This window comes from Lithobates pipiens, unplaced genomic scaffold, assembly GCF_037356315.1.
Source record: "Lithobates pipiens isolate NorthernLeopardFrog02 unplaced genomic scaffold, aLitPip1_a1.2 Scaffold_13, whole genome shotgun sequence".
Lineage (NCBI taxonomy): Eukaryota > Metazoa > Chordata > Amphibia > Anura > Ranidae > Lithobates > Lithobates pipiens.
Window position 1 is genome coordinate 461,889,817 of NW_027507718.1, and position 109,014 is coordinate 461,998,830.

Below are 109,014 nucleotides of genomic sequence, written 5' to 3' on the forward strand. Positions count from 1 at the left end.
TTACATAGTGAGTTAGATAGGCACCTTCAGTGATTGGACACAGGTTAACCCCAATTAAGGAGAATTCCTCCCCTATATAACCCCTCCCATATGGGGAGCACCTCAGTTTTTTCGCCAGTGTCTAAGGTGGTTGGTCACGTAAAACATGCTGTGAAGAAAGCTGTATTCAGGTCCCTACAGGGGCTTAAGGGCTATACTGACCGGATCCATATTGCAGCCCGATATTTTGACTCCCAATATGGTATGGTACCCGGGCCTCGTCATCCGAAGAAATTAGGTTTTTACCTGTAAGTCTCTCCTTGGAGGACTGGGCTCTGAGGAAACCAGGCTTAGTGTACTATTAAGACAGTGGCACGAAAGTTCTGGCAGAGTCTTTTACAGGTCCAGGTAAGAGGTTCCTCTGAATAGGAACCCAAAAAACCCTGAAGGTTGGCACAACACTACACGCCGCAATGGGTGAAGGCTGGAAACTATCTGCTCTCAGCAGTTCTTGCAGCAGGGATAGGTAAGAGAAGTTAATCCTATATGTATTACATATTATTGATTTCTTCAGAGAGTAGTTGTATGTCTTACCTGGTTTCCGCCACTAGAGGGAGTAAAGAGCAACCTGGTGTTTACTTACATGCCTTTCCAGGATACAAACTCAGTGGAGCCAGTCTCTGGACCGCTCACCTCCTCCGTTGCAGGCTCTGCCACAGGTGGTAATTATAAGGGTGTCCAACGTAGTCTGAGGGTCCAGCGAGTTCTCTACAATGGTCCTCTTCCCTCCCTCGTCCTCGGCCGCCACCATGACAGTCCTGTGTGCGCAGGGGGGGCGCTTTTACAGCCTCAGGCAGGGAACAGAAGGGGGCATGGTTGCGGTGCTGTGCACGTCCGGGGGCACACTAGGCACCTTCGCTGCCATTGTGCTCTTGCTGGGTGTCCAGTGTGCTCCTGTTCCTTTAAGGGGGCTTGGGCAGTCTCCAGGCTCACCTGACCCACATCTATCCATTCCATGCATGGGCTTCCACTGTGGAGACACTTATAAATTTGTAGAGTTAGGACTGCAAGCAACGCAGGGTGCCGTGACGAGGCCTTGCAGCTTTCACATGCCTTTGCAAATGTGTGCTAACTAAACCCCTGCTTTTAACATACGGTTAGACAGGTTAATTTGGTTGGTCAGCAGACTGGTTGGTGAGTTGAGCTATGGAATTGTCTGTTTTATATTTCCAATTTACCAACCTGCCTTACGAAGTCTAAATTTGACTGTTTGGCTGTTGAGACCCACATTCTAAAAAACCATGGGCTCTCGGATTCAGTCCTTTCCACTCTGGTCAGTGTCAGAAAGCCGGCCTCCAGGCTTATTTACTACAGAATCTGGAAGGCATAGGTTTCCTGGTGTGAACCTAGAGGATGGCATCCTAGAAAGTATGTCATTAGCAGGATCCTGGCCTTTCTCCAGTCAGGCCTAGAGATGAAATTGGCTTTGAGCACTATCAAAGTCCAAATTTTGGCTTTGTCAGTATTTTTTCAGAAGCCAATTGCTTCACATTCCCTTGTCCAGGCTTTTATTCAGGGGGCACTGTGATTAAATCCGCCAGTCAAACCTCTGGTGTGCCCATGGGATTTGAATTTGGTTTTGTCTGCATTGCAGGGACAACAGTTTGAACCATTGCACCATGCTTCTTTAGCTCTTTTGACTAAGAAATTAGTCTTCTTGATAGCCATATCCTCCGCTAGGAGAGTATCAGAGTTGGCAGGTCTTTCTTGCAAAGAGCCGCATTTGATTATTCACAAGGACAGAGTAGTTATGCGGTCCTTCCTACCCAAGGTGGTTTCAGGATTCCATTTGAATCAAAATGTGATCCTACCATCCCTTTTTCCAGATCCGCAGTCTGCGGAAGAGGAATTTTTGCATACTCTTGACGTGGTAAGAGCAATCAGCATCTATCTGCAGGCAACCGCTCAGATACGGAAAACTGATGTTTATTACTGTTTATTCACCCTGCCAGAAGGCTCTAAAAAAGTCCAGGCAGCGTCGAAATCCACTCTTTCTAGATGGATTAGACAGGTTATTTTTCAGGCTTATGGTATAAAGAGGAAGACTCCTCCTTTTCAAGTGAAAAGGCACTCAACTAGGGCTGTTAGTGCTTCTTCGGCAGTGCATCACCAGGCCTCCATGGCTCAGATCTGCAATGCTGCGACTTGGTCTTTAGTCCATACATTCATCAGATTCTATGAGGTGGATGTAAGAGGGCAAGAGGATGCCGCCTGGGGTCTCCAGATGACGACTCCGTTGGGTAGACTCCTCTGCAGACATTGCTGATTCTCCATTCATGTACGGTACATGCTGTTTTTGAAAGTCCAAGCCTTCCGGTAAGCCTCCCCCAGTTTCACAGTGGTGGTGGTGATGCATGTATGAAGAGTACACAATTAATTTATTTTTTTGAAAGTTGTTTCTTGGAAAGTTGATTCTTCTACAAATTTACTACTGGACTTTATAGTTTGGGACTTATTTAGCACCTGCACTTTTTTTGATAATTATTTGTGAATGATCATTATTTATATTTTGTATTCGTTTTTTTCACTTATATTTGTATTTCAAAGGTTTATTCAACTGCTTAAATGTGATTTATGTTTTTTCACTATTAGGGGATACGTTTTTCCTTGTCTTAAGATGGTGACACGTATAATTTTAAAGTTTCCTTTTTTGTCATAGCGCTACACATATACCTTTTCTATTTCCATTTATGCCTTCTTGTCTAGAAGCAGTGTTGGCGGCTTGATAAAGTTTATCATCACAGCGCAGCATATTCCAAAACACTATTTACACTCCTCAGAGAGCCTTCCCTTTACATCAGGGTCCCGGAGAGCATCCACTTCACACCTGGGTCCCCAGACAGCCTCCCCTTACATAAATGTCCCCAGGGAGCCCCCCCTTACATCAGGGTCCCCAGAGAGCCTCCACTTTACATCAGGGTCCCCAGAGAGCCTTCCCTTTACATCAGGGTCCCCAGAGAGCCTCGACTTTCTGGAGACCCTGATGTGAGCCCCCCTAACATCAGGGTCCCCAGAGAGCCCCCCACTTTACATCAGGGTCCCCAGTGAGACTCCCCTTACATCAGTGCCCCCAGAGAGCCTCCAATTTACATCAGGGTCCCCAGAGAGCCTCCCCTTACATTAGTGTCCCCAGAGAGCCCCCCCTTACATCAGTGTACCCAGAGGGCCCCCCTTACATCAGTGTCCCCAGAAAGCTCCCCCTAAATCAGGGTCCCCAGACAGCCTCCCCCCCCCTCCAGAGGTTCCCCTGTACCTGGCTGGTCTTCACTGTCTGTGCACCTCCAACCCCCAGCGCATCTCTGTACCACCACCTGGGGGAGGTGGAAGGCGGCAATCAGCCACTCTATGATGTCCACAGGCAGTGGGATCTCCCTGGGACTATTAGTTCTTCTCCCGAGTGTATACAGTGGAGAGGGGAGGGGCCTCTGACCCAGGCATGTATCAGCAAGAGTGTACAAGCAGAGTGAATCACTTGTACACTGAAGAGTGAAACTATTACATGCTTGGGTGTGTTAGAGGTCCCTCCCCTCTCCACTGTATACACTCAGGAAGGGCAGGGCCCAGTCTGCTGTGACCGTGATAGTTCCGCCACTGCCGTCCACCTAAACTGACAGGCCGGGCAAGGAGAGCATTAATCAGAGAAGCAGCCAATTGGCCCATGGTAACTCTGGAGGAGCTGCAAAGATCCACAGCTCAGGTGGGAGAATCTGTCTACAGGACAACTATTAGTCGTGCACTCCACAAATCTGACCTTTATGGAAGAGTGGCAAGAAGAAAGCCATTGTTGAAAGAAAACTATAAGAAGTCCTGTTTGCAAGCTACGAGAAGTGTGGGGGACACAGCAAACATGTGGAAGAAGGTGCTCTGTTCAGATGAGACCAAAATGTAACTTTTTAGCCTAAAAGAAAAACACTATGTGTGGCGGAAAACGAATACTGAACATGACCCTAAACAGACCATCCCCACCGTGAAACATGGTGGTGGCAGCATCATGTTGTGGGGATGCTTTTCTTCAGCAGGGACAGGGAAGCCGATCAGAGTAGATGGGAAGATAGATGGAGCCAAATACAGGGCAATCTTATAAGAAAACCTGTAATGCCACGTACACACGATCGGAATTCTCGTTGGAAGAAGCTCTGATGGTTTTTCCGACGGAATTCCACTCAAGGTGTCTTGCCTACACACGGTCACACCAAATTCCAATAGTTTAGAACGCGGTGGCGTACAACACGTATGACGGAACTAGAAAAAGGAAATTCAATAGCCAGTAGCTTCTGTCTCAGAGTTGAATCTGAGCATGCGTGAGTGTCGGAATTGCATACACACGATCAGAATTACCGATAGAAAGTTTTTCCGTCTGGAAAATTGAGAACATGCTATCAATTTTTGGCTGGCAGAAATTCGGACAGCTAAATTCCGATGGAGCATACACACGGTCGCATTTTCCGATGAAAAGCTTTCATCTGTCTTTTTCTGGCCGGAATTCCGACCGTGTGTACGCGGCATAAGAGTCTGCAAAAGACTGGAGACTGGGGCAGAGGTTCACCTTGTAGCAGGACAACGACTTTGGGACTGCCGCGCGCCGATATGCGTCCTAACTTTGAAGAGGGATACCTTTGTTATGGCAGCAGTTAGCTGCCAAAACCCTGGTATCCTCTTCTTCAGTGGGTGGTCCGGTTAGCTCTTAAAGGGACTTTTTTTTTAAATAGCATTTTAGTGTAAATATGAGATCTGAGGACTTTTTGACCCCAGATCTCATATTTAAGAGGTCCTGTCATGCTTTTTTTTTTTTTTTTTTACAAGGGATGTTTACATTCCTTGTAATAGGAATAAAAGTGGCACAATTTTTTTTTAACAGAACAGTGTAAAAATAAAAAATAAAAAGGTAAAATAAATAAGACTTTTTTTTTAAACGCGCCCCGTCCCGCTGAGCTTGCATGCAGAAGCGAGTGACTACGTGAGTAGCACCCGCATATGAAAACGGTGTTCAAACCACACATGTGAGGTATCGCCGCGATCGGTAGATCGAAAGCAATAATTCTAGCCATAGACCTCTTCTGTAACTCAAAACATGCAACTTGTAGAATTTTTTAAAGTCGCCTACCTGGAGCCGCGTTCAAAATGAATGGACTTTCCTCCGTGTGTGGGCAAGTCCGTTCATTTCAAAAGTACGGCGGACTCCTGCCATAGTCCGGGGGACCTAGTCCACTGGAAAAGTCCGGTCGTGTGTGAGCAGGTCCCCACCACCGGAAAGTCCGGCGGACTTTCCGGCGGTTTGTCCGCCAGACTAAGTCCGCCAGATAGTCTGATCCTGTGTACGCAGCATTAGAGGATCACTTCCAGCCTAAATCACTAGAGATTGCAGAAAGGTTCCGGTTCTGTCCGCGGCAGCAGCAGCCAGGTGAAGAAATTAAAGCTTATGTGCTCACCCTTTGCAGACTAGCCTCTACCTGCTCTTTTGGGGGGTACTTACCTACTGCACTGAGATATACGTTTGTCATGAGACTGAACAGTGAGTCTAGCCAAAAGAGACTGTTAAAAGAGAAAGATCTTACCCTTACAAAGGCAATTGAGATAGCTTCAGTGATGGAAATGGCTGTGAAAGATACAGAGGAATTGATCCCCCAGGGCAGAAGGGAAGAGGTGAAACAAAACATTTTCAGAACAGCAGTCAAGCCAACTGCTGCAAACTGGAAATACAGACCCCCACCAAGCCGGGAGTCAGCTTGCTACCGTTGTGGGAATACAGACCATGACCACAAAGTCTGCCCGTTTTAAGGATCAGACCTGTCATAATTGCGGTAAGACAGACCATCTTAAATGAACGTCCCCTAGCAAGAAGGTGCAAGATAAACAACCTTTGAACCCCAAAACAAAGACATATATGGTGGGAAGATATGCATCATCATCTGAGTCAGAGGATGAGGAAGTGCTCCACAGATTAGACATACATCATATGCATTCAACACCCTCTTCAATCACTGCAGAGGTAACCGTTGAGGGAAAGAAACTCAAGATGGATGTAGACACAGGAGCAGAAGTTTCATATGTCACCCAGAAACAATGGCGACAACTTCATACCCGAAAACTGTCCGCCCAACACCAAACTGCAGACATACTCAAAACAGATGCTCCACCCACTGGGTTACACGAAAGTACAGGTATTGTACAAGGGTCAGACATAGAGACTACCATTCTATATCCTAGAAAATGGGGGACCCCCTCTCTATGGCAGAGACTGGATTGCTCACTTTGGTATGCCAGACATCGCCATAAACCCCTGTAACACCGTTACAATTCCATTAGGAGATGACTGTGTGAGACTCAAGTTGAAACCCAACGCTCAGCCCAAGTTCTTCAAAGCTTGGACAGTACCTTTTGCACTCCGAGCAGGAGTGGAAGCTGAATTAAGTCGGCTGGAGGAACAAGGTGTCATCTCAAAGGTAGAGCACAGCAAGTGGGCATAACCAGTTGTACCAGTAAAGAAAGCGAATGGGGGCTTATGCATTTGTGGCGATTTCCACATGGCATTGAACTCCCAACTGGAGATAGACCAGTATCCCCTACCCAGAGTAGATAACATTTTTGCCTCTCTTGCAGGAGGTCAAAAGTTTAACAAGCTTAATCTCAGACAAGCATATTTACAGTTTGAGGTCCATCCTCCTTCCCGCAAGTTTCTAACCATCAACACCCACAAGGAACTGCATAAATACATTCGGATAGTGTTTGGTGTAGCCTCCACCCCAGCCATTTGGTCTGAGGGCTGTACTCACATCTTACCAGATGGGTCAGAAAAACCAGTGGCATTTGCCTCCAGGTCTCTGACAAAAGCAGAAAGCAATTACTCACACATTGACAAAGAGGCTCTTGTGCTGATATGGGCAATTAAGACGTTTCATCTTTACCTGTATGGTAGGGAATTCACCATACTGATGGACCATAAACCACTACTTCAGATATTTAGTCCTGACAAAGGCATCTCTCAGACTACTGCAGCCCGCCTCCAACAATATGCCTTATTCTTGGGAGCATACAGCTGCAAAATCCAATATCGCAGTCATGATGCCAATGGTAATGCAAACGCAATGTCCCGTTAACAGGGACGTAGATGGACTCTTCTCTACCGGTCAAGAGTTGTCATTACACCAGACTGTCCTTCTGGTCTTCTGGGGAGATAGCAGACCATACAGCCAAGGATATCTTTCTGAAAACAATACTCTCCTGGGTACTGTCCAGTTGGCCTGCAACCGTCACACAGGATTATGATCCTTATATCTGTAGGCGTATGGAATTAACTGTGGATGGCAACTGTGTTTTATGGGGAGACCGAGTGATCATTCCACAGACCCTCCGGAGACACATTCTTGGCTTGCTACATACTGGTCATCCCAGGGTCACACGTATGAAACAAAAGTCCCAAGGCTATGTGTGGTGGCCAAACCTAGACTCAGATATCACAACATATGTGAATGCTTGTGCTGAATGTGCACAAACTGCGAGAGACCCTCCTCGAGGGTGCGTCCAGCCCTGGACTTGGCCCACGGTTCCTTGGTTTCGCCTACACTTGGACTTTGCAGGCCCAATCAGAGGACACCTCTTCTTGATCCTAGTGGACGCTCATTCAAAGTGGCCTGAGGTCATTCCTGTTACTCAGCCAACGACTAAGGCAACGGTTTCCATACTGTTATATCTCACTGCTACGTTTGGATACCCCAGAGAAATCATCACTGTCCACAACATCAAGCACAAGCTGACCTTACCTTACCACCCGGCTATAAATGGTCAAGCAGAACGGTTTGTGCAGACTTTCAAAAGCTATTTCAAAGCTACAGTGGCTGCAAGTAAACAGTCCCTGTCACCCCAGCAGTTGGACTCCTTTGTTTCTTCTTACAGAAACACACCACATGCAACCACTGTGAATACTCCAGTGGAACGCCTTCTGGGTCAGCAGCCATGGACTGTTTTGGACATGCTCCACCCTCAAACAGTCCAGGAACATGTACTGCAGTCCCAAGACAAGATGGTCAAACACAACAAGCTCCCCTGGTTCACAGAACAACAAAAGGTATGGGCCCAATCTTATGGGGCTTCCAACACTTGTTGGCTTCCTGCTATCATTGCAGAGACTTTGGGACCCAAGATGTATAGGGTCTGCCTGGAAGATGGTTCCATTTGCAGACGGCATGCGGACCAACTGTGCCCTCATTGTCAGCTGCCCAAATCCCTGACACCGGCTGAACCACCAGTGTCTCAAGGGTCTGCGCCCAGCAGCTCAAGTTGCACTGAAACTGATGATTGGGGGACTCTGAACTTTTGAACTCAGCTATAACAGAGCCCTCCAGCCCTGGTCCAGAGTTCTGTTCACCCTCTGAGCTAGTTGATCCCTTCTTGGCTCTGCCGGTAGCCCTGTTTCCTCCAATCTCGAGTCGCTGGGTGCCCGCCCACAAAGACATTATTGCCCTCCTGACCGTTTCCAACTGCAAGACCGGTTACAAGACTTTCGATGGGGCCGCCGAAAGTGATCCAATGCCATTTTATCCCCGTAGCTGTCCCTAGAGGCTTGGTCTCACATCTGGATGCGGGAGAAGTCCTGTGAATCTCCTGTGTTTGGAGGACTGATATTGGACAGTTATTAATTACTGTTTTGTTCCTGTTCTCATTTTTTTTTTTTTAGGGATGGATGGAAGGTGTTATACCTGAAGGATTCCACATGTACTGTCACTTTAAGGCTGGCTTCACCCAGGAGTGATGACAAGGGTCAAGGGGGCATAGTAGCCATCTTACAGCACATGTAAGGAAGAATGAGATATACCTGTCCTGAGATGCATGTTGGAGTGTACAGTGAGTACTGAAATAAACATCAGTTGTTCCAGACCAGTCTTGTGTCTCTCACAACTCAGGGAATATAACACATTATCTTTCACAATATAAAAAAAATTGGGCTAACTTTACTGTTGTCTTATTTTTTAATTAAAAAATGTGTATTTTTTCCATAAAAAGTGTGCTTGTAATGCCGCATACACACAAGGTTCTTGTTCAATTTTCTTTGGATTTACTGTCATTTATGTAGTACAAAGGCCTGCCTGATAGCATACAAATTTAAAATGTTTAGGTTTGACCTCATATTATAGGATTTTGGTAAATCTAAAGGAAAATTACATTAGAAAATTGTATAATGTATTGCCAGCCTAAAGCCTGGTACACACTATTAGTTTTTTCCATTCAACCCAGCTCCGTGTTGGAGCTGCTATACTAACTACGCTGAGTAAGTGTGTTCTTACAGGGGGACACCCCCCTCCCCCCCAGAACACTCTGATCAGCGCTCTCTGCTGTTGGCTGAGAGTGCTGATCGGGATTCGGTCGGCTGCTGGTTTTTCAGCATGCACATTCAACATACACATGGGCCAACTGTCGGGGGTTATGTTTTTCAACCAGCCAATGTCTCTCGACATTCTGCCCGTGTGTCTCTGGCTTAAGTCTAGATACAATCTTCAGAGATTGTGAGTGATGATCATCTCTAAGGTGTGTATTGGACACATTTTCAACAAATCATATTACAAGATAAACAGATTTAAAAATAAAATGTATACGTTCTTCCTCCTTAACATTTGGGACATCATTTTTTTGTTGGGGGGGGGGGGGGTTGGGTGTACCTGGTTTTGACAGGTATCCGCTCCCCCACTTCCGGTCAGATCGCCGCAGTGATCTGAGCGGAAGTTTTTCCCTCCTCTTTTCTCCACAGCCCTCTGGGGCATGTCACAGAAAACTGTGGGACCAATCAAATAGCGCAGTGAGCAGATGACTGTGAAGCCACAAGCAGTCACAGTCGGCTGCCCACAGTTAGTATGCCAGCTCCAGGAACTGAAGCCCAGTGAAAACACTGGCCAGGTGAGGAAATCACTAGATCCTGGGGCAGGTGAGTGTCCTATTATTAAAATACAGCAGCTACAGTTTTTGTAGCTGCTGACTTTTAATTTTTGGACTTTAGACTAGACAACAGCTTTAAGCACTAGCATTTCAGCACACAATGTAACGCACATTCATAAAAATATACATTTATTGCTTCAAGTCTTTAAAGAGCAATCACTGAAAAATGTCCACTTATCAAGAAAGTTTTAATACATATTAAAATAGACAAAAGACAATCAAGCACAAATGTAAAAAGCAATACTGAATGGCTGAATGCATAATTATAATATATCTTTGAAATTAATAACTTTTCCTGATAGAGTTATTTTCATTTTCATTGGAATCTTGATATTTTGCTGCAATGCATTGGAGCCAATGGGGAAAGCTAAATTCAGCTTTTTTTTGTCTGTGCAAAAGGATTTAAATTACTTTCAACAAATACAAAATCTTCTTTCAACTATTCTATACATGTTCTTGTATCAAAAATCAATCAATGGCCTTATTATTTTTTTTTAACTCAGAGAGAAAAAAACAGAATGTGAACGGAAGTAAAAAGACAATTGTAAAGTGACAGCATACAAAAAAACTATAAAATGCACACAAAAAAGGCAACAAGTGCAAAGAACATAACTGAAATAAACTAAAATAGCCAAAATTATTTACATATATATATATATATATATATATATATATATATATAAATAGCTTTTTGTTTTAAGAAAATATTGGCTAAACAGCTCAGTGAGCAAAATCATGTATCACTAATCGATACATGCTTCATTTATTGTCATACATGCACCAAAGGATGCCCACTATTGTGACAGGGGAAGTACATGCATGCCATATATGTTCTAAGTCCCCACCATGTGACAGTACTAGCCCATTCCCCAAGTACCAGCACTGTCCAATGGAAGGGAAGTACAGTAAATGACATGGCCCTATACTAAGACCCCTATCACACTGTGCCACCCATAGCGTTGGCGGTAAAACACTGCTATTTTTAGCAGCGTTTTACCGTCGGATTTGCGGCGCATTTCGGCCGCTAGCGGGCCCGCTTTTAACCCCCGCTAGCAGCAGAGAAAGGGTTAAAAACACCCGCAATGCGCTACAACAGCGGCGTTTTGCCAGCGGTATAGCTGCGCCACCCCATTGATTTCAATGGGGAGCAGCGGTGGAGGAGTGGTAAACACACCACTCCCGAGGGCTTTCACACTGGAGACAATGGAGCAGCTGTTTGAGGGCAGATTGCAGGTGCTATTTTTAACGCTATAGCGCCTGCAAAATGCCCTCAGTGTGAAAGGGGTCTTAGTCTTCCTCATTGTTCTAGAAGTGTCATGCAGAGCATCGGGAAGCAAAGAAAGGGGGACTATGTGCTGTTGGGTGGGGGGGGGGGGGCTAAGAAAACTTGTTGCTTTGACCTATATGGGCATACCATAGGTTCACTTTTCTGTGCCAATATAATCTCTAAAAACCACTACTTAATTTTTTTACAATTCTGATTAATATTATTTTTTCAGGTCCATACAAAAAATACTGTTTAGTTTAAGAGAGTTCATTCCAAAAATCTTAGCGACCAATGTGATTGTAGCCATATTAGTGAATTCCGTGCAAATTAGTGCAAATACAAAAAAAGTATCAAGGACATTACTCAATTGGTTTCGAGATCAACTCACAAACTACCGTAATAGAATAACTCTTTTTTTTTTGTGGTGCAATGATGAGGAATCCATGATTGGTAGGATTTGTTCCTTTTGTTATTTTTTGCAGATTACTAGCTAGAAATTAACTAATTAAAGAAGTTGTTTGGTAAATAGGTAAGGGGTCCAAAATAACTCACCAAATCACTACTTATCAGTCACCCAATGACCTGCACCAAAAATAAAGCAAGCCAGAAAAAAAGATCAAAGTTGGATAAATATGGATGGAAAATTATTGTGAACAGCACGAAACAGCAATACTTACTACATTCAAATATTGGGGTAGACATGTGACCTAAAGTTGCACTCCAGGCAGATATAAAAATAATTATTGCAATTAATGCAGTTATTAGTTCATTAAGCATAATTAAAAGGTCTTTTAAATTTCAACTACTCTAAGCACAGGATTTTAATTTGCAATCCCCTGTACAATACCACTCATTCTAAAGGGAAGGGTAGCCCTAGAAGCCAGCCAATTGAATAAGGAGATGGCCTTGTCAGATTTCTGCAGGCTCTTCTTTACAGCCATTGTGCTAACGATAAGACTTAAATAATTTAGAAGAGGTTCGTAAAAAGGCCCAGCCTGCTTTTCAAGTTCAGTATCATGGATGTTCCCTGTAATAAATGTTTCTTTTTGAGCAATTGTAAAATTTACACAAGTAAACACAAAAAAGATATAAAACCCTGCTTATAAACTGGTAAGCTTTTATAAAATAATTAAAAAATGTAACCAAAGTCTTTCTTGTTCTACATGTTAATAACATGGGATCTACAACAACTCCAGGAAGGATAAAGTTTAAGTGGAACTTCAGGCGAATCCAGTGTAAGGCCAAAACGTTTGTTTGTAGTTCTTGAGTTTGTCGTTTTTGAAGGGTTAGGATCATATCAGCTTTTTTTTTAATTTTGTGCCCTGATGCCTTCACTATCTGTCCCAGAGACAAAACAAGTACGATGAGATCTCTTCGAAGTCATGCGATATCCTCTTAAGCCGGGAACATGAGTACCAAAAGACAGCTAGTTCCTTCCAGTACATGTGTGCCGCTGTCTGTTCCACAGAAGCCGGTCTAACCACTGGCTGCTGTCAAACAGTCATGCTGGAAAACCAACAATCGATCAGTGCTTGCACACAATGCCTGCAGTGTTCATCTGTGTATTCTGAAATTCTCCCAGCAGAGACACTGACAGCAATAAAAACCTGATGGGGTTCTAACATTTCTATATTTAGTGTAGTATGGCAAATGATGTTTAAACAACAAGATTGGCTGAACAACATAAATTCCTTGCCAAAAAAATCTGTAATGTGTATATAGCTGTATGCAGTTCTGTTATAGCCGTTTGCAGTTCCACTTTAAACTGCAGTAGAGGGAATAACCATCAGGCTCCGACGAGTTTTATTTTTCCCTTTGATCAATCATACCTTTTAATGTATCAAATATACCTTATAATATATGTACACCTTCTTATGCATTTCTATTGTATTTACATTTGTTCCACAAGCGATTGAAAAATGTTCTAAAAAGTTCTAAAAACACATTGTTGTACCAACCAGAAACCCAAATAACAAGATATGTGTAAAGCCAGCAATATACAGTACATGAGAACCTGCCACCTATTCCAAGGCAGATTATTTATTAATGCAAACATTTGTCTTAATTTGACTCGCCCCCCAATCCACGAGTCCAGCCCCCTAATCTACATGCAGTGCAGCGCCGCATGGATTCCAATCGGCGTGGGGGGGGGGGGGGGGTTGAAGCATGTGATTAGAGCCATAGGCTCTAATATGCTTAAAAAAGGATGTGCTCACCCAGTTGTGTGAGAATAGCGAATTAATATTTGCTATTCTCACACTGATCCACCTCCCAGCCAATCAGGAAGTCACCCGATTGGCTGAAAGGACAGGCGATCCTATTGGACGCCTAGGAGGAGGAGGGAGGAGACGCGCAGTGGAAGCCGCCATGATGCAGAGGAGGAGATGCCTGTAGGAGCGCTGCCCAGCCCAGATGGGGTAAGTGCGGGGCTGGATGAGTGGCCCGCGAGACCCCGGGGGGGGTGTTTGTTTGCCGACCCCCAGAACTAAAAATCCGCCAGCCGCCACTGGGTATTGGTATATGTTTTGATGAAGATGCAGATGAGCAAAGTAGTCCTAGATTTTCTGGCCAATGTTTCCAGTAGAATGTAGGAGCAATGTCTCCATCCACAGCATGGTGCAAGATGAATTTGTACATTGCATCCGGAAAGTATTCACAGCACTTGATTTTTTCCACATTTTGTTATGTTACAGTCTTTTTCCAAAATGGATTAAATTCATTATTTGCAAATTTATTAAAAATAAAAAAACCAAAAAAAAAATCCCATGTACATACTGTAAGTATTCACAGCCTTTGCTCAATACTTTGTTAAAGCACCATTGGCACCAATTACAGCCTTGAGTCTTAATAGTATATTGCTACAAGTTTGGCACACCTATTTTTGGGCAGTTTCTCCTATTCTTCTTTGCAGGACATCTCAAGCTCCATCAGGTTGAATCCAGAGATTGGATTCAAGTCTGGGCTCTGGCTGGGCCACTCAAGGACATTCACAGAGTTGTCCCGTAGCCACTCCTTTGTTATCTTGGCTGTGGGCTTAGGGTCGTAGTCCTGTTGGAAGATGAACCTTCCTCCAGTCTGAGGTCCAGAGCAGGTTTTCATCAAGCATAATTCTGTACATTGCTGAATTAATGTTTCCCTCAATTCTGACTAGTCTTCCAGTTCCTCCCACTGAAAAACATCCCCGCAGCATGATGCTGCCATCGCCATGCTTCATTGTAGGGATGGTATTGGCCAGGTGATGAATGGTGCCTGGTTTCCTCCAGATATGACGCTTGCCATTCAAGCCAAAGAGTTCAATCTTTGTTTTTATCAGACCAGAGAATTTTGTTTCTCATGGTCTGAGAGTCCTTCAGGTCCCTTTTTGGCAAACTCGTGGTGGGCTGTCATGTGCCTTTTAATGAGGAGTGGCTTCCGTATGGCCACTCTACCATTCAGGCCTGATTGGTGGAGTGCTGCAGAGATGGTTGTTCTTCTGGAAGGTTCTCCTCTCTCCACAGAGAAACACTGCACCTGAGTGACCATTGGGTTCTTGGTGACTTCCTTGACTAAGGCCCTTCTTCCCCGATCGCTCAGTTTGGCCATGCAGCCCGCTCTAGGAAGAGTCCTGGTGGTTCCAAAAACCTCTTCCAATTATGGATCATGGTGGCCACTGTGCTCATTGGGACCTGCAGAAAATTTCCTATACCCTTTCCCAGATCTGTGCCGCGATACAGTCCTGTCTCAGAGGTCTACAGACAATTCCTTGGACTTCATGGCTTGGTTTGTGCTCTGACATGCACTGTTAACTGTGGGACCTTATATAGAAAGGTGTGTGCCTTTCTAAATCATGTCCAATCAATTGAATTAACCACAGATGGACTCCAATCACGTTGTAGGAACATCTCAAGGATGATCAGTAGAAACAGGATGCACCTGAGCTCAATTCTGAGTGTCATGGCAAAGGCTGTGAATACTTATGTGCATGGGGTTTTTTTCATTTTATTTTTTTTTTAAATAAATTTGCAAAGATTTCAAACAAGCTTTCAATCAATTTAATGCATTTTGGAATAAGACTGTAACATATCAAAATGTGTAAAAAGTGAAGCGCTGTGAATACTTTCCAGATGCAATGTACATCATACAGTTTCACAGATCACTATAGTACAGGGAGCCCCCGAGTTACGAACCTCCGACTTGCGAACAACTCCTACTTACGAACGGCAGGCGGCGCCGACGGGCACATCAGAAAACAGCAGGAAAACTGCGGAAAAAAATGTTGGAAAACAGTGCAAAACATCAGAAAGCGCCGTTCTGTGCATGCGCATCCGAATTACGAACAAAACCGACTTAAGAACAAACAGGCAGTCCCTAACCGGTTCGTAACTCGGGGACTGCCTTTAATTAGAAGGTGAGCTGCTCTAGTTAATATAAATGATTTATTGCTTTTCAAGACAAGAGTGACATCTGAATGGAGAATAAGAGAATAGCTAGTATTTTTTGACATTTTATTTGACACGCTGGCTAAGCTTCTGAATGACTGATGCTGTTGGAAGCATGTATAAATGATCTACATACCTTGCTAACCATCCATATAACACCCTACACTGCCCCAATGCCTCCTCCGCTGAATAGACCTATAGGACCCCATTCTTGACATTCTCCATAGTATAAATGCAAACAGTGTTTAACTCTGCCATTCACATTAAGAACAGCGAAGGGCTGTAACACCAACTGCACAGTAATATGTTTGAGTGTTTGTTCATTTTTTACAATGTAAAATGTTAAAGCCCAAATGAAGTCACAGAAATTGATATACCGTCAGATAGACATTTTACTCACATCTATTTTTATTGGCTTACCTTTAATTTACAGTTACTAAGTGCTCTTAGTAATAAGCACTCAGTAACACAAGTTGTCTGCCACACCATCTCCCTTCCACTGTACTGTATGTCTGGTTAAAGCGGAATTAAAGTCAATTTAATTTTTTTTTATTAAAAAGAGACAGGTAGGGTTTTTATGGAAGAAAGTACCCTATCTGTCTCTTCTGTTATAATTGCTTTCTCCTGCCTATCAGAGGAAATGTACACTGTGCTGTAATGTTGTGACTCCCATGCACATGTAAGGAAGTAATGTTGTTGTGGCCTGTCCATTCAAGCGACTGAACAGACAGAGCCCAGAAGGAAGACTGGGAGAAGATGGGAGGACCTGGGACCAGCGGGAGCATTGACAACAGAGCACTGGAGGGCATTGTTGGACAGGTATGTACAGTATGTCATAAAATGCTAATATGTGGTGCATACTAGCACATTATGGCATAACCCACCTGGGGCACTTAACAAAAAAAAAACAGAGTTTAATTCCACTTTAAGGAAACTTGTAGTGAAAGGTGCAGCTGTAGACAGGATTTTCACTGAAATAAAAATGTATTTTAAGGCATTTATAAGCATAAATCAGTCACAAATCATGATAAGTGTGAGTTCAGGACTATAAAAAGATAAAACGATGTGAGACTTCAAATGGGCTTTAACCATAAAGTTCCATGATAGCTGTCCCACACATTCTAATACTTGCCAGTAATGTGGGCCTTAGTGTGTCACATAATAAAAGATTTCATGTGTATATTTCTTTGCTGCTTGGTAGCTGTGACAAGGAGGATGTTTGATATGAAGCTTGTGTCCTCTCGTTTTAATTCTGCCATTTAATCGGGTCATAGGGATCTTCAGGAATAATTGTATAAAATATAGCCTACAGGTTTCCTAGAAGATGAGATGAAAAGAGGAGTGGAGAACCTGGAGCTTAAGTCAAGCAGTAAAAATTCTGCTGGTAAATGTATGTAGATTCAGTATATGCACACATCATAACGTCCTTATAGTTGTGGTCTCCCTGTATAAAAGAAGAAAACAAATTATATCAAAGCTTAAGATACAAAAATAATTCTGCTTAAATCTTTTTCAAAGATACAAAAAATTATTAGATGGGCACCTTAACAAACACAACATTCAAGGGTATACAACGTGCTATTGACATAAACGCGCGCACACACACACAGGTTGAACTGGATGGACTTGTGTCTTTTTTCAACCTCACCAACTATGTACCTATATGTAACAAAAATAATTCAATACAAATAAGATTTGTCAGATTGGTGGCCCATTCAGAGCTCAACTGCAATATCAGTGGCAGGTTTCAAGCATTATATAGCCACCAGCTCCCTATTCAGACATGTGATTACAGTGTTGGTTACAGCAGTCTTCTAGCATTGACTTCTTTTTGCAAATCTGAGATGGCAGAGGGCTGCAAACAAATTAAATGCTGGGAAACTCCCCTTTGCCAGATGCTAAAAACGCATGTCTGAATGGGGGGCAGTCAGTTATCATTGGCTGTGGACCCCTGATCAAGGTATGAATGGAGAAGCAAGAATAATGGGGTTTATTTACTAAACCTGGAGCGTGCAAAATCAGTCTCATTTCTGCAGGGAAACCAATCAGCTTTCAACCTCAGCTTGTTCAATTAAAGTGTTTGTTAACCCCAAAAAAAAAAAAATACAGATCCTGGTCCCTTAAAGCAGATTAAACAGTGCTTGAGCTGTAATCTGCACCCCTCTAAATGGTAAAAAAAAACCTCCCTGATCCCTCAACTTCCTGTATCCCCCTGTCTGCTCTGACCACAAAAATCATGGCTGCTGAATCCTGACCACTGTTCCTTCGTCATCCGCAGCTGTCCTCTTCAGGCTGGTCCCGTGACTCTCGGCCGGTTTCTAGGGCTACTGCAGGAGGGGCTGAGCAGCCATGTGATTTCCTTGGCTGACGTCAGAGGGAGATCTTGGCCCCTCCTGCAGAAGCCATCCATTGGAGCAGTATAGTAGCCACAAGTCATGTGACCGGCCTGAAGAAAGCTCTAAACAAGAAAAGACAGGTACAGTATGCTGCACCTTAAGCTTTGGTAATACAACTTGAAAGCTGATTGGTTTCAATGCAAAAGTGAGACTGATTTTGCACTGTTCAGCTTTAGTAAATAAACCCCAGTGTGTCTTTCATGTTATATTGGAGGTCAGAGATTTGCCTGTGCTGCCCTGTAGGAGTACAAAACCTGTCATACTAAATTACAAAGCCTTTGGCAAGTAAAACAGTTCCCAAATGTACATTAGTTCAACTGCGTATTTACCTGCTTGGCCAGAATCAATTATAATTTTTATTAAAAACGCCAAATATAAGCAGAGCAGCTAGTGGTGACCCACTCATTTTCTCAAGATTTCTAGCTTTTGTACTTGGACAGTAGCTGAATGGGGGGCCCCAAAAACTGTTCTCATGCAAGTGCCCCTTTGGTAGCTAATGTATGTTCACCTCTGCTTCCAAGAACATGGCCATATCTTCTCTCCCAGATAAACAAGGCTGAACTTGGTGGCGCTCCCATTCATAATTTTGTTTGTACAGATAACACCCATTCATAAATTAGGTCTTCAGACACAGATTCAGGGAAGGAAAAAACTGGCAACATGCAGGACTTTAGCAGCATTTTTTTTTCTAAAGCATTTTGAGCTCTTGCTTTAGAAAAAAAATGCTGCTAAAGTGTCCCTATTAACTTTTGCTTATTGTTTAGGAAAAATATCATATGACTGTCTTATGTGTAATTTGCTCATCACTGCAAAAGTACACTAATTGGCCATTTTATTAGGTACACCTTGCTAGTACTGGGTTGGACCCCTTTTGCCTTCAGAACTGCTTTAATTCTTTGTGGCATAGATTCAACAAGGTGTTGGACACATTCCTCTGAGATTTTGGTCCATATTGACATGATAGCATCACATCCATGATGAGGATCTCCCCTACCAAGACATCAAAAAGGTGCTCTATTGGAATGAGATCTGGTGACTGTGGAGGCCAATAACTCATTGTCATGTTCAAGAAACCAGTGGTGAGATGATTTTAGCTTTGTGACATTATCCTGCTGGAAGTAGCCATCAGAAGATGGGTACACTGTAGTCATAAAGGGATGGACATGGTCAGCAATACTCAGGTAGGCTGTGGTGTTTAAATGTTGCTCAATTGGTATCAAGGGCCCAAAGTGTGCCACGAAAATATCCACCACACCATTACATCACCACTACCCTGAACCATTTATACAAGGCAGGATGGATCCATGCTTTAATGTTGTTTATGCCAAATTCTGACCCTACCATCTGAATGTTGCAGCTGAAATCGAGACTCATCAGATTAGACCCCATTTTTCCAATATTCTATTGTCCAATTTTGGTGAGCATGTGCAATTGTAGCCTCAGTTTCCTGTTCTTAGCTGACAGAAGTCCAGAAATATTTGGACAGAATAAAGGTGGATAAAGCACCTGGACCTGATGGCATCCACCCACGGATCCTAAAAGAATTGAGCTCTGTAATTTCAAAGCCATTGTATCTAATTTTTAGGGACTCATTAATGACAGGAATAGTACCACTGGATTGGCGCAGGGCCAATGTGGTGCCTATATTTAAAAAGGGAACAAAGTCTTTACCAAGTAACTATAGACCTGTTAGTTTAACCTCCTTAGCGGTAATCCCGAGTCTGGCTCGGGTTGGGAATTTCATTACAATAGCGGTAACCCCGAGCCAGACTCGGGCTTGCACCGCTCGATGCAGGGGAGGACACAGGTAACGTTACTTACCTTGTCCCCTGGATCCAGCGATGTCCCCCGCGCTGTGTGATCGAGCCGTCCTGCGCTCGATTCACAGTGCCGAATGCCGCCGAGCTCCGTTCCCTGCGACGTTACGACGCACGGGAGCGGAGAACGGCAGCAAATTCAAAAATGTAAAAAGACACAAAACACACACAGCACTGTAATCTTACAGATTACAGTGCTGTAGTAAAAAATACACACCCCCTTTGTCCCTAGTGGTTTGTGCAATGCCCTGCATGCACTTTTATATTATAAATACTGTTTTTTACTGCTTGGAATTTGGAGATTGTCCATAGCAACCAAAACATGTCCCTTTTTCATTTTTTTTTGGATTTGATTACATTATTGAATAATTTTTATTATTCTTTATTATATTATAAACTTTATCATACCCGGGATGTCCGCTAGACTCTGGTTTGAAGAGATTTCAGAGCGTTATTCCTAAGAATTACAGGACTACAAAATAAAAGCCAGATTTCCATGCAAAATAATTGTACCGCTTTCAGCACCTTATTCCAGACTGAATCATACCGCCAGGGAGGTTAAGTTCTATAGTTGGGAAGATACTGGAGGGATTAAACAAAGACCACATAGACGAGTTCTTGCAGGAAAAAAATATTTTAAGCAACAGACAGCATGGATTCATGAAAGACAGAAGTTGTCAGACAAACCTGATTTCTTTTTATGAGGTGGTAAGTAAAACCTTGGACAGAGGGGTGGCGGTGGACATGGTATACTTGGATTTTGCTAAATTGTTTAATACAGTTGCACACACGGCTCATGTGTAAGGTAAAGTCTATAGGTTTGGAAATATCAGTTTGTAGATGGATAGAAAACTGGCTAAAAGACAGAATTCAGAGAGTAGTGGTTAATGATTCTTACTCTGAATGGTCTAAGGTTATCAGTGGTGTACCCCAAGGTTCAGGTCTGGGACCCTTACTTTTTAATATCTTTATAAATGATATTGGGTCTGGGATCAAAAGTAAATTTTCCGTCTTTGCAGATAACACCAAGCTATGCAGTGGAATAACGTCCTTACAGGATGTCTCCAATTTACAAGCCGACCTCTGTCTAATTGGGCGACTATGTGGCAGATGAGGTTTAATGTTGAGAAATGTAAAGTTATGCACTTGGGGGCTAAGAATATACATGCATCATACATGCTAGGGGGAGTACAACTGGGGGAATCCATAGTGGAGAAGGATCTTGGGGTTTTGGTAGATCATAAGCTCAATAATAGCATGCAATGCCAAGCTGCGGTTTCCAAAGTGAGCAAAGTCCTTTCTTGTATTAAGAGAGGTATGTACTCCAGAGAGAGAGATATCATTTTGCCCCTGTTCAAATCATTAGTAAGACCTCACCTGGAATATGCAGTTCAGTTTTGGGCACCAGTTCTCAAAAATAATATTGGGGAACTGAAGAAAATGCAGAGAAGGGCAACCAAACTGATAAGAGGCATGGAGCAACTCAGCTATGAGGAAAGATTAGAGGAACGGATTTCATTCATTCTTGATAAGAGGAGATTAAGGGGGGATATGATAAACATGTACAAATATATAAGGGGTCCATATAGTGAATTTGGTGTCAAGTTATTCACTTTACAGTCAACAAAGAGGACAAGGGGGCACTCTTTAAGTCTAGAGGAAAAGAGATTTCATCTCCAAATATGGAAAGGTTTCTTCACAGTAAGAGCTGTGAAAATGTGGAATAAACTCCCTGCAGAGGTGGTCCTGGCCAGCTCAGTGGATTGCTTGAAGAAGGACCTGGATTATTTCCTAAGTGTACATAATATAACTGGTTACTAACATTTATAGGTAAAGTTGATCCGGGGAAAATCCGATTGCCTCTCGGGGGATCAGGAAGGAATTTTTTCCCCTGCTTCAGCAAATTGGATCATGCTCTGCTGGGGTTTTTTGCCTTCCTCTGGATCACCTGTGGGTATAGAATTGGGTATATGGGATTGTATGATATTATTATTATATTTTATTATTATTATTATTTTTTTTTTTAGGTTGAACTGGATGGACTTGTGTCTTTTTTCAACCTGACTAACTATGTAACTATGAGTGGTACCCAATGTGGTGTTCTGCTGCTGAAGCCCATCTGCTTCAAGGTAAGATGTGTTGTGCATTTAGAGATGGTATTCTGCATACTTTGGTTGTAAAGAGTGGTTATTTGAGTTACAATACTGTTTCTATCATCTCAAACCAGTCTGCCCCTTCTGTCTGACCTCTGACATCAATAAGGCATTTTCGTCCACACAACTGCCACTCACTGGATATTTTCTCTTCTTCAGACCATTTTCTGTAAACCCTAGAGATGGTTGTGTGTGAAAATCACAGTAGATCAACTTAAATCCCCTTTCTTACCCGTTCTGATGCTTGGTTTCGAACTTCAGCAAGTTGTCTTTACCATGTCGAGATGCCTAAATGCATTGAGTTGCTGCCGTGTGATTGGTTGATTAGCAATTTGTATTACCAAGCAATTGAACAGGTGTACCTAATAAAGTGGCTGGTGAGTGTACAGAATATATGTATAGTATACATGTATATTTATACTATGCTATATTGTATATATAAATGTGACATTAATGTATAATCTTTTATTCTTTTAAAGTTTATATATTAATACAGTATATTATTGTACTATAAACATTTAACTGGTACATAGTGTGTGCATTGCCTCCTCCAGTATGTTGCTTCATGACGTGAGAGAACTGTAGTCACATGAAATGCCCTATCTCTCCACAACTGGAACAGCGTCTTACATATCCATAAGGGACAGTGGCCGATCACTGTGAACAACTGCAAGAACTGAATCTGTTGTGCTGCATTTCTAATAACCACTTTTAAAAGTAAACTTTTGAGATTCTTTGGCTAGATCATGCTATGTGGATTCAACATCACAGAGAAAAAAAATTATCCAGAGCTACCAAAAACTTTGCGCGTCAGTGTGCAGACATAGCAAACTCCATAATCTTCCTTCCCCTCTACTCAAACCAGGAAGAGTCTGGAAAAGCTGGCACTATTCATTAGTTGTTGTGTTTTATCCTTAGAGGTGAATATAAGTCACCAGCACACCATGAATTCATACCATATAGTGCAGATAGTCATAAATCGATCATAATTAGTGCAGATACAATGTTTTAGGGCCACGCAGGACCCATTAGTTATGGCTTTTAAATGATAAGGATCCATAATGAACTGGTGACATATATTCTCTTCTGTGTTGATTCCAGTTAACCAGCTGTTTGATGCAGCAGCACCCCCATACTCCAGGCTTTTCTCAGAAATTAGTGTGTAGGAGGTATAACTAGTGAAATCTTTATACACATGATGAGAGACACTTACGTTTAATGTTTCTGGGCAATTTCAGGATACGGAACTGCAAAAAAAATAAAAAGGTAATTACGCATACACATATAAATACATTTAAAGGTAGTGGCTTAAAGCGGAGGTCCACCCTAAAGTGGACCTTCCGCTCATCGGAACCCTCCCCCCCCTCCGGCGCCACAATTGGCACCTTTCAGGGGGGGTGCAGATACCTGTACAGTACAGGTATCTGCACCCACTTCCAGGATAGCTCTCTGCGGAAGGGGGCGTAGATAACGCCCCTTTCCGCAAGTGCCCGCCCCTTTCCGCAAGTGCCCCGCTGCCTGCTGGGAAACACACAGATCCCAGAGGCAGCGGGGACCGTCCTTATTGCACAGCGCGACTCGCGCATGCGCAGTAGGGAACCGGGAAATGAAGCTAAAAGGCTCCATTTCCTGATTCCCATACCCAAGATGGCGGCAGCAGCACCCGAGAGACGATCTAGAGATCGGCTTCGGGTGCAGACATCGCGGGCGCGCTGGACAGGTAAGTGTCACTATTTTAAAAGTCAGCAGCTGCAGTATTTGTAGCTGCTGGCTTTTAAAAAAAAAAAACGCGGAGTCCCGGCGGACTCCCGCTTTAATGAAAGGAATCACTTTAGTTAAAGTATATCTAAATCCAAAACTTTTTAGTGACAATGGTCACAAGGAAAATTTTTCCAGGGCTGTCTTTAATATTGATTGGACCTCGGGCAAACATTTTCTTGCCCCTCCCCATGCAATTTCACTCTCCACCCCAACATTCCAAAAAACAAAGCTGGCTAAGCGTTGGGCACAAGTAGCTGTTGGTACACTTTAAAGCAATCAATAAGACGTGCAGGGAGTATTAGAGCTATAGGGAAGCTGGTAGGTGTTAACAAGTAGCAGCCACAAAGCTCTCTCACCAGACCCAGCGATACAGCGGTGATCCATCTGATCAGATGCCGCTCACTCTGGGTTGCACATGGCATCTATGGTAAGCAGGACACCAGGTTCTTATCCTGGCAGCAACTTTGTCCCTCTGCACTCAGGTCACGCTCTGCGGTCTCTGGTCGTCCCTCACATGGCAGTAATTTTTCTCTGCCACAAGCTCTCTCTCAGATGGCATCCCTAGCAAGGTCCTCTCACACACTCTGCCTGGGTAGCCAACTTGTGGAGCAACCTTTGCCTGGGAAAATCTGGTTCCCTTACTGCTGAAAAGCTTGGTGGGGGCTGTAATTCATCCTGCGTTATTTTCAATGGGCATCCTTTTCTTGCCCACTGGTCACACGGCATCCTCTACTCCTGCTTAGTATCATGTGCCCGAGTCAATTTCAATGCTTCAAGTTACTCATTATACTCACATACTCCTAGTTACTCCAAATTACTCACAGTACCCCTAGTTAATTCAGATTACTCACAAAGAGCCCAAGTTATTTGCAATATTCCAAGATACTCCAAAATGTTCCTCTCAATCCACAATTACTCACAATTCTCCAAGTTACGCTAAATTGCTTGCAGCACTCCAGGTCACTCACAGTACTCCAGGTTACTCCAGACAACTCACAGTGCTCTAGTTACCTACAATGCCCCAAGTTACTCAGGATACTCCAAAAATACTTACAGTACTCCATGTTACTCACAATGCCTCAAGTTACTTCCTATTCTCGCAATACGCCAAGTTATTCACAGTACTCCGAGCTATTCCAGATTACTCACAGTACTCCAAGTTACTCACAGTACTGAAAATTACACCTAGTACCCCAAGTTGCTCCAAATTGTTCTTAGTACTTCACATTACTCCCAATACTCCAGATTACTCCCAGTACGCCAAATTAATCCAAATTACTTCCAGTACTTTATATTACTCCAAATTAGTACCAGTACTCCAATTTACTCAGAGTGCTTCAATAATACTCACTATACTCCCCGCTAATTGCAGTGCCTCAGTTTCACCCCTGATTCAGTACTTACAGAGCCCTCACAGTTCCCCAGCTCTCCTGCGGTCGGTCCTATCAATGTGTCCAGCTTCCTCACTTTCAGCATGCCTGCAGCTCCTCCTGCCAGTGTGTCCCACAGATCCTCCTGACAGTATGTCTGACTCCCACACCCTCTCTCACAGTTTCCTGGCCTCTCCACCTTATGCTCCTTTATCAAGTTATCAGTCGATACACAATGAATAAATGTTTTTAAGTGACAAGTAGTTGAAAAGCTGTCCTGACAATTGTGCTCTTCAGGGTCCTTTGGTGACTCTGTCCTTCATTTACCATATACCAGCTCTAGTCATTATTTTCTGACATCCTATAAGCTGGAGCTGAAGTGGCCTCCTTTTTCAAGAATCTGCATTTGCGAAGAGATGCTTAAAAAAGGAGGCCATGCCCCTGAAATGCACTGCATTGTTAACCCACACAGCTTCTCTAGGTGCACAACGTTCCACTGAGCGACTGCTGGTCTCCCTCCCAACATCAGGTGCCTGTCAGTTTTATGGCTTTAGTGCGACCAGCACTCCACTATCCCTGGAGGTGGATTCCTGCATCCAAGGGCTCAAGATTGAGTTTGATGTTCACAATGACACCTTTGGAGCATGTGAGTGCATAAGTGTATGATTTTAACTCAATCAATAAAGAGGTTTATTGTGCCCTATAGGGTATGTGCTTCCCTTTGCTTGCAACGCAATGTGGCCATGGCATGTGTACAGCCCTGAACAGCTCCATGTCCTAGTCTAGGTGGGTGGCCAGCGTTACAGTAAAACTGCACCCTAACAGCCTGCTTTTACTGCCCCTGGCTGTCCAAATCAAAAAATGTATATATTGCAAATTGACATTGCTTAAAATGTGGTAGCTGCTATAGCTTTCTTTTTTCAGGCTATTTTCCCTTTAGTTTCTAAAAATAACCCACATCCTGTCCCTGGGTGGCTGCGCTCAATCTGAAAAAATTATGGCTCTAGGATTAAATCTTTTATCCTGCAATGAATTTGTATCTGGATGATTAACTTCTGGTGTGGAAATAAAGTCACAGACTTCAAAAATGTCTTCCTTTGTTTGTCTCTATCATGTGGGGTATATGGTGATTGCTAGTTTACAGAAAAAAATATGATTTTTTTTTTTTCTTTCAAGTGTTGTCTGAGGACAAATAGAAGGCATATTTATTAAATACCTTCTTCAGCTCTGTGTATATAAAAGAGCATGGGGGGGGGGGCTCATGTCCATAATGGAGATGGTATTGACACAGCCCCAAATGAATCCCAATGGCTCAAAATTGATATGGTCCAGAAATATTTTGACAGAATAAAGGTGAATAAAGCACCTGGAACGGATGGCATACACCCATGGATCCTAAAAGAATTGAGCTCAGTCATTTCAAATCCATTGTTTCTTACTCTGAATGGTCATCAAAAAGGTTATCAGTGGGACCCTTACCTTTTAGGATATTTATAAATGATATAGGGTCTGGGATTAAAAGTACAATTTCCATTGTTTCTTACTCTGAATGGTCATCAAAAAGGTTATTAGTGGGACCCTTACCTTTTAGGATATTTATAAATGATATAGGGTCTGGGATTAAAAGTAAAATTTCAGTGTTTTCAGATGACACCAAGCTATGCATGCTTACAGGATGTCTCCAACTTACAAGCCAACCTCAGTGCACTGTTTAATTGGGAAACTGTGTGGCAAATTAGGTTTAATCTTGATTGATGTAATGGTATGCACTTGGGGGCTAGAAGCACGCGTGCATCATACATACTAGGAGAAGAACAGCTGGGGAAGTCAATGGTGGAGAAGGATCTGGCTGTTCTGATAGATCATAATAAGGAATGCCAAGCTGCAGTTTTGAGAGAGAGAGAGAGAGAGAGAGAGAGAGAGAGAGAGAGAGAGAGAGAGAGAGAGAGAGAGAGAGAGAGAGAGAGAGAGAATAGAGAGAGAGAGAGAGAGAGAGAGAGAGAGAGAAATAGAGAGAGAGAGAGAGAGAGAGAGAGAGAGAATATGCAGTTCAGTTTTGGACACCAGTTCATAAAAAGGATATCAGGGAACTGGAGAAAGTGCAGAGAAGGGCAACCAAACTGATAAGAGGCATAGAGAAGCTCAGCTATGACTATGAGGATAGATTGGAGGAACTGAATTTATTCTCTCTTAACAAGAGGAGATTAAGGTGGTTATATGTATAATATTTTTTTTCTTCTATTGGTTGAACTGAATAGACTTGTATTTTTTTCCAGCCAGACTATGTAACTATGTAAGGTAGTTTACAGGAAGTGATTAGAACACTTAATTTTTGGCAAGATCAATAGGTATTTTCTGTACTTGCCAAAAATGTATGCAGGCACTTTAACTAAGTTGTGATATATTATATTTTTTGTTCTTTCAACTTGTAACATGTAAGCAATGTCCTTTGCATTGTTCAAACGTGCTTTAATGCAGTTTATCCAATAAATTTTTTTTGGAAAGGTGGACGTAAATAATGTAGTTTTCACTGGGATGGGTGTTTTCTAGAGTTTCTATTAACATATCACCATACCTGCAATAGTTTTTCCATTGGGATCCCACTACTGAAAATGCTTTTCTTCCAGTTCTTGGTGGCCTCTTTTCCTCCATATTTTTCAAACTTGGTCACAGTAAACCTTTGGCCATCGCATTCAATGCACATGTCATTCCTAGGATCTACATAATGGAAACAAGACGACACACAGGTAAGAAGGATGCTCTTCCCCCTGCTCTTCCCATGCTCTCCCAGTAGTGATTTGGGGCATCACCACAACATATGTATAAGCGTACCTGTACCATTTATGCATCTTGGGCAGTTAGATGTAATTGTTTTACCCCCAGAATACAGTATAAAGTAGTATAGTGAGCTCTATGGATAATAAATAGTCGAGCCAAACACTGTGAGAAGGATAAGGATACCTTAACCGGTTCCGGACCAGCTGCCGCAGTTAAACTGTGCAAGGTTGGCTTCCCTGGGGGTGGCATTGTACCTGTACTAGGGGGTACATGTGTTCCCTGCGCACCCGTGGTGATCGCATTCGCTTCAGAATCGACCAGTCTTCAGGCCCAGGCCAATGATTTATGGCAAATGGGAGACTTCCCCTGCCTGTAAGTGTAAACAAATGCAGGGAAGTGATGTCATCTCCCTCTCTGGAATTCTTTTCTGTTCCAGAGAGAGGAGAGAGGAGATCTGTTGTACCAACACTACACTACACTGACACAGTACACATAGAAATACTTTTCATCCCCCGATCGCCGCCCAGTTAACCCCTTCACTTCCTGTCACAGTGTCATCAAGTGCAGTTTTCATTTTTTTCTTTGATCACTGTACTGGTGTCATTTGTGACACTAACCAGCATTAGGGTACTTAGTAGTAGGGCCAGATAAGGAGGGGGTCCCTAGACCTAATAAAGATTTAACCCTTTGATCACCCCCTGTCAGTGTGTAGTTAGCCAGGTAGCTAGTTACTGACACCGTCAAGTTTTTCTAGCATCAGGGTAGGTTAGGGTCTGTGTCGCCCCAGGCAGCGTCAGATTAGTGCCAGTAGCGCCCATGCACGCACCATACACCTCCCTTCATAGTATCATATCTGAACGGATCGATATCTTTGATCTGATCAGAACTATGTTAGCGTCCCCAGTAGTTTAGGGTTCCCACAAACACAGCATTAGCAAGATCAGCCCAGATACCTGCTAGCACCGGCGTTTAGCCCCTTTGCCCAGCCCATCCAAGTGCAGTATCAATCAATTACTGTCACTTACAAAACACAATACACATAACTGCAGCTTTCGCAGAGTCAGGCCTGATCCATGCGAACGCTAACTTTTTTTTTTGGTAGCGTTGAAGCAGTTGCTGACAAACAGGTGCTCTTTTTTCTTGTGAGTTTCACTAGTTGTACCAGTAAATTTAGAGGCCACAATGCCCAATCGAAGGTACACTATTGAAGAGGCCTACACGTTTCTGAGTGTAATGGATGTGATTAAGGGAATCATGAAACGTCTATTCCAATGTATATATGTTTTATATGCCTGACATATCAGCTTCAGTTTATCAGCCTTAAGACATATTCAGATATTTTGCAAACTCACCCTTCCCTAGCTTAGGAACTGGACTGACAGTCAACAGTTAACAAAAAGTTTGCACCTGCTTTCGAGAATACATTCAGAATATAACAACATAACACCAATGGATTAAAAGAAGCAAGAAATGCTGAAGAAATGCTGCAAAAACAAAGCTACTTCCTCAAATGAGCACCCAGCTAAAACCAATGTTTTAGAACCATATGTATTTTTATATTTGTGGTTTGTATGCGCCAGTCTTGTTGACGTATCTCTTAATCTTTAATGGAATTGTATAAAAATCTTGAGAAGCGGAAATATTAAACAGAAAGTATTTTACTCTGAACTGGTGTCAGCGTATTACTTCAGAGGGTGCATGCTTTTATATTCAATCTGATCAGGGGTAGATATAATACTATTAGACTTTTGTTCTGATCCAAAACATGAGCATGACAGATGATGGTTTCCTTCCAAACGGATGTTCGTGGGTAGAGCGTTCCATAGCCGTGGTCCCTGGACTGCAAATCTTCATTCTCCCCTTGATTTGTACCGGGATTTGGGGATGCGGAGGAGGTTTTGGTTAGTTGATCGGAGCCACTAAAAAGACAAAGACAGGCCCGTCGAGCCCATAGTGCCCTTCCCGCTGCATTTGCCAATCTGAATTGGGAGCCCACCACTTCTGCAGGGCCCGTAATTCCCCCATTCACTGGCCAACCTGAAATTCAGCTAGAAATAGTTGATTTTACGTGACTTGATTTTTATTCGCTGTTTTTCATAGAAGATCGCTATAGATCTATGGTGGACCAAAGAAATTTGTATGCTAGTCAATTTATCGCAGCTAATCCCCAGTTGGCCCTTGCCAGAGATTGGAAACATATTACATTTTAATGTACTGTTGTACTGTAATGTTACTTTGTTTTATTGTTTACCATCATTTGCTTAGCCGGTACACCATTCAGCTGCAGCATGGGTTTATTTATTCTGACAGCAGCAGCGTATGCTCCCACAATATGTAAAGCGTGACTCCATCGCTGCAGGAGGTAATTTTACCACCACAGTTAAAAAAAGAGCATATATGCCAAAGCACGGGGGCAGGGGTGGAGGGGTAATTTGCTCCTAACATTAGGGGTGGATTTCCCCCATGCTTTGGCATATATTTTTTAAGCACAGATTGCGATAAAAAAATATGTTGCTTTATTGAGTTAATGTTTTATTGTTACCATTGTTTGCTTTTCAGTTACGCCATTCAGCTACAGCACTGATTTATTAATCTTGACAGTAACCACATTTGCTCTCACGATATGTAAATCAGTGGCTCCAGCGCTGTAGGAGGTGATTTCATCACCACACTTAAAAAAAAAAAAAAAAGAAAGAAAGAAAAGGTGCCTTGCTAAAGTATTCGGCCCCCTTGAACTTTTCAACCTTTTGCCACATTTCAGGCTTCAAACATAAAGATATAACATTTTAATTTTTTGTGAAGAATCACCAACAAGTGGGACACAATTGTGAAGTGGAACGAAATCTATTGGATAATTTAAACTTTTTTAGCAAATAAAAAACTGAAAAGTGGTGTGTGCAAAATTATTCGGCCCCTTTACTTTCAATGCAGCAAACTCAATCCAGAAGTTCAGCGAGGATCTCTGAATGATCCAATGTTGTCCTAAATGACTGATGGTGATAAATAGAATCCACCTGTGTGTAATCAAGTCTCTGTATAAATGCACCTGCTCTGTGATAGTCTCAGGGTTCTGTTGAAAGCGCAGAGAGCATCATGAAGACCAAGGAACACACCAGGCAGGTCCGTAATACTGTTGTGGAGAAGTTTAAAGCTGGATTTGGATACAAAAAGATTTCCCAAGCTTTAAACATCCCAAGGAGTGCAAGCGATCATTTTGAAATGGAAGGAGTATTAGACCACTGCAAATCTACCAAGACCTGGCCGTCCCTCTAAACTTTCAGCTCAGACAAGGAGAAGACTGATCAGAGATGCAGCCAAGAGGCCCATGATCACTCTAGATGAACTGCAGAGAACTACAGCTGAGGTGGGAGAGTCTGTCCATAGGACAACAATCAGTCGTACACTGCACAAATCTGGCCTTTATGGAAGAGTGGCAAGAAGAAAGCCATTTCTCAAAGATATCCATAAAAAGTCTAGTCTAAAGTTTGCCACAAGCCACCTGGGAGACACACCAAACATGTGGAAGAAGGTGCTCTGGTCAGATGAAACCAAAATCAAACTTTTTGCCCACAATGCAAAACGATATGTTTGGCGTAAAAGCAACACAGCTCATCACCCTCAACACACCATCCCCACTATCAAACATGGTGGTGGCAGCATCATGGTTTGGGCCTGCTTTTCTTCAGCAGGGACAGGGAAGATGGTTAAAATTGAGGGGAAGATGGATGCAGCCAAATACAGGACCATTCTGGGTGAAAACCTGTTGGAGTCTGCAAAAGACCTGAAACTGGGACGGAGATTTATCTTCCAACAAGACAATGATCCCAAACATACAGCAAAATCTACAAAGGAATGGTTCACAAATAAACGTATCCAGGTGTTAGAATGGCCAAGTCAAAGTCCAGACCTGAATCCAATCGAGAATCTGTGGAAAGAGCTGAAAACTGCTGTTCACAAACGCTCTCCATCCAACCTCACTGAGCTGGAGCTGTTTTGCAAGGAAGAATGGGCAAGAATTTCAGTCTCTTGATGTGCAAAACTGATAGAGACATACCCCAAGTGACTTGCAGCTGTAATCGCAGCAAAAGGTGGCTCTACAAAGTATTAACGCAAGGGGGCCAAATAATTTTGCATGCCCCACTTTTCATTTTTTTATTAGTTAAAAAAAGTTTCAAAAATCCAATAGATTTCGTTCCACTTCACAATTGTGTCCCACTTGTTGGTGATTCTTCACAAAAAATAAAAATGTTATATCTTTATGTTTGAAGCCTGAAATGTGGCAAAAGGTTGAAAAGTCGCAAGGCAATACATTAGAAGTGGGTGGGCAATATATGCCCAACAATATGACCAGCAACGTACTGGTATGTTGCTGGACTTTAAGTGGTTGGTTATACCAGGTATCATTCTTTTCAGCCAGCAGTCGGCTTTCATTTAAAAGCAATCCTAGTGGCTAATTAGCCTCTAGACTACTTTTACAAACAGTGGGAGGAAACGTCCCCCCCCCCTCCCCCGACATCTTTCATGGTTTTCTAGGGCCCTTCTGTCCCACCAGGGAACTCGAGAATGCAGCCGGTGGTCCTGCCAGCTGACAATAGAGAAGATCGGAGATCGAAATGGCTCCAATCATCTCTATGGCCTAAGAAACCGGAAGCAATGAGCACTTCATGAATTAGGTTTCGCCGGATTTAAACAGTGCCATTGGGAAATTGGGAAAGCATTTTATCACACCAATCTTGATGTGGTCAAATGCTTTGAGGGCAGAGGAGAGATCTAGGGTCTAACAGACCTAATTTTTTTCAAAAAAGAGTAACTGTCACTACCTATTGCTATCATAGGGGATATTTACATTCCCTGAGATAATAAAAAATAAAAACAAATTAAAGGAACAGTTTAAAAATAAAATACAAAAGCAAAATAAATAATTTAAAAAAAAAATTTAAAAAATCACCCCTGTCCCCCTGTGCTCATCTTTTTTATTTAATCAAATATTTGGTCAATAAAGTGTGTTTAGTGCATTAAAATGGAAAAAAGTCCCCCCCCCCCCAAAAAAAATTGCGTTTGAAAAATCGATGCGTAAATATTGTGTGAAAAAAAAAATTGCCCACCCACCATTTTAATCTGTAGGGCCTTTGATTTAAAGCGGTTACAGAAAACACAAAGCAGCGCATGATGGAAATCGCATGAAAACGTAATAGTCTTTAGATAAGTAGCATAACTCATTTATTGCACTAAGAGTCAAATATAAAAAGCTGCAGCAACAGTCAACAGTAGTATAAATACTTGCAGATGGTTGCTGAACACTCATAAAAACATATAGCTAAATAAGATACTGGTATTAAATAATGAACGATACCACTGAGTCCGGATGAGAGGGGGTTAACATCAACCAATCGGCTTCAAGATGGACCGTGGAGGGATGCTGTGTAGCTGAGCTGTGCTAAGGCTAGACAGAGACTTTAGTAAGGGGGAAGGGAACCTGAAGAGCCAAGCAGGCAGACTAGGAGCCGGACGCGGTGACGTCAGCATTACCACGGAAACAAAGGGAAGCCGGAAACTATGGGAACTCGGGGGAAGCTGTGACTACATGTTTCACGCTTCAGCACTTTATCAAAGTCACAGGATGGACTGCAACACCATTCAATTAAGCACATTGACAGGGAAGAGGAGGGGCGGGAGGATATAATCAAGACCTGATGTTAACCCCTCACTCAACCTATTGCATATATATAAGAAAATCTATGGAAATCAATTGAAAAAGAGTGTGCAGACTGCCTCAATACATAAATAAATATAAAAATAGAGAAAACACACAATCTAAACAAATGTTAACACATAATGGCACATACACCTAAAACCAAAAACAATCAATAATAGTAATGGCTACCGAAAAGGTTACAAAAATCTATAAAAAAATCTATAAAAACACACATTAGATGAATGGTGCAAAATCATGAATTAAAAATCGATTATACTAAAATGATCTTGTTTTAAATATAAATGACAACCAATAGATGGATGGACCTGGGGTAAAGATCAAAAATAACAGACCCAAAAAGCGTCATCATGTGACAACATCCTGTGACGACTACTCATAGTATGTACTATACTTATGGTATAGATGATATAAAAAATGTAATAAATTAGTAGCAGCGTGCACTTGGCACATGGCGTAAATACATTATATGCACATGTGAGGGTGCCCCAAAAAGGTCAGTGAGCAACTGTATACCCATTATGCTAACAATAAATTAAGAATAAACATTAAGTGAAAAATAAACGTGTGCTTGACAAATGTCATCTGTACAATCAGATGATGTTAGGCATGTCTAATTCTTCCTTCAAGCCCTCAGGTGAGAGTGAACCCAAAAGGGAGATCCAAAACGTTTCTCTCCTACCAAGGAGAGAAAACCCCTCCTTGTCAGTAAGTGTCCCCTTGGGGATAGCCTCAATTGCCAGGACCTCCAAGCATCTAAAATCTTTAGTGTGTGCTTGGAGGAAGTGGCGCGGGACACTATGTTTAACACAGCCCTTTTTAATAAGTCTGCGGTGCTCACCCACCCTACTGCGAAGGGTACGTATCGTGTGACCCACATACAAAAGTTTACATGGGCACCGCAGAACATAAACTACAAATTCGGTCGAATAGGTAATAAATTGTTTTATCTGAAAAGAGATACCTTTCCTCGTAATGATTTCTGGACGTCCGTGGGTAACTGATTGATAGGTCAAGCACCCTCTTTTACGGCACTGAAAAATGCCAATCCTATTATCAAAAAAAGCTCTGATATCAAGGGGAGGTCTTTTATTGGCATTTTTCAGTTTACTTTGAGCTATAATATTTCTTATAGTACGGGGTTTTCTAAAAGTTATTTGTGGTTTAGAGGGGAACAAAGGGACCAAATATAGGTCTAGTCTATGATTATAAATAATTTTATAAATGGCCCTGTATTTAGTGTTAAAAGTAGATACAAATCTGGCTGTATTTTCCTTATCTTTAATTATATTGTATTTTGTCTTAGATTGTTTGTTCACATTAGAGAGAAAGGCATCCGAGATCAAATCTCGGGGATATCCCTTCTCTTCGAACTTCTTCTGCATGTGGATGCCCTGGGCCATATAGTCTTCCAGCTTCGTACAGTTTCTTCGTAATCTATGAAACTGACCTTTTGGGATATTATTCTTCCAAGTCGGATGGTGGCAGCTTTCGTAATGTAGGTACAAATTACCACCTGTGGGTTTAGCATGATTGCTGGTAGTGATGTTTTCTTGGCCATGAGAAAGAACTAAGTCCAGAAAAACTAATTCTACAGGGTCCAACACATGCGTAAATGATAATCCTAACAAATTGTTATTGCAGTATTCAATAAAAGAAGAGAACACGTCTGGGCCATCACTCCAAATAAGCAAGACATCGTCGATATAGTGCCCATAGTAGACGATGTGCTCAAGGAAAGGATTGTTGGCCCAGACGAGCATCTCCTCCCAGTATCCCATAGTAAGGTTAGCGTATGCGGGGGCAAAATTAGCCCCCATCACGGTACCCTTCTCTTGAAGGTAAAATGAATCCAAGAAGGTAAAATAATTATGTTGTAAGCAAAAATCTGTGCTTTTAAGTAAAAATTCAGATTGCATAGAATCCATTGTACCATTTTTAGTAAGGAAATATTGCACAGCCGAGATGCCCACCTCATGGGGTATGGATGTGTATAGTGAGGCAACATTTAGAGAGGCCCACAAGCTTCAAGTACGTATCAGTATTGGTTAATAACCGATATGCCACCCGGATGTAGTCCGATTTATTCTGAACAGCCAGGCTGCCTCCTTTGGCAGCCTGTCTTACCGTGATGTCTTTATTAGCTGTAAGGTCTTTGAGAGCTTGACGTTCAGCTACATCAAGATTACAAGAGCTCTGTTTGGCCGGGTTATCACACAAGTGTACAAAATCTTTGTACACTGCCTGATAGAATGTCTCAATATGAGGGCCTTTACACTGTGTAGGGTTAAAAAATAGAGGGTGGTTTAAAATTAGTATGTATAATATTAGGATCTAAAAATGGACATTGAGTTTGGCTTTCTATATTCCCCTCCAACCAAAGATCTTCCAGAACCTGCAGAATATCATTTTGGGATTGAGGGGTGGCCTCATCATTAGAAGTGGCTCCTGGTATCGGATTTACGTTGGGGATCTTTGTAACCTGACTTTTAGCATAGTGTCTTTTAAGGGTAAGAAAACAAATTAACTTATTTAGGACTTTGAAGAGGCAAAACTTATTGGGTCCTGTACAATGAGAGAAACTAAGTCCCCTTTTCAGTAGAAGAAATTCTACTGTTGTAAGAGTGTGTGAGGATAAATTAAAAATCTTAATAGTACTATCTACTGCCTGCTCTAGCCGCACTGGAATTTAGTTCACTGTATATTTTTCGGGTCGCACATGCCAATGGACATGACTAATAGTTTGTAGCGCTAATAGGAACTGTATATATGTTTGCTTTAAAGTGGTTGTATACCCATTTTTTTTTACTTTGACCTACAGGTAAGACCATAATAAGGCTTACCTGTAGGTAAAAATAATATCTCCCAAACCTGTACGGTTTAGCAGATATTCCCCTTGCATGCAGGCGCTGACTTCAGCGGCGTATGCGCTCTGAATTTCCTGGCTGAAATGTCCGGCAGACGCCAGACCTTGCCGGAAAGAAGTCTCCCATGCGCATGCGCTGGAGTAAGGGCATTGGGGCTCTGGACACTCACAGCGCTGGAGCCACGATACCCGTGACACACTGATACCCGTGACACACTGAGGGAAAATGTCAGCTCCCTCGGCGTGGACCGAGATCACCTGCCGATGCCTCGTTCCAATGTCCGGCAGACCGCATAGTAGCTCATTATGCCTTTTGCTTTACAGGTTTAAAAAACGAAAAAATCTGCGGGTTTACTACTGCTTTAAAAAAATATATAATGTTTGGGGGTTCAAAGTTATTTTCTAGCAAAAAATAAATAAAATTTTTTCATGTAAACAAAAAGATAGAAAGCGCTTTGTCTTCACGTGGTTAGAAGAGTGGGTGATGTGTGACATAAGCTTCTAATGTTGTGCATAAAATGCCACGACAGTTAAAAATCCCACCAAATGACCCCATTTGGAAAGTAGACACCCCAAGCTATTTGCTGAGAGGCATGTTGAGTACGTGGAATATTTTCAATTTTGACACAAGTTTCAGGAAAATTACAGTTTTTTTTTGCACAAAGTTGTCACTAAATTATATATTGCTCAAACATGCCATGGGCAAATGTGTAATTAAACCCCAAAATACATTATGCTGCTTCTCCTGAGTACAGAGATACCATGTGTGAGACTTTTTGGGAGCCTAGCCTTGTACGGGACCCCGAAAACCAATCACCGCCTTCAGGTTTTCTAAGGGCGTAAAATGGTGATTTCACTTCCTCATTACCAATCACAGTTTCGGAGGCCCCGAAATGTCAAGATAGCAAAAATAAACACAAAATTACCCCATTTTGGAAAGTATTTGCTAAGAGACATGGCGAGTATTTTGCAGCTCTCATTTGTTTTTAAATATTGAAGAAAGAAAAGGAATTTTTTTTTTCTTTTTTCAATTTTTAAAACGTTGACAAAAAGTGAGATCTGCAAAATACTCAACATGCCTCTCAGCAAATAGCTTGTGGTGTCTACTTTTCAAAATGGGGTCATGGGGAGGGGGGTTTGTGCTATCTTGCCATTTTCCATTTATATCGCATCAAACAAAAATCGCAGAGGCAATCAAATACCATCAAAAGAAAGCTCTATTTGTGGTACAGCATTGCATGACTGCACAATTACCAGTAAAAGAAACGCGGTGCCAAATTGTAAAAAGTGCTTTGGTCTTTAAGGGGCCAATTCTTCCGGGGCTAAACTGGTTAAATACATTTTTCAAGGCTTGCCCCCCATTCCTTATCACCAAGTGTCTCTAGGTCTCTTGGTCACCGTCGAAAACTACCTTCTTGTGAGTTAGTCCCTTAGTCCCTATTTAGCACTTCTAGTAGAAACTGCCAAAGCCAAAATTGATGAAGGATTATATTTAAAAAAAAAGGTCTTTGCTTGGGTCTGTAAGGCATGCTGTAACTGTAGGTATTGAAAATAATTATTTATTAGACAAATTATATTTCTCTGCCAATTTATCAAATAATTGCAAAACATCATTGTCATAAAGTCAGGGGGAGACAGAAAGACCTTACTATATCATTATAGGCGCATATGGGATCTCGCTTCTGAAAAACTAGGCGATACCACTATATAATGACTACACTCCATTATGGCATAACAAACTCCTCTCCGAATTCCTTCAGAAACAGAATGCAGAGGACTAAGGTGGACAGGAGATATATTTACACTGACAATGAAAAATGTAAGCAAACCAACAGTATTAGTGCATGTAAAGTGCATATAGTCCATATAACGTGGCAAAGAATAACGTGACTGTGAATCTGGGTGAAATGGTTGTCTGTAGATAATACACCATCGTAAGGAAAGAAGCTTAGCTGACAGGTTGAACCCAGCTAGGCATATGTCTGATGGGTCAACCAAGCTTGCCATATGTCATATTGAGAGGAACCGCTTATGAATTTTGGTCATTATACCTATGGTGGATACCTATTGATGTCACTACTTTAATGGATCCCTACCAGATTGGTCTATATTGGAAGTTGAGGTTGCTGTACCTTTCCTTGGGTGTGTTACACCAAAAGCTTGGTTGACTCATCAGGTATACGCCTAGCTGGGTTAAACCTGTCTTTAAGCCTCTTTCCTTACGTTGGCGGATTATCTACAGACAACCATTTCACCCAGATTCACAGTCACATTATTCTTTGCCACATTATATGGACTATATGCACTTTATATGCACTAACACTGTTGGTTTGCTTACATTTTTCATTATTGTTGGGCAATCTTAATTTGTTGTGTATTTATCTAGACAATGGATGAGACCTCTACCTCCAAACTTTGTTTATTGGAAGTTGGACGTAAACACTACCCTAACCTACAAGAAATCTTTATACATTAATAGGAGATGCCCAGCTAAGTGCAATAAAATCTGGGGCCGCTGGCTACAAGAATCAGAAACCTGCACACGACAATAGTATGATTCCTTAGAAATATACCTTACGAAGTATGATTACATTATATCTCCTCCACTATGAAGAGTTCAATGTTTGTACTGTAATAGGATTTTTTTTTTCTTACTACAAAATAGCTTGAAATCAACACTGTATCTGCAAAGCATATGTGGTTCCTCATGTAATGGCTGTATTGTACACATAACATGCAAGCTCAAATTGTGTGCACAATTTGTTTAAGCACTAGAGATCCACGCTATAGCCGAATGACGGCTACAGAGCGGACCTGCTTTGCCGGGACTATGTCTATTGACGTCGTCCCGTGCACGAGCGGCGCGCGGCGCGCTCTGTGATCAGGGAGTCTATGAGACTCGCCTGATCACGGATCGGAGCAAGGGGTCGATCCCGACCCCTTAGCACGTGATCAGCTGTCAGCCAATGACAGCTGATCATGTGACACAACAGAGCCGGTAATCGGCTATTTTTGCTCCTCGCGCTATCAACGCGAGGAGAAAAAGAAAAGCCGATCACCGGCGGCCGTGAGAGGGACTTCAGTCCCGATTACGGCCAGCTCATCAATGCCCACCTGCCCCCTGCCAGTGCCACCTAAGTATTAAAAAAGTGCCCCCCATCAGTGCCCATAGTGCCATCCATCAGTTCCCACAGTGCCACCCATCAGTGCCACCTATCAGTGCCCACAGTGCCACCTATCAGAGCCCACAATCTGCCTCAACAACAGTGCTGCACCCCAGTGCCACATATCCGTGCCCGTCAGTGTCATCTACCAGTGCCCATCAGTGCCACCTATCAGAGCCACCTATCTGTGCCACCTATCAGTGCCCATCAGTCCCATCTATCAGTGGTACCTATCAGTGTCCCTTAGTGCCACCCATCCGTGCCACACATCAGTGCCATCTTATCTGTGCTCATCTTTGCCCATCAGTGCTGCCTTATCTGTGCCCATCAGTACTGCCTTATCTGTGCCTATCGGTGCCACCTTATCTGTGCCTATTAGTGCCCACCAGTGCAGCCTATCAGTGCCCACCAGTGCCGCCTCATCAGCGCATTTCAATGAAGGAGAAAAATTACCTGTTTGCAAAATGTTATAACAAACTATGAAACATGATTTTTTATTTTTTTTTTGCATCTTTTTTTGTTTGTTTAGCAAAAAATAAAACTCCCAGCTGTAATTAAATACCACCAAAAGAAAGCTCTATTTGTGGGAAAAAAATTATAAAAATTTCATTTGGGTACAGTGTTGTATGGCCGCGCCATTATTTTGCAAAAAAACAAGAAAAGAGCCCCCCCCCACAGATACCCATAAATACAAGGAATTAAAACCAGCAACCAAACATTTCCCCCCAGGAAAAATGTATAGTTGGTAATCAGTAGGTCTAGAAACATTTTGGTTCTAGTTGGTATATCTACCATCTGACCAATGAAATTGTCCTGCAAGACATCTAGGAACGGGCAAGCCTTAGTCAAAAGCGTGGTTCCTTCTACCCAGGCTATGTCCGGATAATTAAAATCCCCCATTACAATGGCGCTTCCCATCCTTGCTGCTAATCCAAATTGTGATAGGAGGTCCGTCTCCCCCTCGTCTCTCAGGTTAGGGGGCCTACAACATACTCCGAGAATTATTTCCCCCTTAGTTTCATCCCTTTGGAGCTCGACCCATAAGGATTCCACCTCCTCCCTAGCTCCCTTAGTGATGTCATCTCTCACATTCACTTATACATTATTCTTGATATACAAGCATACCCTCTCCCCCTTTTTTACCCTCTCCATCCCTGCTATAAAGGAAATACCCTTGAATGGTTACCAACCAATCATGAGAGCTGTTGAACCAAGTCTCTGAAATTCCCACAAAATCAAAATCCTCCTCGTACAACAGTATCTCTAGTTCATCCATCTTGTCCGCCAGGCTCCTGGCTTTGGTGAACATGCCACGCAGTTTATACCAGCCGCATACTGTCCTCTTATTGGGTGTTCTGAGATTGCAAATAGGACTTGTTACTATACTTATCTCGGGTTTACGTGCTTTAGTCAACCTAGCTGTAATTAGCCACATGGTATCGGCAGCGGGCCAGGACACTGATCTGGTGACAGATTACGCCAGAGCACAGCCTGATCCTGGGAGGACACTGTATGATGTTAAAGAGGAATAGCATTGTTTGTCCGAGACAAAGTGAAGGCACCTATACCTGACTTTGGAGAACTTTATATGGGCGCTCCAATACTAGATTTGGGCACAGGCATACTGGCCAGTAGGAAAGGGTTCGACAAAGACTGCTGGACCATTGTCATAGCATTGTCCCCTAGACAGCACCCTCACCAAGCCATTCAATGGTCCGCTTGTTTATTACCAATTGTACACATTAACAGATTCCTGATCAATGCACAATGATATACGTCGGCAGAATGGCAAGGGGTAGGCAAAAGGGCGTACAAATACGTCCTCAGGCACGCATGCCTCGATCTCCGTGACCGCGGGTCCCACCTATGTCCACCACGGGTGCCCACGATCGTGTCATGGAGAAGTAGAATGGGGCATTTCTCCGTTCTGCCTTGTGACATGAGAGAGATCACTGCTCCCTTTCATCGGGAGCAGTGATCGCTGTCATGTCAGTGGTAACCCCCCCAAAAGTTAGAATCCCTCCCTAGGACACACTTAATCCCTTCATCACCCCTAGTGTTTAACCCCTTCACTGCCATTGCCATTTACACAGTAATCAGTGTGTTTTTATAGCACTGATCACTGTATAAATGACAATGGTCCCAAAATAGTGTCAAAAGTGTCTGATGTGTCCGCCATAATGTCGCAGTCACAATAAAAATCACAGATCGCCGTCATTACTAATAAAAAGAAATTTATCATAAAAATGCCATAGAACTATCCCCTATTTTGCAGACGCTATAAATTTTACGTAAACCAATCAATATATGCTTATTGCGATTTTTTTTTTTTACCAATAATATGTAGAATACATATCTTCCTAAACTGAATAAAAAATTTTTTTTAGATATTTTTGGGTGGATAATTATAGCTAAAATTAAAAAATATTGCTTTTTTTTCAAAATTGTCACTCTTTTTTTGTTTATAGCACAAAAAATAAAAATGCAGAGGTGATCAAATACTACCTAAAGAAAGCTCCATTTGTGGACAAAAAAAGACGTCAATTTTGTTTGGGTACAACGTCGCACGACCGTGCAATTGTCAGTTAAAGCGACACAGTGCCGAATCACAAAAAGTGCTCTGGTCAGGAAGGGGGCAAATCCTTCTGGGGTGAAGTGGTTAATTTACAATTGTTTGACATCCTTGAATTGTTTATTGCCGTTTTCCTTTTCATTAGTTGTGTCAGGTGGTGTGGCATTGCTGTGAAGGTCGTTTAGAATCCGGAACCAAGGGACACATACATCAGTGGCTCTTTTAGGGGTAAGTGCTACATAAAGGAGTAATTGTCACCAGTGTGCACATTTCTCTAAAACATTTACCTCCTTTCCAGTGTTCTCTCATGAACGTCCCCTTCTTGTTACCACATGTAACGTGAAATTCATCATTGAAAACCTGTTTGGGGAACTCCAGTTTGACTTTAACATTCTTAGCATCTGTATTAAAGTAAGATATGAAATAACAATGGTTACCTATATTGGTATTATCATAACATCCATCACTCTAAATTACACTTATAGAAACTGCATATTTCTTATCAGAATGTCCTGTGTATACAGTTTATAAATGTGTCCCTAGTTAGGCCCTGCCCATCATTTCTTTTATGGTGCAAACGATTTGATCAAGTTTTCCGTGTAAAGGGTCTTGACATAGGCCTTGAATCAGCACGTTACAGGACAGAGGACAGGCTCTTAGTGCTGCATCTCCGTCTCCTAGTCAGAGCCCAGTAAAACACCATTTCATGAAATTTCATGATTAGGAATCTTTATGGAAAGCTATATCAATCATAAAACATACCAGCATTGTGTGACACCTTCATAAAGCCTTTATTGAACAATGGTTAAGACTGGTTGGTACTCACAAACATTCTTGACAAATACAGGAAGAGACCCACTTGACCCCTATACCCCTTTCACACTGGGGCAGCGCAGGTGTTAACGGTATGGCGCAGCTGGGTGAACAGCGCCTGTGTTGCGGCGCTGCCAAAGCACTTTCCTGGCTCTTCGGCAGCGCTGCCCCTTCACTTTAATAGGCAGGGTGTTTTGAGAGCGGTGTACAGCTCCCGCACCGCCCAAGATGCTGCTTGCAAGACTTTTTTTCCCCTCCTGCAAGCGCACCAACCCACTGTGAAAGTGCCCGGGCTTTCACACTGGGGTGGCTTGAGAAGCCCTTGAGAGTCGCTTTTCAGGCGCTATTTTTAGCGCTAAAACGCCTGAAAAGCACCCCAGTGTGAAAGGGGTCTTAGTGCATAGAAGAAATCACTGTAGCTGATCCTGTTGCGGCAGCTGCTGTTTCTAGTGTGCTTTACGGAGGACGCATTTTAAGGGAGGACCCTCTTCATCATGGCTGCCAGGTGAAACTGTCCCATGATGCTGGTGTGCTTTTTGTTTACCCTATAGTATTTTCGAAATGATGGTTACATGGCCATGTTATGAACAAACCTTTGATCTGTTTCCTGGTGATGCTCCAGGTGCCATCTTTAGGGATGTGCAATTTGGTTTTCTGATGTTGCCCTTTTTCCCATTTCTGCTGGAGTGAAGACCTTACACCTTTTCCAATGGAGGATGAAGCAAATTTGTATGATATAACATGTAAAAAAAACATATATAATGTAAATAATATACAATACATACATGTGAATAAAACAATACATTGGTGGTCAGTGGTAAGACAAATGAATGTATTTGTTTATTGAAGAGGTTCAAGTTTTCTGTGTAAAGAGTTTTGACGTAGGCCTTGAGTTTCATAGTATTGACACAGCCTAATCTTACTTGCATATTCACCGGGTATGTACTGTATGTCTGTCAGTCTGTGTCCATCAAATTCTCAATGTGTTCATTGGTGTCTGCAAGTCCATGTCCACCCATCCTGCATTTATATTTATATAGCTTCTTCAGTTTTAACATAACCTTAACCCCCCCTTCCCCCCATCTTTTCAGTATGGATAAACAAGCATCTTAAAATAATAGCTCAATACTCCATGGTTTTGCTAGGCTGTAGGAAATGCCCTGGGTCCCCTGGGGATTGAACCTTTGGCTGCCACAGAACTGCAAACCACTATTGATACCTGCAGCATTCTATGATTTGATCTCAACAGCATTCCTATGTGCTACTACAAAAGGGGTAGGCATGAGGAACTGGGCATGACATCAGCCCACCCCCACCATACCAGCACATGTTCCTGCATGGGGAAAGGGAAAAGTCTGCTTACATGTAAGCTGCCAGGCTATGCTTAGCTCAAGAGCACATGAACATGTAGTTTTTGGTTGGTAAAATCAGAGCTTGATTTATACTTATGTTTCCCCTAGGCCAAATAGCTAGTGGGTTGGTGAGCTCTAGGGCTGAGGTGGGCTAGAGGGGTAATGAAGGGAGTTGGGAGGTTCTTTACGAGCCTAGGGGCTTTAAAAAGAGACACCCTCTGCCTCTCCGCACCACTCAGCCACAGAACAGCCTGTGGAATCCAAGACTCTTAGTAACACAACAGCTATGGGACCCTAGGACAAGGCATATGTATCCTAATGACAAAATCAGCCCTGTGAACCAGAGTGTTAGGAGGAAGGAGAAGGGGGTGAAATAAATATATGATCAGTGGTTAACATGCTACAGGTTGGGGTGCGGTAGCATAATTGTTGCAAGAGAGGGGATAACATGGAAATATTCCACAGTGGGCTATACATTTCTGCTCAAGAGAAGGGGTTGAAGCACTACCGATATGTCCTAAAATGCTGCTGAAATAAAAGCACCTAAGCAACACCAAGAGGTCACCTCATTGCTCCATGCTGAGATTTGACAGCGACAGAGCAGCAACAAACTTATAAGGTTATCTCTCTCCTCCTGTTAGCAATGTTCTTTGTCAGCACATTAAAGGGCACCTAGTCAGAGCCCGGTAAAACATCATTTCATCAAATTTCATTATTAGGAATCTTTATGTAAAGCTATATCAATCATAAGGTACCAGCATTGTGTGACACCTTCATAAAGCCTTTATCGAACAATGATTAAGACTAATACTCACAAACATTCTTCAGAAATACAGGAAGAGACCCACTTGACCCTTAGTGCATAGAAGAAATCACTGTAGCCGATCGTGTTTCAGCATGCAGCCGCTGTTTCTAGTGTGTTTTACGGAAGATGTCATTTATGTGCGGACCCTCTTCAGCATGGCTGAAGTTGTCACATGATACTGGTGTGCTTTTTGTTTGCCCTATAGTGTTTCTGAAAGAAGGGTTACATGATCATGTTATGAACAAACCTCTGATCTGCTTCTTGGTGATATTCCTGTTGCCATCTTTAGGGATGTGGAATTTGGTTTTCTGATTTTGCCCTTTTTCCCATTTCTGCTGAAGTGAAGCCCTTACACCTTTTCCAATGGAGGATGAAGCAGATTTGGAAGATATAAAATATAAAAAAAAAATAGGATTTTTGTACTCACCGTAAAATCCTTTTCTCTGAAGTTCATTGACGGACACAGGACCTTTAATCTTGACCTTAGGGTTATATCTCCACCTTTGGGAGAGTACTAGGCAGAACATGTAAAAACAGGGGGCGGTCCTACTGGCTATAACCCCTCACTCTACTTCCAGCAGCTCAGTTTGTCAAAAAGCAGTACAAACATAGATAGAAGGGGTGGGTGCTGTGTCCGTCAATGAACTTCAGAGAAAAGGATTTTACAGTTAGTAGAAAAATTTTATTTTCTCTTTCGTTCATTGACGGACATAGCACCTTTAATCTTGACCTTAGGGACATCCCCAAGCAGTGCCAAAAAATGAGTGGTGGTAACAGCAAGAAAATAAACTCCATCCATAACAACCAGAACTCCTCAATGGAGGAGTTGCAACCTTAGACAGCCACCTGCAAAACCTTGCGGCTGAAGTAAGCATCCGAAGATGCGCTCACATCAACCTTCTAAAATTTTGTTTTAGTGTGATCGGACGACTAGGTCGCTGCCTTACACACCTGGGAAACGGACCATTGATGTCGGAAAGCTCAGGAGGTACTGATTGCCCTGGTCGAATGTGTCGTGACAGGAAAGGGGGGGTGTCCACCCCCTCAAGGCATAAGCCTGAACCACGATCTGTCTGAGCCACAGAGAAATGGTGACCGACGAGACCAAGACAGCCAAAGCTGATACCTGCCACTTAATGGTGCTTAATGCAAGTTTATGATCCACTCCTTGCTGCAAAAACAAGGATCCTGGAAACTGAGTATGTACGCGGATGCCACCCCATCTCCTCACACATGGAGATGTAGGCCTTCCACATACGATGATAAATCTTCCGAGAAGATGACTTCCGTGCCCTCAGCATAGTGGAGATTACCAAATCCGACAGACCTCAGTCCCTTAGCACCTGGCTTTCAACAACCACGCCGTTAAAACCAGTGACTCTAATGCAGGATGAAGTATTTGACCCTGCGACAGAAGGTCCTCTCGCATTGGCAGCCGCCAAGGAACATCCGACACCATTCGTACTATGTTGGCGTACCAAGTACGTCGAGGCAAATCTTGGGCAATCAGAATCACTGGAATTCCCTCAGCCTCCACTCTGCTGCGTCAACGTGGTAGAAGTTTGAGTGGGGGGAAGGCATAAATCAGCCGATATTGGCCCCATGGAGCCACCAACGCATCTTCCGCGTCCGCCCAGGGATCTTTTGACCCGGCCACAAACCTCTGTACCTTCCAATTGAGTCGAGAGGCCAAGAGATCCACATCTGGTGTGCCCCACCTTAGGCAAGGGAGCTGAAATACCTCCAGATGCAGCAACCATTCCCCCTAGACCAGCAACTGATGACTTAAGGTAGTCCACCGGCCAGTTTTCTACGCCCGGAATGTATACGGCTGACAGAGCCGGCACGTGCCTCTCTGTCCACTGCAGGATGTGAGCGACCTCCAGTGCTGCAGCCAAGCTCCTTGTCCCTCCTTGATGGTTGACATAAGCCACCACCGTGGTGTTGTCCGACTGGATCCTGACCAGGTGCCCCTGCAGCCTCTGTGACCATGTGAAGAGGCACCACCCGATCGCTGAAGCTCAAGCATATTGATCGGCAGGCAGGATTCTTCTTGCGTCCAGTGACCCTGGGCCGAATGTACGCCCCAAACTCACCCCCCCCCCCCCCCAGCCGGTCAGGCTGGCTTCCGTTGTTATCACCATCCAATGAAGAGGAAGGAACGACTTCCCGGACCATTTGGACAGGATCTCTTTCTGGAAGACTCGAGAGTGGAATTGAGCATACAGTACTGCTTCGAAAGTGGCTACCATGAGACCCAGAACTCACATGCAAAAACGCAACGACGACCACCTGCGGGACACCAACAACTTCACAGCAGCTTGAAGAGTCTGCAGCTTGTCTGAAGGGAGAAAGACTCTCACCTCTGAGGAGTCCAGAATCAAACCCAGGTACTCCAGGTGTTGAGTTGGCATCAACACCAACTTCTGGAGGTTCAGTATCCAACCAAACTCCCGAAGAGTCTATATGGTGATTGCCACATCCTCCCTTAATTCTGAGGCGGAAGCTGCTCTCAGAAGGAGGTCGTCCAGATAACCTACGATTGTGATCCCACGTTGCCTTAGCAATGCTAGAATTGGGGCTAGCACCTTGGTGAAGACCATTGGTGCCGATGCTAGGCCAAAAGGGAGAGTTACAAATTGGTAGTGCTTGTCCCCGACCGCAAATCGCAGAAGCTTCTGATGCCTGATGCATATGGGGACACACAAGTATGCTTCCTTGATGTCCAAGGATGCCAGGAAATCCCCCTGATGGAGTGCAGCAACCACGCTACCATGATGGACCCCTTCCTTTTTTGGGATTACAAACAGAATGGAGTAGAATCCCTGAAACCTTTCTGGCGTCGGCACAGGTACTATCACCCCACACAGCAGCAGGTCCTGTACTGCCCCAAACAGGGTTTCCCGACTAGCTGGAAGAAGATGAAGGTTGGAGGGAAAAAAATCTGTTTGGTGGACAAGAAAGAAACTCTATATTGTATCCTGATGCAACCAGTTCGCAGACCCACTGGTTGGAAAGTAGGGAGGTCCACCAGGCTGCAAACTCCCGAAGGCGACCCCCACCCGAAAGTCGGGTGGGGGCAAATCTTCATGCGGTAACAGATTTGTTCGCAGGTTTGTTTGGCTTGCAAAACCAGGGATGCTTTTGTCCCTCAGCGGGTGCCTTGTTGGACTGGGAATGCTTACCTGCCGACCCGAGTGGACGAAAAATCCGCTTCTGAGCGGAAAAGGAGGGCCCTTGCCTACGGCGTGGCTCCTTACCCTTCCTGGACTGTGGGAGCAAAGTACTCTTCCTCCCAATAACATTCTTATTAACATCATCCAGCGAGGCTCCAAATAGCCTCTCCCCCTGGAAGGGCAAATCCGCCAATGCTTTCTTAGATGCTTGGTCCGCAGACCAGCATTTTAGCCACATCAGGTAACGTAGCACCACAGCTGATACTGAGGCTCTAGAAAGCAAGGGGGCCGTATCTACGGCCCCATCACAGACATACTTCAGGCCCTCCACCAACTGGTCTGCCAGTTCTATGCAGACCGGGGAAACCTGTTGCTTCTCCAACTTACCTTGCAACAATTTAGCCCATTTGGTAAGCGTCTATGAAACCAGGGCCGTGGCTAACACTGGCCACAATGCTGACCCCACCAATGTAAACATGGACCGGGCAATCGCCTCTGGCCTTCTGTCGGCAGGGTTCTTGAAAGCAGGGGTCTCTTCCACCAGAATTGTGGTTACCTTATTTAACCTGGATACTGGGGGGTCAACAACTGAAGATGTTCATTTTTTCTGCAAACTCTCCTCAAAGGGGTAACGCACCGCCATCCGCCTCGGGACCAAAAAAGGCCCGCTGTGGCTTCCCCACTCCTTGTAAATAAACTTATCAAAATAAATTAGGTAGGGAAACACCTTAGCAGTGCGGGCCGGCTTGTGGGACCCAAAACGGACCGAAATTTCTGTAGATGCCCCCGCCGTATCCTCCATCTTTAGGGTATCCCGCACCGCTGTGATAAGTGCTCCTACTAGCGTTTTTTCCTTCGCTGACCCAGACATGGAGTCATCCTCACTGAATGGTCCTGGTCCGCATCCTCTGAAACGTTAGAACAGGGGATGCCAGCCACAGCAGGACCCAAGTCTGAATCAGAGCTTTCCCCAGAAGACGGTGGGGGAGAGGGCATTTTTTACCCCTCTTGTGCCCTCACGCCGCTTCCACCGTGGCAACAAAGGACTCCAGGACCACCAACAGAGCGACCATAGGCACCGCAGGTGCAGGGGAACCAGTTGCAATAACAGGGATGTTTGGGGAAGAAGTGCCAGCTTCTGACGCCATGCTGAACCACTCTTGTTTGTCACCACTAGGGACCTAAGGGCAAGTCACACAAAATGCCCACCCTCCTAGCTGCCACAGACCGAGGGGCGCCCCACAGGACTCACCACCCTGACCTGAGGAACTGAGCTGTGCTGCCACCGCCCGCTCTCCCCTGCACCAGCCACAAGGTGTTCTGTGTAAGTTTAGTGCTGTTCCAGAATGAACCAGCCACCCAGCGCTAGAAAAACTGGCTGTGGCTCCAGGAAAATGGCATACATACAGATACCCCACCCATGGCCTAAAAATCAGGGAAAGGGACGACAGATCACCAACCGCCCAGCGCAGCCCCCTGCCAGGACCCAGAGCCCCCCCAGAGGATCTCCGGCCAGGTATGTTCACCGCACCCCCTATGCCCAGTTACACAGTGGCCCATAGCATGGGGAAGAGGGAAAAGGACAGGGAGAGAAGAGAGGGAGAGACCCCCTAGTCAACCTCCCAGGGAATGCCCAGCTGCTCCATCCTGCCGAGACAGGTGGAACCATACTTACCCCTCCTGCAGGGACTGCTGGGTGCATTCCACGGAAAGACCCATCACCCGAACAGTATGGGGTGGCTGTCAGCCACAGCACACTGTGACATGGACAGCAGTAGCCTGGTCATATGTGTGCCCTGAAGCATATAGCTCATGGCCGCCCCTGAATCAGACAGGGCATGTTGTGGCCGACCCAGCGCGTAGCTAAGGTCTGCTCACGCTCGATGGCCAGGCTGGGGAGACTACCAGGATCTATATTATCCAGCCTGTCACCCAGACCGACTGTTGATTGTAGATCACAGGAATCAAAAAGCAGAAAAAAGAAAACATTCCCAGGACCAATGGTCCCCATCGGGAGCCAGGTCCTTCTCCTACACTAGGCAGAAAAAAACTGAGCTGCTGGAAGCAGAGCGAGGGGTCATAGCCAGTAGGACCGCCTCCTGGGCGGTACTGTGCAGTTTTGATGTTTTTACATGCTCTGCCTAGTCCTCTCCTGAAGATGGCGTTATAACCCTAAGGTCAAGATTAAAGGTGCTGTGTCCGTCAATGAACGAAAGAGAAAAAACAAAACACATATATAATGTAAATAATATACCAGAATACATACATGCGAAGAAAACAATACATTGGTGGTCAGTGATACCACAAATTAATTGATTTTGTCATTGGAGAGGTTTCCTATTTGATCAAGTTTTCTGTGTAAAGGCCTTGAGTTTCATAGTATTGACACAGCCTAATTCTACTTGTGTATTCACTCAGCTATGTATGCATGTCTGTCAGTCCGAGTCCATCTGTCCTACTCTGTGTCCATTACAGTCTGAATGTGTTCATTGGTGTCTGCAAATCCATGCCCCTCCATCACAACATGTCTGCATTTATATTAATATAGGTTCTTCAGTTTTAATATAACCTTAAACACCCCCAATCCTTTCTGTATGGATAAACAAGTATCTTATAATAGCGCAATGCTACATGGTGTTGCTAGACTGTAGGAAATACCCTAGATCTCCTGGGAATAGAACTTTTGGCTGAACCAGAACTGCACACCACCCCCATACCTGCAGTATTCTATGCTTTAAACTCCTCAACAGCATTCCTTAGTGCTACTACAAAAGGCATAGGCACTAGGAACTGGGCATGAGATCTGCCCACTCCATCATACCAGCACATGTTCCTGTGTGTAGAACAGGAAAAGCCTGCTTACATGTAAGCTGCTGGGCTATGCTTAGCTTAAAGCACATGACCCTACATCTCACATACTGGCGCCCGTAGGGACTTGTGCTGCTTCTGACACCCACAAGAAGACCTCTGCAGGGTACTCTAATGCTGATTTAGTGGGAGTGGTGGTGGTGGGTTAAAGAACAATCAGAGCTGGATTTATACTTATTTTTCCCCTAGGCCAAATACCTTGTGCTTCCTCAGCCCCACTGACACACATACTCAGGGGATTGGGGAGCTCTAGAGATGACGTGGGCTAGGAGGGCAATGAAGGGAGCTGGGAGGTTCTTGAAGGGCCTAGGGGCTGTAAAAGGAGACCCCCTTTGCCACTCTGCACCAATCAGAACAGACCAATGGGAGCCAAGACTCTTAGTAACAAAACAGCAATGGCACCCTAGGGCAAGGCATATGTGTCCTAGTGACAAAACTGGCCCTGTGAGCCATAGTGTTAGGGGAGGAAGGTGTAGGGGGTATGATGTTGAGAAGGGAAAATAAATAAATACATGTTGAGGTGCGGTAGAGGTTGATAGCATTTGTAATTTTTGCAGGAGATGGGTTATCATGGAAAGATTCCACGGTAAGCTATATATTTATGCTCACAAGGAGGGGATGAAGCACCACTGATGTGTCCTAGAATGCTGCTGAAGGAAGGGTAGCTAAGCAACACAATGAGGTCACCTTACAACCCAGTCTGAGATTTGAGCAGCAACAAGCTTATAAGGTTATCTCTCTCCTCCAGTTAGCATGTCTCTTGTCGGCACATGACAGGACACTTAACAGGCTCTTAGTGTTGCATCTCCTTATCCTAGTCAGAGCACATTAAAACAGATGTAGTACCCTAGGAAGGATGCTAGGATTAGAAAGATAGGTTTAATGTTGGCTCACTGTATGGAGCTGTGTTTTTCTAGGTACATTTAGCTGCCTCACTATACCCACTCAATGTGATCAGTGTAGCTGCATTCTACTAGTTATGTCTGCTTGCTCAGTTTGCACAGTTGCTGCCAATCTAATATCTCTCTCTGTCTCCAGAAAGCTTGAGAACATAGGTGTAGAGTTATGCAGATGGCAGCATAAATATCGATACAACCCTGACCAATCCCAAGAAAGCAGGCTCTGAAGACATACAGGGAGACTGTATATATTCTGTGCGCACACTGGGATCTGGGTCTTTTTCTGGAGAGGATTGGACCAGCCTGGAGGGGTTTGCTGATCTCTAGGGTATTGCTACCACATGTCTGCTGCTGCGAGGCCTCAATCAGGGGCTGGATGCTGAGATCCTGAAGCTGACTGAGGGGGGCTGTCTGTTAAAGGTCTAATCTGGTATCACGGAAGAAAGGTGTCACTTGGAAGGAGGCAATCAGCTGTCCATGGGCCTTGTGTGAGTACAGATGGTTCTGAGAGATCTTGGGAACTTTTGGGATACTGCCACCCCTCTGGTGATAGAGAGTCAATTATGAGTCTGTTTAAAGGGGACACCAAAAATAAAAACAACTCCCCAACCTATCTGGACCTTAAACAGTTTTTGAAAATAATAGCATCTAGACTGGCGCAACATCTCTAGTCCCTTCTACATTTTGACCAGTTTGGGTTCATACCCGCTAGAGAAGCAAGGGACAACACTATTAAGGCTATGAATCTCTTTCAAGTATCAGATGCCAATAGAATCCCCTGCATATTTGTGAACACCGATACCGAGAAGGCATTTGACAGAGTGAATTGGACCTATATGTTTTCTGTCCTCCGGCATGTAGGTTTGGGCAAAATAATGTTGAGATGGATTACCAACACCTATTCGGTCCCCTCCGCTCAGGTGAAGGCGAACGGAGTCCTCTCGAGCTCATTCTCCATTGGGAATGGGACGAGACAGGGATGTCCGCTATCCCCCCTTCTCTTCACCCTCTCCCTAGAGCCGTTCCTTTGCACCATCAGGCTTAACCCAGATATTTCAGGGCTCCAAATAGGTAATTCTCACTGTAAAATATCAGCGTATGCGGATGACCACCTATTTTCTCTGATGAATCCCAGAATCTCCTTATCGAACCTCTTCCGAGAATTTAGGCTATATGGGGCATTCTCCCACCTGAAGATAAACTTTTCTAAATCTGAGGCCATGAGCGTAGCAGTCCTGCCCCATACCCTTTCTGACCTACTAGCCAACTTTAGCTTCAAGTGGACCGACACTGCCTTGACATACCTGGGTACGAAGATCCCCTCTAACATATCTCGGATGTTCGACCTTAACTTTCCACCCCTATTGACCAAGACCCGATTACTACTGGAGAAATGGCACAAGGGCTTCCATTCTTGGTTTGGCAGGTGCAACCTCCTTAAAATAAGTATTCTGCCCAAGTTTATCTACCTCATTCAAGCCTTGCCCATTTATGTACCGCCCTACTTTTTAAAACAAGTACAGGCCCTCTTTACCAGAATCGTTTGGGAACATAAGAAACCTAGGTTACGCCGTTTGCAACTGACACTCCCCAAACACTATGGAGGCCTAGCACTACCTGAAATACGCCATTATTACCTAGCGTCCCATCTTGGGCGGGTACTTGACTGGAGACAGAATAAGACTTCCAAACTTTGGGTACAAATTGCACAGTCCCAATCTCACATACCTTTAAAAATCTCACTGTGGTACTACGGGGACCCCCCTACAATCTTGAAGACACATCCCCTAATAGGTACTATCTTAAGACATAGCCACCACGCTACCGCTCGCACATACCTCAAATCCAAAACTTCGCTTCTATTTCCAATTCTTGGCCACCCAAAATTTGAACCGGCTCTACACCCGGCAGAATACACATCTCTTAGAGACTCTGACCATGATCACGCAGCCAAATTTATCACCGAAAGGGGGTGGCCATCCATCTCAGAGCTTACTGACCCGACAGGAACGTACCAACTCCCCTTTTGGAAAGCAATACAATTACACCATTTCCTTCACTCCCTCCCGAGACCCCAAGATTTTGCGTGCCAGCAGACTTCTTTTGAAGTCCTATGCTCGGGAACGGACCCCTTGGCTCACATACTATCCCAAATGTACGCATTATTAATCACTCCAAAAGAACCACCACACTTACCCTGTCTGGTAAAATGGGAAAGAGACCAGAACTATATGTTCTCAGTAACGCAAACACAGAGTATTATCACTCTGGCCCTTAAGTCCTCTCCCTGTACTAAAATACAAGAAACTAACTTCAAACTACTCACCCGCTGGTACCTGACGCCTTGCAGGTTGCAGAGGTGCTTTCCCTCATCCTTGCGCGGGTGCTGGTGCTGTGCCGAAGATGAGGGAACCTTGATCCATATCTTTTGGTCCTGTTCCAGACTGCAGGAATTTTGGGGAGAGGTCCGTCACATCACCCAGAAGTTCACAGACTATGTCGTTCCGGATGATGCCGCATTTTTTCGGCTGCATCACTCTACGATCCCCATTAAAAAATCTAAGAGATCACTTCTTAATGCAGCTAAGGCATGCATCCCCCTTTGCTGGAAACAACACTCTCTCCCAGCCGTTGTACACTGGCTGCGGAAGGTAGAGGAGGTGAGGAAAATGGAGGATTTAATCCTCACCGCACAACATAAACAAGAGGCCTTTAAAAAGACCTGCGATATATGGAGCATATTTATATTTTCAGATGAAGGTCAACGCTTGATGAAGACACAACCCTTCCCCATCTTCCCTGAGAAGATGCTAACCTTGGTCACCACCATGTTTTCCTTACTTTTCTCTTTTCTTTTTCTCTCTGCCCCCCACCCATCCTTCCTGCCTTCCTTTCCCGGCCCCACCCCAACGACTCTAGGTTTCCCCCCACATGATGGATGGAAGGAGTGGGGGGAGTGAGCCCCGTTTCTGTAACACCTGAGCGAGCTTTGGATTTAGCGAGTATCTCTCCTTCCAGAGACAGACGCTGGATATAACACTGTCAACACATGAACTGTGAACTTCTCTGTATGTTTCCATTACTGGCTTAACCTATGTAGTCATGGCTCTGTATACTTTTATATTTGTAATGTGGGGCCCCGCCCTATTCAGAGTTGAATAAAATTCATATTTAAAAAACAAACAAAACAACATCTCCCCAACCTAGACTGCTCATTGGAGAAACGTGTGTCTTGCATCGGGGCAAAGCTTGTGTGGATGACTTGGATGGTATTTCTGCAGCTCCTACAGAAGTAGCACTACACACAATTTCATGAAATTTTCAAGTTTGTGAAACACCATGGGGTGGATTTACTAAAAGCATATAGAATGTTCACTTTTAAAGTGCAGTTGCACTTATTTTCCTTAGTAAATGTATTTGTGGTAAAGCTTCACTTTATAAAGAATACCCCAGGTGCAAGGAGAATAAAAAAACATGCTTGTACATGATTGGATGGTGGAAATCAGCAGAGCTTCCCCTCATTTACTAAGCTCTGGAGAAAATGAATGCATCTACAGTTGCAAATTGCACAGTCTAGCCTTTAGTAAATTAACCCATATCAATCATAAAACGTATCAGCATTGTGTGACACCTTCAGAAAACCTTTAATGAACAATGGTAAAGACTGGTGTTCACAAACATTATTCACAATCACAGGAAGAGACACACTTGACTCTTATGGCATAGAATAAATCACTGTAGCTGATCTTGCTGCAGCATGCAGCTTCTGTTTCTAGTGCGCTTTACGGAGAATGCATTTCAAGGGCAGACCTTCTTCATCATGGCTGCCAGGTGAAGCTGTCACATGATGCTGCTGTGCTATTAGTACTATATGGGTTGATTTACTAAAGGCAAATAGACTGAACACTTTGCAAGTGCAGTTGCTCCGGAACTTAGTAAATTAGGTGAAGTTTCACTTTATGAAGAATACTGAATCACATGCAAGGAAAATAAAAAGCAGCATTTTTGCTTGCACATGATTGGATGATGGAAGCCAGAAGAGCTTTAGAACTTCCACTAAGCTCTCGAGCAACTGTACTTGCAAAATGCATGGTATATTTGCTTTTAGTAAATCCACCTCATAGTGTTTCTGAAACAAGGGTTATATTGCCATGGTATGAACAAACCTCTGATCTGTTTCTTGGTGATATGCCAGTTGCCATCTTTAGGGCTGTGGAGTTTGGTTTCCTCATGTTGCTCTTTTTCCAGTTTCTGCTGGAGTGAAGATCTTACACCTGTTCCAGTGGAGGATGAAGCAGATTTGGATGAAATAGAATGTAAATATATGTATACAAGGTAAATAATATACCAAAATAAGAAAACAATGCATTTGTGGTCACTGGTATCGCAAATTTATTTTGTTTTCTCGTCTGAGAGGTTTCCTGTCCTGACTGATAAAAATAAAACATGACAGAAGTTCTAACCCAACCCCGCTCCATCTAAAACAAAATAGAAGGTTATGGCTAGAGTTGGGCTTCAAACTAAAACCACCATATGTGGCCTCTTGCACTTGCAAAAAAGAGATATGTTATTAAAAATGCAATTTTGCAGCTGGTGTAAAAAGTCAGCAGCAGGTCAATGTCAGCTTTGTTTTCAGGAGAAGGGACATGTTTAGATGCTTAGAGTTTAGGGAGAATACAAGCATGTGTTGTTTGAGATTCCACAGGTTATAAGCAGCATACAGAAAGTGGAGCCTCACCATTTATGCATGGCATGCGTGACAGTGACACCGCCTAAATTAAGGACTATGACAGTGAATGTTGTAACTTTTTACATTTATGGGGGGCCTTATTTAAAGCAGGGTTCCACCCTAAAGTGGAACCTCCGCTGATCGGATCCCTCCCCCCCTCCGGTGTCACAATTGGCATCTTTCAGGGGGGAGGGGGGTGGAGATACCTGTCAATAACAGGTATTTACACCCACTTCCGGGCATATACTCCCGTGGGAGTCTACGCCATTTCCTGTCCTGCCGCGCTGTCTGCTGGGACACACACGGGTCTCAGAGACAGCGCGGAGGATTCCTATTGCGCTGCACGACTCGCGCATGCGCAGTAGGGAACCGGGAAGTGAAGCCGATTCGCTTCACTTCTTGATTCCCTCACCTAGAATGGTGGCGGCAGCAGCCGAGGGATCGATCGGCCTTGGCTGCCGGCATCGCTGGAACCCGGGACAGGTGAGTGTCCATTTATTAAAAGTCAGCAGCTGTAGTATTTATAGCTGCTGGCTTTTAATATTTTTTTTTTTGGTGGAATCCCTCTTTAAATGAAATGCATTACTCTAAACTCTTATTGTCCCTTTAACAATTGCAATGACATTTTACAAACCTGCTTGTTTCTTCCTGTCACTAATAAATTCCCAATCTTGATCTGACAGTTCAGTGTAGCATATGGGCTTTAACCTGCATTTTCTGGTTTGCTGCATTGTAATGTCCTCTATATCTGTAGAATGCACAGAGAGTATTATTATCCTCCTTAGTAATAAATATGTAATCATGCAATCAAAAGCTGAATATGCTATTTGCCTGGCTGTGAAGAAGTGGGGAACAAAGTCATCTGCAACTCCTACATGGGGAGTGCTACAAAAATACAGAAATAAAGACCCAGTGGGTCGTGAATAACATCACAACAAGTGAGAGGAAAAAAGGTAGGAAGGTACATTTTCCCAAACATACCATACAGAGCAGCATGTCAGTAAATGAACCAATACATTCAAAGATAGCTGGCTACAGTCCCAAAATATTGTGAAGTTGTTGTGCCAAACAATGGAGCCATAAAAAGAAATAAGACTGCATGTTGGGCCCATAGTTTCCCCAGCTTGATTCCCAGCAATGTCTTTAGCGTGACCTACTGAATATAGTCTTGAGAGCAGGGAAGCGGTTGATGTTGAATTCCCGAAACACATAATCAAAGAATACTTCTATGTGCCTTCCCTCCTGAATCAAACTCAGAGCATCATACAACACATCCCTAGCCGATCTCTTGTCTGCCTGGAGCCTCTGTCAAATAAAAAGATCATGTAAAGAATTCAACAGAATAGACTTTTTATTTAAACATTTGTTTTAAGTTCATAGGTTTATAGGAACAATTAGTATTTACCAAAACCCACATCTTGTGTTTGAGTTTAACTCAACTACCCTCAAAGCATGAAAACATATTGCCTGTCCCTTTGAATGTAGACTTCATTTATTCCAACTAACGCCTTCCACTTTTAAAATAACCACAACTCAAAATCTTTTGAACACACTTTAGGCTCCATGCACACTGGAGCTCATAAACTGCAGTTTAATGGAGTTTGGGCGTTTTTTTTTAAAAAGCCCATAAACTCCACTCTATGTTAGCCTATGTGTCAATGCACACATGGACGTTATTTAGCTTTAACGAGCAGTGGAGTTTATGGGCTTTTTTCTGAACGCCAGAAATTTGCGTTCAAAGTGCCGTTTTTCACCGCCAAAAAATGACAAACGCCGATAAACGCTCATAAACACGCATTAATTAGCGTTCAGCGTTCTATTTTTCCAATACATTGTGGGAGTTTGGAATGCACTGTGGGATTTTTGGAGTGTCCTCTGTGTATTTTTATTGAAAACGCCAATAAACGCTATCGCTAATAAACGCTCATAAACGCTAGTACAAAACGCTGTTAAAAGCACGTTTTTCAACCAGCTTTTTCTGCCAGCAATCTGGCGTCCAGAAAAAGCTTTTTTGAGCTTCAGTGTGCATGGAGCCTTAGTACAGGAGTGTCCAGCTTTTTGACCTTCCTGGGCCTCATTGGAAGAAGAATTGTCTTGGGCTACACATAAAATACACAAAAAAAAAAAAAAAGGATAGGTGATGAGCAAAAACAGTCAGGCAGATCACAAGTTAAAGATCAGTGATATAGATAATGTACATATCTGAGTAATAAAACTTAATTTTTTTTGTAATATTTTTTATTCTAAAAGTAAACGAGGGTAACATAAAACTAGTGCAATATTTGACACTGCTTTTGATAAACGAACGCATCAATATCTAGTTCAATGGATGAAGTAGAATTTCTCAGTGAATTCTCAAGGTGCTCACCGGATATTTTGGTTCTAATTTTTCCCTTTGTGTACTTGAAAATAGTTGCTCACAAATATAGGCGCTGCCGAAAACTGAGGACATGAATAAGGAGTGATTGTGAAGAGTGGGAGATTTTTCTTTGGGAAGATAAAACTTTTAAAAGTCGTGTTTAGAGACTTTTAAACATTTCTTTGGCTGCATGTGTTCGCTAAGTGTAAACATATTTTTACAAAAAATTACAAAATAAATCAACATTTTTAAGTACGATAAGTTTTTGCGATTTTGTGTTGGGCAGCATTCATAGCCATGTTGGACGGCATGCGGCTGGTGGGCCTCAGGTTGGACACCTCTGCTTTGGTAAGTACTAAATAATTTTTGCCAATATCAGTGTCTCATTAATTATGATTTCCTTAAAATACTTAACCCTTAGCTTACCAGTAGCTCTAATTTAGATAAGAGCCCCATGTCATGCAATCCATTTAAAAAGGGGAAGCATTCATCAATGGCAGCACAGATGTCAGATTTGTTGTGTTCATAAAACTCCAGAAGACCACCTGGTTGGTTGAACTCAAGGTGATGTTTCCCATTGAACAGTTCATCTTGCTCCACATTGGACTCTGTGTAGCAAATGCACGTGAGTAAGTACGCTTCTTTAGAAGTTGAATATTTAATAATGATGCAAATATGTAACTGCTGAGCTATATCATTCTTTCAATGAGCTTAAGGATTGGTAGAAGGAAAGAAAAAATGACCTTGTAATATGGCCTGCAGGTCTGGATATAGAGTCTGGTAGCACTCCTGGAATATGTACTCAAAGACAACACTTAATTTCAAGTCTTTTTTCTCAATCAATGACAGACATTCGTATATTACTCGCGAAATTGGCCTTCCATCTGCTTGAAATTTCTGTAAAAAAGCCAATTTAAACAAAGTACAGTTAAGTCTGTTAGTTACTAATTCCATCTACTAAAAACTACAACTGTCAGAACATTCACTCCATTTAAAGAAAATGTAAATCCAACATTTTAACATTTTATATTCCTGATATGAGCCTGCTGTACCATGTACTTGTATGAAAAAGTCTCCTGTTCACTTTGTATTGCTTCCTTTATGTGAAATCTCTGGTGTTCCTGCAAATCCCTCTGCTTTCCTATTAAAAACTGACTACACCAGGCATGACCACACAGTGTGGTAAGTTCTGTAGCTGTGCTGGGAACTGTGTGCTCTTTTTCCATGATCAGACTTCTGCGAACACCCCCCCCCCCCCCCCCCACGCAGAGACTATCACTGGGAAGCTTGGTGTGCTGCAGTTGCTTCTCCCTCACTTCTCTGTGCTGCAGTGAATAGAGGCTAAGCAAAGGTTTGCGGTCTTATGGGGAACATTTAAAATATTTAATTTAATTCTTCCTGAAAAATAGCAGTGCACATCCTGTGCCTTGAGCCCCATAGTTGTATATCTGCAACGTGAGCTAGTCCGAGAGTCCGCTGTCTCTGACTGCTAGCCTCACAAGATTTGGAGTGAGATTTGGTGATGTTACTACTTTGCTGCTTACTGTTCTACTTGCTGGAGAGGAAGCTGTACCTGAGGACCTGTAGTGCAAAAATGTCCTTGTTTCTACTTCATTAACTCCATCCTCTACCTCTCTTGATGCTTTTTGACTACTCCCTCACCAATCATCACATGGCCAGTTATCAGGTGGAAAGCTTTGACATATGGATGTCCTGCCTCTACCAAGGTGAATAAGGCTTGGTGTCAGGGATGTGTAAACATTCCATGACAGCTGCTGGTCTCAATCCGGCATCCTGTTTTTGGCTATAATGCATTCTCCCTGTTTGCCTGTCCACCTGAAAGCTTATTGATGTAGCCAGTCTCTGGGTGGAGACAAAACCTGACTTAAGCCAGCCAAGCCTGCAGTCTCAGGCTTGTGATAGTGTTTGTATCACAAGCTCCAAGTCCCCTGTTTGTCTGCCCTGGCTGCTAGTTTCAATTCCCTTGTTGACGACCTGGGAACGAATATTATATAAGCTCAGAACTCTGCCTGCTCTGAATTTGTGCTCTCACTGACCACTCTGCCTTTCTGCCAACTGCAAGAACCAGTTCGCTGTGCTCAGTTTGCATCTGCCCCAGCATGGTAGCCAGGCACTATAGAAAGACCTTGGGGCAACCGAGTACCTGTAGGCCTGCTTGCCTTATGGGAAAGGGGCTGCTATAGGCAAAAAAAACAGAAGCTAGCTATGGTACCTGGCTACCTGCGCTGGGGGTAAGTCACAGAAACAGGACAACCTACACCCCCCCCCCCCCCCCAGGTCCCTGCTTTACTTATCTCCAGGGTTGCCAAGCTGTCAGCACCCCTGTAGCTGCTCCAACAGTCCCTCCTCTTCTCCATGCAGCACTTATGAGATGAGCGCTATCTGTGACAGCGCTGGCCAATCAGACTCAATCTGATTTCAAATCGCCAGACTGCTGGATCAGCTACAGGGTGCTGACAACTCAGCATCATCAGAGATAAGTACAAGGACTGGGGGTGTGGGGAGGGTGTCCAGTACATTTTTTCTGCAAAGGTAAACATTTTAATTACGAATATTAGAAAAAGTTATATTTAGTAAAAATAATTAAAAAAAAGTTTGATCATTGTTTTTTATCTCAGCAAAAAAAAAAAAATCAAATCTCACCAGTGATTCTGTTTCAGACAGAATAGTCAGATCTTGCAGTCCGTGTATAAATGGGAAAAGATCTGTTACTGCCAAACAAATCTTTACTTTTTCCTCAGCAAAAATCATCTGGTCATAATCCTTCTCTGCAGTTGCCTGCATACCATTCTTGTATTTACCTTGTCTGTATTCTGGTAACATAACAGCAAATAACTGTTATTAGGTTATTTGCAATACACACAGGCTTGCCTAAGGCAGAGATGATGATGAAAAATGCAGTGCCCCCAAACAATCTGATTTCAGTTTACTGAAGTCACATCACTGAAAGAGACATTCTGATTGGTTGTATACTTCTTGATTCATTAAATAAACCCCCTTCCCCCCCAAAAAAATTATTGCAAATGCGCATGCCAGGCATAATCACAGGGATTGAAAATATCACAATACAATACAGAAATATCCAAAACATTCGGAACCCTGTCCCCGCTTATTTTTTCCATTCATTCTTGTGGAACTACACAATTAATTCATTCAGATTCAGAATAATTTATTAATCTCAAAGGGAAATTGGGAAAGACAACACACGATCACAACAATAAACAGAACATGATGCAAAAACACAACAAAATTACCAATAACAGCCAAATAAACAAAATAAAAACTACACTACACATAAAACATCCATACAATTAGAATACAACATAGAATAAATAATACAGATTAAAATAACAGACAATCAAACTACCAAATACAAATAATACACCACTTTCTCTAACACCACCCCAAATAATAACCAATACAATACCAACATACTATAAAAACACCACAAAATAATGCGTTATTAAACCCAAAACTAGAAATGTAATATATTGCAGCTTACCAATCATTAGATGTGGTGGCTGCATTATTTTTTTTTTAAGCCCCCACCCCCCGATCTGGCGAGTAACACACCTTCTATGGAAACAAAGAAGAATGGTGGCACATCTGGAAGTAAAATCAAAACAATTTATTGAAAATCCATAAAATCAAGCGAACATGACAAACATCAATTAAAAAAAAAGTGCTCAGTGGACGCGTTTCACACAGACACGCTTACTCAGTGACGAGTAAGCACGTCTGTGTGAAACGCGTCCACTGAGCACTTTTTTTTTTGGTTTGATGTTTGTCATGTTCGCTTGATTTTATGGCTTTGGATTTGCTGCCATTCTTCTTTGTTCCCATTGGATTTCCCTGGCGGCAGCAGCTCATCCGATCCTCACAGGTGGCTTTGAGCGGTGTGTTCCCAGCTCTCTCTTAACACATCTCCTGTATTAGCATCACCCACTCTGGATGAAGGAACACCTTTGGACAGCAGTATTGTCAGTCTGGGGGAGTGTAAGATGTACTAGCAGATTTAAATGCACTAAAAATTGAAATATAAGCAGATTAAAGGTTTTACATAAATAAATAAAAGCTGATCATTGTAAGCATCCATGTCAGTGGTAAATGGTTTGTCTCATTCCTGTAACTGCTACGTCTGCAAGAGAGCTTGTTCTCTCTTGCAGACGCACACATCACACAAGTGGGTAGGCTCAGAGTGCAGTGCTCTGCGCCCCGAGCTCACCCTTTTTGAAGCCAATTAGAGCCTTAGGCTCTAATCATGTGCTTAAAAAAAAACAACATTGAACTCAACGTGTCCGGTGCCCTGCATGGAGATTAGGGGGCGCATGGATTAAGGGGGCAGTGCCCCTGTACCCCTAATGAGCGGGCCTGCACTGATCTGGACAATACCACTATGCAGTCATACTCCACTGATAGTGATTTCACATGCACATTTTACTAAAATGCCAGATACTGAGCTGATATTGCAATGTAAAAGTCGTCACATCCCGTACTTATTACTAAATTAATAATGAAAAAGGAATTGTAAAATACTGTATACCTACTCACTTCACACTTTTACGACACTGGTAAATGTAACTTACAGTATAAGATTAAAACTGTGAAGAAAACAATATGTATTGATATTTTATAGGTAAATTATATACCATACCTTCAGCGATTGGCTTTAGATTGGGATATATATTTAAGAAGGGTTTCTGGAACAAGTTGTTAAAGAAATTCTCTAAAGATAAGTTCTTCTCTTCTATCCAGCACAAAGCTTCATAGATGACTCGATGGACAGACCTGGTATCTGCTTGTAACTCCTGTGAGAAAGATACACAGTGGCTGGATTTACTAAAGGCAAATAGACTGTGTACTTTGCAAGTAAAGTTGCACGTATTTTCCTTAATAAATGTAAATATGGTAAAATGTCACTTTGTAAAAAATAACCCGGTGCAAATCGGCAGAACTTTGCCACATCTCTTATCCTTCTTAGACAGCTCCTGGCTCTTGTGGGCTGAGCACTAACATGGAAGATTAGTACATGAGCTCCCCAATCTCTTCCACATATCCACTCAGAAAACTGCTGACTGAATCAAGCAGGCTGGAGTGGGGACCCCAGATGAAGCTTGCTTCCAGAGTCTGTATAGTTGGAAACCTGTGTTGGTGAAATCCAGGATACACGTCCAGTGAAATCCAAAATTTTAGGAAAACAAAAGGCGAGGTAAAATCTTCCAATGGGAACAAATGTTTTTATGACAACTGTTTAAAAAAGAATTCCAGGCATAATACAGTGCCTTGAAAAGGTATTCATACCACTTGACATTTTCCACATTATGTCATGTTACAACCAAAAATATAAATAGTATTTTATTGGGATTTTATGTGATAGACCAACACAAAGTGGCACATAATTATGAAATGGAAGGAAAATGATAAATGGTTTTCAAATTATTTTACAAATAAATAAGAAAAGTGTGGGGGCATTTGTATTCAGCCCCCCCGAGTCAATACTTTGTAGAACCACCTTTCACTGCAATTACAGCTGCAAGTCTTTTTTGGGTATCTCTCTACCAGCTTTGCACATCTAAAAAGTGACATTTTTGCCCATTCTTCTTTGCAATATAGCTCAAGCTCTGTCAGATTGGAAGGAGAACGTCTGTGAACAGCAATTTTCAAATCTTGCCGTAGATTCTCAATTGGATTTAGGTCTGGACTTTGCCTAGGCCATTCTAACCCATGAATATGCTTTTATCTAAACCATTCCATTGTAGCTCTGGCTGTATGTTTAGGTTCGTTGTCCTGCTGGAAAGTGAACCTCCACCCCAGTCTCCAGTCTTTTGCAGACTTGAACAGGTTTTCTTCTAAGATTGCCCTGTATTTGGCTCCATCCACCTTCCCATTAACTCTGATCAGCTTCCGTGTCCCTGCTGAAAAAAATCATCCCCACAACATAACGCTGCCACCACCATGTTTCACAGTGGGCATGGTGTGTTCAGGGGGATGTGCAGTGTTAGTTTTCCGCCACACATAGCGTTTTGCTTTTAGGCCAAAAAATTACATTTTGGTCTCATCTGACCCAAGCACCTTCTTCCAAATGTTTGCTGTGTCCCCCACATGGCTTCTCACAAACTGCAAATGGGACTTCTTATGGTTTTCTTTCACTAATGGCTTTCTTCTTAGCACTCTTCTATAAAGGCCAGATTTGTGGAGTGCACAACTAATAGTTGTCCTGTGGACAGATTCTCCCACCTGAGCTGTGGATCTCTACAGTTCCACCAGAGTTACCATGGGCCTCTTGGCTGCTTCTCTGATTGATGCTCTCCTTGCCTGGCCTGTCAGTTTAGGTGGACGGCCATGTGTTGGTAGGTTTGCAGTTGTGTCATACTCTTTCCATTTTCAGATGATGGATTGAACAGTGCTCCATGAGATGTTCAAAGCTTGGGATATTTTATTTATAACCTAACCCTGCTTTAAACTTCTCCACAACTTTATTATTATTATTATTATACAGGATTTATATAGCGCCAACAGTTTACGCAGTGCTTTACAACATTGGGGTAGACATTACAATACAATTCAAGACAGGGGGAATCAGAGGGCCCTGCTAGTTAGAGCTTACAATCTAGGAGGGAGGGTCAAGTTATACAAAAGGGTAATAGCTGTGGGGGATGAGCTCATGGAGACAATAGTGAAGTTGTTAGATGGAGGCAGGATAGGCTTCTCTGAAGAGGAAGTTTTCAGGGATCGCCTAAAAGTGGATAAATTTGAAGACATTCTGGCAGATTGGGGTAGTGAGTTCCAGAGGATGGGCGAGACACCGAGAGAAGTCCTGGAGGCGGATATGGGAGGAGGTGATGAGGGAGCTAGAGAGCAGGAGGTCTTGGGAGGAATGAAGTGGGCGATTAGGTTGGTATTTTGAGACTAGGCTAGTGATGTAGCTGGGGGCAGAGTTGTGGATGGCTTTGTAAGTAAGTGTTAGTATTTTGAATTGAATTAGTTGGGCAAGTGGCAGCCAATGGGGGGATTGGCAGAGAGGGGTAGCAGACACTGTGTGGTTTGTAAGGTGGATGAGTCTGGCAGCAGCATTCATGATGGACTGAAGGGGGGATAGTCTATTTAAAGGTGAGCCAATGAGGAGGGAGTTGCAGCAGTCAATGCGAGATAACCAGGGAGTGAATCAGGAGCTTTGTGGTTTCATTGGTTAGAAAGGGACGTAGTCTAGAGATGTTTTGGAGGTTGAGGTGGCAAGCTTTGGAAAGTGATTGGATGTGGGGCTGAAGAGTTCAGAGCCCAGGATAACACCTAGCACCCTGACATGTGGGAATGGGTGGATGGTTGTGCCATTACTCTTGACAGAGAAGTCAGGGGAAGAGGCGCGTGGGGGAGGAAATATTATAAGTTCGGTTTTGGACAAGTTGAGTTTAAGGAAGTGTTGTGACATCCATACAGATATGTCTATTAGTAAGTTAGCGATGCGTGAGGAGACTGATGGAGTGAGTTGAGGGGTGGAGAGATAGATTTGTGTGTCGTCAGCGTAGAAATGATATTGAAAGCCGTGAGTGGCTATCAGCTGACCCAGGGAAGAGGTGTAGATTGAAAATAAAAGAGGTCCAAGAACAGAACCTTGGGGGACTCCGACAGAGAAGGGAAGAGGAGTGGAGGAAGTAGAATTGTAAATGACACTGAAGGTGCGTTGGGATAGGTAGGATGAGAGCCACTGAAGAGCACAGTCACGCAGACCAAGGGAGTAACGTTTTTTGAGGAGGAGGGGGTGGTCAACCGTATCAAAGGCAGCTGAAAGGTCCAGAAGTAGGAGTACAGAATAGTGTCCGTTGGTTTTTGCAGTTAGTAGGTCATTTGTGAGTTTTAAAAGAGCAGTTTCTGTTGAGTGTTGAGGGCAAAATCCAGATTGAAGGGGATCAAGAAGGTTATTTTTAATGAGGTAGTCGCTGAGTTGGTTGTAAACCAGGCGTTCAAGGAGTTTAGTGGAAAAGGGGAGCAAGGAGATAGGGCGTAGGTTGTTAAGATTGGTAGGGTCTAAGGATGTTTTTTTAAGTATGGGGGTGACCAGTGCATGTTTTAGAGCATTGGGGAAAATGCCAGAGGTGAGGGAGAGATTGAAGATGTGAGTTAGAGAGTGTAGGATAGACTCAGGTGGCAACCGTAGTGTTTGAGAGGGAATAGGATCCAAGGGGCAGGTGGTTAGGTGGGCGTTAGAAAGGAGTTTAGCAACTTCGTCTGTAGTACCAGTTTTGAATAAGGGGAGTGTAAAGAGTACCTGTTGTAATGGGGTCTTAACTAGGGGAGGTACTTTATCCCTGACCTGTCTGGTATATTCCTTGGCCTTCATGATGCTGTTTGTTCACTAAGGTTCTCTAACAAACCTCTAAGCCCTTGTACACACGGTCGGAGAATCTGTCGGAATGAGTCTTATCGGACCGTGTCATCAGATAATCCGACTGTGTGTGGTATGCATCGGACTGATTCCGTCCGAATCTCTGTCCGACCCAATTTTCCAACATGTTGGAAATATTTCCCGACCAACTGGGCCGGACGGTCCTAATCCGATCATGTGTAGAGCATTTTGATCGGACCAAGTGCCACGCATGCTCAGATCAAATTCCTACATCAAAGCTATTGGCTACTAGCCTGAATGTAGTCCCATCGTAACGAAATTACGTCATCACGTTCTGAAAGATCGGATTTTTCGCCAACTTGGCCCGACCGTGTGTATGCAACAGTTTCGGACACAATCCATCGGACTAAATCCGACAGGCAAAATCCGACGGATTTGGTTGCCAAAATCTCCGACCGTGTGTACGTGGGCTAAGGGATTCACAGAACAGTTGTATTTCTACTGAGATTAAATTACACACAGGTGGACTCTATTTACTAATTAGGTGACTTCTGAAGGTAATTAGTTCCACTAGATTTTAGTTAGAGGGGGGCACGCCACACTTTTCACATATTTATTTGTAAACAATTTTGAAAACCATTTATCATTTTATTTCCCTTTTGCAATTATGTGCCACTTTGTGTTGGTCTATCACTTAAAACCCCAATAAAGTACATTTAAGTATTTGCTTGTAACATGACAAAATGTGGAAAATGTCAAGGGGTATGAATACCTTTTCAAGGCACTGTATATTTATAAATAGTTACATTGGTCCAGGTTGGACCAATGTAAGCATGTATACACCAGACTTGGCCAATGCCGCTGGAAGCTGGAAATCACGGAAGGAGACACCATTACTCCAGTGATCTCCACTTGCTTCCGGGACCTGCCCTGTGGCATTCTGAATACAGGGAGGTGGGGCGCTTGCCGAAGGCAACACTTCAGAGACTGCTTTGCATTTTGCAATAGATACAGAGAGGCAAGGAGGTGACATTCTTCGAATGGTTCCTGTGCTGATTGGCTGACTTATATTAACAATGCATCAGGCCGGCCACTCAGTATGGGACCTGGAAGCAAGTGGAGATCTCAGGAACAGCATTGTCTACTACAATGGTTTTCAGTTTCCAGGGGCATCAGCCAGGTATGGTGGATACATAGTTATTACAATGGCCCAAACCGGACCAATGTAACTATGTAAAATGATACCATGCCTGGAATTCATCTTTAACCATTTGCCAACCAGCCCATGTAGCTTTACTGCTATAGGTCAGCTCGTCTGGGCAGAATCACGTATATATATAGTATACTAAATTCTGTATTTCCGGGTAGGGGGCACGTGCTGTGGGCGCGCCGGCTGTGCTGTGATTAGTCACAGCATAAGCCGCACAGCGGGAGCCAGCAATGGATGACCACCAGCACCCGCTGATCAGTGAGGAGGAAGACAGGACAGAGCTCTGTTTATGTAAACAATACAAAGCTCTTTCCTGTCAGAAGAGATGCACTGGTTTTTGTTTCCCTGCAAAGCAAGAAATAAAAAACAGCACTCCCCCTAGTAAAAGCACCTCACAGTACAGACATAAACACTGGTTAGGAACACATTTAACCCTTCAATCACCCTAGATGGTAACCCCTTCCCAGAACAGTGACAGTGCATATTTTTAGCACTGATCACTGTGTTAGTGTCACTGGTTCCCACAAAGTATCAGTTAGTGTCAGACTTCCCGCCATACTATCATAGTCCCGCTATAAGTCACTGATCGCTACCATTACTAGTATTAGATATGGATATGTTTTATAGCAGAAAGTAAAAAATATTTTTTTTCTAAATCTTTTTTTATTTAAAACACAAAAAAATTAAAAATCCAGTGGTGATCAAATACCACCAAAAGAAAGCTCTATTGGTAAAAAAAAAAAATGATATAAATTTAGTTTGAGTACAGCGTTGCATGACCATGCAATTGTCAGTTAGAAGATTATATCCTGTTCTATTGTTTTTTCTAGTCTATTCTTTTCTATTCTAGTCTTGTTGATTAAAATCAGGGGAAAATCGTGGGTGCGTGTTATACGCCGATCCCCACCGATCTCCGCTGATTTGAGCGGAGCGATAGCCGCCGAGATACACATAGCCGAATGTACTCGGCACTTCTCGGCTCCACTCACACCCACTCCTGCCATTAGACCTGTGTTATGTCCATCATAGGGTGGGACTGGGCTTGACTGTGAGTGGAGCCGAGTACACTCGGCTATGTGTATCCCAGCAGAGTTCACTCCGCTCTGGCAAGTCTCGGTGGCGCTCGCTCCGCCCAGTCTCGGGGGTGCCAATTTTCAATTCATCCAAGGCTGCACTGACAAGGTTGCAATGGACACTGGGGCAAGGCTGCACTGACAAGGCTGCAATGATGGACAAGGCTGCAATGGACACTGATAAGGCTGCATTGATGGGCATTTAAATGCAAGTTTTTTTTCCCTTAAACTTCTCTCCTAAAAAAAATTTCCTTAAAATTCCCTCCTAAACTTGGGGTGTGTGGTATACGCCGATAAATACGGTATATATTATATTCTTTCTATTCTATTTTTTTTTTTTATTCTATTTGGATTTCAAAACCTTTTCGAATTAGATTAAAAAACTATTCAAATTTCATCCAAATCTTCAAATACCGAATAATTTGTCCAGATTTCAATTCGGAACGAAACAAACTGCACATGTCTAATATTCAGCAACAGCGATGTGGAAAGTAGTTTTAATATTGCAATATTGAAAAAAAAATACTGACCAGGGACTCCTCCTCTGATAAAAAATCCAACTTTGTAAACCTGTCCAAGAAAGGATAGCATTCAGTAATTGCTAGGCAGATGGGGACTTTTGATTTTCCATAAAACCAGTTCATATCTTCCAACGATATCTTTTCTTGATGCCTGATGTATTCTGCGCACACAAATAGTAGTAATACGGACTTTAGTAAAATTATACTTACATTACATACATTATGATCAGTGCAGACAGAGATATTTTTCTTGTATTTTGCTAATTAATGTATTTCATGATCAATGTGCATTTACAATTTGTTTCAATAACACCTCTGCTTTTACTACATAGGGTGGAATTCAATAAAGCATTTGCAACAATTTTTGTAGGTATGACCTATTTAAAAAGGGCTTGTGAAAAATTCAAGAAAGCCTTGTAATAGTTGTGGCTTTTTTTTTTTGACACCTGCGCAAGATTCATGTAGCGCCACTTTAAGAATATGTCACTATGTCTGCAACAGATACTTAAAGAATTACTGCCAGTTAGCAAAGTGTTAGTAATTAAGACCAATGCAGAACTGGCATACAGAGGTATGCCTGTGCGCAGAGTTGGGCAGGTCTGAGCTGGGAAGCTGTCATGATTATGACAGCTACTCACTAAATGCTCGTTTCTAAGAGGCTGGTGGCCAAATGGCGGCGTAGCAAACTGTGATGTTACTTGACCCCATTCCGTTGCCGACCAAGAGATTCCCCAGACGATATCTGAATGTAAACAAATAGGAGAGGATGTTGATGACATTTTTGTCTAAGTATGCAGTGGCATCACTATGGAGGTGTGGGGGTGTGTGGATCGTATCCAAGTGACACGCGCCAGAGGGGTGACACCATCAAGTAGAAAGTGGGATGGTGTCACCTCATCCGTAACAGCGCACGGATTGGCACGGCAGCACCAACCACGTAATTTACAGGGGCTGGTGCGACCCACTGCCAGCCCAAAACTTGCCTGCATAGCTAGACAGCAGAGAGCCTGATTGCGGGGGATGTCAGCTTGTGTTTTACTGCACCAGGTGACATCAACACTAGTAACGCCACTGCAAGTATGTTTGGTCAATGACATCACCAAAATCCTTTGTTTATATTCAGACGCTGGCCTGGGAGTCTCCCAAGCTGCACCTGAATGTGCCTGGGGATACATCACCCATTGGTGGGCAACAGTGTCTCAGCAATGAAAGATTCATATACCTGTCTATAATAGGTGCATGAATCTGCGGCACTCACAGACATCCATCATGTGGGGGTGCACTGGAATTCTAAAGAGCACCTACAACATTCTTTATGACTTTCACAGCTAGTGTTTAAAGTAGAACTGAAGGCAAAAACATTTTTTGGGGGATTTTGGATATTTTTGCCATCTATGCCCCATTGGGAACATTTCCCTTCATGTCCTGTCTCATAGCCACAACAGGTGGGGGGGGGGGGGGGGGGGGGGGGGGAAACGACTCAAAATATTTGAATTTCTTTAATTTTCACTTTTGGTGATAATGGTAAACAGGACAAATAGAGAGGGTGAATCTCATTGCTGGTGGTAGTAAACTCTCAAATTTTATTTTTACGTTAATAATTGGCCATGACTAAGGACTAACGTTCAAAACGTGTAGGCTGTCTTTTGTACGTGTCTTTTCAATAAAGAAATACTATTTTTTGAATGTCATTCTGAGTGCCAACCGAGTCCTGCGGGAACGCATGGGAACGTCGTTCCTGTACTTTTTGCACAGTAGGAATGACGTTCCCATTAGCAGCAGGGTCCAGTTCGGCACACAGAGTCCAGCCTGGCCGTGGCCAGTATGAGGTGTGCGGCGGCTCCTCCTCCTCCTCTCTCAGCACCCGCTCCAACTGCATGTGCAGCTCCACGCTACTTCCGGGTTTCCTCACACTGGGGTTGGCTAGGTACGGCGGTGGAGCAGGAGGCGGTGGGGAGCAAGCTTCTGGCAGCAGTGCTGCTGTGCACCGTGTGTGCTGTGTATTATATTTTGTTATATTATAATATAATAATATATTATTATTATGTTACTGGTCACACTGCTCCGCCCCCCCGTCACGCTGCTCCCCCCTCCCTGTCACAATATATATTATATACACACACAATGCTTTCCTATGGCCCCATTCACACACTGCATTTAGCGACGGTTTTGTTACATGGGGTTTAGTGCCCCATCTAAATTTGGCTGTGTCCAGGACCGATTTATTGCAGCTGTCTGCACATAACTGCAGGTAATCGCAGTGTACTATTTCTCCTGCAGATAGCAGTGGCAACAAGAAAAGAAAAAAAAAAACAGGAAGCACATCAGAAATGTCAATAATTTTCCAAGGCAGCCGCAAGTAGAGGTCAACTGATATATCGGCCGATATTTGGTCATTTTGGAAAAAAAGGCATCAGCCGATTATTATCCAAATTAGGCCGATATTGAACACTGACCGTACCTCTGCCAGCAAAGTGTGGAGAAGGGAGTAGGAATGTAGGGTGTGCCGGCACAGGGGTGTAGTGGTTAGCACTCTCGCCTAGCAGTAAAAAGGGTTGCTAGTTTGAATCCCAACCACGACACTACCTGCCTGGAGTTTGCATGTTCTCCCTGTGCCTGTGTGGGTTTCCTCCGGGTACTCCGGTTTCCTCCCACACTCCAAAGACATGCAGGTAGGTTAATTGGCTTCTGTCCAAAATTGGCCCTAATATATGAATGGGGACCTTGGATTGTGGGCTCCTTGAGGGTAGGGACTGATGTGAGTGTGCAATGTACAGGGATAGGGACAATTGTAGACACTCACTCAGATTGAACTGGATGGACTGGTCACTGGTGTCTTTATTCAACTAACCATGTGCGAAACTGTATGGAGAGAGAGAGGAGCTGTCAAAATTGAGGTTGGAGGTTGGGGGTGGGCGGGACCCAGCTATACAACACCAGCCAATGGGATGGGATGGGATCTGGGCGGGCCGCTACGTTTATGTGGCCCCGCCCCTTTATTAAACAGCCCAATCATTGGCTGGATAGCCGCCCACCTCTGTCATCACACTGAATTTGTCAGCTCCTCTCTCTCTTTCCATACAGTTCCATAAACACTGCAGCGCTCCATTCAGTTTCACACAGTTACACTATTGGCTGTGAAAACTGCCATTGCCATCCAGTGACACCTGCCAGTGCCAACCAGTGCCACCTGCCAGTACCAATTAGTGCCATCTGCCAGTGCCACCTGCCAATCAGAGCCACCTGCCAGTGCCAACCAGTGCCACCTGCCAGTGCCATCCAGTTCCAATTAGTGCCACCTGCCAATCAGTACCAATCTGTCCCACTTGCCAGTGTCACCCGTCAGTGACACCTGCCAGTGCCAACTGCCAAAAAAATATCGGCCGCAAAAATAGGCATCATATATCAGCCATCAGCCACCCTGATTTCTAAATATCGACATCGGCCACAGAAAACCCCATATCGGTCCTCTAGCCGCAAGTTAAAGCAGCTAATCGCAATGTACAACTGCAGGTGATCCCTGTGCCTGGAGTCTTGGAATTTCAAAATAACAAAACATGCTTTTAACAGCAGCAGAACAGCCGCCCGTGTAAAGCGGCCGAACACTGACTTTCACTGATAATAGTAAACAGTACAAATAAGGGATGATTTACTAAAGGCAAATAGACTGTGCACTTTGCAAGCACAGTTGCTCCAGACCTTAGTAAATTAGGTAAAGCTTCACTTTACAAAAAATACCCAATCACATGCAAACTTTTTTTTTTTTTAATGCATTGTTGCTTGCACATGATTGGATAATGAAAGTCAGCAGAGCTTCCTAGCATTTTATTAAACTTTGGAGCAACTGCACAGTCTGTTTTTCTTTTCATAAATCAACCCCATAGACTATAACCTCCCTAACAGGGCCACAGACAGCAATCCAAATTAGAGGTGTTCTAATCCCTCTCCACTCTATCCAAAACTTTAATGTGAATTACACACAGTGGGGTTGATTTACTAAAACTGGAGCGTGCAAAACCTGGTGAAGATCTGCAGAAAAACCAATCAGTTTCCAGATTTTATTGTCAAAGTTTAACTGAACAAGCTGAAGTTAGAAGCCGATTGGCTACCATCCTTATGGCCCCGTACACACGATATGAAAATCGGATGACAGATCATCCAACTTTTTTCGCTTAATAGTCGCAAGTAGAAATTGAATAGGTTACTAAAGTCACGAAAATTCTCGTACGACATAAAAATAAAAATAAATCGGAAGCGATGTCATGTATTGAAATGTATTTATATTGTATTTTCAGACGACAACTGTACTGACTAAACGATAATTGTATGATCTGGTAAAAACAAAATTTTTTGTGCCTGTCTGATGGAATAATGTCGGATGTAACGATCCGATTATCGTACGATTGCGTCAATAGCAGTAGTTTTCATCCTATTTTCGGATCGTGTGTATGGCCCATTAACTGCACCAAAATATGCACTCTCCAGTATTAGTAAATCAACCCCATTGTCATTACTGTATAAGATTATATATACCCAGTGTTATTGTACGACTCCCACATTAGTTACAAATTCTCACAGTGTAAGTAAATATTTACCAGTTTCTGATTAGACGTTTAAGTGGCAAAACTCCCCTTCTTTTGTTCCTGTCGTCTGTAATGAGGAGGAAGAGAAGTGCTACAGAAATATCTGTATTAATGTCATATCTCCAGGGCTTTCTGTGGATGATTCATAGCAGCAAGAACTACAAATGCTTCTCACTGTATCCTCCAGCACCGACTGTGCCTTTAAGAGGAAGTGGAGCCTACTTCTGTGACCTTCGGAAGTGAATGCTCTTGGTTGCTTTCACTTTGTCTAACTGTTCTCAGTGTAGCCATACTGTAGATGAGTGTGGGGTGTAGCAAGATGGCGGCGACGGAACGTCACTTCCGTTAGACACAATGACGGTGTAGTGTCACAGTTTGATGCCTATCACAGGATGGTGCGGAAGTGACGTTGTTGCGTACTGCGCATGCGCGATGCGCTCCAAACGCTCGCGCCGTGCGTTCCAACATAGTTTCGGCAATACAGTTCAGCGAAACCATCACATAATGTTACGGAAGTGATGTTACACACAACACAAACACGGGCCACGTTGTTGCGTACTGCGCATGCGCGATGCGTTCCAAACACTTGCGCCGTGCGTTCCAACATAGTTTCGGCAATACAGTTCAGCGAAACCATCACATAATGTTACGGAAGTGAAGCTACACACAACACAAACACTGGGCCGTTCGTTACAACACTAATACTTCCCTTGTTACCTAGTAGGTTTTGCATTGCTGGGACTTGTAGTGCCTATCCTGAGCTACATGCTTCAATGTTCAGTGTCCTCATCCCTATCCCCATGCTTCAATGTTCAGTGTCCATCCTTATCCCCGTGCTTCAATGTTCAGTGTCCTCATCCCTATCCGCGAGCTTCAATGTTCAGTGTCCTCATCCTTATCCCTGTGCTTCAATGTTCAGTGTCCTCATCCCTATCCCCATGCTTCAATGTTCAGTGTCCTCATCCCTATCCGCGAGCTTCAATGTTCAGTGTCCTCATCCTTATCCCTGTGCTTCAATGTTCAGTGTCCTCATCCCTATCCCCATGCTTCAATGTTCAGTGTCCTCATCCCTATCCGCGAGCTTCAATGTTCAGTGTCCTCATCCTTATCCCTGTGCTTCAATGTTCAGTGTCCTCATCCCTATCCCCATGCTTCAATGTTCAGTGTCCTCATCCCTATCCGCGAGCTTCAATGTTCAGTGTCCTCATCCTTATCCCTGTGCTTCAATGTTCAGTGTCCTCATCCCTATCCCCATGCTTCAATGTTCAGTGTCCTCATCCCGATCCGCAAGCTTCAATGTTCAGTGTCCTCATCCTTATCCCTGTGCTTCAATGTTCAGTGTCCTCATCCCTATCCGCAAGCTTTAAATGTTCAGTGTCCTCATCCTTATCCCTGTGCTTCAATGTTCAGTGTCCTCATCCTTATCCCTGAGCTTCAATGTTCAGTGTCCTCATCCCTATCCCCCTGCTTCAATGTTCAGTGTCCTCATCCCTATCCGCGAGCTTCAATGTTCAGTGTCCTCATCCTTATCCCCGAGCTTCAATGTTCAGTGTCCTCATCCCTATCCCCCTGCTTCAATGTTCAGTGTCCTCATCCCTATCCCCCTGCTTCAATGTTCAGTGTCCTCATCCTTATCCCCGAGCTTCAATGTTCAGTGTCCTCATCCCTATCCCCATGCTTCAATGTTCAGTGTCCTCATCCCTATCCCCGAGCTTCAATGTTCAGTGTCCTCATCCCTATCCCCGAGTTTCAATGTTCAGTGTCCATCCTTATCCCTGTGCTTCAATGTTCAGTGTCCTCATCCCTATCCGCAAGCTTCAATGTTCAGTGTCCTCATCCTTATCCCCATGCTTCGATGTTCAGTGTCCTCATCGAAGCAGGGGGATAAGGATGAGGACACTGAACATTGAAGCTCGCGGATAGGGATGAGGACACTGAACATTGAAGCAGGGGGATAGGGATGAGGACACTGAACATTGAAGCTCGGGGATAAGGATGAGGACCCTGAACATTGAAGCAGGGGGATAAGGATGAGGACACTGAACATTGAAGCTCGCGGATAGGGATGAGGACACTGAACATTGAAGCAGGGGGATAGGGATGAGGACACTGAACATTGAAGCTCAGGGATAAGGATGAGGACACTGAACATTGAAGCACAGGGATAAGGATGAGGACACTGAACATTTAAAGCTTGCGGATAGGGATGAGGACACTGAACATTGAAGCACAGGGATAAGGATGAGGACACTGAACATTGAAGCTTGCGGATCGGGATGAGGACACTGAACATTGAAGCATGGGGATAGGGATGAGGACACTGAACATTGAAGCACAGGGATAAGGATGAGGACACTGAACATTGAAGCACGGGGATAAGGATGGACACTGAACATTGAAGCTCGGGGATAAGGATGAGGACACTGAACATTGAAGCACGGGGATAAGGATGGACACTGAACATTGAAGCATGGGGATAGGGATGAGGACACTGAACATTGAAGCATGTAGCTCAGGATAGGCACTACAAGTCCCAGCAATGCAAAACCTACTAGGTGACAAGGGAAGTATTAGTGTTGTAACGAACGGCCCAGTGTTTGTGTTGTGTGTAACTTCACTTCCGTAACATTATGTGATGGTTTCGCTGAACTGTATTGCCGAAACTATGTTGGAACGCACGGCGCAAGTGTTTGGAACGCATCGCGCATGCGCAGTACGCAACAACGTGGCCCGTGTTTGTGTTGTGTGTAACATCACTTCCGTAACATTATGTGATGGTTTCGCTGAACTGTATTGCCGAAACTATGTTGGAACGCACGGCGCGAGCGTTTGGAGCGCATCGCGCATGCGCAGTACGCAACAACGTCACTTCCGCACCATCCTGTGATAGGCATCAAACTGTGACACTACAACGGGTCGCCCAATCTGAGTAAACACTTTGTGCTCTTCAATAGGGACAATGCAACTGACAGCTCAGTGGGAGGGGAGCTCTGTCTGCAGGAATCACCTCCCTCCTCCCTCCTCAAACATTCCTCTTTTATCTCTGGTGTACAGAACTGTACTACTTACCTGACAATTATATCTATTGCACTGAACTTTTCATCTATTGCACTGATCATATTAAGGCCTCTTGCAAACAGATGTAATAATTTACTGATTTTTAGGATTGATTCATATGGTCGTTAAAAAAAAACGAAAAAAAAAAACGCACACAAGAGTTTCTTAACCACTTCCAAACTGAGCCTATTCTGGCACTCCTCTCCTAAATGTAAAGATGAGTAGAAAATTACTCAGAACCTCCCAAACATTATATATATATATATATATATATATATATATATGCCAAATAAAATGGTGGTCATTGCAACTTTTTATGTCGAACGGTATTTGTGCAGCAATTTTACAAACGCGTTCTTTTGGGGGGAAAAAACAAAGCAGTTTCATGAATTAACCACTTGACAACTGGGCACTTAAACCCCCCTCGTGACCAGACCAATATTCAGCTTTAAGCGCTCTCACACTTTGAATGACAAATACTCAGTCATGTAACACTGTAGCCAAATGATTTGTTTGTCCTTTTTTTTCATACAAATAGAGCTTTCTTTTGGTGGTATTTGATCACCTCTGGGTTTTTTTTATTTTTTGTGCTATAAATGAAAAAAGGCCAAAAATGTTGAAAAAAAACACATTTTTCTTTGTTTCTGTGATAAAATTTTGCAAATGATTTATTTTTCTTCATAAATGAAGGCCACCATTTATACTGCTGCATAGCTTTGGTAAAAATAACCCAAATTAGTGGATATTATTTGGTCTTTGGGAAAGTCTACAAGCTGTGGTGCAAATCATAAAAAAAATGATTACATTAATTTCTTGCGACCCAAACAAGCCAGGGAAGTAAAAATACCCCCCAAATGACCCCTTTTTTGAAAGTAGACATTCCAAGGTATTTAGTAAGATGCATGGTGAGGTTTTTGACGTTGTCGTTTTTTCCCAAAATTTTTTGCAAAATTAAGATTTTTTTTTCCCCCACAAAATAGTCATTGTAATAAGTTATTTCTCTCACATGGCATGTGTATACTACAAATCTCACCCCAAAATACGTTCTGCTACTCCCCCTGAGCATTACGATACCATGTGTGGGACTTTTTTACAGGCTGGCCACTTCGAGAGGCCCAACATGCAGGGAATACCGTCACGTGTTCTAGGACCATAAATTACACATCTAACTTGTTGACTAACTATTATACTTTTGAAGGCCCTGGAGCACCAGGACAACGACACGTGACACTGACGCGGCACTAATGGTTTCACCTGATATAAACAGTGCCATTGGGAAATTGGGAAAGCATCTTATCACACCGATCTTAGTGTGCTCAGATGCTTTAAGGGCAGGGGAGAAGATCTAGGATCTAATAAACCCCACATTTTTCTAAAAAGAGTACCTGTCACTGCCTATTGCTATCATAGGGGATATTTACATTCCCTGTAATAACAATAAAAGTGATAAAAAATAAAAAAGGGACAGTGTAAAAATAAAATAAAAAACAAACAAAATAAATAATGAAAAAAAAGGAAATTAAATGAAAGCACCCCTGTAATTCCCCCCCCCCCCCCCCGTTCGCACGCAAAGGCGACCACAAACATCTGTCTCATGTCGTATGTAAACAGCAATTGCAACATGCATGTGAGGTATCACCACAAACTTCTGATCAAGGGCAGTAATTCTAGCAGTAGACCTCCTCTGTAGATCTAAAGCGGTAACCTGTAAAGGCTTTTAAAAAAAATGTATGTAGTTTGTCGCCGCTGCACGTCGTCTTTGGCATCTATGTACTTGGCATAAGAGCATCTTTTTTTTTTTTTTTTTTTTACAAAACATTTGGGCAATGTAGTGTGTTTTTGTGCCAAATTATATTCTGCTAATACGAAATATAATAGGGGATCTGAAGTCGTAGTCCACAAAACTCTTCTCGTGGTTTGGTAGAGCTGACATTAAAATGAACATTTTGCCCAAAATTCTATACTTACTACAAACGGTCCAGATCAAACTTCCGCCAACCTTTTTCTCAACATACCAAAAAGCTTGCACGGATTTCATTTGGGGCATGCTGTGCCCAAGACTGAGCTACTTTAGACTCATAATCCCTAAACTCAAAGGCGGCATAAGTCTTCCCGACCTACGGAAGTACCACCAAGTTTGCCATCTAGCTAGAATTATTGACTGGAACATCCACTCTAAGGTGAAAGCATGGGTTTAATTAGAACACTCCATGTCTTCTCTCCCGTTATACCAAACCCCTTGGATCACCCCAAAACACACCCCTTTAACTTCCAAAAACCACCCACTTATCCATCCAACGCTAATCTCCTTCCAGGAATCTTGCCGCAAACATAATATATCCTCAATCTCAGGCCCCATGACTCCACTACACCACAACCCAGACTTTCCACCAGGGAACTCCACATCCTTTTTGAGGGACTCATGGCCTCACCCTACGGTCAGAGCAGAACATTTCTATGAAAATGGAAACCTTATCACTCAATGCAAAATGGCAACACAGATGACAAATGGCATGTTCCCTTTCTGGATGTTCATGCAAATTAGACACTTTCTTGAAAAACCCCAACGTTGACCCGATTGGTCTAGACAAACCACCCCCTTTGAAGCGCTATGCTTAAAAACTGAACCACATTGTCATTAATCTCCTATACATATGCGTTATTATTCACGGGCCAAACTCCCAAATCCAACTGGGCTAGCAGCAAATGGGAACACAAACTCTCAATCGATCTCACAGACCAGGATTGGGAGTACATATATACATGCATCCACATAGGAATGGTAAATGTATATACACAAGAAAATGCATTCAAATTATTCTCAAGCTGGTACAGAACTCCCCTTAGGCTAAACAAAATCTACTCCTCCCTCTTCTCATAATGTTGGAGATGTGAGGAGGAGCTGGGATCATAAATTACATCATAAATTACAACCTTTCTGGATGGAGGTTCACCGACTTACAGACCAGATTACCACTTTCGGTCTTGAAAAAGACATGCCATGCATAAGGTGAATCCGGCAAAGATGTGCGTTCCAGCCAAATGGCGATCCCCAGAACCCCTGTCCATAACGGACTGGTTTAAACGCATACAAAAAGCAGGGGACATGGACGAACTAATACATCAAGCAAAAGACAGCCCCTCTAAATTCAGCAAACTATGGTCCTGCTGGCTACATTTCGTCACGACGGAAGAATGCAAAAATGCCACAACCTGAAACAGAAATGAAAAATAGTGTAGCGCTTCTAAAGTGAACATATGTTGAAAGAATGATCATATAACAAAGATCATATAAATGTGTAGATTAGCAAAATAAAGTCCAAGTAATGGGTGTAAGCTTCCGTGGAAGGGCCGGCACAATGGTGATCAGACCGTATCAAAATGCGAGGCAAATCCCATTAAACTGATATGTCCATATACAACAGCTTGTCTGGAAACATTAGGAAAGAATAGATGGATACTTCTTACCAGATCTGTTGGACTCACACAGTCGTATGACGGTTGAGTCAATAAGGCTTGGGGTCACAATCTGGGACCGAGGGGTGGATCGAAGGAGGTTCGTCAGCCTGGTGGGGAAACTCCAAAAGACCGTATGTCCAATGATGAATCTCACCGATGGAACTTCAGAATGGTTAGGAAATCCAACTCGGATATAGCCCACTGCACTCCGATACTCCGAATACCCCAAAGTGAAGGGGAAGATGTTTAAAGGGTTTGGACCAAAAAAGAAAAAAGAAAGAAAAAGCTCCACATGGTGCGGGTCAGGCGATAAAAAATGGTAATTTATTAAAAGTCAAAAGGGTAACAGATGACTTAGTGATCACAAAGCAATAAGGTAAAAGTAAAAATAAAAGCAATGTGGGGTGCCAACAGCTAGCCCGACGCGTTTCGACACATATGTCTTCGACAGGGGCATGTGTCGAAGACATATGTGTCGAAACGCGTCGGGCTAGCTGTTGGCACCCCACATTGCTTTTATTTTTACTTTTACCTTATTGCTTTGTGATCACTAAGTCATCTGTTACCCTTTTGACTTTTAATAAATTACCATTTTTTATCGCCTGACCCGCACCATGTAAACATATGAGATCATCTCTCATCACCGGCTCTACCTCCTCACAGAGAGACAGCGTGTGAGGAGGGAGAGATGAACGGCTGCAGCGGTGAGTGTAAAAAATAAAGTGCCCACAGTACATATCAGTGCCATTTCTCCCCACTGCCACCTACCAGTGCCATCTGTCCCCAGTGCCACCTGTCAATGCCATCTGTCCCCAGTACCACCTGTCCCCAGTGCAACGTATAAGTGCCACCTGTCAGTGCCATGTATAAGTGCCATCTGTCATTAGTGCCGCATCAGTGCCATCTGTCATCAGTGCCACATCAGTGTCACGTGTCATCAGTGCCACATATTAGTGCCATCTGTCATCAGTTCCACGTATCAGTGCCATCTGTCATCAGTGTCACCTGTCAGTGTCACGTGCCATCTGTTATCAGTGTCACGTCTTATCAGTGCCACATATCAGTGCCATCTGTCATCAGTGCCACGTATTAGTGCCATCTGTCATCAGTGTCCCATCAGTGTCACGTGTCATTGTCCTGGTGCTCCAGGGCCTTTTGAAAGTGTAATAGGTAGTCAACAAGTTAGATGTGTAATTTATGCTCCTAGAACATGTGATGGTGCTCTTCATTTTGCAAAGAATTGTGGGGAAAAAAACGACAACATCAAAAACCTCACCATGACTCTTACTAAATACCAAAAAAGTGGTCATTTGGGGGGTATTTGTACTTTCCTGGCTTGTTCGGGTCGCAAGAAATAAGATAGGCCACCAGTACTTCAGGTGCGATCAATTTTTTATGATTTGCACAACAGCTTGTAGACTCTCTAACTTTCACAAAGACCAAATAATATCCACTAATTTGGGTTATTTTTACCAAAGATATGTAGCAATAATTTGCAAAATATTATCACAGAAACTAAGAAAAATTTTTTTTTTTTTTAAATTTCGGTATTTTTTCATCTATAGCGCAAAAAATAAAAAACCCAGAGGTGATCAAATACCACCAAAAGAAAGCTCTATTAGTATAAAAAAAAGACAAAAAAAATAATTTGGGTACAGTATTGCACGACTGAGTAATTGTCATTCAAAGTGTGAGAGCACCAAAAGATGAAAATTGGTCTGGTCACGAGGGGGGGTTTAAGTGCCCCCTCATCCCCTGACACACCCCCTCAAATTGATACCTCTATCTCCACATCCCCGATCCCCACATCAGCATCTAGATACAAACTCCATCACACAACAAGGATTGAACTTCAAACCATATGCCGATCTTTGAAAGAAAATAAAGAACTACTACTGTTGTTTCTCAACTGACCATTTGCCCAATGTCAAGCGATAATCATTAAGTTATACTATGTTATATCTTATGTGTTACACCTCTAAAGGATATATTTTTCCATCCATATTAGGGATGAGCCGAACACCCCCCGGTTCGGTTCGCACCAGAACTTTCGAACGGACCCCGCGTTCGAAACGAACGTTAGAACCCCATTGAATTCTATGGGACTCGAACGTTCGAAATGGAAAGTGCTAATTTTAACGGCTAATATGCAAGATACTATCCTAAAAAGGGTTTGGGGACCTGACTCCTGCCTCAGGGGACATGGGTCAATGCAAAAAAAGGTTTTAAAAACGGGCGTTTTGGCGGGAGCACTGATTTTAATGACAATTAAAGTGAAAAAAAAGTGAAATATTCCTTTAAATATGGTGCCTGGGGGGTGTCTGTAGTATGCCTGTGAAGTGCCACGTGTTTCCCGTGTTTAGAACAGTCCCTGCACAAAATGACATTAAACGGAAATAACACCATTTAAAACTGCTTGCGGTTTTAATGTTATATCTGGTTCCTGCAATATGGTTGAAAATCATTCAGAAAAATGGCATGGGTAGCCCTCCCTGCCCATTACCAGCCTATTTGGGTCTTGTACGCATATTAAGGGGAACCCTGTACCCATATTAAAAAAAGGAAATGCGTGTGGCCCCCAGGCCCTATATACTCAGAACAGCAGTATACAGGCGGTGCAAACAAGACAGGGACTGTGTAGGTTTGTTGTGTTAAGTTGAATCTGTTTGTAATTTTCAACTGGTACATTTTTAAACTGTAGCTCCAGTCAAAAAAAACTATTTTTAAGCTTTTTGGAAAACATAGGGAAGGGTTATCACCCCTGTATAATTTGTTTTGTCGTCCACCTTTTTTAATCTCACTTGCTGCTGTCTGATGTTTGTAAGTTGGATGTTTGAAAGTAGGGGCCTGCCCTATATGCTCTGCAGAAATGGCGGAACAAGGTGTTGGTTTTGCCACAACATTGTAAGCCCTGAAAGTGACTCTTGGTGGGCGCTGGAGCGCCCTGCTGTGAACGATTATATCAAGAATTGTAATTACATGCCATTGTTGAACAGTGGTAGAAAAATTGACCTTTGGTGGTTGTGGTGCTGGTGCCACAACACTATAAGTCCTCACCGTTACTCTGGGTAGGCACAGGAAGGGGCCCTCCTGTGAAATATTATATCAAGAATTGTAATTACATGTCCCTGTTAAACAGGGGCAGAAAAATTGGGCCTTAGGCACTGGTGCCATCACACTGCAACCTCTGCCATATACTCTAGTTTTATTGCAGGAATTAGCCCTGCTGCAAAGCATTGCATCAAAAATTGTACTTAAACGCCCCTGTTAAACAGGGGCAGAAAAATTGGGCCTTAGGCACTGGTGCTGGTGCCATCACACTGCAACCTCTGCCATATACTCTAGTTTTATTGCAGGAATTAGCCCTGCTGCAAAGCATTGCATCAAAAATTGTACTTAAACGCCCCTGTTAATCAGGGGCAGAAAAATTGGGCCTCAGGCACTGGTGCTGGTGCCACCACACTCCAACCTCTGCCATATACTCTAGTTTTATTGCAGGAATTAGCCCTGCTGCAAAGCATTGCATCAAAAGTTGTACTTAAACGCCCCTGTTAAACAGGGGCAAAAAAATTGGGCCTTAGGCACTGGTGCTGGTGCCACCACACTCCAACCTCTGCCATATACTCTAGTTTTATTGCAGGAATTAGCCCTGCTGCAAAGCATTGCATCAAAAATTGTAATTAAACGCCCCTGTTAAACAGGGGGAGGAAAAATTGGGCTGCTGGCATCACCCAGAACCAAAAATGTTCTTCCAACATATCAGCGGAGGAGGAAGAGGATAGACAATCAACATAACAGGACAGTCACTCAGCATCAGCATAGGCAGTCTTGAAGGGATGTGGTATTTCAAAAAAACATTATTCGGTTACATCAGCTTCAGGTGCTTGGTAGCTGTGGGTGATCCAAGACTGATTCATCTTGATGAAGGTCAGTCGATCAACTGATTCGGTGGACAGGCGCACCCTGTGATCGGTAACAAAGCCACCAGCAGCACTGAAGGTGCGTTCCGAAAGAACGCTGGATGCAGGACAGGCCAGTAGCTCAATTGCATACTGTGCAAGCTCTGGCCAGTGATCCATCCTCAAGACCCAGTAAGCCAGAGGATTTTCAGTGGGAAAGGTGTCCAAGTCTGACCTTGCCCCTAGGTATTCCTGCACCATGTAAATTAGACGCTGGCGATGGGTGCTGGAACCAATCATACCTTGGGGCTGCGGACTAAAAAATTGTCTGAAAGCATCAGACGGCCACCTTCTCCACCGCTCCTTCTGACTGATGCCTCAGCAACACGTTGTCCAGGACCAGGAGTTTGTGACCTCCCAGTCTCTGGGAACGCGTTGCACAGAGCTTTCTGCAAGGCCTCCCGGAGATGTCTCATCCTCTGCTCCCTCTGCGATGGCAAGATAAGGTCGGCAACCTTACCCTTGTACCGTGGATCAAGGAGAGTGGCCAGCCAGTAATGGTCCCTCTCCTTGATCCGAAGAATACGAGGATCCTTCCGCAGGCTTTGCAGGATCAGGGAGGCCATGCAGCGTAGGTTAGCTGAGGCATTCGGTCCGGAGTCCTCTGGGTCACTAAGGACAACATGATCCGCAGCTACCTCCTCCCAGCCACGTACAAGTCCACGTGTTTCTTGGGACTGTAAATCATCCCTATAAGACTGCTGCTGCTGATGCTGATGCTGAGTGCCAGCCTCCACCTCCATGCTGACACAGTCATCCTCCTCCTCCTCTTCCTCCTCCTCACCCTCTTCCTGTGTGATGGGTGGCACAGCAGGAACACTGTCTGGATAAAGGGGGCCTTGAGAGGCAAGGAAGTCCTCCTCTTCCTGCCTCTGTTCTGCCTCAAGTGCCCTGTCCATTATTCCACGCAGCGTATGCTCCAAGAGGTGGACAAGAGGTACAGTGTCACTGATGCATGCACTGTCACTGCTCACCATCCTTGTGGCCTCCTCAAACGGTGACAGGACAGTGCATGCATCCCTGATCATGCCCCACTGGCGTGGTGAGAAAAAACCAAGCTCCCCTGACCCTGTCCTGGTGCCGTAGTCGCACAGGTACTCATTGATGGCCCTTTGCTGCGTGTGCAGCCGCTGCAGCATGGCCAATGTTGAGTTCCATCTGGTGGGCATGTCACATATAAGGCGGTTCTTGGGCAGGTTCAACTCCTTTTGGAGCTCAGCCAGCCGAGCACAGGCATTAAATGATCGGCGGAAATGCACACAGACTTTCCTGGCCTGCTTCAGGACATCATGTAAGCCGGGGTACCTGCCCAAGAACCGCTGCACCACCAGGTTAAGGACGTGAGCTACACAGGGCACATGGGTCAGTTGTCCCTGTCGGAGGGCGGAGAGGAGGTTGGTGCCATTGTCGCAAACCACCATTCCTGGCTTAAGCTGGCGTGGCGTCAACCACCTCTTGGCCTGCCCCTGCAGAGCTGACAAAACATCCGCCCCAGTGTGGCTCCTGTCCCCCAAACAAACCAGCGCAAGCACGGCATGGCATCGTTTTGCCTGCGTACTTGCGTAGCCCCTGGAACGCCTACGGAGCACCGCTGGTTCTGAGGACAGAGCACTGGAAGAGGCCATGGAGGAAGAAGAAGAGGAGGGGGTGGAGGAGAGAGGTGTGTCACAACCAATAGTAGCATTTTGGAGGCGTGGTGGCGGAACAACCTCCAACACTACTGCACCTTGTCCTGCATCCTTCCCAGCAGCCAGAAGAGTGACCCAATGGGCCGTAAAAGACAGGTAACGTCCCTGTCCATGCCTGCTGGACCATGAGTCAGCGGTAATATGCACCTTACCGCTGACCGCCCTGTCTAGCGAGGCAAGGACATTGCCTTCCACATGCCGGTAGAGAGCCGGAATCGCCTTCCGTGAGAAAAAGTGGCGTTTGGGAACCTGCCACTGAGGAACCGCACATTGTACAAACTCACGGAAGGGGGCCGAGTCTACCAACTGAAAAGGCAGCAGTTGAAGTGCTAGCAATTTAGCCAAGCTAGCATTCAACCGCTGGGCATGTGGATGGCTGGGAGTAAACTTCTTCCGCCGGTCCAGCAGCTGGGGCAGGGACATTTGCCTGCTATAATCGGATGTGGATGTACCACTAGCAGAGTTCCCGGAAGCACTTGGCTGTGACACACCTAATTCTACACCTTCATTCCTCTCAGAGCAGGTTTCAGAGAGGACTGAAGGTCTAGTGGGGTTGGAGATGCCAGCTGATGAGGAGCAAGGAGAGGTCCGCTTTGTTCTTTGGTGTGGGTCTTTGAGGTACGCTTGCCAACGAGCTGCATGGCAGGTCAACATATGTCTGGTCAAGCATGTGGTGCCCAAGCGGCTGATGTTTTGGCCACGTGAGATACGCTTGAGACATATGTTGCAAATAGCAGCGGTGCGATCTGATGCACTCGTCTCAAAAAAGGCCCACACCAAAGAACTTTTAGAATAACGCGCAGAGGAAGCGCTCTGCGCAGGCGGAGCTCTGCGGTGTGATTCAGTTGGTGTGCTGCCCCTAAGCTGACCCCCGGAGGGCATCCTGCCTCGTTGGACATGTGCCTCCTCCTCCTCCTCCTCCTCCCTCCTTCCAGGCACCCACGTGGAGTCAGTGCCCTCATCATCCCCTCCCTCTTCATCGCTGTAGCAAACCTGGCAGTATGCTGCAGCTTGTGGAACATGACTGCCAGATTGCTGTCCTTCTTGAGCATCCCCTCTCTCTGCGCTCACGCTACTGCCTTCCTCTAGCTGAGTGTCATCATCAGAGCCCACCAAACACTGGGCATCCTCCTGGAGCATGTACCCAACACTGTGCTCAAAGAGTTCAGGAGACTCCTCAGGAGGACGTGGTGGGTCTAGGGAAGGAGTCACTGATGATGACATTGAGAGGAGGGAAGACGATGTGTTGGCAGCTGCTTCGCTAATACCCTGAGACTGGGTGAGAGAGGATGAGGAGGATGAAGAGGGCTTGGTCATCCACTCTACCAAGTCGTTGGCATGTTGCGGTTCAACATGTCCAGCTGCAGAAAAGAAGGACAAGCATGTCCCATGGCCACGTGCTGATGACAATGCACCGCGTCCACGACCAGCACTGTTGTCTCTAGACACAGAGCCTGCTTGCCCTCTTTTATCGGCTCGCGCCTGTCTGCCTCTCCTTGCTGGCCTTCCAGACATGGTAATGGCCTGAAGGGAGTTGGGTAAAACAGTAGTTGGGTAGTTTATATTGTGCTGGAGGCACACAACACCCACTAACTCCTGCAGATGCCTTTTTTATAGAACAGCAGAGATAAAGGGGTATATACAGATGTATACTGTGCTGTGCTGGAAGCACACACAACTTCCAATAACTCCTGCAGGTGACAATTGGGTCCAAATAGAGAACAGCTATGTAGGTGGATTATAGCGGTATGTACTGGGTACAGAGCACGCAGACAGCACGCACTATCTCCTGACACTACTGACTGCAAGCTCTATTATTAAAGATGGACCACTAGCTATATAGGTGAGGGGAATATCACGGTGTATACTGCGTTCAGGGCACGCAGACAATAACCAGAAAACAGCAGAGTTAAAGGGGTATATACAGATGTATACTGTGCTGTGCTGGAAGCACACACAACTTCCAATAACTCCTGCAGATGACAATTGGGCCCAAATAGAGAACAGCTATGTAGGTGGATTATAGCGGTATGTACTGGGTACAGAGCACGCAGACAGCATGCACTATCTCCTGACACTACTGACTGCAAGCTCTATTATTAAAGATAGATCACTAGCTATATAGGTGAGGTGAATATAGTGGTGTATACTGCGGTCAGGGCACAGACAATAACTACTACACAAGAGCAAGATAGGAAATCAGCCAAAAACGATTGGTGTGTAACTGTGTTGAAGGTACACAGAACACCCACTGCTTCAGATGCCAACACACTACACGAGGCCGCCTCAAAGGCGGCCTTATATAGTGTGGGGCGTGCACTACACAGCCTGAGCTATGATTGGCCACAGGCAGGACGCCCGTGGCCAATCATGGCTCTCCTCGCTGCTGGCGCTGTGATTGGCCAAGCATGCGGGGTCACAGTGCATGCTTGGCCAATCATGAGCCAGCAATGCACTGCGCCATCGCAGTGCATTGTGGGCCACACAAATTTTGCCGCGAACGGCCCAAACGTTCGGTATTCGCCGAACGCCCGAACGACCAATGTTCGAGTCGAACGTACGTTCGACTCGAACACGAAGCTCATCCCTAATCCATATGTTTATCGAAGCGGCTTGTTATATCTTCTTATAACCCAATAAAAACGTTTGAAACAAAAAAACATTATTATATATGTGTGTGTTTTTGTGCATTCTTGAAATGCATTCAAATAATAGTTGTTTTAAAAAAAAAAAAAAAAAATACTTTTTAGAAAAACGCTGTGAAGATACTGTGTGAAAAAGAAATTGCAACACCCACCATGTTAATCTATAGGGCCTCTGCTTTAAAAAAAAATATATAATGTTTGAGGGTTCAAAGTAATTTTCTAACAAATTTTTTTGTTCATGTAAACAAAAAGTGTCAAAAGGACCTGGTGGTTTAAGTGATTCGAAGAGTGGGTGATGTGTGGCATAAGCTTCTAATGTTGGGCATAAAATGCCAGGACAGTTCAAACCCCCCCCCCCCCCGCCCCCCAAAATACCCCATTTAGGATAGAACAAACCTCAAGCTATTTCCCGAGAGGCATGTTGAGTCCATGGAATATTTTATACTTTGCCACATATTTCGGGAAAATTTTAATTCCACTCCTTCTGACATAACAAGGGCCGGGACCGTCGGTTCCATGATTGAAGATGGATGGACATTGCGGTGTAATGGACTTAGCGTATCATGAAATGTCTATTCCAAAATATATATGAGTACATGTTTTATATGCCTGACCTATCAGCTTCAGCTTATCAGCCTTAAAACATGTTCAGATATTTTTAAAGCTATTCCTTACCTTGCTTAGGAACTGTACTGCAACAGTTCGCGCCTGCTTCCGAGAATACATTCAAAATATAACAACATAACACCAACGGTTTAAAAAAGAAGCAAGAACATGGCCACTTCCTCATGGACATCCCAGCTAAAGGCCAAAACTTTGTCACATACTTTGTCCTAATGTATTTTTATATTTGTGGCTGTTTTGTGGTTTGCATGTGCCAGTCTTATTGACGTATGTTAATCTTTAACAAAATTGTATAAAAGTCTGGAAAAAAGGAAATAAAAACAGAAAGTAATTTGACACTGAACTAAGTCTCAGCGTGAGTTGCTTGAAGCATGCATGCTTTATATTCAATAATTTGACCAGGGGCAGAAATAATCATAATTGGACCTTGGTTCTGGTTCCGGTCCAAAACATATGGTGTCCAATGTGGGGCTCGGGACTCGGCCCCAAGGATAGCCAAACAGGAGGAGACCGAAAAAGACCAATACGGGCAGGACAGAGCCTGATCAACACTGGAAAAACGGTAAGACATATTCCTTAATGATTTGTCTACTGTTTACCCCGCATCCGTATTTGGTTAATTTCTTTATCCATATCGGCTTCCTGCGGTCTGCAAAGACAGGTATACACCTTGTCCTGAGTCTGGTGATATAATAACAAACCTGCAATTATTTCTGCCGCCTGTTTTGTTCGGTTCTGTTTTGTTGATCGATCTTGTGTCTTGTGGCGGCTGTTGGAAATGAGGGATTGATTATATAATCACGGATGAGGACGTGGTTAAATTTCTACTGGGGAATATATTGTGCGGTGAAGCACGGAGAACCAGGAGGGGGCATCAGGAATACGCCCAAGGGCGTGGGGATCCCGTGAGAATTTGAGCAATCCTGTATTTCACTGCAGTTGCCACATATCTTGTTGGTTATATTTTGTCGGTAATGTCATGTACTAAGTGTGCTTGTGGTCTGTTATTCAGTATAAATGAAGAAGGCTGGGGTCTTGTCGAAGTAGTAGAGCCAGGATATAGAACGGAGTCTCTTGGTTATAAACCCTTATTCCCAGAGACCGCACACGTATTGGTGTTCAGATTAAATGTGCATTACCCAGTCAAATTAGTTCATGGTAAATCATTGGAAGTCATAGAGGCTCAGGCTAGAATAAGAGGACAAGGAGACGAGAGGTGTCCCTCATGCCGCGTATGCATGACCGGACTTTCCGGCGGAATAGGTCCGACAGAATGATCCCGTCGGACATTCCGATCGTGTGTGGGCTTCATCTAACTTTTTTTTTTCCAAAAATCCAATGGACCTAGAAATAGAACATGTTTTAAATCTTCCCACCGGAACTTCACCAGTTCCTATCAGTATGCTGTTTGTCTGTATGCTGGTCCGATGGACCAAATACAACGCAAGGGCGGCTACAGCACCTGCCCGCGAGAATGTTTCCAGTGTGATCCTATCGCGCTGGTTCTTGTCTACAGGGTACTGTACGTCTCACTCTCTCTGCAATAGGAGCATGAAAGAGAAGCGACAATGTCCCTTAAGTCTGGTATGGATTTTAAGGGGAACCCCCTCCTGAACTGTACCAGGCCGCATGCCCTCAACATGGGGGAGTGGGTGCTTTGGGGAAGGGGGGCGCCCTGCGGCCCCCCCAGCCCAAAGCACCTTGTCCCCATGTTGATGAGGACAAGAGCCTCTTCCTGACAATCCTGGCCGTTGGTTGTCGGGGTCTGCAGTCGGGGGGCTTATCGGAATCTGGGAGCCCCTTTAATAAGGGGGCCCCCACCCTATGAGAATAAGTATGGGGTACATCGTACCCCTGCCTATTCACCTGGGGGAAAAAAGTGTCAATTAAAAAAAAAAAACACACTCCTCCGCTCTCTCCGGCCTTCTCTCCCAGTCTCTGGTTCTTCTCCCGCTCTCTGGCCTCTTCTCCCGCTCTGTGATTCTTCTCCTGGGCTCCTCCGCTCCTCTTCGTTTAGGGAGACCCTACTCCTGTAGGGTCTCCCTGAACAAAGTGACTGTCCAACTTAAAACAATCCAGGAAGAGCACTCCTTTGTCAGGCATGACTTACAAAAAGTCCGGGAGAGGACCACAGCCCTGGAGGGGAGAGTGGGCGTGATGGATGACGATCTAGCCCCCCTCAAACGGGAGATGAGAGCCTTAAAAAAACAGTTGACTAAACAAGAAAGTAAAATGGAAAATAGGATGAGAAGAAAGAATGTACGGATAGTAGGACTCCCAGAACACAGTGAAGGTGCAGACCTTGCTGCTTTCTTAGAAAAATGGTTCAGAGATATATTTGGACAGGAGTCTTTTACACCATTTTTTGCACCAGAGAGAGCGCACAGAGTTCCTACTAGGCCCTCCCAGTCTGGAGCTCCTCTAAGACCTCTCTTGGCAAAAATACTATAAGTACAAAGTGGCTATTACACGCAAAGCCAGAGAAAAGGGAAATATACTCTACAATGGCACTAGGGTGTCTATATATCCAGACTTTTCACCAGACCTTCAAAAGAAGAGAGCTAAATTCGGGGAAGTAAAATTACGTCAAGCAAACTTAACATATGCATTACTTTATCCAGCAAGATTACAGTTAACTGCTCTTGGGGCCGGGGTACTACATTTTTTGATACTCCCGAGTGGGTAGAGGAGTGCTTGGTAACCCATAACAAGAGACTTTAGAACAACTGGACTGTTTCACTTGGGTTTTTTTGGGGTCAATACAAATGAATATAAGTTATAATATAACACTAGGGAGAGGGAGGAGGAGAGAGAAGCGACTTATAACAATTTGTGCTTTTTTCCCCTTTTTTGTGCTTCTCTGCCTTCCTCCCTCCATGAAGGAGACAAGGGTGGGGGTGAGGTGTATGGAAGGAGGGGAACAAAAAACATGGTACCCCAATTTTTCAAGGGGTACAGCAAAATGTTCTCTTATTTTATGTGTTGTATATGTCTTTTTTTCTTCGGGTTTTTTGGAGGGAGGGCGAAGGGATGATATCAAAAAGATTCACATTGATCATATTTAAAATGAGGTGTGTATGGGTAGGTCACAGTAGAAGGCCCCAGGCCAAGCCTAGTAAGGTAATGAGAGAGGAATATAAGAGAAGTGGATGGTGTGACTGGACCGTTTTGTACGCAAGGCACAGTATGTATGTAAGGTTTAGGGAAGAATAGAAGTAGTACATAAAAGACAAAGTTTTCCACAAGTTGCACTCAATCACTAAGATATCACAGGCAAAAAGTAAAAGATGGAATGAGTTAAAGAGCAAAGGAATGCTACACAATGTCACAAGATTAATAAGAAATTTGAGCACCAATGACTAAAGGTACACTGTTAAAAATAAAAAGTATCACTTTATGTTCATGGAATGTTAGAGGCTTAGGGGACCCAGGGAAAAAAAAGCAGCAGTTTTGTCAACAGCAAAAATACACAGGGCCACACTTCTATGCCTGCAGGAGACCAGTGTTGGTAAAAAAGAAAAAAGTTATTAGTTAAGTTACAAATGACTTCTCCCAAAAAGTAATTGCGTTAGTAACTTGGTTACTACATTGGAAAAGTAATTAGTTACTCAGCAAAGTAACTGACTTTTTTTTAAAATATTCTATAGATGAGACTAGCGAAGGAAGTGAATGTCACCGCCTCCATCGGCGAGATTGATACCTCGCCAGCCCTGTCGACTGGTATGGATTTAAAGGGAAAACCCTACGCCGAAAAAACGGTGTGAGGGTCCCCCCAAAGTCCATAGCAGACCCTTATCCGAGCACGCAGCCTGGCCGGTCAGGAAAGGGGTGGGGACGAGCGAGCACCCCCCCCTCCTGAACCGTACCAGGCCGCGTGCCCTCAACATGGGGGGGTACTTTAGGGAAGGGGTTGACCTGCAGCACCCCCACCCCAAAGCACCTTGTCCCCATGTTGATGAGGACAAGGGCCTCTTCCAGACAACCCTGGTGGTTGGTTGTCGGGGTCTGCGGGCGGGGGGCTTATCAGAATCCGGGAGCCCAAAGATTCTGGCCCCCTACCCATGTGAATGAGTATGGGGTACGATGTACCCCTACCCATTCACCTGGGGAAAAAAAGTGTTACTTTAAAAACCTGTGTTGTGTTTTTTTTATTACTTTATTAGACAGCTCCGGGGGTCTTCTTCCAACTCCGGGGGTCTTCTCGTCGGGCTCCTCCGCTATCTTCTGCTATTTTACAGCTAGCTCTTTTACTAGCGGAGGAGCCCCGGCTTTCTCCTTCGTCGCCGCCGCTGTCCGGGGGTCTTCTTCCGACTTCGGGGGTCTTGTCCCACTCTTCACTTCTTCTGCCGGGACTCCGCCATCTTCTTACAGCTCTTTTACTAGCGTTGGCTCGGTCTTGTAGCTGTTGCTTGTTGCTGTCGCCGTCTCCTTCTTCTTCTTCTTCTTCGTTCCGATGTTGACACAATGCTCTCTTCAGGGAAGTGTTGTGCGGCGACTTATATAGGCATAGGGGGCGTGGTCACCGGGTGATATCACATGGTGACCCCGCCCCTTATGATGCCACAGTCCCGGGGGATGCCCGAAGAAGACCCCCGAAGCTGTCTAATAAAGTACTTTAAAAACATGTGTTTTTTTTTTTATTAACACTTTTTTCCCCAGGTGAATGGGTAGGGGTACATCGTACCCCATACACATTCACATAGGGTAGCGGGCTGGAATCTGGGGGCCCCCTTATTAATGGGGGCCTCCCTCTTCGCCTGCAGCTCGGCGGTGACGTCAGACACCGCCGAGCTGGAGAGGACTTATAATCTCCTCTCCCTACCAGTTGCCATATGGCAATTAATGGGAGAGGAGAAGAAAAGAAAAAAGAGAACTAAAAAACTAAAAAAGTGCATGAAATAAATTCCCCAAAAAATTGTCAACTCTATATACTGTCCATATGATTATCTGACAAATTATTGCTGTAAAATGTCCATATGGTAAACAAACACCAGTGAAAAGTTCTTCATATGAATAGCTGAATTGGAAGTGCACAAATTAGAAATCTTCTCCAGGAGTATAATGTGCTTTTCCCATCACCAAATAAATGAATTGGCTCCTTACCAGATCCAAGCGACCCCCCATTACAGAGGGTCACCACAGGCAAATACAATCAAAAGGATATCCGGGTAGCAGTTCCCCCTCAGGCGATCCCAGATCTTTCACACAATCGGGCTATGGCTGTTACTCCACATGTCACTCCCAACTCAACGTGGTATCACATAGGGAAAAACATAGGCTCCAGATAGTGTAAAACCAATGATTTTAATTTTAAAAAAACGAACGTATACACTTACATAAGAAAACTTTAAAAGCATTTTAATTTAAGGGGCCCTGGACAACGTAAATTATTACGAAACGCGTAGGGCGGTGCGAACGTGTCGACGTCACCCCAGTCGTGTTCGTTCGTTACAGACCAGGAAGGACGGGTTGGTCTCCTCGTTGGCGTGTGTCCGGCCGGCGCACGCTTCTGTTTTGAGCCTGCTTTTAAAGTTTTATTATGTAAGTGTATACGTTCGTTATTTGCAAATTAAAATCATTGGTTTTACACTATCTGGAGCCTATGTTTTTCCCTATGTGATACCACGTTGAGTTGGGAGTGACATGTGGAGTAACAGCCATAGCCCCATTGTGTGAAAGATCTGGGATCGCCTGAGGGGGAACTGCTACCCGGATATCCTTTTGATTGTATTTGCCTGTGGTGACCCTCTGTAACGGGGGGTCGCTTGGATCTGGTAAGGAGCCAATTCATTTATTTGGTGATGGGAAAAGCACATTATACTCCTGGAGAAGATTTCTAATTTGTGCACTTCCAATTCAGCTATTCATATGAAGAACTTTTCACTGGTGTTTGTTTACCATATGGACACTTTACAGCAATAATTTGTCATATAATCATATGGACAGTATATAGAGTTGACAATTTTTTGGGGAATTTATTTCATGCACTTTTTCAGTTTTGGGGCATGTTTTTAATTTTTTTTTATTTTTTATCCTTAGGGGTATATACATATAGATTTATACAATCTGTGTTGTTTTTGGGTGGTTCACACTATTGACACGCGATTGTGTCTTATTTTGTACTAATTTTACATTTTTGTATATATAATTGTATGCACAATTCTTTGAGAGATTAGAACACTAAGGTTTATATCGTGGGTTTAGCACACACACATATCCCATTCACTTTGGGAATTTGAGGTTAGCGCAGTTCTCTTTTTTCTTTTCTGTTAATTTGTGTATTTTTGGTGTACATTTGAATTGCAGCTTCCGACCATTATTGTTTTCATTCCGTAGCTCAGTTTTTTCTTCTTTGCTCTTTTCAATTAATGGGAGAGGATCGTTATTATTTGGTTCCAATCTACTGCTGGATTCATCTCTATTTAAACTGAAGGTGTGTCCATCTATATACTCATATGCTGAACTTTACTGCATTTAAAGAGAAGCTACATTCTTTTTCTTTTTAGACGTTTCAGAACTGCCTCTGGTAAACTTTTACTGTGATACCCTCTAACAATACCTACAGCCGCGTCCCTAATATTGCAAACCACTCCAAGCTACTTACCCATTGATTCAACTATAATTTACCTCTTCAGGTAACATGCTTATGATTAATATATACATATATGGTCATTCCTTTCGGTTTATTTATTTTCAGTAAAAAATTCTTTAAAAATATTAAGTAATGTTCCTCTCTGCAGACCGCAATATGGTGATGTGTCGTTAGTGGCCATGTTTTCATTCATTTTTATCCTTTTCAACTTTCCAAACTACATCTTGTGAATTCACTACACATTTTGGGGAATCCTGATGAATTGGTGAGATACTAAATTAATTTTTGATTTATTGAATCTGTGAACAATTATCGATATATTTATTTAAATTATAATACATGATTTATAAATATTTTGATATGATTACTCTGTATACAACGTTACTGCCTACAAACCTTTATGAATAAATTGACTTTTCTTTTTGTATTTTGCTATTTTAGCTATGGTTACTAGCTGCATTATTTCCTGAAGAAGCTCGAATTGAGCGAAACATGTAGAAAATCGCAGCTCAGCTTTGTCTTTGTTTTTATGTATAAATTTGGGTAATTCTTTATGGATTTCCATGCTGTACCATGTATGATCATTTTTATGGTTATATAGTGATATTTCATTCATTGTTTGTGTATGATGTAAAAAAAATAAAAAATAAAATTATTTTCATAAATTAATATACAACTGTCGATTTCCCTGACTCTACAAATATCCTTTGGTTTTATACCGGTAAAGTCCTGGGGTTGGTTACCCCCCAGCCCCCCTTTTGGCCCCTTTAATCTTTTCTGTATTTAATATTGAGACGTGGTATCCTTATGATTTGATCCCTCCATCTTGACTTTTGAATGATGTAGTATACCGGTACTACAGAAAATTATCAGAGCCAAATCACCGAAAGGCTTAATATCAAAAATCTATCCAAGCATACAAGGGAGTCGGGAAGGAATACAGGTACGGTCTTATAGGAAGAAATGGTAAAGAGACGTGGGAAATATATTGGAAACACAATGGGAAAGGATTCTCGCCCCGTGGGTGTCGCTCTCCCCACCCCAGAGGATGTCACTTTTATTTTTACTGTACAGAGTTTATAATACTCCGCAGAGGGGGACCTGATACATATGTTTTGGAGTTGTCCAAAGCTGTTCTGGTACTGGACGGAGGTGGTGGATATTATAGCTCAGGTGTTTGAAGTGTCTATTGGCTTGGAACCTATGCTATGTGTATTGGGGTGGATTGAGGGAGAGGGTAAACCAAAAAGATATCCTACTAGTAATCCTGAGATGCCTTTTTCATTCTAGGAAACATTGCCCAGAAGTGGCAATCCTCTACCCACCCATCCAGTAGGGAATGGGAGCAGAGTATGAATGTGGTGATTCTTAAGGAAAGGACGTCATACAATAGACAAGGAGCTCTTAAGAAATTTGATCAAATCTGGAAAATGTGGAGTGAGAAAAAGAAAAGCGGAAGTATAAATGTATAAAAGTGAAAGGGTTGATAAACCAGACGGAGGAAAACAGGAAACGAAAACTGGTGAGAGAGGAATGAAGTGATAAGTGCTGGATGTAATGGAATGTATGGAAGTGCGATATGTGGGATAGGTGAAGTAGGTATGACTCAGGGAAAGAACAACACAGAGATGAATGAAGTTATTTATGAAGGGGGAGCTCGTACCCCGCTCCTTTTTTTTTCTTCCCCCTTAAAATTTTAGATGTATGTGGGTTGTGATTGTTTTGTAAAATTGAAAATAAATGAATAAAGATATAAAGTAAAAACAAAACAAAAAGGTAGCTCCTCTCATGATGGCCTCTGACACACCGTATCTGCACCCACCAGTACCAAATCCGCGTGTCTGCTGCAACTGTGGAGCTACACCTAGACTGTTATGCCACAAGGGGCCCAGAACTCCCCCTCCCAATTCGCCAAGGCAGGGACACCTGGATGAAGTTACACAAAGACATTGTACTCCTTCAGTATGTAGATGACCTCCTGCTTTGTGCAGATACCCTTGGTGATGCCTCAATCTGCTCTGAAAGCCTCCTCCACTACTTGGCTGAGCAAGGATGCAAGGCCTCAAAGCAAAAGGTTCAGTGGTGCAGAGGAAAGGTGGTTTCCTTAGGTCACTGCATTTTCCAAGGCGCTCGACACATCACAAAGGAAAGAGTTGCTGCAATCAAGGCCATCCCTTTGCCTCAAGGTCAAAAGCCCCTTCACGCCTTTCTAGGGTTGTTCTACTACTGCCATTCTTGGATCCCAGGAGCCTCCCTCTTCATGCAACCCCTTGACGACGGCCTGAAATCTGACCCTTTCCTGCTTTCACCAGAAGCTGTGGACAATTTTGAAGTTCTGAAGGAGATCCTTTAACCAGTCCCTGCTCTGGGCCTCCCAGATTATGAAAAGACTTTCAAACTGTTTGTTTCAGAGAGGCAAGGACATGCCACAGGAGTTTTGGCTCAGGCCCGTAGCAACAGACTCAGACCCATTGGATATTACTTCTGTAAGTGGGACCCTCCTGCCTCAGAGCTGTCTTTGCAGCCCAAGCCCGCTTGGACAAGACTGCTGACCTCGTATTGGGCCATCCTTTGATCCTTCTTGCCCCTCATGACATAACTGCCATACTAAACCAAGTACAACCCAAACACCTGTCCTCAGACTCCAGTGTGCCTTGCTTCTCCCCGATAACATCACCATCCTCCGATGTGATACCCTTAACCCATCCACTCTGCTTCCTCTTCTTGAGGGGGAATCTCATTGGAGAATGATCCCCACCTCGTGGCTCATGACTGCTTCGAAGTGATGAAGATGGAAACATCACACCTACTGACAGTCAGTGAACCATCCCTTGAAAATCCTGACTTGACAATTTTTGTGGATGGTTCCAGGTATGCAGATAGCACTGGACGGTACCACAAAGGATACACAGTCACCAAAGATATAGTTCTTCAGGCTTCAGAATTGCCTTCCTCTATGTCTGCCCAGATAGCAGAACTCCAGGCCCTAACTATGGTGTGCAAATTGACAGAAGGGAAAAGAGCCAACATCTATACAGATTAAAGATTTGTCCTTGGCGTTGCCTGCGATTTTGGTATCATCTGGAAAACTAGAGGGTTCCTGACAGCAGCAGGAACACCTGTAAAACACAGTGCAGCTATCAAGGACTTAATGGATGCCCTACTCCTCCCAACACAAGTGGCTATACTGAAGGTGAAGGAACACAGTGAATTGGTATCCCAAGAAGCACGGGCAATCACCTGGCAGATACCGCTGCAAAATACGCTGCAAATGGAACGTGAGAAGTGGTCAGCAGAGTGAATGCACCCATCCTGGACGACCCAATAGATACCCATGAAAAGACTGTGCAAGCCACCATGACTCTACAAAACCCTCCTGCGAACAGGACTCGCCTCAAGGAGCAACAGGAGGCAACTGACAAAGAGGAGAAAAAAGTGTGGATCAAAAAAGAGCTACAAAAGTTGAAGGAATCATGGAATTAAACACAGTGGTACAGTGGGCTCACGTTGCCTCCCATCTGTCGAGTCCTATCCCATCACTAACATGACAGCAAAGACCACAGCTAAAAGCCTTCTAACAGACGTAGTGTGCAGATATGATGTCCCAGAGGTTATAGAGTGTGACAAGGGTCAGGCTTTCAGGGCCTCAGTGACTAAGGAAATATGGGCAGCTTTAGTGGTTACAATAGCTTTCCATACCCCATACCATCCCCAGAGCAGTGGGAAGGTGGAAAGATTGAATGGCACAATAAAGTCTAGAATGCTAAAAATGTCTCAGGAAACAGGAATGAGTTGGCCAGACAGCCTACCCATTGCCATACTCAGTGTTAGAATCCAAGGGGAAACCATGGCTTGTCACCCTATGAGATATTGTTTGGTTCAGCCGCCCGACTGGGTTGTACTTCCCACAACAATTACAGCTCCAATCTGATGTATTGACTGGATTATGTGACCGTTTTATCTCGAGAATTAACCTGTATTAACCCGTATCCATTTGCAAGTGTTTTCTTCCATTCCAGATCTTGAGTTAGATACAGGAATACACAAGCTGGTTCCCGGTAACTGGGTCCTGATAAAGAAGTTTGTGAGAAAACATACTCTTGAACCCAGATATGACGGTCCTTTCCAGGTTCTCCTAACTGCCACATCAGTAAAGGTGGCCAGAAAGAACACATGGATACATACCTCCTACTGTACCCAAGGAAGAGACCGAGGGGACCAAATCATGATCTTGTATATCCTTTCCATTGTAATCATTGCTCAGGCACAAGAGGTAGCCATCAAACAATAAGATGGTATAACACAATTCTGGTATAACTCATCCAATACACGTTGCAACTTTTATATCCCATTATGAACAGATAATTCCAGGTACTATGCACAAGATCTGGTCCTGAGATGAAACAGTAAGACCCATGACTGTGTATGTATGCCTTACTGATTTCTATTGGGGTAACAACCGTGATTCCTGGGGAGCAGCGGGTTGGAACACTGGGGATACAAACTGGGGGTACAGGCCTGAGAACGCTTTAAATAGAAAGGATAGAAATGGTAAGTCACTCAAATATGAAAATCAACAAACACACCGATCAGTATTTCACCAAGGAGTTCTGGCTGACCATTGAGAATCCTAGTCCAGGAGACATATGTTTTGGTCCTATGGTGGGGAAGTGGGTATCCCAGTTTTAGAAAGCCTTTCCAACTGAAAGATCAATAACCCAGAGTGGGGAGTTCCCCAATCTACGTCTAGCTCCAACCCCCTGAGGCCCCATATACAGACATTAAAGGGGATGGTAGCCATAGCAGACCCTACCTTTGAGGATACTATGGCTGCAGAAACCGGGTTCTCAGATGTCAACTTGTGGCTCGAGTGGATGAGGTACAGTGGAGGGAAACACAATAAGACCAATTGCTATGTGTGTGGGAGGGCTAGATCACATCTATGAACAGTACCTCTAAACATACCCCCCGAAACTGAGAAATATTTCCTCAGCCCGTTTACCAACACAACCACTAACCACTCCCTGTGTGAACATTGGAAGAAGGAATATCCCATAGTCATCAAGACCCCCAAGCCAGGAGAAGGCATCACTATATATCCTGGCACATGCTATGGATGGTATCAGGGAGTGGGGAAACCCCTTGGGAATTTCACTAAGGGTTACTGTGGGTCTTAGGCCTCTGCAGATCTGGTGCAAAATCAAGTCCAGTCTTTGGGAGACGTGTACTGGATCTGCGGAGTTATGAAAGTCAGAAGCAGATTGACAGGAGAATGTGCACTGACCAAGGCCATAATGCCTCTGCATATTTTCTCAGAGGCCACTCCACAGATAGAACCAAATGCAAACAACACACCCAGGCCTACGAGGTGGCATAGGAGTGCCCCAGCAGGAAGCTTTGACCCTCATGTATACATAGATGCCATAGTGTTCCCTAGAGGGATCCCAGATGATTTCAAAGCAAGAGACCAAGTATCAGCAGGATTCAAATCTCCGATCCCCTTCATCACCGTAAATAAGAATGAAGACTGGATAAATTACATCCACTACAACCAACAAAGGTTTGTCAATTACACCAGACATATACTCCAAGGTTTAGCCGAACAACTAAAAGCTGTTTCACACATGACCTTCCAAAACCATATGGCCTTAGATATGGTCCTAGCTAAAAAGGGGGGGGGGGGGTGTAAAATGTTACCTAAAACAAGTACATGCTGTACTTATATCCTTGACAACACAGGCCCAAATGGTAAAGTGACCTTAGCCATCCAGAAACTTGAAGGTTTGACCAAGGAACTGAAAAGGAATTCTGGGCTCACCAACCCCTGGGATCAATACTTCACCTGGATCAGGGGGATGGCAGAAAATTTTAACACAGATCGGAATAGCCATTCTGATCATTTTAGTGACCCTAGCTGTCATGGTCTGCTGTGTTCTTCCCTCTCTTAAGAGGTGTATAGAAAACCATTGACCAATCTACTACCACGTTTGTGAACCAAGAAATACCAGATGATGACGACTATGTGTTACATCCCATTACAGACACCCCCCCCCCCCGGATGCAATAGCGTAGGCCTGTAGGGATAGACAGCACCTGATCGCCCTTCGCTAAACTGTATCGAGGGGGGTATTGAGTTAGTCGCTGCTCTCCTCTATATGCAGCCCAAAAGAGTTGCTGAGGAGAACGGCCCAGGTGAGTAGGACCTTCAGTATGAGGGACAGATTTGAAATAGACAATTTCAAGGGAGGGGACTGTAATGGATGTAATTAAGAGCATCATGAAATGTCTATTCCAAAATATATACGAGTACATGTTTTATATGCCTGACATATCAGCTTCAGTTTATCAGCCTTAAAAAAATGTTCAGATATTTTTAAAGCTCACCCCTCCCTTGCATAGGAACTGGACTGCAACAGTTAACAGAAGAAGTTTGCGCCTGCTTCAGAGAATGCATTCAAAATATAACAACATAACACCAACGGTTTAACCACTTCAGCCCCGGACCATTTTGCTGGCCAAGGACCAGACCACTTTTTGCGATTCGGCACTGTGTTGCTTTAACTGAGAATTGCGGACATGCGACGTGGCTCCCAAACAAAATTTACGTCCTTTTTTCCCCACAAATAAAGCTTTCTTTTGTTGGTATTTGATCACTTCTGCGGTTTTTATTTTTTGCACTATAAACAAAAATAGAGTGACAATTTTGAAAAAAATGAATTTTTTTTAACTGTTTGATATAATAAATGTCCCCCCAAAAATATATATATAAAAAAAAAATTCCCCTCAGTTTAGGCCGATCCGTATTCTTCTACATATTTTTGGTAAAAAAAATAAATAAAAAAATAATAAGCGATTATTGATTGGTTTGCGCAAAAGTTATAGCGTTTTTTTTTTACTAGTAATGGCGGCAATCAGCAATTTTTATTGTGACTGCGACATTATGGCGGACACATCGGATATTTTTGACACATTTTTGGGACCAGTCATTTATACAGCAATCACTGCTATACAAATGCAGTGATTCCTGTGTAAATGACACTGGCAGTGAAGGGGTTAACCAGTGGGTGGCAGTGTAGGGGTTAAGTGTTCCTAGGGGCGTGTTACTAACTGTTGGGGGCTGGGCTTTCTTTTAGTGAACACTGATCTCTGCTCCAATCACATGGAACAGAGATCAGTGTCACTTGTTGCTAGGCAGAATGGGGAGATACTGTTTACAATGGCATCTCCCAGTTCAGCAGCGCCGTGAGACGATCGCGGGTATGCCCGCGGCGATAGAGTCCACGGGACCCCACGACCGGACTCACAGGGGTCCCCGACTGCCACGCGAGCACGCCGCTGGTGGCGTGCTTGCGATGGCAGGGCGGCATTTAAAATTGGACGTACCTGTACGCCAATATGCCTGCCCGTGCCATTCTGCGACGTACATCGGCGTGCGTCAGTCGGGAAGTGGTTAAAAAAGAAGCAAGAACATGGCCACTTCCTCATGGACATCCCAGCTAAAAGGCCAAAACTTTGTCACATACTTTGCCCTAATGTATTTATATATTTGTGGCCGTTTTGTGTTTTGCATGCGCTAGTCTTATGGATGTATCTTAATCTTTAACAAAATTGTCTGGAAAAGAGGAAATAAAAACAGAAAGTAATTTGACTCTGAACCACGTCTTAGCGTAAGTTGCTTGAAGCATGCATGCTGTATATTCAATAATTTGACCAGGGGCGGAAATAATATCGAACCTTGGTTCTGGGTCCGGGCCAAAACAGCGGACCAATTATTTTTTTTTTAAAATAAAAGGAATTTTCCAAAACGGTCTCCTATCATTTTTACTTTTTTTACACTTTTTGGTGAATGGGTAGGGGTACAATGGGTACAAGGACTTCATATGATGTCCAGTCAGAGCAGGAAAGCCCCCGTCTGGCCTATAGCAGAATGAAGGTGTTAAATACCAAAAGCAAATAAAAAGAATTAAAACAAAACAATGAATGCATGAAGCGCTATGGTGTGCCTGCATTTTTCATTTGCCATGATGGTGATACACATATGATCAGTTATGACAGCAGCCATTTGATGGCTCTACCATTGAGAGCATAAGCAACAAATTTTCATTCATGACATGCCTTGGATGTAACTTCTTTGGGAAAATTGTTTGGTTAAATCGATTGGCTTATTTCCGCTTATAAACATGACCAAAGTACCGCAAATACTCACCTCCACCTTTCAGTGATACGGCGGTTACATTCCTTGCCGGCCACTATCATCTTCGCCCTGGGCTACTTCCGGGTGCTGGGCTTTCGGTCTCTTAATTGGCCAGAGGGGAATGATGTCATCCCTCATATGCGGACAGGAATCAGTCATTCTGGCACAGCCGGTAGGTGATAGGAATACATGTTGAGTTGCACATGAGCAGCTCATTATTGATGCAAGCTACATACAGTATAGAGCACTGTGTTCTGGCAGCAGTAAGGGGTCTTCCCATTTCATTCTTGAATGGCTAAACCCCGCTAAGCTAATCACAGGAAGCCCTGTATTTTATCAATGAATACAAAATACAAGACTTCCTCTAATTAGCTGGGGTGGAGAGGCGGGTGGATGATGTCACGATCTCCACACAAGAGTCAGTAGGGCAGTGTACAGGGGGTCAGTAGAGCAGAGGACAAGGGTCAACAGAGCATATGACAGGGGTCAGCAGGGTGGAGAAAAGGGGTCAGCAGGACAGAGGACACGGTTCAGCAGGGCAGTGTAAAGGGGCCAGCAGGGCAGAAGACAGTGGTTAGCAGAGAAGAGGACAGGATCACTGCTGGCAGAGCACTCAGCAGCTCTTCTCCTCCCATCCACAAAGCCTGCATACTCAACGCTTCTCCACCCCACACAGCACAGATTCCCTTACAGAGTGCCCTCATTTCATGTCTCAGTATAAATCCCTCCCCCTCAAAAAAAAAAAAAAAAAAAAGAGAAACACTTACATCTCCTAAGCAAAAATTTCTTCTGCACGCCCAGATTCTCCCCGAACAATGCAATAATTTCTGCTCCTCCAAGTCCAAATCCCCCCTCCCAGCACAAATTATATCTCCCAATTCCCTTCTCCTAGCATAATCCCCCCCATTCCCCTCCTAAAACAAATCCCCCAAAAATCCTTCCTCTTAGCACAACCCCCTCCAAGTTACACTCCTCAGCACAAATCCCCCCCCTCCTAGCACAAATCCTCCCCAGCCCTCTCCTCTTAACCCCCCCCCCTTTAGCAAAAATACCCATCCCTAACCCCCCCCCCTCCTAGTACATACCCTCATTTGACCCTCCTGGCACATATACCCCCCCCTAGCACATACCCCCTAAACCCCCCTCCTAGCAAATATCCCCCCCCCCCAATTACCCTTCCAAATTAACTGCCAATCCTTTCCATCTCTCATCTTGAGCACAAATTATTATTTTTTTACTATCACCAGTTATTGGCCTTGATCACTGTCACACAAGTTATATGAGGACACTGTACTAGTGACAGTGACAGTGGGTAAATTATTTTTGAATAAATGGTGTAAAAAACTTTTTTTAATAAAAAAAAAATAAAAAAAAATTGTGACCTAAAAATTACAACTTTAAAAAACTCACCATACCTCTTACTAAATACCTTGGACTATGTTCTTTCCAAAAAGGGGTCATTTGGTGGATATTTGTACTGCCCTGGCATTTTTGGGAAATGCGACGGCCGTCGGTACATCAGGATTGATCATTTTTCAAATATATACCATAGCTTGTGGAAGTTATAAAACTTTCCTACAGACTAAATACCATACACTGATTATTTTTTTTTTTTTTTCAAAGAAATTAAGTAGAATACATTTTGGCCTAAGTTCATGAAGAAAGATTATTTACAGTGCCTTGAAAAAGTATTCATACCCCTTGAAATTTTCCACATTTTGTCATGCCACAACCAAAAAACGTCAATGTATTTTCTTGGGATTTTATGTGATAGACCAACACAAAGTGGCACATAAAATTGTGAAGTGGAAGGAAAATGATAAATGGTTTTCTAAAATGTTTTACAAATAAATATCTGAAAAGTGTGGTGGGCATTTGTATTCAGCCCCCTTAATTCTGATACCCCTAACTAGAACCAATTGCCTTAAGAAGTCATCTAATTAGTAAATAAAGGGTCCACTTGTGTGGGTTGGATAGGGAGCGTCAGTGCACGGCCATTTTCAGATCTCTCCACATATGTTCAAGTCTGGGTCACTCAAGGACATTCAGAGTTGTCCCGTAGCCACTCCTTTGTTATCCTGGCTGTATGCTTAGGGTTGTTGTCCTGTTAGACAATGAACCTTCACCCCAATCTGATGTCCAGAGTGCTCTGGATCAGATTTTCATCAAGGATGTCTCTATACATTGCTGCATTCATATTTCACTCGATCCTGACTAGTCACACATTTCCTGCCGCTGAAAAACATCCCTACAGCATGATGCTGCCACCACCATGCTTCACTCTAGGGATTGTATTGGCGAGGGAATGAGTGGTGCCTGGTTTCCTCCAGATATGATGCTTGCCATTCAGACCAAAGGGTTCAATCTTAAGCCACGTACACACGATCGGATTTTCCATCAGGAAATGTGGGATGACAGGCTGTTGGTGGAAAATCTGATCATTTGTGCGCTCCATCGGACAATTGTTGTCGGATTTTCCACAGACAAATGTTGGATGGCAGGTTTGAAAATTTTCCGCGGACAAATGTCCACAAGTCCAGACAAAAGTCCAAAGTGCAAACACACATGCTTGGAAGCAAGGACAAGCCGGAAGCGGCCGGTCTTGTAAACTAGCATTCGTAACAGAGAATTAACATTTGTGACGTGGCAAATTATAAAATCTTGAAATGCAGCGCACAATTCTGTTCTTCTTTAATGGGATAATAATGACGCTGCTTTGCTGGTGATGCTGATAGAGTTATTGCAAACAAATTTTCAAAGGCTTTTTTTTTTCTAGTGATGTTAAGAAATATTATTATGCTTTTCTTTTTTTTTTTATTTGGGCAAGTTACCACAACATCATTATCCCGTAGTTTATAAGATCAAAGATACAACTATGTTGGAGTCCCTTGTTAATTTTTATATTGTATTTTTTTTTTATGTAACTGCCTACTCCCAAACTGTAATTTGAAGTAAAACACATAGCCAAGTTTTATTCTTCACAATTTTTTATTGTGCATTAAAAAAAGAAAACAAATACAATCTGACATGCTATTTGCCAATATAACTTAACCAAAAAGTGCATTGTATGCATCCAAAAATATAGAAAATATAACAAATTAAATCATTATTATTCAAACAAAAAATAAAATAAAAGCCTCATGCATGTGTCCTGCTTCTTAATATAGGGGATAAACAATGTCAAGAGTTGGTGAAAGCAGGGGTCCATCATCTGGAGATAATTCCGAAAATCATCTGGATTATTATCCTGGAGCTCCTGCAGCAAAGGCATATGCCATAATTGGTCACGATTAATAAAGCAACCAATTTTTGGTCCAAGAACTCCTCCTGTTCCTGGACTGGACTTGGGTCAAAGCAATAACTCCAAGGCCAATAATAAACAACACATTATCTCCTCAGATTCCCCAACATGTTTCGGAAGGGCCACCGGCCAGCAGTCAGGACCGTCTGTGTCAATGTAGAAGAGGACATACTCTACAGATGTGGTGATGAGGAGCTGCCGATGCCAAACTGTCCAGACCATCCATGTCTGACTGCCTGCCCCTGCTGCACCTGACCTGAGCGAGCAATGGAGGAGCCAGCCTTGAGGACAATCCGTGAAAGAGACGCACAAAGTCTTAGGTTACTTTCACACTGAGGGGGGGAATTAGCGGTAAAGCGCCACTAGTTTTAGCGGCGCTTTACCGCTGTTATAGCGGTGCTTTTCGGCTGATAGTGGGGCACTTTTAACCCCCGCTAGCAGCCAAGGAAATGGTTAAGCAACTTGGCAGCGCTTCCCATTGATTTTAATGTCAGGGGCAGT

At 43.7% G+C, this 109,014-nt stretch overlaps 1 protein-coding gene across 5 annotated transcripts; it reads right to left on the reverse strand.

Moving 5' to 3' along the window:
• Nucleotides 1-10,135: 10,135 nt before the first annotated feature.
• LOC143975439 (uncharacterized) lies at nt 10,136-75,222 on the reverse strand. 5 transcript variants are annotated; one of them, XM_077477833.1, is made up of 16 exons: nt 75,007-75,220; nt 70,421-70,572; nt 63,918-64,071; nt 61,907-62,076; nt 59,986-60,139; nt 59,669-59,850; nt 58,041-58,188; nt 57,518-57,631; nt 56,321-56,428; nt 45,459-45,566; nt 43,648-43,755; nt 42,529-42,642; nt 27,724-27,866; nt 23,231-23,264; nt 21,687-21,812; nt 10,136-17,095 (listed from the first exon to the last, which is right to left on the reverse strand). In XM_077477833.1, the coding sequence occupies exons 2-15, from the start codon at nt 70,532-70,534 to the stop codon at nt 21,736-21,738; spliced, it is 1,728 nt and encodes a 575-aa protein (XP_077333959.1). In that variant the 5' UTR covers nt 70,535-70,572; nt 75,007-75,220; the 3' UTR covers nt 10,136-17,095; nt 21,687-21,735. The 5 variants fall into 5 exon arrangements, with proteins under 5 accessions (XP_077333959.1, XP_077333962.1, XP_077333961.1 ...); XM_077477836.1 differs by lacking the exon at nt 57,518-57,631 and having other exon boundaries at nt 75,007-75,221; XM_077477835.1 differs by lacking the exon at nt 45,459-45,566 and having other exon boundaries at nt 75,007-75,221.
• Between the last annotated feature and the right edge of the window lie 33,792 nt (nt 75,223-109,014).

Excerpts from the sequence above, each read along its gene's own strand:
- LOC143975439 (XM_077477833.1), bottom strand. The coding sequence starts at position 70,534 with ATGAACTGGTTTTATGGAAAATCAAAAGTCCCCATCTGCCTAGCAATT. Across the intron at positions 57,632-58,040 it reads TGCTCTCAAGACTATATTCA|ATATAGAGGACATTACAATG; the intron begins GTAGGTCACGCT and ends TGCATTCTACAG. Across the intron at positions 42,643-43,647 it reads CACCAGGAAACAGATCAAAG|ATGCTAAGAATGTTAAAGTC; the intron begins GTTTGTTCATAA and ends ACTTTAATACAG.